The sequence below is a fragment of the Bos javanicus genome, chromosome X (assembly GCF_032452875.1).
Source record: "Bos javanicus breed banteng chromosome X, ARS-OSU_banteng_1.0, whole genome shotgun sequence".
Taxonomy (NCBI): Eukaryota; Metazoa; Chordata; class Mammalia; order Artiodactyla; family Bovidae; genus Bos; species Bos javanicus.
In genome coordinates this window covers 116167808-116311986 of record NC_083897.1, presented here as the reverse complement: position 1 = coordinate 116311986, position 144179 = coordinate 116167808, and the positions used below count along the sequence as shown (strand labels likewise).

Sequence of the window (144179 nt, the reverse complement as noted above, 5' to 3'; positions counted from 1 at the left end):
CATAGCAGGGAGCAAATGGATACCAGAACTGTAGAAATCATGGAAGCAAGAGACCACAGTGATTTTAGAGTAGCGAACCGAGTGCTGCCATTAGTGTTCATGTCTGGATGATAAATTCTGTTGCAAATGCACCCTTAGGTAGTGTGAACGGGTAGTCTTTAGGGAAATGAATTGGCACAGAGAATACACTGCCTCAGTACGGGCTGCCGTTCTTTTTCATAATTGTGGTTTCCCAGTGAAATGTATCATCCCCAACTGGACCTGTAGAATACTGTGCTGGAGGGTCCCTGGCCACCTCACTAAGTTCCTTATTAATCCATTTCAGCGCCACAGTCTGTGCTTTTTGTCTGACTCCTCACTATCAGTGTGTGAAGGTCCGGCCAAAACTCCTGACTATCTGGTGGCTGGGAAGGATTACCTCTTCATCTCACACTGGCTCTGCCAGACACAGGTGCCTTCTTAATAAACAGGGAGGTTGGACTGGGGTGGGGTCACTGGCAGAGAGTAGATGAGGCTGGAGGGGAAGGGGAGATGAGCAGTGGAAACCCTTAGACTCAGACAAGCATCGAGTACCTGACGGAGACCATCCAAATTAGGGGGTTCTTTTTTTTTTCAGATACACACCTGGGAGTGGGTTTTCTGGGTCATTTGGTAGTTCTCTTTTTAGATTTTGAGGACCCTCCTTACTGTTATCCATGGTGGCTGTACCAATTGACATCCCCACCAACAGTGTACAGATCTTGTGCACATGCTCGCCAACATTTGTTACTTCTGTTCCTTTTGGATGATAGCCCTTCTGATAGGCATAAGATAATACCTCATTGTGGTTTAAATTTGCATTCATATGATGATTAACGATGTTGAACATCTTTTCACGTGCCTCTCGGCCATTTGTATGTCTTCTTTGGAAAAATGTGTATTTAAGTCTTCTGCCCATTTTTTTAATTCTTTTTTTAAACTGTTGAGTTATGTAAGCTGTTCATATATTTTGGATATTAACCCCTTATTGGTTATATCATTGGCAAATATTTTTTCCCATATAGTAGGTTGTCTTTTCATTTTGCTGATGGTTTCCTTTGCTGTGCAAAAGTTTTTACCTTTACATACATCTCATTTATTTATTTTTGCTTTTATTTTCCTAGCATTAGGAGACAGATCCAAAAAAATATTATTATCAATTATATCAAAGAATGGCCCACTCATAGTGCCTTCTAAGAGTTTTATAGTTTCCACTCATATTAGGTCTCTAATCCATTTTCAGTTTATTTTTGTATATAGTGTTAGATAATGTACTAATCTCATTCTTTGACAGCAACATGTCAAAGAATAAGATTAGACCCTAAACACAACTTGGTATTATCAGAAAACTAAATATGCTTTTACATTTGAGCCAGTAATTAGAGTTTTCAGAAAGTAACCCTGAAGAGACATCCACAACCATATGAAAATGTTTACATATCCATGAACATGTTAACTGAAGGAACATGATATATATCCACAGAGTGGAGTACTATACAGCTATAAAAAATAATGAGCATGATCTTTGTAAACTAATATGGAGTGCTTCCATGATAGATATAGATATATAAAAGAATGTGGGAGTTTGGGGCTAATGTCAATGATACCAAGTGCAGTGCCTTCGCATCCTGGTATGAAGAAGCTTTGAGAGCTGAAGAAGAGCGAGCCAGAGCCAGAGCTGCAGCCAGGGCTCCTACAGTGCCAGGGCCAGTGCAATTTTCAGAGCATGTCCAAAGCTCCTCCCACCCCTAGTGAAGTCTGAGCAGATATTTCACATTGCATTTCAAGACAGCAAGCAATCTTCCAACTAGCAGAGGGCCAAGGTATTTCTCATGGAAACACAGTATATAAAGTATTTGTGATCCTATACAATATGCAAAAATTAGAGGTTTTTCTTTTTTCTGTTTTTAAATGTTGTTCCTTTTAATAAAATATGTGTTTAGCTTCAGAGTCTAAGTATACTAATGGCACAGCTCTCCCTTGTACTGCAGATTATCAAGTTGAAAAATAAGAATTTTCATATTACATAGCACAGACTGAAATCCTTGAATCATTTCTTGTCATTTAGAATAAGAAAACATGATATTGAAATATGGTTTTTTTGCAAGAATGGAAATTATTCCACAGTGAAGTCTGTGTGATTACCAGATACAGAAAAAAAAAAGTCTTGAGAGGTATTCACTTCTTGGTTTGTTTTATTCCTTATAGTCTTTCTTTGTAAAACTGAAGTGTATATACCTGGATTGGCTTAGCTTATTTAAGAATGTGGGAGAAGTGAAAACCCAGTAAACTTTACTTCTTGCACACTTTCACTGTAATTCTTCAAATATCAATTTAGCATCTGTTCTTTGGAGGCTTCTGAGTAGTATTGGGGATGCTAAGAAAAATAAACCGAACCATTTCCTATAGAAGTCTAGAGTCTAAGAGAACAATTCATATAAAGTAGCTCGTGAACAAAGATCTAGGGGCCCAATAAAAATGAGGTGTAAGGAGGTGAGGGGATTGAGGGCTTCCTCATGAGGAGTCTAGTGTAAATACACTGAGGCAAGGCACTTGGAGACTAGGACAATAAATGTCCCTGGGAGGTAATTTTAAGTTAGGCTACATGTTGAGCCCACCGGGGAGGCTGTGGAAACACTAAATAGAGGCCAGACCCTCAGATGGTGGGTCTCAAAGTTGAGAGACTTAAGACTGGAATGGAACAATTCCTGAACAATTACTTTTCAATTATCAGGCTTCCCAGGACACTCAGTGGTCAAGAATCCACCTGCCAATGCAGGACATGTGGGTTCATTCCCTGGATCAGGAAGATCCCCTGGAGGAGGAAATGGCTACCCCATCCAGTATTCTTGCCTGGAGAATCCCATGGACAGAGCAATCTGTTCAGTCCATGGGATAGAAAAGGGTCACACACGACCGAGTGACTAAACAGCAACATGAGTAGACCAGAGAGAAATACCCCCTGGGGAGGGGATGGAATGTGCCCTGTGCTCCTGTCCCAGTGCCCGTGAACACAGTGCACAACCTAGATGTTTCATGCACATCATCTCCAAGGAGATTCTGTGCAATAAATGTAATAGTGGAATGAAACTGGAAACTCAGAAGCCAGTGGGCTGACACTGTGCTGTGACTCATGGAAACAGAGCTCATTTTATTGAAAGGGCATTCCATTCAGCATTTTTGGCTACGTTGATAATTCCACCAAAGTCTGTGAGGTGAGTCTATTTTAGGTGATGATGAAATTGATGAAGATAAGGGCTTATTTTAGTTACTTATTTATTTGGCTATGCTTGGTCTTACCTTTGGCACACAGGATCCTTGATCTTCCTTGCAGCCTGCGAGTTCTTTAGTTGCAGCATGAGGAATGTTTCAGTTGTGGCATATAGGATCTTTAGTTGTGGCTTGTGAACTGTTAGTTGCGGCGAAGCTGTGGCATGTGGGACCTAGTTCCCTGATCAGCAGTGGAACCCAGGCCTCCTGCATTGGGAGTGCAGAGTCTTAACCCCTGGACCACTAAGGAAGTCTCTAGGAGTTGTTCAGATGAAAGAGCAGCCGGGAAGGAAGACAGAATTAGTCTCAGAATCAAATTTAGATTCTTTGAATTTCTTTCAGTTAAAAAAGTACCCCCACACTCAAAATACGATCTAGTAATGGAAAGGAAAGATTCTTTCTAAACAGCATTTTGGACTGATTTGGTGTTTCATGTCCGAGAATGACACAGATTCTCTGACATCTCCTGGATTTAAAAGATTCCTCAGGGTCGGTGGTATCCTCCAGGATGAAACTAATCATACTCATAGTAAAAACAGATATTGTGTAAAGTCTCAGTGTGGTCCAGGCTGTGTGCCAGGTGCTTTAGCTACATGCCACTAGCCCTACAAAAACCACTTCACCTGAGGCTCCCCAAGTTTGGGGAAGGACCCAAGTCCTCACAACTGATAAGAGACAGAGCTGGGACTAGAGTGCTGGTCTGAATTTGTCCACAGCATGTACCCTTTCATTGTCCCGGCCTGAGGTGCTCATGAGTCAGTAAATTCACTGTCTTCTAGCACTCCAACATGTATCTTGAGTGACAGAAAGGACTCTGTGACGAAAACACTGGGATGGAATACATAGCCAAGGCAATACAAACACCAAAAAAATTAAGAGGTGTGAATAAAGGAGAGAAGGAGATAATGCTCAGTTAGCAAATGATCACCTGCATGTGGAAATTCAGACACCCTCAAGTAATCGAGGGCTTACAAGATTATTTGGCACTATCCTTCTATGTAGAAAGTAAACATTTTATTTGTTTTAATTAAAAGTAGTTATTTCTATTTATTTTTTGACTGCTCTGGGTCTTAGTTGTGACACTTGGAATCTTTGTTGCCACATGCAGGCTCTTTAGTTGTGGAATGTGAGATTTATAGTTGTGGCATGTGGGATGAAGTTACCTGACGAGGGATCAAACCGAGGACCCCTGCATTGGGAGCGCATAACCACTGGACCAACAGGGAGGTGCCGAGAGTAAATATTTTAGAACTACCCTAAATCTGGTGACTCAGATGGTACAGAATGTGCCTGCAATGCGGGAGACCTGGGTTCGATCTCTGGGTTGGGCACAATCCCTGGTGGAGGGCATGTAACACACTTCAGTATTCTTGCCTGGAGAATCTGCATGGACAGAGGAGCCTGCCGGGCTACAGTACATGGCATCACAAAGAGTGGGACATGACTGAGCGATTAAGCACACACCCTAAATCTGGCTGAAGAGCAGGAACATATCACCTCTATCTCTTTGACATCATAACATCTGTCCTGAGTTCCTTAATTTCTGCTGCATTTTTCTAATCTTACATCACTTTTGGGACTGAGACCCATTTTCTCCAAGATTTGCTAGAAGGTAACTGCTCACTGTTTGTCGGAATATGCAATCCCCAGGAAGACTTTAATCGAGAAGCTGATATGGGAACCTCCATGAAGCAGGACTAACGAGACAATCACCCCTTGATATACTGGTCACCCAAAGACTAAGAAGAGGAATCTTAGCTCAGTAGAAGGAGCAGTCCCAGGCTGTGGTAGATGTAGTGAGGATGCTAAGCAAGAGGAATCAGAAGGACTCAAGTTGCATCCCCATTGTCTATTCTCAGAGGCCCTGATGGACTAGGATCACATGAAGATCATCCTGACTTCCAACTTGGAATTCTCAGGAGACTAGGACCTTGATGTAAGACAAGAAGCTTCATAAAACAGAGTGGAGTTACAGGATTCGTCATATGTCAATGTGAAGACCTGAAAGTGTACTCACAGTAGCACACCCTATAAAAGGAGGCCCTGGAAAATCACTGATGCTGTCGTCCCCAGGAAGCTCTGGGCGCAGATGTCTGGTTGATTTCAGTCTAGAAAGTTTTAGCGAGGTGAGACCTCTGTCTAATACAATCAGCTGCAGTTTCGCAGAGCGAGGGACTTGAATCCAAGGAGCACCTCACATGCAATGCTGAGTGTTAGCGGGGACCCCTGCAGAGGGAACCAAACAGAATTCTGTAAATTCTTAGCCCTGTGAAGCCCACAGGAGCTACATCTGAGTGGTCCGCTCATTCAACCTGTGTGATCTTAGGGAGGGCTGAGTCTCCTCTAGCCAGATCAGAACCCAGATCTGCAGATGGGGGTGTCTTGAACATAACTGGACATAAGGTGAAGACCATCAGTGCTAGTGAGAGGATCTCTCCCCCAACGAAGGAGGCTCACAGAGTGGCAACCCACCTGACAAGCAGAGATGCTCAGGGCAGAGCTGGCCTCACACCACTAGGCACTTGGGAAGGCAAGGGCTTTGTTTGGGAGCTGGAAGACTCGGGTTCATAGGAAGGGGCATCCTGGGCTTTGATACACTGCACAAGGAGGACCAAGGACGAATGAATACTGAGCTACTGGGGTTCCCGTAGCACACTGTCCCTGCCGTTATCCCTGGAGACCCCACGTAGGACCTTACGCAGCACCCCTCCACTCCCGCTTTGAAAGCCAGCGGATTGACCGGTAGCCGCGGGGACTGTTTGGCGGAGACTTAGTGTGCAGGACTCGTCCAGAACCAAGGTGAGGACCTGAATGGAGCTAAAGGGACTTTCCCAACCCTCCCAGTAATAAAAGTGACCCATCCACATCCCACCCCTGTGATATGGCTCTTAAGAGTCCCTCGGAGCTGTTGGCTGAATGTGGTCTAGAGTGTCTCAGGCTAAGGCGTTGGTCTGTGGGAGTAGGCCCGGATTCTATCCCCGGAGGAGCTCAAGGACCTAGATGAGGGCCCTGAGGGCTGATGAGCAGACTTCGACACCGTGAAGGGGGCCACACTGAGCGGCCCCCCTATACTGGGCTCTAGGATGCCCCGGGTAGAGCTGGCCAACTGTGGTGCCCCCTGGTGTCCACTGGAGGTGGTTTTGGGGAAGTGAGAGCCTTGCTGTAATGGAATAAACCGAGTTCAACAAAGGGACCTAGTCACCAACAATATTAATGGCTGTGACACTGCGTCAGGATGGGGGCTCCTCCCATAAGAAATGGAGTCACAGAAAGCGCCAGTCCTATTTTGAGGACTGGGAGAATCGGGCGTTTTGACATGACATTTCCCAGATTATCTCAGGGAAGTGAGAGACCAGGTCAAAGTGGGGAGCGTCAGGTTGGGAAGGTAGAGTTTCAGGTTCCCTTGTGGGATGGTGAGAACCTCTGGGGCTGTGGGGATGTTCCACACCACATCATTCAGACCACATCCTCCCTGTCATCATCCCCTTGAGACCTCAAGAATACATGGCAGTTCCCACTGCGGGCTAAAGGGGAAAAGCAACACCCCTCAGACCACTCCGCCCTGGTCCGAGGGGTGTGGTCAGCAGATTGAGAAATTTTAGACCCTGTCATAAGTCAAATGTAGACCTTGGTTGCTTCTGTGTACTGGCTATTGTAAAGAGTGCTGCAGCGAACATTGGAGTACAAGTGTTTTTTAAGTTACTGTTTCCTCAGGGAATATGCCCAGTAATGGGATTGTTGGTTGATGTGGTAATTTTAGTCCTAATTTTTTATGCAGAGTGAATTAAGTCAGAAAGAGGAAAGCCAGTATTGTATATTAACACATATACATGGATTTCAGAAAGATGGTACTGATGAACCTATTTGCAGGGCAGCAGTGGAGATGCAGACATAGAGAACACACTCGTGGACACAGTGGGGGAAAGAGAGGGAGGGACAGACTGAGAGAGTAACATTGAAAACATACACATTACCATATGTGAAATAGATAACCGGTGGGAATTAGTCGTATGACACAGAGAGCTCAAACCCAGTGCTCTGTAATAGCTTAGAGGAGTGGGATGGGGTGGGAGGTGCGAGGGAGTTTCAAGAGGGAGGGGACATAAGCTATACCTATGGTTCATTCTTATTGATGTGCGGCTGAAACAAACACAATACTGTAAAGTGATCATCCTCTAATCAATAGTAAATACATTTAATTTTAAAAAGACATAGAGAAGAAAAGAGAAGCAAAAAAATACTATAGGCCTTGAATTGGGATCTGTGTGGGACCACAGGGACATCAACCTGCCTGTAACAGCACCTGTTCTTAGAAGACTGTGTTTGGTAAGATAAGGTCATCTTAACTTCCTCCTGTTGGGACACAGAGTGATTGGCTTTTACTATCACCCAGGCATCAATTCAGGAGAAAGTGGAGCTTCTCTGCCAGGAGCCCAGTTGAGGAACCTGAGTGAGTACTCAATGCATTTATCCCAACCCTTGGATTTCAGCCCAGGAAATCTCAGGGAAGGACTGTCAGGTTGAGCATCTACTTCACTGCTTTATAGCAAGTGTAGGGGAGGGGAAATGTCTAGTCTGAAGGTGCAGCCACCAGTCAGCAAATGGAGAATGGTGCCCAGTGTTTTAAGGAGCCAAGGTAAGGACCTTGAATGATGATCCCAGTGAACTCGGGATGGAAAAAACCCTACTGAGCTCTCAGCACTGGGTATCCCCTTAGAGAGAGGTGGACTGAGGCATCCTTTCACTTGCTTCTGGATCATGTGGAGGTCTAAAGTGTCTGTATCAGAGTATCAGAGAGAAGGGTGCACAGGGTCTGCCAGGACTTGACATGGTAATACTAAAGATGAGCTGAGAGGACCCCACTGCTGGGACCTGCTGTCACCTCAGTAAATCCAAAGCAGGGCTGAGAGGATGCAGAGGAAATGTCTAAGGCCTCTGTTCTTCCTCTGTGGGATTATGTGGGGACAGGCTGAGCAGGAAAACAGGAGGCTTGTGGGTTCCTAGGGCAGTGTCCTCAAGGACACCTGCAGAGGTGGCCTTTGACTAGGCCAAGGTAGAATCTCCCTGTTTTAAGGTGCTCATGTCACCTCATTCTCCATCCTCCAGGTGCCCCAGTCTCCTGTCTACTGGCCCAGAATCCTGCCTGTAGTCCCTGACCACAGCCATCATGCCCCGTGGGCAGAAGAGTAAGGTCCGTGCTCGTGAGAAATATCACCAGGCCCGGTCTGACATCCAGGTTCTTCATGATCAGGCCACCACATCTCGGGGAGAAGAGACCACCTCCTCCTCCCTTCCTGACTCGGAGAGTGCTCCCTCAAGCTTGTCTGCTGCTGGCACCCCCAAGGGGCCTCCGGGAGCCCAAGGCACCACCAGTGCTGCTGCAGATGCTATACCCAAAAGATCTGGTGGTGGTGGCACAGCACGCTCGAGATCTGGTGTAGGTGCCAGGGGCCAAGTTCAGGAAGGTGAAAATTCCTCCCAGGCCTCTGCTGCTGCTGCGAGCTCTCACAGAGATCTTCTGACCAAGAAGGCACAGATGTTGGTGCAGCACATGCTGTATAAGTATAAGATGAGGGAGCTCATTAAGAGGTCTGAAATGCTGAAGGCAATCGGTAGAAGGTACATGAAGCAATTCCCAGAGATCCTCAGCAGGGCCTCTGAGCACATGGAGATTGTGTTTGGCCTGGTGCTGAAGGAAGTCAGACCCAACAGTCACTGCTATACCCTGGTGAGCAACCTAGATTTCAGCGACAGTGAGTCTATGAGAGGTGACTTGGGGCTGCCTAAGAATGGTCTTCTAATGCCTCTGCTGAGTTTCATCTACCTGAATGGCCCCCGTATCTCTGAGGAGCACATCTGGAAGTTCCTGAATATTCTGGGCATCTATGATGGAAGAAGGCACTTCATCTTTGGAGACACCAGGAAGCTCATCACAGAAGATCTGGTGCAGGAAGAGTACCTGGAGTACCGCCAGGTGCCTGGCAGCAATCCCCCTCGCTATGAGTTCCTCTGGGGTCCTAAAGCGCTTACAGAAACCAACAAGAATAAAGTCATGGAGTTTTTGGCCAAGGTCAATGATACAGTCCCTGATGCCTGCCTGGCGCAGTATGAGGAGTCTTTCAGACAGGAAGTAGAGAGCACCGGGGCCAGAGCTGCAGCCAGGGTTGGCACTTCTGCCTCGGGCATGGCTGGCACTTCTGCCTCAGGCATGGCTGGCACTTCTGCCTCGGGCATGGCTGCCACTTCTGCCTCGGGCATGGCTGGCACTTCTGCCTCGGGCATGGCTGGCACTTCTGCCTCGGGCATGGCTGGCACTTCTGCCTCGGGCATGGCTGGCATGTCTGCCTGGGTTACTGCAGGCATGTCTGCCTCGGTCTGGGATGGCCCTTCTGCTGCAGCCCAGGCTGAGTATCTTGCCTCAGCCAGGCCTGGCATTTCTGCTGCAGCCAGTGCTGGCCCTTCTGCCTCGGCCAGTGCCCACGCTAGGGCCGTATCCAGCCACTCATTTCGCCCCTAGTGTCGTCTGAAGGCCGTTCTTCACTTTGTGGTCAGAAAAGCCTGTCAACCTGTGTTCCTGTTGATTCCCCCCTCCTAGTTTTCAGTTCTTTGTTTTTTCAACAGAAAGTTTATTTAGGTTCATGATACAAGTATTTGAGTAAAATGGGTCCCACACACCTTGCTGTTTGTGAAATTTATGAGTAACAATTTTGTTTTTTGAAATGCATATTGGAAATCCTCATATCACTTTTGTGATCCCGGATGAGAATAACATCACTTTAGGATAAGAATATCCTTAGAAATGTGAAAGACACCACACTAATAGAAGCTCAGAACATAGATACATAGAGAGATAGCCAAAAGTTCTTCAATTTTTGGTTTGCTTTACTCTCTTTTTAGTCTCCCTTTTTGTAAATATAAAAGATATATGCTTGGATCTGCTTATGGTTTTCAAGATTGTTTGAAAATATAAATTAAAGCAAATGATTTATTTGTGGCTCTTGTTTTACACAAACATTAATTGAGCATCTGCTTTTAAGAAGTCTTTCATGCCTGTACTGGCGATGTTTAGTCAAAGAAACTCCCAGTTTCTGCCCATTCAATTATAGTTTCCAGGGAAGCTGTCATTCTATGGAAGAGGCTGAGAGACTCTCTACTTCAAGAAGAACAAAAAAGAAGCAGGGTAAAGAGTGGGTGGAGAGAATGTATTAATTTGGTTTCATTGCTAAGCAGAATTTTGGCTGATTGGGGAGGTTGGGTCATTTTTTTTTTTTTCTTTTGGTTAGAACGCTGCATAGTTTCTGACATCTGATAGGTGCAAAAAAAGAAAAGAAACCCAGCTGATGTAACATCTGAGGTCAAGATCATCGTAATAACTGCAATTGCCCCTAATTTCTCAATAGAGACAGGTGCTGTGACAGATGCTTTCCATAAATACCTGACAAGGCAGGGTTTATCAAACTCACTTCACAGTGGAGAGCCCAAGGCTCATAGAGTTAGAGTTTGGTTTTGTGCCAAAATACTTAAGGCTGGTAAATGACAGAGCTAGGACTAGACTGCTCTAAACTACTGTAGCGTACATACTGTTCTTCTCCCCCCACTCTGAGACATACCCTTGTCTTGTCTTTTAAACAAGTACTTTTAACATTTGATATTTCATTTCCCTTGTGGCTCAGCTGGTAAAGAATCCTCCTGCAATGTGGGAGACCTGGGTTTGATCCCTGGGTTGGGAAGATCCCCTGGAGAAGGGAAAAGCTACCCACTCCAGTATTCTGGCCTGGAGAATTCCATGGAATCCATGGACTGTACAGTCCATGGGGTCACAGAGTCAGATGTGACTTCACTTTCACATGGTAATTCTCTCTTTTGGACTTCCCTGATGGCCCAGGGAAGTCCAGATGGTAAAAGCCTCTGCCAGCAATGCAGGAGACCCTATTTAGATCCCTGGATTGGGAAGATCCCCTGGAGAAGGAAATGGCAACCCACTCCAGTACTCTTGCCTGGAAAATCTCATGGACAGAGGAGCCTGATAGGCTATAGCCCATGGGGTCACAAAGAGTCGGACACGACTGAGCAACTTCACTTTCACTTCTCACTTGTCCTTTTTCTTATTTATTTATTTGGCTGTGCTAGATCTTAGTTGCAGCACATGGGGTCTACTTCCCTGACCAGGGATCGAACCTGGGCCCCCTGCATTGGGAGCCTGAGGTATTAGCCACTGGACCACCAGGAAAGTCCCCACCCTGTAACTTTTATTTCAGTGTTTTTCTCAGTACTTCGAAATTTGTCCTAGGTGATAAAAAAGAATGTCCTTGTGCTCAAGCTACTGCATCAGAATGTGTAGCCAGAGCAGTAAGAATACCAAATATATTTAACCAGAAATGCATATCCCTTATTCAGTACTCATAGATAAATGAAAGAGACGATATTCAGTGACAGTATTAGCATGTGCATTGGCCATGTTAGATAAGCTCTGAAGACCAAGGGCTCTCCATATCATGCTTACAGTCTCTTGTCTGTAGAAAGTAAATCTACCAGAACAGAAATGACATGAGAATCTTCCCCTGGCTGATGAGATAGATTTATGTACTTTTTTCCTCTGATGGATGACCACCTATCCTGGAACTCCTGCCTTGGGCTGTAGCTTCTCCATCTCCTATCACTCCTGGGACAGGGACCCATTCATTCTCCATAGCATTGCAGAGCAAACACAGTTCAAGGGTTTGCAGAGATGTGGAATTTCCCCAGAAGCCTTTAATCCAAGACACAGAAAGCAACATGAGGGCCCCATGTAGGAGGACTGAAGAGAGCAACACCCCAGAATATGGAGGTTGGTCACTGGAACAGCACTCCCAACTGCTCTCAGTCACAGGGGATCTCAGAACTGTTGGGCTAAGCATGGCCTCGCTTATTCTTCAGGCTTCTCAGAGACCTAAGAAACTTGGTCTTGGTGCAGAGTTCTGAGGTTGGTAGAGGAGAGAGGATCAGTCTCTCAGAAATGATAGTGATTAGCCTGAATGAGGGTGATGGAAAGATGCAGCCCCATAGTAGGAACCTGTAAAGATATACTTGTCCTTATTGGCAAGTATATGAAGTCCAGAACAATCCGGGCTGCTGCAGTTAACACTTTCAACTCAGGTCCCTGGAAGGTAGGGATTTTGGGAATCAGCAGAGCCCTCAGCCTCAGATCAGCAGAGAATAGAGCCCCAGGAAGGGTGCAGAGTCAAAGTGAAGACCCAGGGTGTGGATATGGAAGCCCCTCGACTCACAGCCGACAAGACTACACTTAGCTCATCTTCTCCAGTTAGCCCTGGGAGGCATAGGTAAGTGCTGGCCAGCTCAAGGGCCCCGTGACTTCTGCCTGGTTGGTGTCAAGGAGATGAGGACCTTGGTTTATAGGCGGGCTGTTCATCAGAGAGTGGAAATCCCAGGTATGACAGTGGCACACTCTTGTCTGAGGAGTGTGGCAGGCAACTACCCCATTACAATAAATTCTTGGAAAGCCCTGCAAATGTAATGGGCCCTGGGAGGGAACAGGAAGGGCTTTCAGACTAAGTTTATCCCTTATTTTCTGAAGGTGAATGGCTTCAGGGCCTTAAAGTCCTTGGGCTAATGGGGAAGCCTCATTTAGCTGATGTAGGGTACCCAGTTCCTAATAGTGTTCAATTGATGGCACTGACTGACAATGAAGGATCCCTCTCAGAAAGAAGGGGGCCACTGAGGGCACTGTCCCTGTTAGGTCTTAGACTGTGCCACTTAGGCCTGGTGACATGGTGAGTCCTACTCACTTCCTCCCAGAGGATCACATGGAGGTAAGGAATCTCATCCTGATCAAACAGAGCGACCACAGGTCAGCAGATGGATGATTTCCAGTTTGTACCAGAGGGTAAGGACCCTGATGACTGAAAAGACCATCCATCTCAAAACAATGGGGGCAGAACACATTGCTTCCACTACTGTTAGCCTCGGAAGACCACAGCCTGTTGTGGCCCGATGAGGCAAACTCCACTTCTTCCTTGGGGGTCTCGGAATTGGGGGCCTGATGGGAAAAGCTTTAAGGCAAGTCAGGGAATATTTCCAGTTTGTGAATATTTCCAGGTTATTTCCAAGTCAGGGTGAGGATGGTAAAACTGTTTAAACATACATACCAGGATGGCCACAGAGAATCTTCCCTACTGTCAGGCTAGAAGGCCACAGGTAGAGTTGTCATGCAAAGGGGCCCTTTAGCTCTGACCGAAGAGTAGCAGGAAAGTTAGGATTTTGGTCTGATGGTGGTGGTCCCATGTCAACAGAGGGGGAGTCTTGGGCTTGGCTGAGAGTCAAATTTGGGACCCTGACTTGGGACCCTGAGAGGAACCACCTGTCATCCTCAAGGAGCTTGCCACAGCTTTCATTCTTGTGAGACTATGGGGAGGGGTGGCTAGATAAGGCCACTCTGATTTCCTCCTCCAGGCTCACAGGGAGGTATTGGTCTTACTATGAGGAGATAGGCCTCAGGTCAAGAAGGAGGGGATTCCCCAGGCCCCACCAGAAGTCAAATTGTGAAGCTCGAGTGGAGACTGAGGGGTCTTCTCATCCCTGAATAGAGGGTACAAAGGAGAGTCCTGCCCTCCCCTTTGATGTCAGTTCTAGAAAGCTCAGGGGAAGACTGTCAGGCAAGGCTCTCCCTCACTTCTTTATACCAGGCCTTCTTCTTCTTCTTGTTGAATTGCTAAGTCATGTCTCACTCTCTTGTGACTCCATGGACTGTACCCTGCCAGGCTCCTTTGTCTATGGGATATTCCAAGGAAGAATTCTAGGCTGGGTTGCCATTTCCTCCTCCAGGGGATCTTTCTGACCCAGAGACTGAGTCTGTGTCTCCTGCAGCTCCTGTATCTCAGGCGGATCCTTTACTGCTGAGCCACCAGGGAAGCTCGATATCAGCCCTAACGGAGGTCAGATCTTTGTTGGAAAGTGCAGGCACCAGTCATGAGAAGGGAGGGATATGGTGCCTGCCAGGCCCTGTGGCAGATGCTTTACAGTTACCACCACATGCCACCAGTCTTTCCAGACAGGGCTTGTCAAACTCCCTTCACAGTTAAAGAGCCCGAGGCTCTCTCAGTTTAATAATGTGACAAACTTTTCCATGGCTGGTAAGTGACATAGGCCCTTGATCTGAGTTAGTCTAAAGCTCACCCTCTCACTCCTGCAAGCCTGAGCTGACCTTGTACCCTTAATTCCCTTCTTATTCTCATTACTGTGAAATGTATTGGAAGCAATAAGAAGAAAGACTCTGAGGTCAAACTATTACATTGTAATAAGTAGCCAGAGCAATAATAATAATAATGCCAAAACAAATGTGACATATGAAGAGAGGAAAAAAGAGATAATATTTGCTGGCAATAAGATCATCTATGCATACATATGAGGTTTCAAATAAGTTTAAAGATCAAGGACTCACAAAACAATCATCACATAAGCATTTTTTTTGTATAGAAAATATCTATTAGATCTAAAATATAAAATTTATTTATTAGAACAGAGGTTGCCTGAGAAGTCTGGCTGAAGGACAGATGGCCAGGTTACCACATTTTGTTTCTCTCACAGGTCTCTACCTGGGCCCCCTTATTTATGTCATGGATTTCCCATCTCTTATCACTTCTAGGACAGGGACTCCTTCTCTGCAAGGTTTGGAGTAGGGAAACTGATCAGGGCTTTTCAGGGATGTGGCATTTCCTAAGAAGCCTTTAATCAAAGGGCCAAGGGCTTATAGGGGGACACCCATACATCTGGACTGAGGAAAGCACACCCAGGAATATTAGGTATAAGAAGGATCCAGGGAGAGACCTCAAGTTGAACATCTCTTTTGTCTGTTGTCACAGTATAGTTGTCAGGGACTTGAAACCTTTTGTCTAAGGAGGGCAATCTCAGGTCAGAGTAGGAATTGTCAAATATATATGTGAAGCCCCTTAATAAAAAGTGAAAGAAATAGCCACCCAGAACCGCTGGGGTTCTGTAGTGTCCACTTGCTGCTGTCAGCCCTCGGAGGTCCTGAATTCCATCATAGGATGAGGTAGAGAGAGGCCTTGAGAGCTGAGAGAGAGTGCTACTGCCATGGGCAGGGCACGTTCCAGATCTAAGTCCTCCAGCTCCTCCCACATAGTGACATCCAGGGCAGATCCTTCATCTTGAGGTTGAAAAGAGAAGTAGGTATTCCAAGTAATTGAGTGCCAAGATGGAGCTTAAGGGAATACATTTTATGTCTTTTTTTGTTCTTGCTTGACCTCAGTAACTGGGATATGTATCTTTTTCTGCTTAGGGCTTTCTTTTTCATAGTATTGAAATATTCTTCCTTGTAATTGAAGGTTTCTTTGACTCCTGTATCTGTGTTTATGAACAAAGTATATCCCATTTATTACTGTTTTTCAGTATAAGTATAAAGCTTTTGGTATTTTCTATAATGAATCAGATAATGAATCAGAAATCCTTGAATCTCTGTGATTCAGAGAAAGATAACATGTCAAAAGTATTGGGAGTTTCTTGCCAATGTGAATGAAGACTAAGTGAAATTGTTGTTATCAGGAAATAAAGAAAAGGGTCTTGACTGTGTGGCATCTGCAATACAGTGGAACAGGAATTCCCAGCCCCTGTTTCCCCTCAGCAGCCCAGATTTTAAAATTGTATAAGTAACAAAATACCTTTATAAAAGGTCTAGAACCCAATTAAGAAATTGCAGTACCACAGGTAAGCATAAAACTTAGATCAGCTGCACTTGCAATGCATAAGCCCAGTGATTTGACTCTATTGGCATCACCCCCTGTCTCGGGCTGGTACAGCTTGGTACCAAAAGAGATTGCGACCTTTCCTGGTAGGGCAAAGTGACAGTGGGGTGAATGTTTTGAGTGTCCAGGAAACTGTTAGTACTAAGAAAGGTATTCAAGAAAGGTGCAGGACACAAAATATCACAGAAAAGTGAGTTGTGCTTCTAAATACTGACAACAACCTATCTGAAAAAGAAGTTAAGAAAACAGTTCTATTTCAAATATGTCAAAAAGAATAAAGTACTTAGAAATAAATTTAATCAAGGAAGTGAAATGTCTATACACTGAAGGCAACAAGACACTGATGGAACAAATTGGAAAAGACACAAATAAAAAGATGTCCCAAGTATATGGATTGGAAGAAGTCATACTGTTCAAATATCCATACTGCCCAAAGTGATCTACAGACTTAATGTACTGTGTGTCATAATTCCACTGGAATTTTCCAGAGAAATAGAAATGCTAAAATTCTTATGAAACCACAAAAGACCTTGGATAGACAAAATAACGTTGAGAAAGACAAGCAAAGGTGGAAGCCTGGCTCTTCTTGCCTTTGTTCAAGACAATATGATACCAGCATATACATAGATACACAGACCAATGGAACAGAATAGAGCCTAGAAATACAACCATGCACATATAGTCAAGTAATCTTTGACAAAGGCACAAAGAATACACAGTGAAAAAGATAGTATCCTCAGTCAACAAATAGTGTTGAGAAAACTGAATATTTGCATGAAAAGTATCAAACTGGAGTCGTATCTTACATCATACTCAAAAAATGCAAAATGGATTTAAGACTTAAAAATGAGATCAGAAACCTTAAAACAGTTAGAAGAACACATAGGGGAGAACTCTTTGTCGTTTGTCTTGGCAATGTTCTGGGGATTTTAGTTTTTTTTTTTTGTTGTTGTTGTTCTTTGTAATTTGACAACAGAAACACAGGCAAGAAAAACAAAAATAAATGGCACTACATCAAATTAAAAAGATTCTGTATAGCAATGGAAACAATCAACTAAATGAAAAGGTGGAATAGGAGAAAAAGTTTGCAAGCCATATGTCTGATAACTTAATATAAAAGGAACTCAGACAACTCAGTAACAGACTAATTAATTGAAAATAACTAAAAAAGGAGCAAAGAACCTAAATATTTTCCAAAGAAGACATACAAATGCCCAACAGCTATATGAAAAGGAGCTCAGCATCACTAACCACCAGAGAGATGATAATCCACACCACAGTAAGAGATCACCTCATACCTGTTGGGAGAGCTATTATCAAAAACCAAGTGATAACACGTTTTGGCAAGGGTGTTGAGAAAAGGGAACCTTTGCACACAGTTGCTGGGAATATAAATTGTCACAGCCACTATGGAAAAGAAGTGTGGAGGTTCCTCAGAAAATCACAACTGTAACTATCCTACGACTCAGCATTGCCAATTCCTTGTATGTAGTCGACCCTTGAACAACACAAATTTCAACTGTGCAGGTCCACATATAGATGAATTTTTTTCAATAAATACATTGGAAAACTATTCAGAGATTTGAGATGACTTGAAAAAACAGGTGACTCACATATCCTAGGAATATAAAAAGATTAAGAAAAAGCTGTCATGAATGCATAAAATTTATGTAGATACTAGTCTATTTTATCACTTCATGGGAAATAGATGGGGAAACAGTGTCAGACTTTATTTTTTGGGGCTCCAAAATCACTGCAGATGGTGACTGCAGCCATGAAATTAAAAGACGCTTACTCCTTGGAAGGAAAGTTATGACCAACCTAGATAGCATATTCAAAAGCAGAGACATTACTTTGTCAACAAAGGTCCATCTAGTCAAGGCTATAGTTTTTCCTGTGGTCATGTATGGATGTGAGAGTTGGACTGTGAAGAAGGCTGAGCGCCGAAGAGTTGATGCTTTTGAACTGTGGTGTTGGAGAAGACTCTTGAGAGTCCCTTGGACTGCAAGGAGATCCAACCAGTCCATTCTGAAGGAGATCAGCCCTGGGATTTCTTTGGAAGGAATGATGCTAAAGCTGAAACTCCAAGTACTTTAGCCACCTCATGTGAAGAGTTGACTCACTGGAAAAGACTCTGATGCTGGGAGGGATTGGGGGCAGGACGAGAAGGGGTCGACAGAAGATGAGATGGCTGGATGGCATCACCGACTCAATGGACGTGAGTCTGAGTGAACTCTGAGAGTTTGTGATGGACAGGGAGGCCTGGTGTGCTGTGATTCATGGGGTAGCAAAAAGTAAGACATGACTGAGTGACTGAACTGAACTGAACCATAAAATATACACAAATATGAAAATATTAAATTTATCAAAAGTTATGCGTGCATGCACACACACACACACACACACACACACACACACACACACACTTATGGACCATGAATAGCACTATTCGTCCCTGATGAGCAGTTTCAGTAGTAAATTGTGATCTCAAAAAACTGACCACCAATGGTTTTCAGGTAGTTCTCATTGTGTTTACTATGATATATTGTAAACCTTGAATAACATGATAGGACTCATATGAAGTGCCCCTAGTGGTGCTGGAAGTGCTCTCAAGAAGCAGAGAGAAGTCACGACATTATGCAAAAAAGTTGAATTGCTTGTTGTGTACCACAGTGTGGGTCTGCAATCGTGGTTGCCACCACTTCAAGATGAATGAATCCAGCATAAGGACCACTGTAAGAAAAAGAACAGGAAATTTAAGTGCAGCTACACCAGCAGGTGTGAAAACCTTGTGCTCTTTTGAACTACATTTTTATCTTGTGTTTAAAATATAGCTTGTATGTGGGTGCAGGATTGCTATAAGCAAGGCATACCTATAGACTCTAATATGATTGAAGAAAAATAAAAGTCATTATGACAACCTAAACAAAAGGCGGGTGTGAAGGATCTAAAGCTGGAGAATTTAATGGCAGCAAAGGATGGCCTGACAAATTTAGAAAGAGGTTTGACTTAAAATATCAAAATAATAGGAGAAGCAGCTTTTGCGAAATCAACAGGCAACAGATGCGTTCCCAGATGCCATTAAGAAAATCACTGGGTATTAGCTCTTCACGGGATAGCTATCCCAGAGTCTGGGTTGCTATCTCAATTTAGTTCCCTCAGATTGCCCTCGGGGCATTCAGACACGGGGTCCTTACCCTAAGCAATGCAGCCTGTGCCTCCGTGTCAAGCCCCCCCCCCCCCGCCGCCCCCCTACCTTGCTAGTGGCAGACGTGAGTGTCTAGGCTGCTGTTCCACTGGGAGTTGCCATTAGGCATTTAATCTGTGGGTTTTAATTATTTATGTATGTATTTTTTTTTCCTCCCGATTATATTTCCCTCTAAGATTCCTAGGCTCACCACAGACCCGCCAGTGAGAGTGTTTCATGGTGTTCGGAAACTACTCTCTTTAATACTCCCTTCCCGGGATGGATTTCCATCTCTACCTCTTTTATCTCTATGTTTATCTTTTATATGTTGTCCTACCTCCTTTTGAAGACAATAAACTGCCTTTGTAGGTTCCTGATGTCCTCTGCCCGCGTTCAGAAGTTGTTTTGTGGAATTTTCTCAGCATTCAAATGTTCTTTCAATGAATTTGTGGGGGAGAAAGTGGTCTCCCCATCCTATTCCTCTGCCATCTTAGGACTACCCCTTGAAACATGGGATCCTAATTCCACAACCAGGGTTTGAACTCATACCCCTTACACTGGAAGCACAGTTTTGTTTTCTGTAATTTGAACGTTTATTTTTTGCTTGGGGATAACCGATTAAGAACATTGTGACAGTTTCAGATGAACAGTGCAGGGACTCACCCATACATAGATATGTATCCACTCTCCCCCAAACTCTCCTACCATCAATATTGCCACATAGCACATAACCAAAAGAATTAAGAGAGATAAAGGAGAGAAAGAGATAATGCTCAGTAACCATATGATTATCTGCATGTGCAAATTCAGACACCCTCAAGTTATCAAGGGCTTACAAGATTATCAGGTGCTATGCTTCTATGTAGAAAGTAAATACTTAATTTTTTTAATTAAAAATATTTATTTTTGGCTGCTCTGAGTCTTAGCTGTGACACTCGGGATCTTTGTTGCCACATGCAGGCTCTTTAGTTGTGGCATATCAAAGTTTTAGTTGTGGCACATGAACTCTTAGTTCTGGTATGTGGGATCCAATTACCTGACCAGGGATCGAACCTGGGGCCCCTTCACTGGGAGTACAGAGTCATAACCACTGGACCAACAGGAGAGTCCTGAAAGCAAACATTTTAGAACCACCCTAAATCTGGTGGCTCAGAAAGTAAAGAATCCACCTGCAATGTGGGAGTCCTGGGTTTGATTCCTGGGTTTGGTACATCCGCTGGAGGAGAGCAACTCACTCCAGGATTCTTGCCTGGAGAATCCCCATGGACAGAGGAGCCTGGCAGGCTACAGTCCATGGGGTTGCAAAGAGTAGGACATGACTGAGCAACTAAGCACACACCCAAAATCTGGCTGAGGAGAAGAAATATATCAGCTCTTTTTCTCTGACAGCATAACATCTGTCCTGAGTTCCTTGATTTCTGCTGCATTTTCCTAATCTTACATCACTTTGGGGACTGAGACCCATTTTCTCCAAGATTTGCTAGAGGGTAACTGCTCAAGTGTTTGTAGGAATATGCATTTCCCAGGAAGCCTTTAATCAAGCAACAGAAACTCATATCAGAACTCCATAAAAGAGGACTGTGGAGACAGTGACTCCTGATTATAGTGGTCACCCAAACAGCTATCTTAGATCAGTAGAAGGAGCAGTCTCAGGCTGTGGTAGATGTAGTAAGGATGCTGAGCAAGAGGAATCCAGAAGGACTCGAGTTGCATCCCTGCTGCCTGTTTTCGGAGGCCCTTCTGGACTACGATCACATGAAGGTCACCCTGACTTCCAACTTGGAATTCTCAAGGAGACTAGGACCTTGATGTAAGACAAGTAGCTTCACAAAGCAGAGAGTGGAGTTACAGGGTTCGTCCCGTGTCAATGTGAGGACGTGAAAGTGCACTCACAGTAGCACACACTGCATCGAAGGAGGCCCTGGAAAATCTCTATCGCTGTGCTGCCCAGGAATCTCAGGGCACAGATGTCAGGTTGATTTCAGTCTGGAAATTCTCAGTGAGGTGTGGCCTCTGTCTAATAGGATCAGCCTATTAGATGGGTGGAGGAACCTGAGCCTAAGCAGGACCTCAGATGACAATGCTGTGTTAGTGGGGACCGCTGGAGAGGGAGCCAAACAGCATTCTGTAAATTCTTAGCTCTGAGAGACCCAGAACAGCTACTTCTAAGTGGTCCCCACATTCCACCTGTGTGAACTCAGGGAGGACAAGGCCTTCTCTAGCAGGATAGGGCCTCAGATCTGCAGAGGGGTGTCATCTTGACCATAACCGGACTTAAGGTGAGGACGATCAGTGCTAATGAGAGGATCTCCCCAGAGCAGTGCTCTGATTCCTTCCACTAGGGACTTGGGTTGGAGAAGGAAATGGCAACCCACTCCAGTGTTCTTGCCTGGAGAATCCCAGGGAGGGGGAGCCTGGAGGGCTGCCATCTATGGGGTCGCACAGAGTCGGACATGACGGAAGTGACTTAGCAGCAGCAGTAGCAGGGACTTCGGAAGGCAAGGGCTTTGTTTGGGGGCTGTAGGACTTGGGTTTATAGATGGAGGCGTTCGGGGCTCTGATAAACTGCACACGTAGGACCCTGAGAGCGAATCCAGGGACAGATGAATATTGAGCTACCGGGCTTCCCGTAGCATGCTGCCCTTGCCGTCGACCCCAGACGACCTCACGTAGGACCCTACGCAGCTCCCCTCCACTTCCGCTTCGAAGGCGAGGAGCTCGACCAGTAGCCGCAGTAACCGTTTGGCGGAGACTTAGTGTCCAGGACTCGTCTGGAACCAAGGTGAGGACTTGAATGTAGCTGAAGGGACTTTCCCAACCCTCCCAGTAATAAAAGTGACCCATCCACATCCCACCCCTGTGATATGGCTCTTGTGGGCCCCTCAGAGCTATCGGCTGAATGTGGTCTAGAGTTTCTCAGGCTAAGGCGTTGGTCTCTGGGGGTAGGCCCAGATTCTACCCCGGAGGAGGTCTAGGACCTAGATTATGGCCCTGAGGGCTGAGGAGCAGAGTTCGACACTGCAAGAGGGCCACACTGAGCGACTCCCCTATACTGGGCTCTAGGAGGCCTCGGTTAAGCTGGCCAACTGTGGTGCCCCCTGGTGTCCACTGGAGGTGGTTTTGGTGAAGTGAGAACCTTGCTCTAACCGAATAAACCCAGTTCAACAAAGGGAGCTAGTCTGCAACATGATTCATGGTTGTGACGCTGAGTAAGGATGGCGGCCACTTCCTTAAGAAACGGGGCCACATAAAGCGCCAGCCCTGTTTTAAAGCCTGGGAGAATTGGGCGTTTTGACATGACACTTGCCGGGACATCTCAGGGAAATAAGCAACCAGGTCAAAGTGGTAGCCTTAGGTTATTAAGGGAGGGTTTCAGATTTGCCAGGGGTCATGGTGAGAACCTCGGGGGCTATGGATATGTTCGACACCACATCATTCGGACCAAATCCTCCCTGACGTCATCCCTGGCAGACCTCAAGAATACATGTCAGTCCCCACTGTGGGCTAAGGAGTGGTCAGCTAAGGCAGTGGTGAACAGAGGGAGAGCTCTTAGACCCTGTCATGTGTCAACTGTAGACCTTGGATACTTCTATGTCCTGGCTATTGTAAATAGTGCTGCAGTGAACATTTGAGTACAAGTGTCTTTTTCAGTTAGTTTCCTCATGATATATCCTCTGTAGTGGTACTGTTGGCTCATGTGGTAGTTTTATTTCTAGTTTTTTATGCAGAGTGAATTAAGTCAGAAAGAGGAAAGCTCATATCATATATTAATGCATATATATGGAATCCAGAAAGATGGTACTGATGAACCTCTTTGCAGGACAGCCTGGCTCTGCAGACATAGAGAACACACTGGTGTAAACAGTTGGGGAAGGAGAGGGAGGGACAGATTGAGAGAGTTACATTGAAAACGTTCACATTACCATATGTAAAATAAATAACCACTGGGAATTAGTTTTATGACTCAGGGAGCTCAAAGCCAGTGCTCTAACAGCTTAAGAGGGGTGGGATGGGGTGGAGGGGGAGAGAGTTTGGAGAGGGAGGGGACATACAGTATACCTATGGCTGATTCATATTGATGTGGGGCAGAAAATAACACAATATTGTAAAGATATTATCCTTCCATTAAAAATAAATAAATTTGTTTTAAAAAAGACATATAGAAGAAAAGAGAAGCAAAAAAAAAAATTTAACTTTGAATTGGGATCTTTAATGGGACCACAGGGACATCAACCTGCCTGCAACAGCTTCCATTCTTAGGAGACCGTGTTTGGGAAGATGAGGTCATCTTCACTTCCTCCTGTGGGGACACAGGGTGATTGGCTTTTACTATCAGACAGGTATCAGTTCAGGAGAAAGGGGAGGTTCTCTGCCAGGCGCCCAGTTAAGGAACCTGAGTGAGGACTCAGAGCATGCATCCCAACCCTTGGATTTCAGCCCAGGAAATCTCAGGGATGGGCTGTGAGGTTGAACATCTGCTTTACTGTTTTATACCAAGTCTAGGGGAGGGGAAATGTCTTGTCTGAAGGTGCAGCCACCAGTTAGCAAATGGAGAATAGTGCCCAGCATTTTAAGGAGCCAAGGTAAGGACCATGAATGATGATCCCAGTGAAGTCAGGGTTGAAAAGACCCTACTGAGCTCTCAGCACTGGGTATCCCCTGGGAGGGAGGTGGACTGAGGCATCCCTTCACTTGCTTCTGGATCATGTGGAGGTCTGAAGTGTCTGCATCAGAGCCAGGACTTGATGTGATAATACTGAAGATGAGCAGAGAGGACCCCACTGTCAGCACCTGGTGTCACCTCAGTAAATGCAAAGCAGGGCTGAGAGGATGCAGAGGAATAGTAAGGCCTCTGTTCTTCCTCTGGGATTCTCAGGGGACAGGCTGAGCAGGAGGCTTATGGGTTCCTAGGGCAGTGTCCTCAAGGACACCTGCAGAGGCGGCCTTTGATTAAGCCAAGGTAGAATCTCCCTGTTCTAACGTGCTCATGTCACCTCATTCTCCATCCTCCAGGTGCCCCAATCTCCTGTCTATTGGCCCAGACCCCTGCCTGCGGTCCCTGACCACAGCTGTCATGCCTCGTGGGCAGAAGAGTAAGCACCGTGCTCGTGAGAAACGTCGCCAGGCCCGGGCTGAGATCCAGGGTCTTCATGATCAGGCTACCACATCTAGGGGAGAAGAGACCACCTCCTCCTCCCCTCCTGATTCAGAGAGTGCTCCCTCAAGCTTGTCTGCTGCTGGCACCCCCAAGGGGCCTCCGGGAGCCCAAGGCACCACCAGTGCTGCTGCAGGTGCTATACGCAAAAGATCTGGTGGTGGTGGCACAGCACGCTCGAGATCTGGAGTAGGTGGCACAGCACGCTCGAGATCTGGTGTAGGTGCCGAGGGCCAAGTTCAGGGAGGTGAAAATTCCTCCCAGGCCTCAGCTGCTGCTGAGAGCTCTCATACAGATCTTCTGACCATGGAGTCAGAGAATTTGGTGAAGTACATGCTGTTAAAATATAAGATGAGGGAGCTAATTAAGAGGTCAGAAATGGTGAAGGTTATCCACAGAAGGTACAAGGCACAATTCTCTGAGATCCTCAGCAGGGCCTCTGAGCACATGGAGATGGTGTTTGGCCTGGTGCTCAAGGAAGTCAGGCCCAACAGTCACTGCTATACCCTGGTGAGCAACCTAGATCTCAGCGACAGTGAGTCTATGAGAGGTAACTGGGGGCTGCCGAAGAATGGTCTTCTGATGCCTCTGCTGGGTGTCATCTACCTGAATGGCCATCGTGCCTCTGAGGAGGAGGTCTGGAAGTTCCTGAATATTCTGGGCATCTATGATGGAAGAATGCACTTCATCTTTGGAGACACCAGGAAGCTCATCACAGAAGATCTGGTGCAGGAAGAGTACCTGGAATACAACCAGGTGCCTGGCAGTGATCCCCCTCGCTATGAGTTCCTGTGGGGTCCTAAAGCGCTCACAGAAAACAGCAAGACGAAAGTCCTGCAATTTTTGACCAAGGTCAACGATTTGGTCCCTGACGCCTTACTGCCACATTATGAGGAGGCTTTGAGAGAGGAGGCAGAGAGAACCGGAGCCAGAGCTGCAACCGGGACCGGCCCTTCTGCCTCAGCCAGCGCTGACCCATCTGCCTCGGCCAGACCTGGCACTTCTGCTGCAGCCAGGGCTGGCACTTCAGCCTCAGCCATGGCTGACATGTCTGCCTTAGCCGGTGCTGGCCCTTCGGCCTCGGCCAGGGATGGCACTTCTGCTGCAGCCAGGGATGGCACTTCTGCCTCAACCAGTGCCCACTCCAGGGCCACATCCAGCCGCTCATCTGGCCCCTAGTGTGGTGTGAAGCCCATTCTTCACTTTGTGGTTGGAAAAGCCTGTCAACCTGTGTTCCGAATATGCATCAATAACTTGTTGACTTTTTATTCCTCAATTTTCAATTGTTACTTTTTACAACAAAGTTTATTTTAGGTTCATGATAGTATTTGAATTACATGGGTCTCATGCTGTTTGCTGTTTGTCAGATTTAGGATTAAGAGTTTTGTTCTTTGAAATAACATACTGGAAATCCTCAAATCACTTTTGTGATCCAAGATGAGAATAACTACACTTTAGGATAAGAATACCCATAGAAATATGCAAGACACCACACTAAGGCTCAGAACATAGATGCACAGACAAATAGCTGAAAGTTTGTCAATTTTGGGTGTGCTTTACTTACTCTCTGTTTAGTTTCCCTTTATATAAATGTAAAAGATATATACTTTGATTGGATTATATTTTTCAAGAATGTTTGAGAATATAAATTACAGCAAATGATTTATACGTGGTTCTTCTTTTACACAAACATTAATTGAGCATGTGCTCTTAAGAAAACTTCATGCTTGTACTGGCAATATTTAGTCAAAAAAAAAAAAAGCAGTGCATGCCTCTGCCCATGCAGATACAGTTTCTCAGAGAAGCTGTCATTATTTGGAAGAGGCTGAGTTACTCTCTAAATCAGAAAGAACAACAAAGAAGCAAGGTAAAGAGGGGGTGGCGAGAACATATTACTTTGGTTTCATTGCTAAGCAGAAGTTTGGCTGATTGGGGAGGTTGGATCTTTTTTTATTTTTTATCAGTTAGAACACTGCATAGTCCCTGACATCTCTTAGATGCCAAAAAACAAAAAAAACAACAACCCAGCTGATGTAACATCTGAGGTCAAGATAATCGTAGTGATAACTGCCATTGCCCCTAATGTCTCAATAGATACAGGCGCCGTGCCCAATGCTTTCCATAAATACATATATTCCACCAATCCTACCAGACAGAGCTTATCAAACTCACTTCACAGTGGAGAGCCTGAGGCTTATAGAGTTAGAGTTTGGTTTTGTGCCAAAATACTTAAGGCTGGTAATTGACAGAGCTGGGACTAGACTCCTGCCCTAAACTAACATGAGCACTCATACTATTCTCTCCCCACCCTGAGACACACCCTCGTCTTTTTTTTAAACAAGTACTTTTGACATTTCATTTCCTTTTCCTTATTTATTTACTTTTTATTTATTTATTTATTTGGCTGTGCTGAATCTTATTTGTGGCACATGGGATTTACTTCCCTGACAAGGGATCGAACCTGGGCCCCCTGCATCGGGAGCCTGGGGTGCTAGCCACTGGACCACCAGGAAAGTCCCCACCCTGTATCTTTTATTTCAGTGTTTTTCTCAGCACTTCAAAATTTGTCCTAGGTGATAAAAAAGAATGCCCTTGTGCTCAAGCTACTGGATTGGAATGTGTAGCCAGAGCAGTAAGAATACCAGATATATTTAACAAAAAATACGTATACCTTATTCATTACTCACAGATGAATGAAAGAGACAATATTCTGTGCCAGTATAAGCATGTACGTTGGCCATGTTAGATAACCTCTGAAGACCAAGGGCTCTCCATATCTTGCTTACAGTCTCTTGCCTATAGAAAGTAAATCTATCAGAACAGAAATGCCATGAGAACCTTCACCTGGCTGATGAGGAGATAGATTGATGTACTTTTTTTTTTTTTCCCTGATGGGCTACCACCTCTCCTTGGACTCCTTGGGCTATAGCTTGTCCATCTCCCATCACTCCTGGGACAGGGACCCATTCATTCTCTGTAGCACTGCAGAGCAAACACAGCTCAAGAGTTTGCAGAGATGTGGAATTTCCCCAGAAGCCTTTAATCCAAGACACAGCAAGATGAGGACCCCATGGAGGAGGATTGAGGAGAGCAACACCCCAGAATATGGGGTGGGGGGTCACTGGGAGAGCACTCCCGTCTGCTCTCAGACACAGGATCTCAAAACTGTTAGGCTAAGCATGCCTCGCTTATTTTTCAGGCTTCTCAGAAACTTGGTCTTGGGACCGAGTTCTGAGGTTAGATAGGAGAGAGGGTCAGTCTCTCAGAAATGATGGTGATAAACCTGAATGAGGGTGAGAGCAAGACCCAGCCACAACAGTAGCAACTGGTAAAGACCCGTCCTCAATGGCAATCCCATGAAGTCCAGAACAATCCAGGCTGCTGTGGTTAACTCAGGTCCCAGGAAGGTGGGGACATTGGGAATCATCAGAGTCCTCAGCCTCAGATCAGCAGAGAATAGAGCCCCAGGAAGGGTGCAGAGTCAAATTGAAGACCCAGGGTGTGGATATGGAAGCCCCTCAACCCCAGCCGACAGGGCTACACTAAGTCCCTCCTCTCCAGTTAGCCCTGGGAAGCATAGGTAAGTGCTAGCCAGCTCAAGGCCCCCTGACTTCTGCCTGGAGGGTGTCAAGGAGATGTGGACCTTGGTTTATAGGCTGGCTCTTCATCAGAGAATGGAAATCCCAGGCATGACATTTGCACAGTCCTCTATGAGGAGTGTGTCAGCCAACTACCCCATTACAGATAAATTCTTAGAAAGTCCTGCAAATGTAATGGGCCCTGGGAGGGAAGAGGCAGGGCTTTCAGAGTAAGTGTATCCCTTATTTCCTGAAGGAGAACGGCTTCAGGGAATTAAAGTCCTTGGACTAATGGAGGAAGCCTCTATCAGCTGAGGAAGGGTACCCAGTTCCTAACAGGAATCAACAGATGGCACTGACTGACAGCGAAGGATCCCTCCCAGAAAGAAGGGGGCTACAGAGGGCACTGTTCCTGTTAGGCCTTAGACTGTGCCACTTAGGCCTGGTGACATGGTGAGTCCTACTCACTTCCTTCCAGAACATCTCATGGAGGTAAAGAACCTTATCCTGATCAAAGGGAGCAGCCACAGCTCATAGAAGTATGATTTCCAGATTGTGCCAGAAGGTAAGGTAAGGACCCTGATGACTGAAAAGACCACCCACCTCAAAACAATGGGGCAGAACTTATTCCTTCCACTACTGTTAGCCTCGGAAGACCACAGGCTGTGGTGGCCCAATGAGGCAAATTCCACCTCTTCCTCGCGGGTCTCAGGGAATTGGGGGCTTGAGGGGAGAAGCTTTAAGGTAAGTCAGTGAATATTTCCAGGTTGTAAATATTTCAAGGTTATTTCTAAGTCAGGGTGAGGATGGTAAAGAATGTGGGAACCCACATACCAGGATGACCACGTAGAATCCTCCCTAGTATCAGGCTAGAAGGCCCCAGGCAGAGTTGTCAGCCCAAGGGACCCTTCAGTTCTGACCGAGGAGTAGCAGGAAAGTTAGGGTTTTGGTCTGATGGTGGTAGTCCCATGTCAACAGAGGGGGGATCTTGGGCTTGGCTGAGAGTCAAATTTGGGACCCTGATTAGGAACCCTGATTTGGGACCCTGAGAGGAACTGTCTTTTATCCTCAACCAGCTTCTAGAGCTTTCATCCTTGTGAGACTATGGGCAGGGGTAGCTAGATAAGGCCGCCCTCATTTCCTCCTCCAGGCTCCCAGGGAGGTATGGGTCTTACTATGAGGAGATAAGCCTCAGGTCCAGAAGGAGGGGATTCCCCAGGCCCCACCAGAAGTCAAATTTTGGAGCCTGAGTACAGACTGAGGGGTGGACCCATCCTTGAATAGAGACAAAGAGTGTCATGCCATACCCTTTGATATCAGTTCTAGAAAGCTCCGGGGAGGGCTGTCAGGCAAGGCTTTCCCTTACTTCTTTATATCAGGCCTTCTTTTTGTCATTGTTGAATCACTAAGTCGTGCCTGACTCTTTTGATTCATGGACTGTAGCTCCCCAGGCTCCTCTGTCCATGGGATTCTTCAGGGAAAAACTGGAGTGGGTTGCCATTTCCTCCTCCAAGGAATCTTCCCAACCCAGGGACTGATTTAGGTCTCCTGCAGCTCCTGTATGTACCACAGGCAGATACTTTACTGCTGAGCCACTAGAGTGGCCCTATTTCAGGCCTAAGGGAGGTCAGATCTTTGATGGAAAGTGCAGCCACCAGTCATGAGAAAGGAGGCATATGGTGCCTTCCAGGCACTGTGGTAGATGCTTTACAATTACCACCACATGCCACCAGTCCTTCCAGACAGGGCTTCTCAAACTCACTTCACAGATAAAGAGCCTGAGGCGCTCTCAGAGAGTTTAATGACCTGACAAACTTCCCATGGCTGGTAAGTGGCAAGGATGGTCGTAGGCCCTTGAGGTGAGTTAGTCTAAAGCTCACCCTCTCACTCCTGCAAGCCTGAGCTGACCTTGTGCCCTTAATTCCCCTTTTATTTTCATTACTTTGAAATGTATCAGAAGCAATAAGAAGACGGACTCTCAGGTCAAACTATTATATTGTAATACATAGCTAGAGCAATAATAATAATAAAACTAAAATAAATGTGACATGTGAAGAGAAGAAACAAAGCAATGATGTTTGCTGACAATAGGATCATCTGTCCATATATATGAAGTCTCGGATAAGCTAAAAAGATCTGAAAGCTTTACGGTTACACATAAGCTCCAAAGATCAGGATTCAAAAACAAGTCATCTCAGAGCCATTTATTTGTATAAAGAAATATCTATTAGACATAAAATATAAAGTTTATGTATTCGAACATAAGTTCCCTGTGAAGTCTGGCTGAAGGAGAGAAGGGACAGGTTTGCCGGAGTCCAGCTCCAGCAGCCAGGGAATCAGCCTGAAGGGATGAGCGGTGCCGGCCAAGAATGATGTAGCCTCTGACTCGAGGTACGGGACTACATGTTTATTTCAAGCATCAGGTCTTCTTTTATACTTTGACAAAAGCATTAGGTCAGAGGTTTGACATTTTTCAGTTCCCCCTCACCCAGATTTATTGTCTCATTGTTGCCCTTTAAACAGAGTTCCTGTTTCAGCCATTCTCTCAGAATGGTGTTTACTTGTGATTACATTGTAACTCATGCTTATGTCTGGGCTGCATACCACATCCCTCAGTTTATTTCTTACCTTTCTAAATTCTGCTTGCCCCTAGGATCCTAAGCTCACTCTCTCCTAAAAAGGCTTCTCGCTATTCTTAATTATTCCTAAACCCTAAACTCAGCAAACTTCCTTTGCCATCAACATTTCCCTCACAAACAGGTCTCAGATAACAATCCTTCCCATGGCCTCAAGCTGCGGCCTACATGCTCACCCTGGGACATTCTTTGTAAAAATCCTTGAACAAATGCCAATGGTTACTTTATAGATTATTTTATGGGCACAACTGCAGAAGGCTTTGTGCTTTCTCATAGTTCTCTGAAGAACAATAAGCACCTTAACGTTCTTTCCAGCCAACTCAACCGAAGAAAGAACAAGTCAGAATCACAAAACCTAACTCTTTCATCCCGGGACTGTGCCTGCGGGATGAGGAGAGGGGTTGGGGCCATGCCTCCATTTTGTCAGTAATGCCTAACACGGCTCCCGACACAGGTTACCATGTTTGTTTCTCTCACGGGTCTCTACCTGGGCCCCCTTACCTATGCCATGGATTTCCGATCTCTCCTCAATCCTAGGACAGGGACTTCTTCTCTGCAACACTTGCAGTAGAGAAACTGCTTGGGGCTTTTCAGGGATGTGACATTTCCCAAGAAGCCATTTATCAAAGGAGCAAGTGCCTATAGGAAGATAGCCATGCATCTGGACTGAGGAAAGCAACACCCCCAGAATATTAGGTATAAGAAGGCTCCAGGCAGAGCTCTCAAGCTGAACATCTCGCTCACAGTACAGTTGTCAGGGGCTTGAGACCTTTGGTCTAAGGAAGGCAATCTCAGGTCAGAGAAGGAATTGTCAGATATATATGTAAAGCCCCTTCAAAAGAAGTGAAAGAAATAGCCACCCAGGACCACTGGGGTTCTGTAGCGTCCATTTACTGATATCAGCCCTGGGAGGTCCTGAATTCCATCATAGGATGAGGAAGATAGAGGCCTTGAGAGCTGAGAAAGACAGAGCACTACTGCCATGGGCAGGGCACGTTGCAGAACCAAGTCTTCCAGCTCCTCCCACATAGTGACATCCAGGGCAGATGCTTCATCTTGTGATTGAAAACAGGAGTAAGTATTCCAAGTAACTGAGTGCCAAGATGGAGCTGAAAGGAACGTATTTCATGTCTTCTTTTGTTCTTGCTTGACCTCAGTAACTGGGAGATGTATCTTTTTCTGTTTAGGGCTTTCTTTTTCTTTTTTGGTACTCTTAAAATACTTTTCCTTGTAATTGAAAGTTTATTTGACTTCCATATCTGTGTTTATGAACAAAGTATATCCCACTTATTGCTGTATTTCAGTGTAAGTATAAAGGTTTTGGTATTTTGTATAATGAATCAAGTCCTTGAATCTCCCTTTGTGGTTCAGAACAAGATAACATGTCAAGAGAACTGGCATTTGCTTGCCAATGTGAATGAACACAGAAAAATTGTTGGTATCGGGAAATAAAGAAAACGGTCCTGACTGAGTGGCATCTGTAATACAGTGGAATGGGACCCAGCCCCTGTATCCCCTCAGCAGCCCGGATTTTAACATTGTATAAGTAACAAAATACCTTTATAGAAGGTCCAGAATGCAATTAAGAAATTGCATTACCACAGGTAAGCATATAGCTTAGATCAGCTGTACTCGAATTTGACTTTATTGGCATTAGCCCTTGTCTCAGGCTGGCACAGTTCAGTACCAAGAGAGATTGTGACCTTTCTTGGTGGGGGAAAGTGAGAGTAGGGTGAATGTTCCGAGTGTCCAGGAAAATGTTAGAACTAAGAAATGAATTCAACAAAGCTGCAGGACACAAAATAACACACAACAATCAGTTGTGTTTGTAAACATTAACAACAAACTATCTGAAAAAAATTAAGAAAACAGTTCTATTTCAAAATCGTCAAAAAGAATAAAATACTTAGAAATAAATTTAACCAAGGAAGTAAAAGATCTATACACTGAAAACAAGGAGACATTGATTGAAGAAAGTGGAAAAGACACAAATAAAATGATGTCCCAAGTATACGGATTGGAAGAATTCACATTGTTAAAATATTCATACTACCCAAAGTGATTTACAGATTTAATGTAATGTGTGTCATAATTCCAGTGGAATTTTCCAGAGTAATAGGCTAAAATTCATATGACACCTCAAAAAGCCTTGAATAGATAAAGTAATCTTGACAAAGAGGAGCAAAGGTGTAAGTATGGTGCTTCTTGATTTTGAACTATAGTTCAAGACATTGTGATACCAGGATAAACATAGACACACAGATCAACGGAACAGAATACAGCCATGTATAAACCCACACGTATATAGGCAAGTAATCCTTAACAACGGCACTAAGAATACAAAAGGAAAAAAAAATGTATCCTCAATCAACAAATAGTGTTGAAAAAACGGAAAATCTGCCTGCAAAGAGTAAAACTAGAGTCTTATCTTGCATAATACTCCAAAAATGGATTCAAGACCTTAAAATGAGGCCAGAAATGATAAAATTCTTAGAAGAAAACATAGGGGAAAGCTCCTCGTCAGTGGTCATGGCAATGTTTTGTGTTTTTTTGTTTTTAATTTGACAACAGAAACACAGACAAGAAAAAGAAAAATCAGTGGGGCTACATCAAGTTAAAAAGATTCTGTAGAGCAATGGAAACAATCAACAAAATGAAAAGGTGAAATAGAAAAACTTTGCAAGCCATATATCTGATAAGTTAATATCTAAATTATAAAAGGAACTCATACAACTCAATTACAGACTAATTAGTTAAAAATAACTAAAAAACGAGCAAAAAACCTAAATATTTTCTAAGGAAGACATAGAAATGGCCAACAGCTATGTGAACAGGGGCTCAGCATCACTAATCATCAGTGAGATGGTAATCCAGACCACAATAACAGATCACCACATACCTGTTGGGAGAGCTATTATCAAAAAGCCAAGTGATAAGAAGTGTTGGCAAGGGTGTTGAGAAAAGGGAACCTTTGCACACAGTTGCTGGGAATATAAATTGGTACAGCCACTATGGAAAACAGTGTGGAGGTTCCTCAGAAAATCACAACTGTAACTATCCTACGACTCAGCATTTCTACTTCTGAGTATGCAGTTGACCCTTGCACAACACAAGATTGAACTGTGCAGGTCCACTTATAGATGAATTTTTTTTCAATAAATACATTGGAAAACTATTCCGAGACTTGAGATAACCTGAAAAAACTCACAGGTGACACGCATAGCCTAGAAATATAAAAAATTAAGGGAAAGGTGTCATGAATGCATAAAATTTATATAGATACTAGTCTATTTTATCACTTACTGCCATAAAATATGCACAAATATGAAAAGGTTAAATTTATCAAAAGTTGTGCACACACAGACACACACACACACACTTATGGACCATGAATAGCACTATTCATCTCTGATGAGCAGTTTCTGTAGTAAACTGTGATCGCAAAAAAAGTGATCACCAGTGGTTCTCAGGTATTTCTCATTGTGTTTAGTATGAGACCGTAAACCTTGAATAACACCGTTGAACTCATATGAAGTGCTGCTAGTGGTGCTGGAAGTGCTCTCAAGAAACAGAAGTCATGACATTATATGAAAAAGTTGAATTACTTGTTGTGTACCACACTTTGGGTCTGCAGTCATGGTTGCCACCATTCCAAGATGACATACTCCTTTCCCTATTTGGAACCAGTCTGTTGTTCCATGTCCAGTTCTAACTGTTGCTTCCTGACCTGCATATAGGTTTCTCAAGAGGCAGGTCAGGTGGTCTGGTATTCTCATCTCTTTAAGTATTTTCCACAGTTTGTGGTGATTCACACAGTCAAAGGCTTTGGCATAGTCAATAAAGCAGAAATAGATGTTTTCCTGGAACTCTCTTGCTTTTTTGATAATCCAATGGATGTTGGCAATTTGATCTCTGGTTCCTCTGCCTTTTCTAAAACCAGCTTGAACATCTGGAAGTTCATTGTTCCCGTATTGTTGAAGCCTGGCTTGAAGAATTTTGAACATTACTTTACTAGCGTGTGAGATGAGTGCAATTGTGCAGTCGTTTGAGCATTCCTTGGCATTGCCTTTCTTTGGGATTTGGAATGAAAACTGACCTTTTCAGTCCTGTGGCTATCTAGGTTGATCAAAGCTTTTCTTCCAAGGAGCAAGCATCTTTTAATTTCATGGCTGCAGTCACCATCTGCAGTGATTTTGGAGGCCAAAAAAATAAAAAATAAAGTCTCTCACTGTTTCCATCGCTTCCCCATTAATTTGTCATGATGTGATAGTATCATGTCATCTGGAAACAGTGCGTTTTACTTCTTTTTCAACTTGGATTCCTTTTATATCTTCTCTACTCTGATTGCCACAGATAGGGCTTCTAAAATTATGTTGAGTAAACGTGGAGACAATGCACATCCTTGAGATTTTCATATTAAGTGAAGTCAGACAAAGACAAATATCACTCATATGTGGAATATAATTTTTAAAAATGATACAAAGGAACTTATTTAAAAAGTAGAAACAGACTGAACAGGTATACAAAATGAAATTATGGTTACCAAAGAGCAAATGGGGCAGGGAGCAATAAATCAGAAGCTTGAGATGAACATCTATGTGTATATACACATACTGTATATAAGGTGGATGGCCAACAAGTATCTACTCTATAGAGCAAGAAACTCAATATTCTGTGATAACTTATATGACAAAATATTCTTTAAAAGAATGGCTATATGTATAGGTATAACTGAATCACTTTGTAGTACACCTGAGACTTATACAACATTGTAAATGAACTGTACTCCAAGAAATTTTTTAAAAAATCACTGAGGAGAAAACAGATCTGTCCGGAAAGGTTTTAATGCAGATGAAAGTGCCCTATTCTGGGGGATTTGCCACAAAGTACACACATTGGTAAAGAAGGGAAGTGAACTCCAGGATTTGTGACAGAAAGAGGCTACTTCTATGATTTTGTGCAAATGCTGTCAGGTTTTTGTGCAAATGATCATGACTCCCCTAACTTCTAGGGCTGCTAACCCTGAGCCTTCAAGGGAAATGATAAACACCATCTGTCAGTCTTTTGGTTGTACAACGAGAAGGCCGGACAACAGGAACCTTTGTTGGGTTGGTGTCATCAGTGCTTCATCCCTGAATTCAGGAAGTACCTTGGGGGTTATTGACTGCCTTTTAAAATTCTTTTGATATTGGACAATGCCCCTGGCCACCCAGAACCCCATGAGTTCAACACTGAAGGCGTCAAAGTGTCTCCTTTCCCCTAAACACAACATCTCTAAGTCAGCCTATAGATCAGAGGGTCAAAGGGACCTTTAAGGGTCATTACACCCGGTACTCTATGAAAATAATTGTCAATACTATGGAAGAGAACCCTGATAGAATATCATGAAGTCTGGAAGGATTACACAACTGAAGATGCAATTGTTGTCACACACACACACACACACACACACACACAAAGACCATGAAAGCCCAAACAATAAATTCCTGCTAAAGAAAACTGTCCAGATGTTTTACATGCCTTCATAGGATTTGTGACAGAGTCAGTCAAGGAAATCAAGAAAGAGACTGTGCATAAGACTTGAAAGGGTGGGAAGGGGTGCAGAATCCCAAAATACAGATCTTGGAAAAACCCAAGAGCTAACAGACCCTACAGCAGAGGAATTAACAAAATACCACTTGATGGAGATGAATGGTTCCCAACCAGAGCTGGATGATGAGGAACAAGATGTAGAAGAAGCAGTGCCAGAAAACAAATTGACATTAGACAATCTGGCAGAAGCGTTCTGAGGACTCAAGACTGCTTTTGACTCTTGTATGGCATGGACCCTTCTATGATAAAGGCACTGAAAAGAAAGCAAATGGTGGAAGGAGGACTGATAACACACAGAAACGTTTTTAGAGAAATGAAAAAGCAAAATCTTCAGACAGAAATTACAATGTATTTCCATAAAGATACACTGAGTGTGCCTACTTCCCCTGCCTCCCCTTCCACCTCCTCCACTCTTCCATCTCTGCCACTCATCAAGGTCAACCCCTCCTCTTCCTCCTCCTCTTCAGCCTACTCAGCAAGGAGGTGTCAGGAATGAAGACCTTCATGATGATCCACTTCCAGTCAATGAGTAGTAAATAATTATTGTGCCATATGGGTAATCAACTTATCTGTTGAGTATGTGTGTGAGTGTCTTTGTTCTAAGAGCTAATAACTGTAGGCAAGGAGTGTATGAGATGTTTCTGTGTCATCATCTTCATCATCACCACCAGCTAAGTATTCATCATGAAGAATTTGCGTGCAAGACTTGTATTGAAATGGATAGCCTACCATTGCATAGGCAGAAGGTGAGTGATATTTAATATAAAATTAATAATGTTTCATTTTATTATTGTTTTATAACTTTAGTTTCAAAGATTTGTATTATTGCACACTGTCCCATCTCTCTCTTGTCAATGGATAAACTGCCTATCAGCCTGTCATCACAGGTAAGTGTTTTCTCTTAAAGTAACAATGTTTTCAGTACTGTATTTTAAGTATTACCAAAATAGTGTATGCTATAAAAATTTTTACTTATTCATTCATTATTGTATATGCTCCACTACCATGAAGCAATCCTATCGAATACACTAGGCTACTATAAAGCAGTCATATTGCTGCTTCATTATCAAAGCTTGAGTCATTATACCTGTAAATAAATATGAATTTCTATTCATATTATTTTTTCATGTTTGATATTTAATGTCTCATGTGTATAGTCTTTTGTGTCATATAAGACAATATAGATGACTTGGAGCCAATTTTTCTTATAAATGGATGCTGTAAACTTACAATGTTGATAAATACAGTCCTGTGAATATATTTTCTCTTATAATTTACTTACTAACATTTTTTCTCTAGCTTACTTTATCATAAGAATACAGTAGAAAATACTTATAGCATACAAAATATGCCTTGACTGCTTATCAGTAAGGCTTCCAGTCAACAGTAGGTTATTATTAGTTACGTTTGGGCAGAGTCAAAATTATACAGGGATTGTGACTGTACTTCTAAACTCCACATGGTTCAAGAGTCAATTGTACATCCAAAGGAAGTGAAGTCAGTATCTCAAAGAGACATCTTAACTCCTGTGTTCATTGCACCATTATTTACAATAGCAAAGATTTGATAACAACCCAAAATCTACCAACAGATAAATGGATAAAGAACATGTGGTAGATGCAGATGATGGGATATAATTTCACCTTAAAAAGTAAAGAAATGTTGTTATATGGGACAACATGGAGAAACCACAGGGACATCATTCTAAATGAAATAAACCAGTCTCAGAAGGACAAATGCTGCATGGTTTCACTTATATGAGTTATCTAAAGTTTTTAAACACATTGAAACACAGAGGGGCCATGGGAGGGAGAAATGGGCAGTTGCTTTTCACTTGATATAATGTTTCAGTTATTCATTGAATAAATTCCAGAAATCTGCTGTGCACCATTGTGCCTGTATTTAACAATACTGTATTGTGTGCCTAAAATTTTGAGAGTAGATTTGATGTTAAATGTTTTTGCCACAACAATAATTTGACAAGTTGATTGTTTTGCTCTCTCTCCAGTAGAGAGTAAGCTGAGTAAGTGCAAGCATTTAGAAAACAGAACTCTTTTATGCTGTTAATGAGAATGTAATGGGTGAAACCACTGTGGAAAACAGTATTGAGGTTTCTCAAAAAATTAAAAATCGAATTATGATATGATTCAGCAAATCCACTTCTGAGTATCTATCCAAAGGAGTTAAAATTAGACTCTCCAAGAGATATCAGCATTCCCATATTTGTTGCAACATTATTCACAATAATCAATACAGGGAAACAGCCTAAATGTCCTTTGATGAATGAATGGATAAATATATACATATTTAAAATGCAGTGCTGTGTGTGTGTCCTCAGTCACTCAGTTGTGTCTGACTCTTTTTTGACCCCATGGAAAGTAGCCTGCCAAGCTCCTCTGACCATGGGATTTTCCAGGCAAGAATACTAGAGCGGGTTGCTATTTCCTCCTCCAGGGGATCTTCCCAATCCAGGGATCGATTGAGTCTCCTGTGTGTCCTGCATTGGCAGGTGGATTATTTACCACTGAGCTAACTGGGAAGCCCATAATGGAGTATTGTTCAACCTTAAAAAGAAGGAAACTTTTTCATTTGCAATAACAGAGATGACCTAGAAGACATTGTGCTAAGTGAAATAAGCCAGACACAGAATAACAAATACATGATACCACTTAAATGAGGAATCTAAAACAGGCAAACTGATAGAAGCAGGGTAGGATGGTGATTGCCAGGGCCTGGGAGGAGGCGTAATGTGGAAGTGATTGTCAAAGGACACAGATTTTCAGTTATACAAGATGAATAATTTCTAGAAATGTAATGTGGAGCATAGAGCCTATACTTAACAATTCCATATTGGATACTTAAAGTTTTGCTAAAAGGATTGTTAATTGTCCTTGCTCCTCCTCACCTCCACAAAAATAAATGAGTAAATCAATAAAGAGTATAAGAGGAAACTTTTGGAGGTAATGGACATGTTTATGGCATAGATTGTAGCGGTGGTTCAGAAATTTATCAGATCAGATCAGATCAGTCGCTCAGTCGTGTCCGATTCTGCAACCCCATGAATTGCAGCACACCAGGCCTCCCTGTCCATCACCAACTCCCGGAGTTCACTGAGACTGACGTCCATCGAGTCAGTGATGCCATCCAGCCATTTCATCCTCAGAAGTGTATATTTATTTCCAAACATCGAGTTGTATACATTAAATGAGTACACTTTTTTTATATGATAATCATATCTCAATAAAGTGTTTTTTTAAAAAAAGAGCAGATATTTGGTCTTATTTGGGGTTGTAGTCTGAGCATAATGCAAAGTGTGCTGCTGCTGCTGCACAGTCGCTTCAGTCGTGTCTGACTCTGTGCGACCCCATAGACGGCAGCCCACCAGGCTCCCCGTCCCTGGGATTCTCCAGGCAAGAACACTGGAGTGGGTTGTCATTTCCTTCTCCAGTGCATGAAGGTGAAAAGTGAAAGTTAATTCGCTCAGTCCTGTCTGACTCTGTGCAACCCCATGGACTGTAGCCCACCAGGCTCCTCCATCCATGGGATTTTTCAGGCAAGAGTACTGGAGTGGGGTGCCATCTGCAAAGTGTACAGTAGGCACTTTATATTTAATCAATAAAAGCAGAAAGAAAGAGTATAAATGAGGAAAAGACTGTTAATTTTTGGTTTACCTAACTCCTTCTTGTGCTTTTTCTTCTAAAAATTAAAGTTATATGCTTGTATTTGCTTATATTATTTAGGAATGTAAGATAAATTCTAATGGATTAGGCCGCATGCTTATTCTCTTGTTTATTTCCCAATTATTATTTGAGAAGGAGCTCTTTATTTTTTCTGTTGGCTGTGAAGCATGCTGGACCATCCCCAACCAGGGATCAAACCCACCCATGCCCCCTGCATTGGGAGCAGGGAGTCGTAAACAGTGGACCAAGAGAGAAGTTCTGAGAATGACCTTTTTGGTAGGCTTACTAGTACTGTGGATGCTTTTTAAAAAACTGGAACAACAGCAACCTCCAAAACAAGATCCTGTCCATTGAATTTTAGAGTCTAGGAGGTACTATTATATGAAAAGATGGTGAGATACTCTCTATGACCAAAAGCAGGGTTCTCCAAACTTCAGGCCTCCAACCAGCACCTCCTGTGAGATCAGCACAGCATTTAGATTAGAAATAAAATTCACAATAAATGTAATGTGCTTGAATTATCCCCAAACCATCCCCCATTTCCAGTCTGTGGAAAAATTGTCTTCTACAAAACCAGTCCCTGGTGCCAAAAAGGTTGGGGACTGCTGAAAGAACAAGTCAAAAGCAGGGGTAAGGAGGGCAGGCAGTTGGAGTTGAAAGCAAGTGTAAATGGCCTGCGGTGAGGCAGTTTGGAGCCTTGTTGTTGTTCAGTCATTAAGTCATGTCCCACTCTTTGTGACCCCATGGACTGCAGCTCACCAGGCCTCCCTGCCCTTCACTATCTCCCGGAGTTTTCTGAAACTCAAGTGCATCGTCAGTGATGCCATTGAACCATCTTGTCCTCCACTGCCCCCTTCTCCTCCTACCCCAAATCTTTCTTTCCTAGCATCAGGGTTTTTTCCAATGAGTTGGCTCTTTGCATCAGGTGGCCAAAGTATTGGAGCTTCGACTTCAGCATCAGTCCTTCCAATGAATATTCAGGGTTGATTCCTTGAAGATGGACTGGCTTGATCTCCTTGCTGTCCAAGGGACTCTCAAGAGTCTTCTCTAAGACCACAGTCAGAAAGCATCAATTCTTCGATGCAGCTTTCTTTATAGGCCAACTCTCACATTTGTACATGACTACTGGAAAATCCATAGATATAGGTACCTTTGTCGGCAAAATGATGTCTCTGTTTTTTAATACAATGTCTAGGTTTGGAGCCTTAGGAAAATGCAGAGCCTTCAGTGAGAAGTCATTTTAAGTGAAGTTGTCTCGTGGGCTAGAGAGACAGTGGGAGTGTTGGGCATGGCCAGATTCTCAGATGGAGGACCTCAGAGAGTCCAGAGACTCCTGCACTGGTGACATTTACCCTGGGTTGAGGGAGCCAGAGACCTTTCCATTAAGAAGGTACTTGATTGTTTTTATCTTGTGTGTAATTGGGCAAATTCTAGGCAAGTTCTAGATTTTCTGTTGGTACTTAAATACGTGGAAATATTGGTAATTTAGATGAAAGGGTAGCTAGGAGGGAAGATACTGGTCAATGACAAAAATTCTAAGAACTTTGAGTTGTTTGCAACTGGGAAAGATTCTACCTCAAGCACATTCTATGTTACATCCTCTGGTGTGACTATTACATGATTGTCCTTGCTAGGCAACATTTGAATTCACTGTGATTTTCTTTGTCTTGGAGTTTGGTTAATGTGCTGGAGTTCAGAAGGCTAGTGAAACAGTATGTGAAACAATTGACCAGCTTAAATTGCTTTTGCCTCCTCAAAGAGATTGTTGATTAATCACACTTTGAGTCATTTTACAAAGAAAGAACTGCATGTGTCCAAGAAGGAACCCATGACCTCAGGATGACCCTGGAGCCAAGATCCTCAATTTAAGGGAAGTCAGAGAATACAAATGTTGCCCCAAGGGCCATTGCAAAATGAGAAGTCCTTCAATAAGGAAAGCCTGGCTTCCTGTAACCTGAGTAGCTGATGGACTAATTTAAAACTAGCCAATTAGCTTCCAAGTTAGAAATTCCCGTGACCCCTTACATTTCTCCCAGGCTGCTGGATTGAAGAGAGATTTGATACCTTGCCTCCTGCTTTGGTCGGCCTTGCAGTAAAGCTCTTTTCTCAAAAGCTCTTGCCATAAATATTGGCTTCTGTGCACATCTGTCAGTGAGCCCATGTTCAGTGAGTTTGGGCAGCCTAGTTGAAATTTAGGACTTGTGACCATCTGCTTGATGCACTTAGCCCCTGGTGGTTCTCAGCACCCACCCTGAGTGGCCACCTCGACTGAGTTTGTCTAGAAAGTCGGCTCTCAGGTTCCTGTTTCCTAGCCATGGCACTCTGGGCTCCTTGGGCTTCTTTGGCTCCTTTCCTTTTAAGAAAAGGAATAGCTCCTGGATCATATATCTTTGGGGTGAGTAACCTCATTATAATGTTCCTATAGCTAAATGTGCTATGTGTAGTTAGAATGTGCCTGTAGTCTAATAACAGAGAAGGCAATGGCACCCCACTCCAGTACTCTTGCCTGGAAAACCCCATGGATGGAGGAGCCTGGTGGGCTACAGTCCATGGGGTCACTAAGAGTCAGACACGACTGAGCGACTTCACTTTCACTTTTCACTTTCATGCATTGGAGAAGGAAATGGCAACCCACTCCAGTGTTCTTGCCTGGAGAATCTCAGGGACGGCAGAGCCTGGTGGGCTGCCGTCTTTGGGGTCGCACAGAGTTGGACACGACTGAAGCGACTTAGCAGCAGCAGCAGTAGTCTAATAATCTCATCAGGGAAGTGGGTTAGAGAGGACTGGACTGCTGGATGGCATCACCAACTCAATGGAAACGAGTTTGAGCAAACCCCAGGAGATAGTGAAGGACAGGGAAGCCTGGCATGTCATAGTCCATGGGGTGGCAAAGAGTCAGACACACCTGAGCAACTGAACAATGACAACAACCCTGTGGGTTAGGGTCCCGCCTAGTGGAGTTTCTTGCATCTGGATAAAATCCAGAGGCTAGGATGAGGGGTTGGTTAGGGACCCTCCTGAGGGGACAGTGCAAGAAGTTAGAGCTGCTGAGGTATTCAACAATTGGGTTAGAGCCCCAAACACTACTTTAAGGTCCCAGGTCTTTGGATTTATTTGCCTGTGTTTAACTATGTCTGACTGTTACATGTGTTGGGATTGGCTAATAGGAAGTTGGCTATTGGATGACTGTGACAAAATTTTATTAAACCTGTTATTAATGAGGGTCCTCTGAATCGGGAGATAAACGCCTTGCTCCTGGACTGGAAACCTTGCTTTATGGAGGTCATGGAGCTTTTTACTCATGCTTTTGGCCACCTGATGCGAAGAGCTGACTCATTTGAAAAGACACTGATGCTGGGAAAGATTGAGGTCAGGAGGAGAGAGGATGACAGGGGATGAGATGGTTGGATGGCATCACTGACTCAACAGACATGGGTTTGGGTGGACTCTGCCAGTTGGTGATGGACAGGGAGGCCTGGCGTGCTGCGGTTGATGGGGTCGCAAAGAGTCGGACACGACTGGACAGGGAGGCCTGGCGTGCTGCGGTTGATGGGGTCGCAAAGAGTCGGACACGACTGAGTGACTGAACTGAACTGAAGGTGATTGCCTGTAGATATTGTTACAGATGGATATCCTTTTTTAAAAAAATACTTTTACTGGAGAATTATTGACTTACAATCTTGTGTTTAAAGTGCACAAGAAAGTGATTCAGTTACATATATATTCAATCTTTTCCAGATTCTTGCCCATATAGGTTATTACAGAATATTGAGTAGAGTTGCCTATGCTATATAGGAGGTCCTTTTCGGCTATCTATTTTATATATTGCTGGTTTGTGTATGTTCATCCCAATTTCTAATGTATCCATCCCCCCGCCATGTTTCCCCTTTAGTCATCATAAGTCTGTTTTCAGAATGTGAGAGTCTGTTTCTGTATTTTAAATAAGTACATTTGTGTCATATTTTAAAATTAGATAGTACCTTTGAGTGATATAATATGGTATTTGTCTTTGTCTGACTTACTTCATTCATTATGAAAATCTCTTAAGCCCATCCGGTGCTGCAAATGACATTCTTTCATTCTTTTTTATGGCTGAGTATGATTCCATTGTATTTATGTATCACATTTTTATTCATGGACCTGTAGGTAGTTTCCATGTCTTGGCTATTGTAAACAGTGCTGCAGTGACCATGGGTGTGCTTGTACCTACTCGAATTATGGTTTTCTTCAGATATATGCCCAGGTAGTCTATTTTTTAAATGTTATTGGAGTACAGTTGATTTACAATATTGTGTTAATTTCAGGTATATGGCAAAGTGATTCAGTTATACATTTATGTACATTCATTATTTTTCAGTTTCTTTTTTCATATAGGTTATCACAGAATATTGATTAGAGTTTCCTGTGCTATGTAGGAGGTCCTTGTTGGTTATCTATTTCATATATAATGGTGTGTGTATGTTTATCTCAAGCTGCTGATTTCTCCCTCCCTCACTACGTTTCCCCTTTAGTAACCATAAGTTTGTTTTCATCATCTTTCTGTTTTGTAAATAAGTTCGTTTTATCACTTTTTAAAATTAGATTGCACATATGAGGGATATACTTGTCTTTGTCTGACTTAATTCGCTTAGCGTTACAATCCCTGGGTACACCCATGTTGCTGCAGATGGCATTCTTTCATTCTTTGTTATGGCTGAGTAATACTCCTTTGTATTTACAGACCACGTCTTTATCTACTCCTCTGTTGATGGACATTTAGGTTGCTTCCATGTCACAGGTATTGTAAATAATGCTGCAATGAACATTGGGTGCTGTACCTTTTTCGAATTATGATTTTCTCTGGATATTTTCCCAGGAGTGGGATTGCTGAATATTATGGTGGTATTATTTTTTTGTCTTATTTTCCTGGAGTATAAGTGATTTACAGTGTTGTGTTAGTTTCAGGTGTATAACAAAGTGACTCAGTTATACATACACGTGTATTCCTTCATTTTCAGATTCTTTTCTCATACAGTTTATTACAGAATATTGAGTAGAGTTCTCTCTGCTATACAGTAGGTCCTTTTTGGTTATCTCTAGTATATACAGTTGTGTATGTGGACTTCCCGGGTGGTGCAATGGTAAAGAATCCACCTGCCAATGGAGGAGACACAAGAGAAGCACGTTCGGTCCCCTGATCGGGAAGATCCCCTAGAGTAGGAAATGGAAAGTCACTCCAGTATTCTGGCCTGGAAATTCCATGGACAGAGGAGCCTGTTGGACTACAGTCCATGGAGTCACAAAGAGTCCAACACGACAGTTGTATATGTTTATCCCAAGCTCCTAATGTATCCCTCCCTCAACATTTCTCCAATGGTAACCATAAGCTTGTTTTAGGTATCCCAAAGTCTCTTTCTATGTTGTAAATAAGTTCATTTGTGTCATTTTTAAAAATTGGATTCTACATATGAGTGTTGTCATATGATGTTTGTGTTTCTGTGTCTTACTTAGTATGACATTCCCTAGGTCCATCCATGTTGCTGCACATGGCATTATCTCTTTTTTATGGCTGAGTAATATTCCATTGTACCACATCTGCATTATTCATTTCTCTGTAGATGGACATTTAAGTTACTTCCATGTCTTGGCTAATGTAAATAGTGTTATAATGAAGATTGGGTGCATGTGTATTTATGAATCATAGGTTTCTCTGGATATGTGCCAGGAGTGGGATTGCTGGATCATATGGTAACTCTATTTTTAGTTTTTCATGGAGCTTCCATAATGTTCTCCATAGTGACTGTTCTCTACACTCCATCATTTATTGTTTGCAGATTTGGGGATGATGACCATCCTGGCTGGTGTACTTATCATTTGCATTTCTCTGATAATTAGTGATGTTGAGCATCTTTTCATATGCATTTTGGTCATCTGTATGTCTTCTTTGAAGGAATGTTTGTTTATACACTCTGCCTACTTTTCTATGGGATTGTTTATTTGACACAGAGGTGCCTGAGCTATTTATATATTTTGGAGATTATTCTGCTGTTGTTTGCTTTGTTTGCAAATATTTCCTCTCATTCTGTGAGTTGTCTTTTTGTTTATGGTTTCTTTTGCTCTATGGAAGCTTTTAACTTCAATTAAGGGTCACCTGTTTGTTTTTGTTTTTATTTTCATTACTCCAGGAGATGGATCAAAAACCATTTTACTAAAAGAAAAAAATACTGCTGCAACTTATGTCAAACAGTGCTCTGCTTAGGTTTTCCTCTGAGAGTTTTATAGTGTCTAGCTTTACATTTCAGGCTTTGATCCATTTTGAGTTTATTTTTATGTATGGTGTTAGAGCATATTCTAAATTAATTATTTTACATGTAACTGTCTAGTTTTCAAGGCACCATTTATTGAAGAGACTGTCTTTTTTGGTTCACTAGTATTTTGTTCAGGATTTTTGCATCTGTGGTCTTTAGTGATATTGGCCTGTCTTTTTCTTTTCTTTTCTTCTTTTTTTTTTGTGTGTGCTTATCTATCTCGTTTTGCTCTCAGTGTGATGGTGGCCTCATAGAATGAGCTTGGGAGTGTTCCTTCCTCTGTAATTTTTGAGCACTACAGTGGAAAAAATTGGTCAGTCAACTGCAGAGCTCAGTTTGCGCTGATGAGTGGCCAGGAAGAGCCAAGACAGATGACCAATAGTAATAAATTCCATCCAGGCACCAAAACGCCAAACTTCAAGCAATAGCCTGAAAAGAGACATGTGAAGGAAACAAAGCCTCTGATAATCACCTTTCTTAAATACCAATTAATCCAACCTTGTCAATCCTTATATAACACTCCAGTCCTGTTGGTACAAAAATTTGGGACCTGGGATTATCATTTTCTACAGAATTTGAGACTCGTTAACCAAATTGAGGATGATTTCCTACAAGCTTGAAGAATGTACAAAGAGAAATGGGGGGATTGAAGCATAAAGCATTGACCAGTTTAAAGTGGTTTTGCCTCCTTAAAACAGGTTGTTGATTAATCAAACCTTGAGTTATTTATAGAGGCAGCACTATGCATGTGCCAAAAAGGAGCCTATGTTTCCAGGATGACTGCAGAACCAAGAGGGTTCAGTCTGGGGAACTCTCAGAGTAGCAATGTTGCCAGGGGAGAACTGTATGAAGTCCTTCAATATGGAAAATCTGGCTTCTAGCAGCGTGAATAACGTACATGAACTAATTCAAGACTAGCCAATTAGCTTCCAAGTTTGCAGTTCCCCTAAACCCTTTCATTTTACGTCAAACTCTGGATTGAGGAGACAGATTTGAGAGCCCTACTTCTTGTCTTCTTGCTAATCCACCTTGGATTAAAGTTTTTCTCTCAAAAGCCTGTTCCATAGTATTGGCGTCTATGTGCATCAGGCAGTGAGCCCTTGCTGGGGAACACTAGTGACTGATAGGCCTGGAATTAGATTCCTCTCTGAATTCCTCTAGATCCGATGCTGTTATATTCCTCTTGCCCTAAAGCAGAGCTTGTGTTCCTTAACACTCAAATGTATCCTGGGATAAAAGTAAGGACTCTGGATATATTCCAATACACTTCTTCAGGCACAAAGCCTTGAAGGCTACATCAATAAATGACAGGAATAAAGAAGAGAAAGAGATGATAGGGACAGGAAGATCGTCTCTCTGTGCAGTGTCCGATAACCTCAATCAGAATAGCACAAAACCATCTTGGATGGCTTTTTTCCTTTAGAATTGTACTCATATCTCAGATATGGTGACTTGGGTTCTAGATCACTGCCATAAAGTGAAAATGGCCATAGAGTAAATCATTAGGAATTTGGGGGATTCCCGGTGCTTATAAAAGTTGTTAATCCTATTGTGCACTTACTAGAAGATGTCTAAAAAATGCACATAGCTTAATTTACAAATGTGTTATAATAGTAACAAAGAAAACTAATCAGAGCACCATAAGAAATAAAATAAGGAAAGAGTTTAAAATATTTAAAGAATTAACAATATGTGGAACAGGGACCCCAAGTGAATACATGATGTTGGGAAAATGATGCCATAGACAGGTTCAAAGCATGGTTACCATAAACTTTCAGGTTGTAACGAAACACAGTATTTGTGACGCATGATTACATGCAGTACAATGTTTGAAAAGTATGCCTGTCAATCAATTAAAACAAGTCATGAGTAGAGACTGACTCTGGCTTTTGAAAAGAATGGAGCAGCATTTTTCTCTGGGAGCACACCCCATTCTGCCCCCTGCCTTCTGTGTTATTTTTCCCATCTCAGGTCAAGTCTGGGACATGAAAATGTAAGGTTTGCATTAGGGACACTTGCTGGCATGTGGTGTTCCCCAGGAATCTTTTAATCCAAGAGCTAGACAAAATTTGGGCCCCCATAAGTGGGGCAATCCCAAAGAAAGGCAAATGCCAAAGAATGCTCAAACTACCACACAATTGCACTCATCTCACACGCTAGTAAAGTAGTGCTCAAAAATCTCAAAGCCAGGCTTCAGCAATATGTGAACCATGAACTTCCTGATGTTCAAGCTGGTTTTAGAAAAGGCAGAGGAACCAGAGATCAAATTGCCAACATCCGCTGGATCATGGAAAAAGCAAGAGAGTTCCAGAAAAACATCTATTTCTGCTTTATTGACTATGCCAAAGCCTTTGACTGTGTGGATCACAATAAACTGTGGAAAAGTCTGAAAGAGATGGGAATACCAGACTACCTGATCTGCCTCTTGAGAAATTTGTATGCAGGTCAGGAAGCAACAGTTAGAACTGGACATGGAACAATAGACTGGTTCCAAATAGGAAAAGGAATTCGGCAAGGCTGTATATTGTCACCCTGTTTGTTTAACTTATATGCAGAGTACATCATGAGAAACGCTGGACTGGAAGAAGCACAAGCTGGAATCAAGATTGCTGGGAGAAATATCACCAACCTCAGATATGCAGATGACACCACCCTTATGGCAGAAAGTGAAGAGGAACTAAAAAGCCTCTTGATGAAAGAGAAAGTAGAGAGTGAAAAAGTTGGCTTAAAGCTCAACATTCAGAAAACGAAGATCATGGCCTCTGGTCCCATCACTTCATGGGAAATAGATGGGGAAACAGCGGAAACAGTGTCAGACTTTATTTTTCTGGGCTTCAAAATCACTACAGATGGTGACTGCAGCCATGAAATTAAAAGACGCTTACTCCTTGGAAGGAAAGTTATGACCAACCTAGATAGCACATTCAACAGCAGAAACATTAGTTTGCCAACAAAGGTCAGTCTAGTCAAGGCTATGGTTTTTCCTGTGGTCATGTATGGATGTGAGAGTTGGACTGCTTAGAAGGCTGAGTGCGGAAGAATTGATGCTTTTGAACTGTGGTGTTGGAGGAGACTCTTGAGAGTCCCTTGGACTGCAAGGAGATCCAACCACTGCATTCTGAAGGAGATCAGCCCTGGGATTTCTTTGGAAGGAATGATGCTGAAGCTGAAACTCCAGTACTTTGGCCACCTCATGCGAAGAGTTGACTCATTGGAAAAGACTGATGCTGGGAGGGATTGGGGTCAAGAGGAGAAGGGGACGACAGAGGATGAGATGGCTAGATGACATCACTGACTCGATGGACGTGAGTCTCAGTGAACTCTGGGAGTTGGAGATGGACAGGGAGGCCTGGCGTGCTGCGATTCATGGGGTCACAAAAGTCGGACCCGACTGAGCGATCGATCTGATGTGAAGTGGGGACTGGAGAGACAACCATCGTTAAATACAGGTCACTGAGAGACCTGCCCAAACTTGCTCTCAGGCCTAGAATGCCTAGACAGGACATTCTCTCTTATAAGCCTTGTAGTTCTCTGTGAGGTCAAAGTCTCAGTCTAAGAAAAATGGCCTCAGTTCAGTAGAGGGAGAATCTCAGGTTGGAGGGTCAGGTCCCAGGACTGACCAGGACCATGGTGAGGTCCCTGATTGAAGAAGTATCACTAGACCCACAGATGAGGAGGCTTTACAGACCCCTGCCCCTATTCCTAACCCCAGAGGCTCCAGGCACAGTTATAGGGATGAGAAGCCTCTTCATTTCTGTCTGGTCTCAGCGAGGGAATGGATGGAACCCCAAGTTTTTAGGAGGGTGGCATCTTGGCCATCACCACTGGGGAGATGAGGACCATCAGTGCTAATGAGAGGGTCTCTCCCATCAAGGAGGAATGCTCACAGGGTGGTGCTCCCCTGTCGAGGAGAGATGCTCAGAGAAGCGCCCTGACTCCCCACTAGGGACTTGGAGAGGTGAGGGCTTGGTTTGGGCCAGGAAGCCTCCAGTCCGTAGTGAGAAAGGTCCTGGGCTCTGACAGACTGCATGGTGAGGACCCTAAGGGATGACCCAGGGACTGCTGAACACTGAATGACGGGGTCCCCACAGAGCCCCGCCCCTTCCATCATCCTTCAGAGATCGTGCACAGGGCAGCCATAGCCGGAAGGGTCTCTGCAAAACTTCCGTGCTGGTGGCGAAGAGCTCGGACTGATGTTCAGCGTGTTCGTGTGGCTAAGAGTGGATTCCCAGGACTGATCTGTAGGCAAGGTGAGGACCTGAATGTGGACTCAAGGGACCATTCCCCCATCCTGTAACAAAGATAACTCCCAAAGTCTCATCTCTGTGATCGGCAGGGGATGGTTCTACAACTCTCTTAGGCCCATTTCTTCGGTATATCTTGATCTAAGACATTTTGTAAGGTAAGCGATTATTTGATTCTGTAAATGAAGGAAACCTAGGCCCTAACTACAGTCACCGGGAGAGCGCCGAGTGCCAACGAGGCATGGGGCAGTAAAGATGGCGACACTAAGCGACACGCATGCACTCAATTCCCGGACTTCTCCCCTGCCGAACTCTAAGAGGTGAAACTTTGTTTGGAGGCTTGTGGACACAGTTCGGGAAAGGGAGGAGTGCCAGACTCTGAGAGATATGAAGATGGGGACTCTGAATGAGGACTGTAGAACACCCCGCCAGGCTTCTTCCCCTCGCCAACCCCACGCCTTCTGTCAGCTATCAGAGACCTTGGGTATCACAGCTTTGAGAGGTGAGGAAGAGAGGGCCCAAGCCAGCGGATGTCCCAGTGTTCCTCCAGCAATTCTTCCCACACCTAATGAAACTGAGCCAAATTCTGTACTTTGTGGCTGAAGATAGCATTCAGTGTTCTGTAAGTAGTATAGAACGGGGCATCCCAGAGGGTGCACAGTGTATAATTCCTTGGGGTTTGTGTTCTGTATGAGGAACTTAGAGATAAATCTGTGTTTTTATGTTCTTGCTACTTTTCAAAGGTTGCTCCTTAATGAATGCTTATAATCTAAGTGTACGAATGACATCAGTCACACTTACTGTTGTTTATCGGTCTTAAGGATAAGAGTTTTTCTGTTGTGTAAAAGAAGTGGGAAAGCTTCCATGTTATTTAGTAAGCTGGTGCAAGATAACCTGGCATTACAATATGTTATTTCCTTGACAGTATGAAAAAATTAAGCAGTGCAATATGTGGGATCAAGAAACAGAGGGAAAATAAGATGGATGGTATTTTGTTTCCTCATCTTTCGTAGTCTGTGTTTTACAAAATTATAAATGACAGTGTATGCTTCGTTAATTCAAAAATATAAAATTAAATTCTAAGAAATTAATCCTCATGCTCACAGGCTCACTTATTCTCTAAACAGTAATTGAGCCTCTGCTCATAGAAGACTCCATGCTAGTACTTGGAGAGCTGAGACAAAGATCTAGCCACTGACCATAAAATTATAGTCGAGAAGCAGCTGTCATGTAAAGGAAATGGTGACATGATAGCAGTCAAATGTGAATTCCCTGATGCAGGGGAGTGGTGGGCCTTGGGAAAGTATAAGTCTTCTGGTGGGAAATAATCATAAGTTGAGTGCATGGCGGGCTGGACGAGGCTGTCCTAATCATGACCAGGGACCAGGTTCTCACATGGTGGGCTGCATAGTTTAAAGACAAAGCCTGGGATGGGAAACTGCCCTTAACAGTTACAGGCACACTTCACTCTGTTGCACGTTGTGTTATTGTATTTCACAGGTACTGCTTTTCTTTTCTTTGTTCTTTTTCTTTACCAAATTAAAAGTTGGTGTTAGTCAACCTTGCTTCCAGCAAGTCTTTCGGCTCCATGTTGCCAACACCATTTGCTCACTTCATGTCTGTGTGTCACGTTTTGATACCTCTTGCAATGTTCACACCCTCAGCAGCAAAAATGATGGACTCAGTGAAGGCTCAGATAATGGTTAGCATCTTTTTTCTTTTAGCAAAGAGGTGTTTTTATTTAAGATACCTATATTGTCCTTAGGCATAATGCTATTGCCCACTTAATAGCCTATAGTATAGTGTAAACATAAATTTTATGAAAGCACTGGGAAACCAAAAAATTCGTATGAGTCAATTGTGATGTGGACTTTCCTTTCGAGGTTGAGACCCAAACCTGCAGTATTTTCTGAGTCTGCCTGTGCTTTGGGATTGTGAGTAAATCAGAGAGCAATCATGTGAAGCTGCCATGGAATGTGTCCTGTGCTCTTATTCCAGTACAGGGAAACCCTGTGGAGATTAGATGGTTTATTCATGTTGTCTTTTGTCTATGGAGTTTCCCAGAAATCAGGGTGGCACTCCCCTGAGGTAGGATGATGCCTTGAAGCCGCTGGACTGGCACACTCTGCCTTCGGGGTAAGGGAGCCAGAGCCCATGCCACTAAAAAATTAATAATAATTGAAATCAAGTTATCTTGACTGTAATGTGGCAAACAATAGGGAAGGAATAGACATTTGTGGGTGCTTAAATGAATGAAAGTGGGAGTGGTTTATGAAAAAGGGCAAGTGAGAGATAGGTAAGTTTGGGGCCCTTGAAATATTTGGGAGCTTTGTGTTACATCCCCTGAGGATATCTACCTCATGGTGACCTTCAGTGGCATACACTTAACTGGGATATGCTAGTTTTCCTTGCTAACCAGGATTTTTCTGATAGAGGGTTCTCTGGCCTACTGCTGCTGCTGTCGCTTCAGTCGTGTCGGACTCTGTGCCACCCCATAGATGGCAACCCACCAGGCTCCGCCATCCCTGGGATTCTCCAGCCAAGAACACTGGAGTGGGTTGCCATTTCTTTCTCCAATGCATGAAAATGAAAAGTGAAAGTGAAGTCGCTCAGTCGTGTCCGACTCTTAGCGACCCCATGGACTTCAGCCCACCAGGCTTCTCCATCCATGGGATTTTCCAGACCCCTGCTTATTCTTTGACATCTCCTGGGTTGAAAATTGAATCACAGTGTAGTGGGTTGAATCTCCAGGGACAATTGATCACAGTAAGGACTGGCATCCTTGACAGTCTCAGGACAGGCCAGGCAATGGGCCATGCATTTTACAGGCATTATTCTCAGTCCCCAAGACAGACCTTCTGAAACCCATTTCACAGATGAAGAAATTGAGGCTCGCAGAGTTTGGTAAGGTATTCAGTTTCTCACAGTGCTTAAATGACGGTTGGAAGTAGACTCCTGGCCTAAATAAGTCTGATGCCCACACTTTGCCATTCCTCCTCGCCTGAGGCCAACTTTGTGTTCCTTCATTTGCCTTCCTTCTGATCGACTGGTCCAGCATGTATGTCAGGTGATAAAAAGGAGAACTCTGTGCTCAAAACACTGCATGGAAATATGTAACCACAGCAATAAGCATATCAAAATAATTGAGAAGTCTGAATAAAGCAGAGAAAGGTAATATTTAATGACAATATCAGATCAGATCAGATCAGTCGCTCAGTCGTGTCTGACTCTTTGCAACATTGTGAATCGCAGCAGTCCAGGCCTCCCTGTCCATCACCAACTCCCGGAGTTCACTGAGACTCACGTCCATGGAGTCAGTGATGCCATCCAGCCATCTCATCCTCTGTTGTCCCCTTCTCCTCTTGCCCCAAATCCCTCCCAGCATCAGAGTCTTTTCCATGAGTCAACTCTTCACATGAGGTGGCCAAAGTACTGGAGTTTCAGCTTCAGCATCATTCCTTCCAAAGAAATCCCAGGGCTGATCTTCAGAATGGACTGGTTGGATCTCGTTGCAGTCCAAGGGACTCTCAAGAGTCTTCTCCAGCACTACAGTTCAAAAGCATCAATTTTTCGGCACTCAGCCTCCTTCTCAGACCAACTCTCACATCCATACATGACCACAGGAAAAACCATAGCCTTGACTAGACAGACCTTTGTTGGCAAAGTAATGTCTCTGCTTTTGAATATGCTATCTAGGTTGGTCATAACTTTCCTTCCAAGGAGTAAGCGTCTTTTAATTTCATGGCTGCAGTCACCATCTGTAGTGATTTTGAAGCCCAGAAAAATAAAGTCTGACACTGTTTCCGCTGTTTCCCCATCTATTTCCCATGAAGTGATGGGACCAGATGCCATGATCTTAGTTTTCTGAATTTTGAGCTTTAAGCCAACTTTTTCACTCTCTACTTTCACTTTCATCAAGAGGCTTTTTAGTTCCTCTTCACTTTCTGCCATAAGGGTGGTGTCATCTTCATATCTGAGTTTAGTGATATTTCTCCCAGCAATCTTGATTCCAGCTTGTGTTTCTTCCAGTCCAGCGTTTCTCATGATGTACTCTGCATATAAGTTAAATAAACAGGGTGACAATATACAGCCTTGCCGAATTCCTTTTCCTATTTGGAACCAGTCTATTGTTCCATGTCCAGTTCTAACTGTTGCTTCCTGACCTGCATACAAATTTCTCAAGAGGCAGATCAGGTAGTCTGGTATTCCCATCTCTTTCAGAATTTTCCACAGTTTATTGTGATCCACACAGTCAAAGGCTTTGGCATAGTCAATAAAGCAGAAATAGATGTTTTTCTGGAACTCTCTTGCTTTTTCCATGATCCAGCAGATGTTGGCAATTTGATCTCTGGTTCCTCTGCCTTTTCTAAAACCTGCCTGAACATCAGGAAGTTCACGGTTCACATATTGCTGAAGCCTGGCTTGGAGAATTTTAAGCATTACTTTACTAGCATGCGAAGAAGGCAATGGCACCCCACTCCAGTACTCTTGCCTAGAAAGTCCCATGGACGGAGGAGCCTGGTAGGCTACAGTCCATGGGATGGCTAAGAGTTGGACACGACTGAGCGACTTCACTTTCAGTTTTCACTTTCATGCATTGGAGAAGGAAATGGCAACCCACTCCAGTGTTCTTGCCTGGAGAATCCCAGGGACGGGGGAGCCTAGTAGGCTACCGTCTATGGGGTCACACAGAGTCAGACATCACTGAAGTGACTTAGCATAGCATTACTAGCATGTGCGATGAGTGCAGTTGTGTGGTAGTTTAAGCATTCTTTGGCATTGCCTTTCTTTGGGATTGGAATGAAAACTGACCTTTTCCAGTCCTGTGGCCACTGCTGAGTTTTCCAAATTTGCTGGCATATTGAGTGCAGCACTTTCACAGCATCATCTTTCAGGATTTGGAATAGCTCAACTGGAATTCTATCACCTCCACTATCTTTGTTCATAGAGATGCTTTCTAAGGCCCACTTGACTTCACATTCCAGGATGTCTGGCTCTAGGCCAATCATCTATGTATCCAACGTCAGAGAACCCAAATTATCAGGGGCCCAGAAAATCATGCTGGACAGCCCCTTGCATTTGGAAGTTAAAACTGTTCAAAGAGAATTTACACAAAAGGTGAAGTGTGGCTAGTAAAGAGAAGGGGTAGATGAAAGTGTTTTATCCTTTGTCAACACATCCATCCTGCCTTGACATACAACTTCCCTATTTCACATCACTCCAGGGATGGGAACGCAGTCTCTGAAGGCTTTTCAATAGGGAAATGGGTCGAGGTTGCCAGGATGTGGACTTGCCCAGGAAGACTTTTAATGTGTGGCAGAACCAATACAATATTGTACAGTAATTAGCCTCCAATTAAAAGAATAAATTTAAATTAGAAAAAATAGAAACAGGAGCCAGAAGGAAAAGGCCCTTAGGTGGGCTGGGGAGGGTAACATGCCCCAGGCAAAGTTCTCAGCCTGAGCAATTGCTCACTTAAGGTTGAGGGTTCTCAGGGACTTGTGATTGCTGCCTAGGAGGGTTCCCAGGTCAGCACAGGTTGGCCAGGTCAGGTCAGTAGAGAGAAATATTTCTAAGGTGTGCCAGGAGGAAGGAGAGCAGCCCTGCCAAGCCCATATCAGCAGAGACCTCATGGATTCCTCTCTGTTGCCATGGCTGCTGTTGCTACTGCTGCTAAGTCACTTCAGTCGTGTCCAACTCTGTGGGACCCCATAGATGGCAGCCCACCAGGCTCCCCCGTCCCTGGGATTCTCCAGGCAAGAACACTGAAGTGGGTTGCCATTTCCTTCTCCAATGCATGAAAGTGAAAAGTGAAAGTGTAGTTGCTCAGTCGTGTCCGACTCTAGTGACCCGATGGACTGCAGCCCACCAGGCTCCTCCATCCATGGGATTTTCCAGGCAAAAGTACTGGAGTGGGGTGCCATTTCCTTCTGTGGTTGCCATGGCAGATCCTTGTAAATGTCAGAAAGAGATGTCCTCATATCCTTCTCAGGGGTAACAGAAAAGTGATGAGCTTGATTTGAGATGGAGGTCTCAGGTCAGCAGAGGGGGAACTCTTAGGCCTTCACCTGAGTCACATTTAGGGTATGGAGTCAGCACCCTCAGTGGGATCACCATCATATATGTTCTCAACTTGCCTGATGCAGTTGTCACTCATGGCATGACAGGTGTGGTCAAGCGATGCCACCCTCACATCCTTTTGGATCTCAGGAAGTGAGAGCCATTCTCTGCAGAAATGTTCTCAGATCCACAAAGAGGGGAGCCTTGGGTCCTGCCTGCATCCAAATCAAGCTAACTGAGGATTGAGGGGCCCACCCACTTTTGGATAGAGGGGTAAGAGGGCCTGGCCCTGCACTCAAGACAGATCCTGAGAGAAGGGTGTGGGACTGAGCCACCACCCCAGGCCCCAAAGATTTTTTTAAGTTTCCTTTTTTAAAGCAGTTTTAGATTGACAGCAAAATGGAGCAGAAAGTACAGAGAGTTCCCATATGTGTTCTTCCTGGACACGTGTACAGCCTCCCCCACTGTCAGTGTCCCCCAGTAGAGTGGGCTGTTTGCTACAATCTAGGAAGCTACTTTAGCAAACAGTCCTGACCTAGCACACTTACTTGCTTACTTGCATTACCTTCATTCTTGGTATTGTACCCACTGTGAATATAGACAAATGGATGATGACTTGTATCCAGCCTTATGGGTTTCCCTGGTGAGTCAGCGGTAAAGAATCCACCTGCCCATGCAGGAGACACGGGTTCAATCCCTGGATGGGAAGATCCCCTGGAGAAGGAAGAGGCAACTCACCCCAGTGTTCTTGCCTGAGAAATCCCATAAACAGAGGAGCCTGGCAGGCTACAATCTGTGAGGTCACAAAGAATCGCACATGACTGAGTGACTAAACAACAGCATCCACCCCTATAGGGTCATACAAAGCAGTTTCACAACAGTAAAACCTCTCTGTGCTCTGTTCATCCCTCCCTCTGCCCATCCGCACCCAGTCCCAGGCAACCATTGGTCTTTTTACTGTTTCTATAGTTCTGCTTTTTCCAGGAGTCATGTAGTTGGAATCATGCAGTGTGTAGCCTTTTCACATTAGTTTCTTTCACTTAGTAATACACATCTAAGGTTCCTCCACGTCTCTTCAGGGTTTGGAAACTTATTCATTTTTTGCACTGAACAGTATTCCATAACTTATCCTGTTACCTGCTAAAGGACACCATTGTTGCTTTTTTTAAGTTTTGGAAAATATGAGTTAAGCTGCTATAAAGAACTGCATGCAGGTTTTGTGTGGATGTAAGTTTCCAGCTCGTCTGGCTAAACACCAAGGAGCATGACCACTAGATCGTAGGGTAAGAGTATGTTTGTTGTTTAGTCGCTCAGTCATGTCTGACTCTTTGCCACCTCATGGACTATAGCCCACCAGGCTCCTCTATCCATGGGATTTCCCAGGCACGAATACTGGAGTGGGTTACCATTTCCTTTTCCAGGGAATCTTCCCAACTCAGGGATCGAACCCATGTCTCCTGCAATGCAGATGGATTCTTTACCATTGAGCCACCTTGGAAGCCTAAGAATATGTTTAGTTTGTTAAAAAAAAAAAGCAATTTATTAAGGTATGATTGACATATACATATTTAATGTATACAAATTGATGAGTTTGGAGTTAAGTCTACTCTGAAACTACCACCACAGTTTATGCCATAAACATATCCATTACCTCCAAAATTTCCCACTCACTCTTTTTAAAGTTTATTTTTATTTTTATTTTTTTTATTTTTTTCCATTTTTATTTATTTATTTATTAATTTTATTTGACAAGATATATTTAATATTCTTACTTGCAATACTGCTGCTCTCAATTGTATTTCTTTCTTTTTTTTTTTCAATTTTAATTTTAAAAAAATTATACATGTGTTCCCCATTCTGAACCCTCCTCCCTCCTCCCTCCCCATATCATCCCTCTGGGTCGTCCCAGTGCACCAGCCCCAAGCATCCAGCATCGTGCATTGAACCTGGACTGGCATCTCGTTTCATACATGACTTCACATGTTTCAATGCCATTCTCCCAAATCTTCCCACCCTCTCCCTCTCCCACAGAGTCCATAAGCCTATTCTATACATCAGTGTCTCTTTTGCTGTCTCGAATACCACCACAGTTTATGCCATAAACATATCCATTACCTCCAAAATTTCCCACTCACTCTTTTTAAAGTTTATTTTTAATTGGAGTATAGTTGCTTTACGGTATTGTGTTGGTTTCTGCCATACATCAACATGAATCAACAATAGGTATACATATTTCCCCTTCCACTTGAACCTCTCTCCCACCTCCCACTCCTTCCCACCCCTCTTGGTTATCACAGAGCAGTGGTTTGAGCTCTACATCTGCGTCTCCATTCCTGACCTGCAAATACCTTCAAGAGTACTATCTCTCAAGATTCCACATGTATGCGTCAGTATACGATATTTATATTTCTCCTTCTGACTTACTTCACTCTATATAATTGGCTCTAGGTTCATCCAGCACATTAGAACTGACTCAAATGTGTTCCTTTTTATTGCTTAGTAGTTTTCTGTTGTGTATATATATATATACCACAGCTTCTTTATCTATTCATCTATCAATGGACATCTAAGTGGCTTCCATGTCCTATATATATATATATATACCACAGCTTCTTTATCTATTCATCTATCAATGGATATCTAAGTGGCTTCCATGTCCTAGCTATTGTAAATAGTGCTGCAATTAACATTGGAGTACATGTGTCTTATTCAGTTATGACTTCTTAAGGGTATATGCCCAATCGTGGGATTGTTAGATCATGTGGTAGTTTTATTCCTAATTTTTAAGGAATTTCTATACTGTTCTCCATAGTGGCTGTATCAATTTACATTCCCACCAACAATGCAAGAATGTTCCCTTTTCTGTACACCCTCTCCAGCATTTATTGTTTGTAGCTTTTTTGATCATGGCCATTCTAAGAGCTGCCTTCTCACCCTTTATGTTTTCTGTGTGTGATAAGAACACTTATCATAGTATTTGCCCTCTTAGAGAGTGTACAATATAGTATTCTTAACTATAAGCTCTATATTATATAGTAGTTTCCTAGAACTTATTCATTTTGTATAACTTTTGATTAATACTGAGAATTGGAATACTGCCTGCCATATCAGTGAAAGAACATTGTCAGTTATCAACAGTTGCAGCCCCCATAGATGGTGAGCCTTGAGGGAACACAAGATGTAAAACTATGGGATACAGATAGGTGAGGTTCATATCAAAGGAATGATTTCAGTGAGCCCAGATTCTTGCATCTTCCCATACAAGGAAAAGCGCTAAATTCCTTAACTTGGGTTATCTGGTTTTCCTTCACTTATGATAATCTTTTGATATTCAGACTACCCGCCCTTTGTTGCAAAACTTCTATATGACTTGGCTCCTCCCTCCCTCCCTTGCCCGGAGCAGTTCGAACCCTCAGGGTTACTCGAGATGCTGCCTCCAGGGTAGAAGTCCTAAAGGTTTCTACCAAACAGAACATAACTGTCAACTTTTAGGCTGTGAATGTTTTTTAAGTCTACAGTTCCTTCCCATCCACTCTCCCATAGCCTCCGGCAACCACCACTCTATTCTCTGCTTCTTTCACTTTGACCATTTTGGATTGCTCATATAAATGTCGTGTAGTATTTGTCCTTCTGTGTCTGGCTTATTTCACTATAACATAGTGTCCTCTAGTTATATCCATGCTGTCATAACTGGAGAGGTTAGCTTCTTTTTAAGGCTGAATGATATTCCATTGTATATATATTTTACATCTTCTTTATCCATTCATCTGTCCCTGGACACTTAGGCTACTTCCCTCTCTTGGCTATTGTGAGTAGCCCTGCAATGAATGTGGGAGTGCAGAGTTCTCTTCAAGGTCCTGATTTCAATTCCTTTGGATAGTAGTGGAATTGCAGAGAATATTATGTGTTATTTTTGATTTTTTGAGGAACCTCAATACTGTTTTCCATAGTGGGTGTACCAATTTACATTCCTACCAGCATTGTTGAATATGTATAGTTTACTAAGAAACTTGCAGACTGTCTTCCAAAGTGGTTCTACCATTTTGCATCACCACCACCAAGGAATGAGAATTCTTGTTGATTCACATCCATACCAGCATTTGGTGTTGTCAGTCCTTTGGATGCTGGCCATTCTAAAAGGCATGTTGTGATATCTGCTTTTTTTTTTTTTTAATTTTCAGTTCACTAATGGTATATGATGTGGATCATCTTTTCATATGCTTGTTTCCATCTGTGTATCTTCCTTGGGGAGGTCTCTATTCATATCTTTTGTCTATGTTTTATTAGATGTTAGTTTTCTTCTTATTAATTTTAAGAGTTCTTTGTATATTTTAGGTTAGAGTCTTCATCAGGTACGTCTTTTGCTAATATTTTCTCCCAGACTATGGCTCATCTTCTTGTTCTCTTGATGGTATATTTTTACCGAGCAGACATTTAATGGGAATGAAATCTACCTCATCAATTATTTCTTTCATGGATCCCCATCACTTTTTCCTATGATGGTATTTTGTTGATTGACTGATTGCTATGTGAAACATCTTTTTTTAATATAAATTTATTTATTTTAATTGGAGACTAATTACTTTACAATATTGTAGTGGTTTTGCCATACATTGACATGAATAAGCCATGGGTGTACATGTGTTCCGCATCCTGAACCCTCCTTCCACCTCCCTCCCCATCCCATCCCTCTGGGTCATCCCAGCGCACCACTCCTGAGGACCCTGTCCCATGCATCGAACCTGGACTGACGATCTGTTTCACATATGATAATGTACATGTTTCAATGCCATTCTCCCAAATCATCCCACCCTTGCCCTCTCCCACAGAGTCCAAAAGACTGTTCTGTACATCTGTGTCTCATTTGCTATCTCACATACAGGGTTATCATTAACATCTTTCTAAATTCCATATATATGCATTAGTATACTGTATTGGTGAAGGCAATGGCAACCCACTCCAGTACTCTTGCCTGGAAAATCCCATGGATGGAGGAGCCTGGTAAGCTGCAGTCCATGGGGTCGCTAAGAGTTGGACACGACTTCACTTTCACTTTCCCTTTTCACTTTCGTGCATTGGAGAAGGAAATGGCAACCCACTCCAGTGTTCTTGCCTGGAGAATCCCAGGACGGGGAAGCCTGCTGGGCTGCCATGGGGTCGCACAGATTCGGACATGACTGAAGCGACTTAGCAGCAGCATGCTGTATTGGTATATTTCTTTCTGGCTTACTTCACTCTGTATAACAGGCTCCAGTTTCATCCACCTCATTAGAACTGATTCAAATGTATTCTTTTTAATGGCTGAGTCACATTCCATTGTGTATATGTGCCACAGCTTTCTTATCCGTTCATCTGCTGATGGACATCAAGGTTGCTTCCATGTCCTGGCTATTGTAAACAGTGCTACAATGAACATTGCAGTATACATGTCTCTTTGAATTCTGGTTTCCTCGATGTGTATGCCAAGTAGTGGGATTGCTGGGTCATATGGCAGTTCTATTTCCAGTTTTTTAAGGAATCTCCACACTGTTCTCCATAGTGGCTGTACTAGTTTGCACTCCCACCAACAATGTAAGAGGGTTGCCTTTTCTCCACACCCTCTCCAGCATTTATTGCTTGTAGACTTTTGGATAGCAGCCATTCTGACTGGAGTGACATGGTACCTCATTGGGGTGTTGATTTGCATTTCTCTGATAATGAGTGATGTTGAGCATCTTTTCATGTGTTTGTTAGCCATCTGTATGTCTTCTGTGGAGAAATGTCTGTTTAGTTCTTTGGCCCATTTTTTGATTGGGTCGTTTATTTTTCTGGAATTGAGCTACTGCAGGAGTTGCTTGTATATTTTTGAGATTAATTCTTTGTCCGTTGCTTCATTTGCTATTATTTTCTCCCATTCTGAAGGCTGTCTTTTGACCTTGCTTAAAATTTCCTTTGTTGTGCAAAAGCTTTTAAGTTTTAATTAGGTCCCATTTGTTTATTTTTGCTTTTATTTCCAATACCCTGGGAGGTGGGTCATAGAGGATCCTGCTGTGATTTATGTCAGAGAGTGTTTTGCCTATGTTCTCCTCTAGGAGTTTTATAGTTTCTGGTCTTATGTTTAGACCTTTAATCCATTTTGAGTTTATTTTTGTGTATGGTGTTAGAAAGTGTGTTAGTTTCATTCTTTTACAAGTGGTTGAGCAGTTTTCCCAGCACCACTTGTTAAACAGATTGTCTTTTCTCCACTGTATGTTCTTGCCTCCTTTGTCAAAGATAAGGTGACCATAGGTGCGTGGATTTATCTCTGGGCTTCCTATTTTGTTCCATTGATCTATATTTCTGTCTTTGTGCCAGTACCATACTGTCTTGATGACTGTGGCTTTGTAGTAGAGCCTGAAATCAGGCAGGTTGATTCCTCCAGTTGCATTCTTCTTTCTCAAGATTGCTTTGGCTATTTGAGGTTTTTTGTATTTCCATACAAATTGTGAAATTCTTTGTTCTAGTTTTGGGAAAATACTGTTGGTAGCTTGATAGGGATTGCATTGAATCTATAGATTGTTTTGGGTAGTATAATCATTTTCACTATATTGATTCTTCCAATCCATGAACATGGTATATTTCTCCATCTGTGCGTGTCCTGTTTGATTTCTTTCACCAGTGTTTTATAGTGTTCCATCTATAGGTCTTTTGTTTCTTTGGGTAGATATATTCCTAAGTATTTTATTCTTTTGCAATGGTGAATGGAATTGTGCCCTTAATTTCTCTTTCTGTTTTCTCATTGTTAGTGTCTAGGAATGCAAGGGATTTCTATGTGTTAGTTCTATATCCTGCAACTTTACTATCTTCATTGATTAGCTCTAGTAATTTTCTGGTGGCATCTTTAGGGTTATCTATGGAGAGGATCATGTCATCTGCAGACAGTGAGAGTTTTACTTCTTCTTTTCCAACCTGGATTCTTTTATTTCTTTCTCTGCTCTGATTGCTGTGGCCAAAACTTCCAAAAATATGTTGAATAGTAGTGGTGAGAGTGGCCACCCTTGTCTTCTTCATGACTTTAGGGGAAATGCTTGCAATTTTTCACCATTGAGGATAATGTTTGCTGTAGGTTTGTCATATATAGCTTTTATTATGTTGAGGTATGTTCCTTCTAGTCCTGTTTTTTTTTTTTTTATCATAAATGGATATTGAATTTTGTCAAAGGCTTTCTCTGCATCTATTGAAATAATCATATGGTTTTTATCTTTCAATTTGTTAAAGTGGTATATTACGTTGATTGATTTGCCGATATTGAAGAATCCTTGCATCCCTGGGATAAAGCCCACTTGGTCATGATATATGATCTTTTTAATATGTTGTTGGATTCTGTTTGCTAGAATTTTGTTAAGGATTTTTGCATCTATGTTCATCAGTGATATTGGCCTGTAGTTTTCTTTTTTTGTGGCATCTTTGTCTGGTTTTGGTATTAGGGTGATGCTGGCCTCATAGAATGAGTTTGGAAGTTTACCTTCCTCTGCAATTTTCTGGAAGAGTTTGAGTAGGATAGGTGTTAGCTCTTCTCTAAATTTTTGGTAGAATTCAGCTGTGAAGCCATCTGGTCCTGGGCTTTTGTTTGCTGGAAGATTTCTGATTACAGTTTCAATTTCCATGCTTGTGATGGGTCTATTAAGATTTTCTATTTCTTCCTGGTTCAGTTTTGGAAAGTTGTACTTTCCTAAAAATGTGTCCATTTCTTCCAAGTTGTCCATTTTATTGGCATATAGTTGCTGATAGTAGTCTCTTATGATCCTTTGTATTTCTTTGTTGTCTGTTGTGATCTCTCCATTTTCATTTCTGGTTTTGTTGATTTGATTCTTCTCCCTTTGTTTGTTGATGAGTCTGGCTAATGGTTTGTCACTTTTATTTATCTTCTCAAAGAACCAGCTTTTGGCTATGTTGATTTTGGCTATGGTCTCTTTGTTTCTTTTGCATTTATTTCTGCCCTAATTTTTAAGATTTCTTCCCTTCTACTAACTCTGGGGTTCTTCATTTCTTCCTTTTCTAGTTGCTTGAGGTGTAGAGTTAGGTTATTTGTTTGACTTTTTTCTTGTTTCTTGAGGTAAGCCTGTATTGCTATGCACCTTCCCCTTAGCACTGCTTTTACAGTGTCCCATAGGTTTTGCATTGTTGTGTTTTCATTTTCATTCATTTCTATGCATATTTTGATTTCTTTTTTGATTTCTTCTGTGATTTTTTGGTTACTCAGCAGTGTGTTGTTCAGCCTCCATATGTTGGAAGTTTTAATAGTTTTTCTCCTGTAATTGACATCTAATCTTACTGCATTGTGGTCAGAAAAGATGCTTGGACTGATTTCAATTTTTTTTGAATTTACTAAGGCTAGATTTATGGCCCAGGATGTGATCTATCCTGGATAAGGTTCCATGTGCCCTTGAGGAAAAGGTGAAATTCATTGTTTTGGGGTGAAATGTCCTATAGATATCAATTAGGTCTAACTGGTCTATTGTATCATTTCAAGTTTGTGTTTCCTTGTTAATTTTCTGTTTAGTTGATATATCCATAGGTGTGAGTGAGGTATTGAAGTCTCCCACTATTATTGTGTTATTGTTAATTTCCCCTTTCATACTTGTTAGCATTTGTCTTACATATTGCAGTGCTCTTACGTTGGGTGCATATATACTTATAATTGTTATATCTTCTTCTTGGATTGATCCTTTGCTCATTATGTAGTGTCCTTCTTTGTCTCTCTTCACAGTCTTTATTTTAAAGTCTTTTTTACCTGATATGAGTATTGCTACTCCTGCTTTCTTTTGGTCTCTATTTGTGTGGAATATCTTTTTCCAGCCCTTCTCTTCCAGTCTGTATGTGTCCCTTGTTTCGAGGTGGGCCTCTTGTAGACAACATATATAGGGGTCTTGTTTTTGTATCCATTCAGCTAGTCTTTGTCTTTTGGTTGGGGCATTCAACCCATTTACATTTAAGGTAATTATTGATAAGTATGATCCTGTTGCCATTTACTTTGTTGTTTTGGGTTCGAGTTTATACACCTGTTCTGTGTTTCCTGTCTAGAGAATCTCCTTTAGCAGTTGTTGGAGAGCTGGTTTTGTGGTGCTGAATTTTCTCAGCTTTTGCTTGTCTGTAAAGCTTGTGATTTCTCCTTCATATTTGAATGAGATCCTTGCTGGGTACAGTAATCCAGGATGTAGGTTTTTCACTTTCATCACTTTAAGTATGTCCTGCCATTCCCTTCTGGCCTGAAGAGTTTCTACTGAAAGATCAGCTGTTATCCTTATGGGAATCCCCTTGTGTGTTATTTGTTGCTTTTCCCTTGCTGCTTTTATTATTTGTTTGAGCTTTGTTAATGTGATTAGTATGTCTTGGGGTGTTTTGCCTTGGGTTTATCCTGTTTGGGACTCTCTGGGTTTCTTGGACCTGGGTGACTATTTCCTTCCCTATTTTAGGGAAGTTTTCAGCTATTTTCTCCTCAAGTATTTTCTCATGGTCTTTCTTTTTGTCTTCTTCTTGTGGGATGCCTATGATTCGAATGTTGGGGTGTTTAACATTGTCTCAGAAGTCTCTGAGATTGTCTTCATTTCTTTTCATTCTTTTTTCTTTTTTCCTCTCTGTTTCATTTATTTCTACCATTCTATCCTCTACCTCACTTATCCTATCTTCTGTCTCTGTTATTCTACTGTTGGTTCCCTCCAGAGTGTTTTTTATCTCATTTATTGCATTATTCGTTATATATTGACTCTTTTTTATTTCTTCTATGTCCTTGTTAAACATTTCTTGCATCTTCTCAATCCTTGTCTCCCGGCTATTTATCTGTAACTCCATTTTGTTTTCAAGATTTTGGGTCATTTTCACTCTCATTATTCAGAATTCTTTATCAGGTAGATTCCCTATCTCTTCCTCTTTAGTTTGGTTTAGTAGGAATTCATCCTGTTCCTTAACCTGCTGAGTATTTCTCTGCCTTTTCATCTTGTTTATATTGCTGTGTTTGGGGTGGCCTTTCTGTATTCTGGCAGTTTGTGGTTTCTCTTTATTGTGGAGGTTCCTCTCTGCAGGTGGGGTTGGATGGGTGGCTTGTCAAGGTTTCCTGGTTGGGGAAGCTTGTGTTGGTGTTCTGGTGGGTGGAGCTGGATTTCTTCTCTCTGGAGTGCAATCAAGTGTCAAGTAGTGAGTTTTGAGATATCTATGGGTTTAGTGTGACTTTGGCCAGCCTGTATATTGAAACTCAGGGCTATGTTCCTGTGTTGCTGGAGAATTAGCGTGGTATGTCTTGCTCTGGAATTTGTTGGCCCTTGGGTGGTGCTTGGCTTCAGTGTAGGTATGGAGGCTTTTGATGAGTTCCTATCAATTAATGTTCCCTGGAGTCAGGAGTTCTCTGGTGTTCTCAGGTTTTGGATTTAAGCCTCCTGCCTCTGGTTTTCAGTCTTATTCTTACAGTAGCCTCAAGAGTTTTCCATCTATACAGCACTGATGATAAAACATCTAGGTTAATGATGAAAAGTTTCTCCACAGTGAGGGACACCCAGAGAGGTGCACAGAGTTACATGGAAAAGAGTAAAGGGAGGAGGGAGATAGGGGTGACCAGGAGGAGAAAAGGAGGAATCAAAAGCGGCAAGAGCAAGCTAGCCGGTAATTATTTTCCTATGTGCTCTCCACAGTCTGCAACACTCAGAGAGGTTCATGGAGAAGAGAAGAGAAGAGGGACGAAGGAGACAGAGGTGGCCAGGAGGATAAAAGGCAGAATCAAAAGGAGAGAGATCCAGCCAGTAATCAGTTCCCTAAGTGTTCTCCACAGCCCGGAACACACAAAGAGATTCACCTAGTTGGGTAGAAGAGAAAAGGGGGAGGGGGGAGATAGAGGTCACCTGGTGGAGAAAAAGGAGAGTCCTAAGAGGGAGAGAGCAGTCAAGCCAGTAATCTCGCTCCCAAGTAAAAATGGGTACTGAAGATTGGGTTCTTAAAGGTACAAAATTGATAACAAATACCAAAAAGCAAAGATTAAAAATCTAGAGTAGACGTTAGAGTCTCAAAAATACAATATTAAAAAAACAAAGTCACAAAAATTATAAAATATATATATATGAAGTTTGGTTTAAAAAGAGGGTCTTTTTTTTGGCAAGGTAATAGTAGGTTATAAAAATGAAAATTAAAGGAGTAATAGAGAACTTAAAAATTTTTTTTTAATTTTAATTAAAAAATTATAATAGTAAAAATACATCTAGGACTTTCTCTGGACCTTTTGTGGACAATGTTGTGTCAGTTCATTTTCAAATAGTTCCTTGATCCGGCTTATACTTCTCAAGATCTAAAGGCCCCTTCCTATGTAGTCATTGCTAACTACAGGGTTGTAATCTGTTGCACTTGTCACTTCCAAAGCAGTTCTCTCTGTTTATTTTAGCTTCTTCTGTTTGCTGGTCTCTTCAGTGTCTAATTTCCACCCTGACACAAGGGGGTGGTGGTGGTCAGGTTTTTAGGCTCCCTTGTTGAGTCGTGCTGCGGGGAGGGAGGAATACTGCAAGCAAATGTTTACGGGGAGTGCTCGTACCACACTGGGTTTGCCCACACTCACGGTGTATGTGCTTTCCCAGTCTACACTGCTCAGGCTCTAGGTTGCTCTGCCGGGAACTATGTGAGGCGGGGCTTGGGGTGCATGCACTTCCCCAGTCTAAGCCTCTCAGGTTCAGGTTCTCAGGTACTCGACAAAGGCCCAGACTTGGTTGGGCCAGCGTTTTGTGCCCGTCCCAGGTCCGAGCAGCTCAGGTGACCAGGTGCTTGGCGAGCACAGTTGCCCCCAGTTGGAGGCTGTGTCTTATCGCCTCCCCTGTCCCAGCTGCTCAGTTTTCTGGGTGTACAATGGACACGTCTTCTCAGGTGTGCCATGTGTCTCTTCTGGGGAGCTGATCTCTGGCTGCGATCCTCCTGGTTGACCCTCTGGTCGCGATCCTCCTGGTTGACCCTCTGGTCAACCATCCAGAATCCCAAGAAGTCTTGGTTAGCAATGAAGCCTGCTTGCAGTTTGGTAGAGGATTCCTCTCTGGAGCTGCAATTGCCCCCTTCTGGCTCTGGCTGCCCTCGCCTGCCTGTCTCCAGTGAGGGATGGGCCAGTCCACAGCTGGCTAGCTCTGCTCAGTCCTTTGCTCTGTGAGCAAGCCTGGCAGTGTCTTAGGTTAGGGCTTTTCGCGGGATAGCTATCCCACAGTCTGGGTTGCTGTCTCAATTTAGTTCCCTCAGATTGCCCTCGGGGCATTCAGGCCCGAGGTCTTTACCCTAAGCAATGCAGCCGGTGCCTCCCTGTCCAGCCCGCACTTGCTAGTGGCAGATGCAAGTGTCTGGGCTGCTGTTCCACTGGGAGTTGCCGTTAGGCACATAATCTGTGGGTTTTAATTATTTATGTATTTATTTATTTTTCCTCCCAGTTATGTTGCCCTCTGAGATTCCAAGGCTCGCCACAGACCTGCCAGTGAGAGTGTTTCCTTGTGTTTGGAATCTTCTCTCTTTTTTAAGACTCCCTTCCCGGGATGGATCTCCATCCCTACCTCTTTTGTTTCTCGTGTTCTCTTTTATATTTTGTCCTATCTCCTTTCGAAAACAATAGGCTGCCTTTCTAGGTGTCTGATGTCCTCTGCCATCATTCATAAGTTGTTTTGTGGAATTTGCTCAGCAGTCAAATTTTCTTTTGATGAATTTGTGGGGGAGAAAGTGGTCTCCCCATCCTATTCCTCTGCCATCTTAAGACCGCCCCTTGAAACATGGGATCCTAATTCCACAATCAGGGTTTGAACTCATACCCCTTGCACTGGAAGCACAGTTTTGTTTTCTGTAATTTGAACGTTTATTTTTTGTGTGGGGATAGCCAATTAACAATATTGTGACAGTTTCAGATGAACAGTGAAGGGACTCACCCATACATATACATGTATCCACTCTCCCCCAAACTCTCCTACCATCAATATTGCCACATAGCACATAACCAAAATAATTAAGAGAAATAAAGGAGAGAAAGAGATAATGCTCAGTAACCATATGATTATCTGCATGTGCAAATTCAGACACCCTCAAGTTATCAAGAGCTTACAAGATTATCAGGTGCTATGCTTCTATGTAGAAAGTAAATACTTAATTTTTTTAATTAAAAATATTTATTTTTGGCTGCTCTGAGTCTTAGCTGTGACACTCGGGATCTTTGTTGCCACATGCAGGCTCTTTAGTTGTGGCATATGAAAGTTTTAGTTGTGGCACATGAACTCTTAGTTCTGGTATGTAGGATCCAATTACCTGACCAGGGATCAAACCTGGGCCCCCTGCATTGGGAGTACAGAGTCATAACCACTGGACCAACAGGAGGGTCCTGAAAGTAAATCTTTTAGAACCACCCTAAATCTGGTGGCTCAGAAAGTAAAGAATCCACCTGCAATGTGGGAGTCCTGGGTTTGATTCCTGGGTTTGGTACATCCGCTGGAGGAGAGCAACTCACTCCAGGATTCTTGCCTGGAGAATCCCCATGGACAGAGGAGCCTGGCAGGCTACAGTCTATGGGGTTGCAAAGAGTAGGACATGACTGAGCAACTAAGCAGACACCCAAAATCTGGCTGAGGAGAAGAAATATATCAGCTCTTTTTCTCTGACAGCATACCATCTGTCCTGAGTTCCTTGATTTCTGCTGCATTTTCCTAATCTTACATCGCTTCGGGGACTGAGACCCGTTTTCTCCAAGATTTGCTAGAGGGTAACTGCACAAGTGTTCATAGGAATATGCATTTCCCAGGAAGCCTTTAATCAAGTGACAGAAGCTGATATTGGAACTCCATGAAAGAGGACTGTGGAGACAGTGACTCCTGATTATAGTGGTCACCCAAAGAGGTATCTTACATCAGTATAAGGAGCAGTCCCAGGCTGTGGTAGATGTAGTGAGGATGCTGAGCAAGAGGAATCAGAAGGACTCAAGTTGCATCCCCGCTGCCTATTTTCGGAGGCCCTTATGGACTACGATCACATGAGGGTCACCCTGATGCCCAACTTGGAATTCTCAGAGACTAGGATCTTGATGTAAGACAAGCAACTTCATAGAGCAGAGACTGGAGTTACATGGTTCGTCACATATCAATGTGAGGACGTGAAAGTGCACTCACAGTAGCACACACTGCATCAAAGGAGGCCCTGGAAAATCTCTGTCACTGTGCTCCCCAGGAAGCTCAGGGCCCAGATGTCAGGTTGATTTCAGTCTGGAAATTCTCAGTGAGGTGAGGCCTCTGTCTAATAGGATCAGCCTAGTTTCGTGGGTGGATGAACCTGAGCCCAAGCAGGACCTCAGATGACAATGATGAGTGTTAGCGGGGACCGCTGGAGAGGGAGCCAAACAGCATTCTGTAAATTCTTAGCTCTGAGAGACCCAGAAGAGCTACTTCTGAGTGGTCCCCTCATACCACCTGTGTGAACTCAGGGAGGGCAAAGCCTTCTCTAGCAGGATAGGGCCCCAGGTCTGCAGAGGGGTGTCATCTTGACCATAACTGGACTTAAGATGAGGACGATGAGAGATAATGAGAGGATCCCTCCCCCCAAAGAGGGAGGCTTACAGAGTGGTGCCCCTCCTGACAAGCAGAGATTCTCAGAGCAGTGCCCTGATACCTTCCACTAGGGACTTGGGTTGGAGAAGGAAATGGCAACCCACTCCAGTGTTCTGGCCTGGAGAATCCCAGGGATTGGGGAGCCTGGTGGGCTGCCATCTCTGGGGTCGCACAGAGTCGGACATGAAGGAAGCGACATAGCAGCAGCAGTAGCAGAGACTTGGGAAGGCAAGGGCTTTGTTTGGGGGCTGTAGGACTTGTGTTGATAGATGGAGGCGTTTGGGGCTCTGATAAACTGCACACGGAGGACCCTGAGAGAGAATCCAGGGACGGATGAATATTGAGCTACCGGGGTTCCCATAGCACGCCGCCCTTGCCGTCGACTCCGGGCGACGTAACGTAGGACCGTACGCAGCTCCCCTCCACTTCTGCTTCGAAGGAGAGACGCTCAAGCGGTAGCTGCAGCGACCGTTTGGCAAGACTTAGGGTCCAGGACTCATCCGGAACCAAGGTGAGGACCTGAATGTAGCTGAAGGGACTTTCCCAACCCTCCCAGTAATAAAAGTGACCCATCCACATCCCACCCCTGTGATATGGCTCTTGTGGGCCCCTCAGAGCTATCGGCTGAATGTGGTCTAGAGTGTCTCAGGCTAAGGCGTTGGTCTGTGGGGGTAGGCCCGGATTCTACCCCCGGAGGTGGTCTAGGACCTAGATAACGGCCCTGAGGGCTGAGGAGCAGAGTGCGACACTGCAAGGGGGCCCTACTGAGTGACTCCCCTATACTGGGCTCTAGGAGGCCTCGGGTAAGTTGGCCAACTGTGGTGCCCCCTGGTGTCCACTGGAGGTGGTTTTGGTGAAGTGACAGCCTTGCTCTAACAAAATAAAACCAGTTCAACAAAGGGAGCTAGTCTGCAACATGATTCATGGTTGTGACGCTGAGTAAGGATGGTGGCCACTTCCTTAAGAAACAGGGCCACATAAAGCGCCAGCCCTGTTTTCAGGCCTGGGAGAATCGGGCGTTTTGACATGACACTTCCCGGGACATCTCAGGGAACTGAGCAACCAGGTCAAAGGGGGCAGCCTCAGGTTGGCAAGGGAGGCGTTCAGATTTGGAGGGGTCATGGTGAGAACCTCGGGGGCTGTGGGGATGTTCCACACCACATCATTCGGACCAAATCCTCCCTGTCGTCATCCCTGGCAGACCTCAAGAATACATGTCGGTCCCCACTTTGGGCTAGGGAGTAGTCAGCAGAGGGAGAACTCTTAGACCCTGTCATGAGTCAAATGTAGACCTTGGTTACTTCTATGTCCTGGCTATTGTAAATAGTGCAGCAGTGAACATTTGAGTACAAGTGTCTTCTTCCATTACTGTTTCCTTGGGGTATATGCCCAGTAGTGGGATTGTTGGCTCATGTGGTAGTTTCATTCCTAGTTTTTTATGCAAAGTGAATTAGGTCAGAAAGAGGAAAGGCAATATCATATATGAATGCATTTATATGAAATCCAGAAAGATGGTACTGATGAACCTCTTTGCAGGACAGCCTGGAGATGCAAAGATAGAGAACACACTGATGGACACAGTGGGGGAAGGAGAGGGAGGGACAGATTGAGAGAGTAACATTGAAAATGTACACATTAACATATGTAAAATAAATAACCAGTGGGAATTAGTTTTATGACTCAGGGAGCTCAAAGCCAGTGCTCTGACAGCTTAAGAAGGGTGGGATGGGGTGGGAGGTGGGAGAGACTTTCAAGAGGGATGGGATATACAGTATACCTATGGCTGATTCATATTGATGTGGGGCAGAAGATAACACAATATTGTAAAGATATTATCTTTCCATTAAAAATAAATAAATTTGTTTTAAAAAAGACATATAGAAGAAAAGAGGAGCAAAAAAAAAAAAAATTTAACTTTGAATTGGGATCTTGGATGGGACCACAGGGACGTCAACCTGCCTGCAACAGCTTCCATTCTTAGGAGACCGTGTTTGAGAAGATGAGGTCATCTTCACTTCCTCCTGTGGGGACACAGGGTGATTGGCTTTTACTATCAGACAGGTATCAGTTCAGGAGAAAGAGGAGGTTCTCTGCCAGGAGCTCAGTTGAGGAATCTGAGTGAAGACTCAGAGCATGCATCCCAACCCTTGGATTTCAGCCCAGGAAATCTCAGGGATGGGCTGTGAGGTTGAACATCTGCTTTACTGTTTTATACCAAGTCTAGGGGAGGGGAAATGTCTAGTCTGAAGGTGCAACCAGAAATCAGCAAGTGGAGAATAGTGCCCAGTTTTTTAAGGAGCCAAGGTAAGGACCATGAATGATGATGCCAGTGAACTCAGGATAGAAAAGACCCTACTGAGCTCTCAGCACTGGGTATCCCCTGGGAGGGAGGTGGACTGAGGCATCCCTTCACTTGCTTCTGGATCATGTGGAGGTCTGAAGTGTCTGCATCAGAGTAGCAGAGAGAAGGGTGCCCAGGCTCCACTAGGACTTGATGTGATAATACTGAAGATGAGCTGAGAGGACCCCACTGCCAGCCCCTGCTGTCACCTCAGTAAGTCCAAAGCAGGGCTGAGAGGACACAGAGGAAAAGTAAGCCTCTGTTATTCCTTTGGGATTCTCAGGGGACAGGCTAACAAGGAAAACAGGAGCCTTGTGGGTTCCTAGAGCAGTGTCCTCAAGGAAACCTGCAGAGGCGGCCTTTGATGAAGCCAAGGTAGAATCTCCCTGTTTTAAGGTGCTCATGTCACCTCATTCTCCATCCTCCAGGTGCCCCAGTCTCCTGTCTATTGGCCAAGACCCCTGCCTGCAGTCCCTGACCACAGCCGTCATGCCTCGTGGGCAGAAGAGTAAGCACTGTGCTCATGAGAAACGTCAACAAGACCGGGCTGAGACCCAGGGTCTTCATGATCATGCTACCACATTTGGGGAAGAAGAAACCACCTCCTTTTCCCCTCCTGATTCAGAGAGCACTCCCTCAAGCTCCTCTGCTGCTGGCACCCTGAAGGGTCGTCAGGGAGCCCAAGGCACCACCAGTGCTGCTGTAGGTGCTATACGCGAAAGATCTGGTGTCGGTGGCACAGCAGACTCGAGATCTGGTGTAGGTGCCAAGGGCCAAGTTCAGGAAGGTGAAAATTCCTCCCAGGCCTCAGCTGCTGCTGAGAGCTGTCACACAGATCTGACCAGGGATTCAGAGAGTTTGCTGTGGTACATGCTGTTTAAGTATATGATGAGGGAGCTCATTAAGAGGTCAGAAATGCTGAAGGTTATCCACAGAAGTTACAGGGAAGAATTCCCTGAGATCTTCAGAAGGGACTCTGAGTGCATGGAGCTGGAGTTTGGCCTAGTGCTGAAGGAAGTCAGGCCCAACAGTCACTGCTATACCCTGGTGAGCAACCTAGATCTCAGCGACAGTGAGTCTATGAGAGGTAACTGGGGGCTGCCGAAGAATGGTCTTCTGATGCCTCTGCTGGGTGTCACCTACCTGAATGGTCACCGCGCCTCTGAGGAGGACATCTGGAAGTTCCTGAATATGTTGAACATCTATGATGGAAGAAGGCACTTCATCTTTGGAGACACCGAGAAGCTCATCACACAAGATCTGGTGCAGGAAGTGTACCTGGAGTACCGCCAGGTGCCCAGCAGCGATCCCCCTCGCTATGAGTTCCTGTGGGGTCCTAAAGCGCTCACACAAAACAGCAAGACAAAAGTCCTGCAGATTTTGACCAGGGTCAATGATTCAGCCCCCGACACCTTACAGCCACGTTATGAGGACTCTTGGAGAGAGGAGGTAGAGAGCTCCGGAGCCAGAGCTGCAGCCGGGACCGGCCCGTCTGCCTCAGCCAGCACTGGCCCTTCTGCTCTGCCAGTGCTGGCCTTTCTGCCTCAGCCAGACCTGGCACTTTTGCTGCAGCTAGGGCTAACATGTCTGCCACGGCCCGGCCCGGCCCTCCTGCCTCGGACAGTACTGGCAATCCTTCCTCGGCCAGATATGGCACATTGGCCTCGGCCAGACATGGAACATCGGCCTAAGCCAGGGCTGACATATCTGCCAGGGCCAGTTCTGGCCCTTCTGCTCAGCCAGTGCTGGCCCTTCTGCCTTGGCCAGTGCTGGCCCTTATGCCTCAGCCAGTGCTGGCCCTTATGCCTCAGCCAGTGCTGGCCCTTATGCCTCAGCCAGTGCTGGCCCTTCTGCCTTGGCCAGACCTGGCATTTCTGGTGCAGCCAGGGCTGGCACTTTGGCCTCATCCAGTGCTGGCCCTTCTGCCTTGGCCAGACCTGGCATTTCTGGTGCAGCCAGGGCTGGCACTTTGGCCTCATCCAGTGCTGGCCCTTCTGCCTTGGCCAGTCTTGGAACTTTTGCTGCAACCAAGGCTGGCACCTTGGCCTTGGCCAGTGCTGACATGTCTGCCAGGACCAGGCCTGGCCCTTCTGCCTCAGCCAGTGCTGGCCCTTCGGCCTTGGCCAGTCCTGGCACTTCTGTTCCACCCAGGGCTGGTACTTCGGCCTCGGCCAGGGCTGACATGTCTGCCAGGGCCAGTGATGGCACTTCTGCCTTGGCCAGATCTGGCACTTCTGCTTCAGCTAGGGCTGACATGTCTGCCAGGGCCAGGCCTGGCCCTTCTGCCTCAGCCAGTGCTGGCCCTTCGGCCTTGGCCAGTCCTGGCACTTCTGCTGCAGCCAGGGCTGGCACTTTGGCCTTGTCCAGTGCTGACATGTCTGCCAGGGCCAGGCCTGGCCCTTCTGCCTCAGCCAGTGCTGGCCCTTCAGCCTTGGCCAGTCCTGGCACTTCTCATGCAGCCAGGGCTGACATGTCTGCCTGGGCCAGTGCTGACCCTTCTGCCTTGGCCAGAACTGGCACTTCTGCTCCGACGAGCGCTGACATGTCTGCCAGGGCCAGGCCTGGCCCTTCTGCCTGGGCCAGTGCTGGCCCTTCTGCCTTGGCCAGACCTGGCACTTCTGTTGCAGCCAGGGTTGGCACTTCGGCCTCGGCCAGTACTGGCCCCTCTGCCTTGGCCAGACCTGGCACTTCTGCTGCAGCCAGGGCTTGCACTTTGGCCTCAGCCAGTGCTGACATGTCTGACAGGGCCAGGCCTGGCCCTACTGCCTTGGCCAGTGCTGGCCCTTCTGCTTTGGCCAGACCTGGCACTTCTGTTCCACCCAGGGCTGGTACTTCGGGCTCGGCCAGGGCTGACATGTCTGCCAGGGCCAGTGATGGCCCTTCTGTCTTGGCCAGTGCTGACCCTTCTGCCTTGGCCAGACCTGGCACTTCTGCTGCAGCCAGGGCTGGCACTTTGGCCTTGTCCAGTACTGACATGTCTGCCAGGGCCCGGCCTGGCCCTTCTGCCTTGGCTAGTGCTGGCCCTTCTGCCTTGGCCACTCCTGGCTCTTCTGCTGCATCCAGGGCTGGCACTTTGGCCTTGGCCAGTACTGACATGTCTGCCAGGGCCAGGCCTGGCCCTTCTGCCTCAGCCAGTGCTGGCCGTTCGGCCTTGGCCAGTCCTGGCACTTCTGCTGCAGCCAGGGCTGGCACTTTGGCCTTGTCCAGTACTGACATGTCTGCCAGGGCCCGGCCTGGCCCTTCTGCCTGGGCCAGTGCTGACCCTTCTGCCTCTGCCAGTGCTGACCCTTCTGCCTTGGCCAGACCTGGCACTTCTGTTCCGACGAGCGCTGACATGTCTGCCAGGGCCAGGCCTGGCCCTTCTGCCTGGGCCAGTGCTGGCCCTTCTGCCTTGGCCAGACCTGGCACTTCTGTTGCAGCCAGGGTTGGCACTTCGGCCTCGGCCAGTGCTGGCCCCTCTGCCTTGGCCAGACCTGACACTTCTGCTGCAGCCAGGGCTTGCACTTTGGCCTCAGCCAGTGCTGACATGTCTGACAGGGCCAGGCCTGGCCCTACTGCCTCGGCCAGTGCTGGCCCTTCTGCCTTGGCCAGACCTGGCACTTCTGCTTCAGCTAGGGCTGACATGTCTGCCAGGGCCAGGCCTGGCCCTTCTGCCTCAGCCAGTGCTGGACCTTCGGCCTTGGCCAGTCCTGGCACTTCTGCTGCAGCCAGGGCTGGCACTTTGGCCTTGTCCAGTGCTGACATGTCTGCCAGGGCCAGGCCTGGCCCTTCTGCCTGGGCCAGTGCTGGCCCTTCTGCCTTGGCCAGACCTGGCACTTCTGTTGCAGCCAGGGTTGGCACTTCGGCCTCGGCCAGTGCTGGCCCCTCTGCCTTGGCCAGACCTGGCACTTCTGATGCAGCCAGGGCTTGCGCTTTGGCCTCAGCCAGTGCTGACATGTCTGACAGGGCCAGGCCTGGCCCTACTGCCTTGGCCAGTGCTGGCCCTTCTGCTTTGGCCAGATCTGGCACTTCTGTTCCACCCAGGGCTGGTACTTCGGCCTTGGCCAGGGCTGACATGTCTGCCAGGGCCAGTGATGGCCCTTCTGTCTTGGCCAGTGCTGACCCTTCTGCCTTGGCCAGACCTGGCACTTCTGCTTCAGCTAGGGCTGACATGTCTGCCAGGGCCAGGCCTGGCCCTTCTGCCTTGGCTAGTGCTGGCCCTTCTGCCTTGGCCACTCCTGGCTCTTCTGCTGCAGCCAGGGCTGGCACTTTGGCCTTGGCCAGTACTGACATGTCTGCCAGGGCCAGGCGTGGCCCTTCTGCCTCAGCCAGTGCTGGCCCTTCAGCTTTGGCCAGTCTTGGCACTTCTCGTGCAGCCAGGGCTGACATGTCTGCCAGGCCAGGCCTGGCCCTTCTGCCTGGGCCAGTGCTGGCCCTTCTGCCTTGGCCAGAACTGGCACTTCTGCTCCGACGCGTGCTGACATGTCTGCCTGGGCCAGTGCTGGCCCTTCTGCCTTGGCTAGACCTGGCACTTGTGTTGCAGCCAGGGTTGGCACTTCGGCCTCGGCCAGTGCTGGCCCTTCTGCCTTGGCCAGACCTGGCACTTGTGTTGCAGCCAGGGTTGGCACTTCGGCCTCGGCCAGTGCTGGCCCTTCTGCCTTGGCCAGACCTGGCACTTCTGTTGCAGCCAGGGTTGGCACTTGGGCCTCGGCCAGTGCTGACCCTTCTGCCTTGGCCAGACCTGGCACTTCTGCTTCAGCCAGGGCTGACATGTCTGCCAGGGCCAGGCCTGGCCCTTCTGCCTCAGGCAGTGCTGGCCCCTCTATCTTGGCCAGACCTGGCAATTCTGCACCAGCCAGGCCTAGCCCTTGTGCCTCTGCCAGGGCTGACCCTTCTGCCTTGGCCAGACCTGGCACTTCTGCTCCAGCCAAGGCTAACATGTCTGCCAGGGCCAGGCCTGGCCCTTCTGCCTCAGCCAGTACTGGCACTTCTGCAGCCAGGGCTGGCACTTCGGCCTTGCCCACGACTGACATGTCTACCAGGGCCAGGCCTGGCCCTTCTGCCTCAGCCAGTGTTGGCCCTTCTGCCTTGGCCAGACCTGGCACTTGTGCTGCAGCCAGGGCTGACCCTTCTGTCTCAGCCAGTGCTGGCCCTTCTGCCTCAGCCAGTGCTGGCCCTTCTGCCTCAGCCAGTGCTGACCCTTCTGCTTTGGCCAGTGCTGACCCTTCTGCCTTGGCCAGAACTGGCACTTCTGGTGCCGCCAGGGCTGACCCTTCTGCCTTGGCCAGTCCTCGCACTTCTGCTGCAGCCAGGGCTGGCACTTTGGCCTTGGCCAGTGCTGACATATCTGCCTCAGCCAGTGCTGACCCTCCTGCCTTGGCCAGTGCTGACCCTTCTGCCTTGGCCAGAACTGGCACTTCTGCTCCGACGAGCGCTGACATGTCTGCCAGGGCCAGGCCTGACCCTTCTGCCTGGGCCAGTCCTGGCCCTTCTGCCTTGGCCAGACCTGGCACTTGTGTTGCAGCCAGGGTTGGCACTTTGGCCTCGGCCAGTGCTGGCCCCTCTGCCTTGGCCAGACCTGGCACTTCTGCTGCAGACAGGGCTGACCCTTCTGTCTCAGCCAGTGCCAGCCCTTCTGCCTCGACCAGTGCTGGCCCTTCTGCTTTGGCCAGACCTGGCACTTCTGCTCTAGCCAGGGTTGACATGTCTGCCAGTGCCAGGCCTGGCCCTTCTGCCTCAGGCAGTGCTGGCCCCTCTACCTTGGCCAGACCTGGCACTTCTGTTCCAGCCAGGGCTGGCCCTTCCGCCTCAGCCAGGGCTGACCCTTCTGCCTTGGCCAGTGCTGACCCTTTTGCCTTGGCCAGACCTGGCACTTCTGCTCCAGTCACAGCTGACATGTCTGACAGGGCCAGGCCTGGCCCTTCTGCCTTGGCCAGTGCTGACCCTTCTGCCTTGGCCAGTCCTGGCACTTCTGTTGCTGCCAGGGCTTGCACTTTGGCCTCAGCCAGTGCTGACATGTCTGACAGGGCCAGGCCTGGCCCTCCTGCCTTGGCCAGACCTGGCCCTTCTGCCTTGGCCAGACCTGGCACTTCTGTTGCAGTCAGGGATGGCCCTTCTGCCTGGGCCAGTGCTGGCCCTTCTCCCTTGGCCAGACCTGGCACTTCTGCTGCAGCCAGGGTTGGCACTTTGGCCTCGGCCAGTGCTGGCCCTTCTTCCTTGGCCAGACCTGGCACTTCTGCTGCAGCCAGGGCTTGCACTCTGGCCTCAGCCAGTGCTGACATGTCTGACAGGGCCAGGCCTGGCCCTACTGCCTTGGCCAGTGCTGGCCCTTCTGCCTTGGCCAGACCTGGCACTTCTGCTCCAGCCAGGGCTTGCACTCTGGCCTCAGCCAGTGCTGACATGTCTGACAGGGCCAGGCCTGGCCCTCCTGCCTTGGCCAGACCTGGCCCTTCTGCCTTAGCCAGACCTGGCACTTCTGTTGCAGTCAGGGATGGCCCTTCTGCCTGGGCCAGTGCTGGCCCTTCTCCCTTGGCCAGACCTGGCACTTCTGCTGCAGCCAGGGTTGGCACTTTGGCCTCGGCCAGTGCTGGCCCTTCTTCCTTGGCCAGACCTGGCACTTCTGCTGCAGCCAGGGCTTGCACTCTGGCCTCAGCCAGTGCTGACATGTCTGACAGGGCCAGGCCTGGCCCTACTGCCTTGGCCAGTGCTGGCCCTTCTGCCTTGGCCAGACCTGGCACTTCTGCTCCAGCCAGGGCTGACATGTGTGCCAGGGCCAGGCCTGGCTGTTCTGCCTTGGCCAGACCTGGCACTTCTGCTGCAGCCAGGGATGGCCCTTCTGCTTCGGCCAGAGCTGGCCCCTCTGCCTTGGCCAGACTTGGCACTTCTGCTGCTGCCAGGCCTGGCAGTTTGTCGTTAGCCAGGGCTGACATGTCTACCATGGCCAGGTGTGGCATTTCTGCCTCGGCCTAGCCTGGTCCTACTGCCTCGGCCAGTGCTAGCGCTTCTGCCTCGGCCAGTGCCCACTCCAGGGCCACATCCAGCCGCTCTTCTCGCCCCTGGTGTTGTCTGAAGCCCGTTCTTCCCTTCGTGGTTGGAAAAGCCTTTCAACCTGTGTTCCTAATATGCATCTATAACATGTTGACTTCCCCCCCAAATTTTCAGTATTACTTTTCTCAACAGAAACTTTATTTAGTTTAATGATAGAAGTATATTATTTACATGGGTACACATTGTTTGCTGTTTGTTCGATTTAGGGGTAAGAGTTTTGTTTTTTGAAATACATATTGGAAATCCTTAAATCACCTGTGATCCAGGATGAGAATAACATCACTTTAGGATAAGAATATGCTTAGAAATGTGAAAGACACCACACTAAAGAGGCTCAGAACATTGATACATAAATAGAGATATAGCTGAAAGCTAGTCAGTTTTTGGTTTACTTTCCTCTCTGTTTAGTTTCCCCTTTTGTAAAGGTAAAAGTTATATATCTGAATCTGCTTATGTTTTTCAAGAATGTTTGAGAATATAAATTATCACAAATGATTGATTCATGGTTCTTCTTTTACACAAACATTAATTGAGCATCTGCTCTTAAGAAGTCTTCATGCTTATACTGGTGATATTTAGTCAGAAATGTCCCAGCCTCTTCCCATTCAATTATAGTCTCTCAGAGAAGCTGTCATCCTATGGAAGAGGCTGAGATGCTCTCTACCTCAAGAAGAAAAAGAAAAAAGGGTAAAGTGGGGTTGGAAACAGCATATTACTTTGTTTTCATTGCTAGGCAGAATTTTTGCTAGATTCAGGAGGTTGGGTATTTTTTTTCCCCTTCAGTTAGAATGCTGCATAGTACCTGATATCTCTTAGATGCAATAAAAAAACAAAAACAAAAAACCAGCTGATGTAATCCCATCTGATTATCTGAGGTCAAGATAATCATAGTAATAACCGCCATTGCCCCTAATGTCTCAGTAGAGTCAAGCACCATGACAGATGCTTTCTGTAAATACATGTATTCCACCAGTCCAATAGGACAGGGCCTATCAAACACAGTTCAAGATGGAGAGCCCGAGGCGCATAGAGACAGTGTTTGATTTTTGCTGAAATACTTCTGGGTGGTAAATGACAGAGCTGGGGCTAGACTCCTGCTCTATAAACTACTGTAGCACTCATACTATTTTCACCCCCACCCCAAGACATACCCTTGTCTTTTTAAAAAAATACTTTTAATATTTGATATTTCATTTCCTTTTTCTTATTGATTTGGCTGTACTGGCTCTTAGTTGTGGCACGGCACGTGGGGTCCACTTCCCTGACCAGGGATCGAACCTGGGCCCCCTGCATTGGGAGCTTGGAGTCCTAGCCCCTGGACCACCAGGAAAGTCCCCACCCTGTATCTTTTATTTCAGGGTTTTTCTCAGCACTTCAAAATGTGTTCTAGGTGATAAAAAGGAATGCCCTTGTGCTCAAGCTACTGGATCAGAATGTGTAGCCAGAGCAGTAAGAATACCAAATACATTTAACAAAAAATACATACCCCTTATTCATTATTCACAGATTAATGACACAGTATTTGGTGCCAGCATAAGCATGTATGTTGGCCATGTTAGATAACCTCTGAAGACCAAGGGCTCTCCATATCATGCTTACAGTCTCTTGCCTGTAGAAAGTATACTGCTGTTATTGCTAAGTCACTTCAGTCGTGTCCGACTCTTTGTGACCCCATAGACGGCAGCCCACCAGGCTACAGCATCCCTGGGATTCTCCAGGCAAGAACACTGGAGTGGGTTGCCATTTCCCTCTCCAATGCATGAAAGTGAAAAGTGAAAGTGAAGTCGCTCAGTCGTGTCTGACCCTCAGCGACCCCATGGACTGCAGCCCACCAGGCTCCTCCATCTATGGGATTTTCCAGGCAGGAGTACTGGAGTGGGGTGCCATTGCCTTCTCCAGGTAGAAAGTATATCTATCAGAAATAACATGAGAATCTTCACCTGTCTGATGAGGAGATAGGTTAATGTACTTTTTCCCTGATGGGTGACCACCTGTCCTGGGACTCCTGCCTTGGGCTATAGCTTCTCCATCTCCCATCACTCCTAGGACAGGGACCCATTCTCTGTAGCACTGCAGAGCAAACATGGCTCAAGAGTTTGCAGAGATGTATAATTTCCCCAGAAGCCTTTAATCCAAGACACAGCAAGCAAGATGGGGAGGACCCCATGTAGGAGGATTAAGGAGAGCAGCACCCCAGAAAAGGAGGGAGTGGTCACTGGAACAGCATTCCCGACTGCTCTCAGACACAGAAGATCTCAGAACTGTTAGGCAAAGCATAGCCTCGCTTATTCTTCAGGGTTCTCATAGACCTAAGAAACTTGGAGTTGGGGCTGAGTTCTGAGGTTGGATGGGAGTGAGGATCAGTCTCAGAATTGATGGTGATTAACGTGAATGGGGGTGATAGAAAGACCCAGCCACAATGGTAGCAGCCTGTAAAGACCTGTCCTCATTGGCAAGCCCAGAAAAAATCCAGAAAAATCCAGGCTGCTGTGGTTAATGGCTTCAGTGCAGGTCCCGGGAAGGTGGGGACATTGGGAATCAGCAGAGTCCTCAGCCTCAGTTCAGCAGACAATAGAACCCCACTGCTGCTGCTAAGTCACTTCAGTCGTGTCCAACTCTGTGCGACCCCATAGATGGCAGCCCACCAGGCCCGGCCGTCCCTGGGATTCTCCAGGCAAAAACACTGGAGTGGGTTGCCATTTCCTCCTGCAATGCATGAAAGTGAAAAGTGAAAGTGAAGTCGCTCAGTCGTGTCCAACTCTTAGCAACCCCATGGACTGCAGCCTACCAGGCTCCTCCGTCCATGGGATTTTCCAGGCAAGAGTACTTGAGTGGGATGCCACAGAACCCCAGGAAGGATGCAAATTGAAGACCCAGGGTGTGGATATGGAAGCCCCTCAGCCCCAGCCGACAGGGCTACACTTAGTCCCTCCTGTCCAGTTAGCCCTGGGAGGCATAAGTGCTGGCCAGCTCAAGGGGCCCCTGACTTCTGCCTGGAGGGTGTCAAGGAGATGTGGACGTTGATTTATAGGCTGGCTCTTCATCAGAGAGTGGAAATCCCAGGCATGACATTTGCACAGTCCTGTATGAGGAGTGTGTCAGCCAACTACACCATTACAGATAAATTCTTAGAAAGTCCTACAAATGTAATGGGCCCTGGGAGGGAAGAGGCAGGGCTTTCAGAGTAAGTGTATCCCTTATTTCCTGAAGGAGAACGGCTTCAGGGAATTAAAGTCCTTGGACTAATGGAGGAAGCCTCTATCAGCTGAGGAAGGGTACCCAGTTCCTAACAGGAATCAGCTGATGGCACTGACTGACAGCGAAGGATCCCTCCCAGAAAGAAGGGGGCTACAGAGGGCACTGTTCCTGTTAGGCCTTAGACTGTGCCACTTAGGCCTGGTGACATGGTGAGTCCTACTCACTTCCTTCCAGAACATCTCATGGAGGTAAAGAACCTCATCCTGATCAAAGGGAGCAGCCACAGCTCATAGAAGTATGATTTCCAGATTGTGCCAGAAGGTAAGATAAGGACCCTGATGACTGAAAAGACCACCCACCTCAAAACAATGGGGCAGAACTTATTCCTTCCACTACTGTTAGCCTCGGAAGACCACAGGCTGTGGTGGCCCAATGAGGCAAATTCCACCTCTTCCTTGCGGGTCTCAGGGAATTGGGGGCTTGAGGGGAGAAGCCTTAAGGTAAGTCAGTGAATATTTCCAGGTTGTAAATATTTCAAGGTTATTTCTAAGTCAGGGTGAGGATGGTAAAGAATGTGGGAACCCACATACCAGGATGACCACATAGAATCCTCCCTAGTATCAGGCTAGAAGGCCCCAGGCAGAGTTGTCAGCCCAAGGGACCCTTCAGTTCTGACCGAGGAGTAGCAGGAAAGTTAGGGTTTTGGTCTGATGGTGGTGGTCCCATGTCAACAGAGGGGGGGATCTTGGGCTTGGCTGAGAGTCAAATTTGGGACCCTGATTTGGAACCCTGATTTGGGACCCCGAGAGGAACTGTCTTTTATCCTCAACCAGCTTCTAGAGCTTTCATCCTTGTGAGACTATGGGCAGGGGTAGCTAGATAAGGCCGCCCTCATTTCCTCCTCCAGGCTCCCAGGGAGGTATGGGTCTTACTATGAGGAGATAAGCCTCAGGTCCAGAAGGAGGGGATTCCCCAGGCCCCACCAGAAGTCAAATTTTGGAGCCTGAGTACAGACTGAGGGGTGGACCCATCCTTGAATAGAGACAAAGAGTGTCATGCCATACCCTTTGATATCAGTTCTAGAAAGCTCCGGGGAGGGCTGTCAGGCAAGGCTTTCCCTTACTTCTTTATATCAGGCCTTCTTTTTGTCATTGTTGAATCACTAAGTCGTGCCTGACTCTTTTGATTCATGGACTGTAGCTCCCCAGGCTCCTCTGTCCATGGGATTCTTCAGGGAAAAACTGGAGTGGGTTGCCATTTCCTCCTCCAAGGAATCTTCCCAACCCAGGGACTGATTTAGGTCTCCTGCAGCTCCTGTATGTACCACAGGCAGATACTTTACTGCTGAGCCACTAGAGTGGCCCTATTTCAGGCCTAAGGGAGGTCAGATCTTTGATGGAAAGTGCAGCCACCAGTCATGAGAAAGGAGGCATATGGTGCCTTCCAGGCACTGTGGTAGATGCTTTACAATTACCACCACATGCCACCAGTCCTTCCAGACAGGGCTTCTCAAACTCACTTCACAGATAAAGAGCCTGAGGCGCTCTCAGAGAGTTTGATGACCTGACAAACTTCCCATGGCTGGTAAGTGGCAAGGATGGTCGTAGGCCCTTGAGGTGAGTTAGTCTAAAGCTCACCCTCTCACTCCTGCAAGCCTGAGCTGACCTTGTGCCCTTAATTCCCCTTTTATTTTCATTACTGTGAAATGTATCAGAAGCAATAAGAAGAAGGACTCTCAGGTCAAACTATTATATTGTAATACATAGCTAGAGCAATAATAATAATAAAACTAAAATAAATGTGACATGTGAAGAGAAGAAACAAAGCAATGATGTTTGCTGACAATAGGATCATCTGTCCATATATATGAAGTCTCGGATAAGCTAAAAAGATCTGAAAGCTTTACGGTTACACATAAGCTCCAAAGATCAGGATTCAAAAACAAGTCATCTCAGAGCCATTTCTTTGTATAAAGAAATATCTATTAGACATAAAATATAAAGTTTATGTATTCGAACATAAGTTCCCTGTGAAGTCTGGCTGAAGGAGAGAAGGGACAGGTTTGCCGGAGTCCAGCTCCAGCAGCCAGGGAATCAGCCTGAAGGGATGAGCGGTGCCGGCCAAGAATGATGTAGCCTCTGACTCGAGGTACGGGACTACATGTTTATTTCAAGCATCAGGTCTTCTTTTATACTTTGACAAAAGCATTAGGTCAGAGGTTTGACATTTTTCAGTTCCCCCTCACCCAGATTTATTGTCTCATTGTTGCCCTTTAAACAGAGTTCCTGTTTCAGCCATTCTCTCAGAATGGTGTTTACTTGTGATTACATTGTAACTCATGCTTATGTCTGGGCTGCATACCACATCCCTCAGTTTATTTCTTACCTTTCTAAATTCTGCTTGCCCCTAGTATCCTAAGCTCACTCTCTCCTAAAAAGGCTTCTCGCTATTCTTAATTATTCCTAAACCCTAAACTCAGCAAACTTCCTTTGCCATCAACATTTCCCTCACAAACAGGTCTCAGATAACAATCCTTCCCATGGCCTCAAGCTGCGGCCTACATGCTCACCCTGGGACATTCTTTGTAAAAATCCTTGAACAAATGCCAATGGTTACTTTATAGATTATTTTATGGGCACAACTGCAGAAGGCTTTGTGCTTTCTCATAGTTCTCTGAAGAACAATAAGCACCTTAACGTTCTTTCCAGCCAACTCAACCGAAGAAAGAACAAGTCAGAATCACAAAACCTAACTCTTTCATCCCGGGACTGTGCCTGCGGGATGAGGAGAGGGGGTTGGGGCCATGCCTCCATTTTGTCAGTAATGCCTAACACGGCTCCCGACACAGGTTACCATGTTTGTTTCTCTCACGGGTCTCTACCTGGGCCCCCTTACTTATGCCATGGATTTCCGATCTCTCCTCAATCCTAGGACAGGGACTTCTTCTCTGCAACACTTGCAGTAGAGAAACTGCTTGGGGCTTTTCAGGGATGTGACATTTCCCAAGAAGCCATTTATCAAAGGAGCAAGTGCCTATAGGAAGATAGCCATGCATCTGGACTGAGGAAAGCAACACCCCCAGAATATTAGGTATAAGAAGGCTCCAGGCAGAGCTCTCAAGCTGAACGTCTCGCTCACAGTACAGTTGTCAGGGGCTTGAGACCTTTGGTCTAAGGAAGGCAATCTCAGGTCAGAGAAGGAATTGTCAGATATATATGTAAAGCCCCTTCAAAAGAAGTGAAAGAAATAGCCACCCAGAACCACTGGGGTTCTGTAGCGTCCATTTACTGATATCAGCCCTGGGAGGTCCTGAATTCCATCATAGGATGAGGAAAAGAGAGGCCTTGAGAGCTGAGAAAGACAGAGCACTACTGCCATGGGCAGGGCACGTTCCAGAACCAAGTCTTCCAGCTCCTCCCACATAGTGACATCCAGGGCAGATCCTTCATCTTGTGATTGAAAACAGGAGTAAGTATTCCAAGTAACTGAGTGCCAAGATGGAGCTGAAAGGAACGTATTTCATGTCTTCTTTTGTTCTTGCTTGACCTCAGTAACTGGGAGATGTATCTTTTTCTGTTTACAGCTTTCATTTTCTTTTTTGGTACTCTTAAAATACTTTTCCTTGTAATTGAAAGTTTATTTGACTTCCATATCTGTGTTTATGAACAAAGTATATCCCACTTATTGCTGTATTTCAGTGTAAGTATAAAGGTTTTGGTATTTTGTATAATGAATCAAGTCCTTGAATCTCCCTTTGTGGTTCAGAACAAGATAACATGTCAAGAGAACTGGCATTTGCTTGCCAATGTGAATGAACACAGAAAAATTGTTGGTATCGGGAAATAAAGAAAACGGTCCTGACTGAGTGGCATCTGTAATACAGTGGAATGGGAATTCCCAGCCCCTGCATCCCCTCAGCAGCCCAGATTTTAACATTGTATAAGTAACAAAATACCTTTATAGAAGGTCCAGAATGCAATTAAGAAATTGCATTACCACAGGTAAGCATATAGCTTAGATCAGCTGTACTCGAATTTGACTTTATTGGCATTAGCCCTTGTCTCAGGCTGGCACAGTTCAGTACCAAGAGAGATTGTGACCTTTCTTGGTGGGGGAAAGTGAGAGTGGGGTGAATGTTCCGAGTGTCCAGGAAAATGTTAGAACTAAGAAATGAATTCAACAAAGCTGCAGGACACAAAATAACACACAACAATCAGTTGTGTTTGTAAACATTAACAACAAACTATCTGAAAAAAATTAAGAAAACAGTTCTATTTCAAAATCGTCAAAAAGAATGCAATACTTAGAAATAAATTTAACCAAGGAAGTAAAAGATCTATACACTGAAAACAAGGAGACATTGATTGAAGAAAGTGGAAAAGACACAAATAAAATGATGTCCCAAGTATACGGATTGGAAGAATTCACATTGTTAAAATATTCATACTACCCAAAGTGATTTACAGATTTAATGTAATGTGTGTCATAATTCCAGTGGAATTTTCCAGAGTAATAGGCTAAAATTCATATGACACCTCAAAAGGCCTTGAATAGATAAAGTAATCTTGACAAAGAGGAGCAAAGATGTAAGTACGGTGCTTCTTGATTTTGAACTATAGTTCAAGACAGTGTGATACCAGGATAAACATAGACACACAGATCAACGGAACAGAATACAGCCATGTATAAACCCACACGTATATAGGCAAGTAATCCTTAACAACGGCACTAAGAATACAAAAGGAAAAAAAAATGTATCCTCAATCAACAAATAGTGTTGAAAAAACGGAAAATCTGCCTGCAAAGAGTAAAACTAGAGTCTTATCTTGCATAATACTCCAAAAAATGGATTCAAGACCTTAAAATGAGGCCAGAAATGATAAAATTCTTAGAAGAAAACATAGGGGAAAGCTCCTCGTCAGTGGTCATGGCAATGTTTTGTGTTTTTTTGTTTTTAATTTGACAACAGAAACACAGACAAGAAAAAGAAAAATCAGTGGGGCTACATCAAGTTAAAAAGATTCTGTAGAGCAATGGAAACAATCAACAAAATGAAAAGGTGAAATAGAAAAACTTTGCAAGCCATATATCTGATAAGTTAATATCTAAATTATAAAAGGAACTCATACAACTCAATTACAGACTAATTAGTTAAAAATAACTAAAAAACGAGCAAAAAACCTAAATATTTTCTAAGGAAGACATAGAAATGGCCAACAGCTATGTGAACAGGGGCTCAGCATCACTAATCATCAGTGAGATGGTAATCCAGACCACAATAACAGATCACCACATACCTGTTGGGAGAGCTATTATCAAAAAGCCAAGTGATAAGAAGTGTTGGCAAGGGTGTTGAGAAAAGGGAACCTTTGCACACAGTTGCTGGGAATATAAATTGGTACAGCCACTATGGAAAACAGTGTGGAGGTTCCTCAGAAAATCACAACTGTAACTATCCTACGACTCAGCATTTCTACTTCTGAGTATGCAGTTGACCCTTGCACAACACAAGATTGAACTGTGCAGGTCCACTTATAGATGAATTTTTTTTCAATAAATACATTGGAAAACTATTCCGAGATTTGAGATAACCTGAAAAAACTCACAGGTGACACGCATAGCCTAGAAATATAAAAAATTAAGGGAAAGGTGTCATGAATGCATAAAATTTATATAGATACTAGTCTATTTTATCACTTACTGCCATAAAATATGCACAAATATGAAAAGGTTAAATTTATCAAAAGTTGTGCACACACAGACACACACACACACACTTATGGACCATGAATAGCACTATTCATCTCTGATGAGCAGTTTCTGTAGTAAACTGTGATCGCAAAAAAAGTGATCACCAGTGGTTCTCAGGTATTTCTCATTGTGTTTAGTATGAGACCGTAAACCTTGAATAACACCGTTGAACTCATATGAAGTGCTGCTAGTGGTGCTGGAAGTGCTCTCAAGAAACAGAAGTCATGACATTATATGAAAAAGTTGAATTACTTGTTGTGTACCACACTTTGGGTCTGCAGTCATGGTTGCCACCATTCCAAGATGACATACTCCTTTCCCTATTTGGAACCAGTCTGTTGTTCCATGTCCAGTTCTAACTGTTGCTTCCTGACCTGCATATAGGTTTCTCAAGAGGCAGGTCAGGTGGTCTGGTATTCTCATCTCTTTAAGTATTTTCCACAGTTTGTGGTGATTCACACAGTCAAAGGCTTTGGCATAGTCAATAAAGCAGAAATAGATGTTTTCCTGGAACTCTCTTGCTTTTTTGATAATCCAATGGATGTTGGCAATTTGATCTCTGGTTCCTCTGCCTTTTCTAAAACCAGCTTGAACATCTGGAAGTTCATTGTTCCCGTATTGTTGAAGCCTGGCTTGAAGAATTTTGAACATTACTTTACTAGCGTGTGAGATGAGTGCAATTGTGCAGTCATTTGAGCATTCCTTGGCATTGCCTTTCTTTGGGATTTGGAATGAAAACTGACCTTTTCAGTCCTGTGGCTATCTAGGTTGATCAAAGCTTTTCTTCCAAGGAGCAAGCATCTTTTAATTTCATGGCTGCAGTCACCATCTGCAGTGATTTTGGAGGCCAAAAAAAATAAAAAATAAAGTCTCTCACTGTTTCCATCGCTTCCCCATTAATTTGTCATGATGTGATAGTATCATGTCATCTGGAAACAGTGCGTTTTACTTCTTTTTCAACTTGGATTCCTTTTATATCTTCTCTACTCTGATTGCCACAGATAGGGCTTCTAAAATTATGTTGAGTAAACGTGGAGACAATGCACATCCTTGAGATTTTCATATTAAGTGAAGTCAGACAAAGACAAATATCACTCATATGTGGAATATAATTTTTAAAAATGATACAAAGGAACTTATTTAAAAAGTAGAAACAGACTGAACAGGTATACAAAATGAAATTATGGTTACCAAAGAGCAAATGGGGCAGGGAGCAATAAATCAGAAGCTTGAGATGAACATCTATGTGTATATACACATACTGTATATAAGGTAGATGGCCAACAAGTATCTACTCTATAGAGCAAGAAACTCAATATTCTGTGATAACTTATATGACAAAATATTCTTTAAAAGAATGGCTATATGTATAGGTATAACTGAATCACTTTGTAGTACACCTGAGACTTATACAACATTGTAAATGAACTGTACTCCAAGAAATTTTTTAAAAAATCACTGAGGAGAAAACAGATCTGTCCGGAAAGGTTTTAATGCAGATGAAAGTGCCCTATTCTGGGGGATTTGCCACAAAGTACACACATTGGTAAAGAAGGGAAGTGAACTCCAGGATTTGTGACAGAAAGAGGCTACTTCTATGATTTTGTGCAAATGCTGTCAGGTTTTTGTGCAAATGATCATGACTCCCCTAACTTCTAGGGCTGCTAACCCTGAGCCTTCAAGGGAAATGATAAACACCATCTGTCAGTCTTTTGGTTGTACAACGAGAAGGCCGGACAACAGGAACCTTTGTTGGGTTGGTGTCATCAGTGCTTCATCCCTGAATTCAGGAAGTACCTTGGGGGTTATTGACTGCCTTTTAAAATTCTTTTGATATTGGACAATGCCCCTGGCCACCCAGAACCCCATGAGTTCAACACTGAAGGCGTCAAAGTGTCTCCTTTCCCCTAAACACAACATCTCTAAGTCAGCCTATAGATCAGAGGGTCAAAGGGACCTTTAAGGGTCATTACACCCGGTACTCTATGAAAATAATTGTCAATACTATGGAAGAGAACCCTGATAGAATATCATGAAGTCTGGAAGGATTACACAACTGAAGATGCAATTGTTGTCAGACACACACACACACACACACACACACACACACACACACACACAAAGACCATGAAAGCCCAAACAATAAATTCCTGCTAAAGAAAACTGTCCAGATGTTTTACATGCCTTCATAGGATTTGTGACAGAGTCAGTCAAGGAAATCAAGAAAGAGACTGTGCATAAGACATGAAAGGGTGGGAAGGGGTGCAGAATCCCAAAATACAGATCTTGGAAAAACCCAAGAGCTAACAGACCCTACAGCAGAGGAATTAACAAAATACCACTTGATGGAGATGAATGGTTCCCAACCAGAGCTGGATGATGAGGAACAAGATGTAGAAGAAGCAGTGCCAGAAAACAAATTGACATTAGACAATCTGGCAGAAGCGTTCTGAGGACTCAAGACTGCTTTTGACTCTTGTATGGCATGGACCCTTCTATGATAAAGGCACTGAAAAGAAAGCAAATGGTGGAAGGAGGACTGATAACACACAGAAACGTTTTTAGAGAAATGAAAAAGCAAAATCTTCAGACAGAAATTACAATGTATTTCCATAAAGATACACTGAGTGTGCCTACTTCCCCTGCCTCCCCTTCCACCTCCTCCACTCTTCCATCTCTGCCACTCATCAAGGTCAACCCCTCCTCTTCCTCCTCCTCTTCAGCCTACTCAGCAAGAAGGTGTGAGGAATGAAGACCTTCATGATGATCCACTTCCAGTCAATGAGTAGTAAATAATTATTGTGCCATATGGGTAATCAACTTATCTGTTGAGTATGTGTGTGAGTGTCTTTGTTCTAAGAGCTAATAACTGTAGGCAAGGAGTGTATGAGATGTTTCTGTGTCATCATCTTCATCATCACCACCAGCTAAGTATTCATCATGAAGAATTTGCGTGCAAGACTTGTATTGAAATGGATAGCCTACCATTGCATAGGCAGAAGGTGAGTGATATTTAATATAAAATTAATAATGTTTCATTTTATTATTGTTTTATAACTTTAGTTTCAAAGATTTGTATTATTGCACACTGTCCCATCTCTCTCTTGTCAATGGATAAACTGCCTATCAGCCTGTCATCACAGGTAAGTGTTTTCTCTTAAAGTAACAATGTTTTCAGTACTGTATTTTAAGTATTACCAAAATAGTGTATGCTATAAAAATTTTTACTTATTCATTCATTATTGTATATGCTCCACTACCATGAAGCAATCCTATCGATTACACTAGGCTACTATAAAGCAGTCATATTGCTGCTTCATTATCAAAGCTTGAGTCATTATACCTGTAAATAAATATGAATTTCTATTCATATTATTTTTTCATGTTTGATATTTAATGTCTCATGTGTATAGTCTTTTGTGTCATATAAGACAATATAGATGACTTGGAGCCAATTTTTCTTATAAATGGATGCTGTAAACTTACAATGTTGATAAATACAGTCCTGTGAATATATTTTCTCTTATAATTTACTTACTAACATTTTTTCTCTAGCTTACTTTATCGTAAGAATACAGTAGAAAATACTTATAGCATACAAAATATGCCTTGACTGCTTATCAGTAAGGCTTCCAGTCAACAGTAGGTTATTATTAGTTACGTTTGGGCAGAGTCAAAATTATACAGGGATTGTGACTGTACTTCTAAACTCCACATGGTTCAAGAGTCAATTGTACATCCAAAGGAAGTGAAGTCAGTATCTCAAAGAGACATCTTAACTCCTGTGTTCATTGCACCATTATTTACAATAGCAAAGATTTGATAACAACCCAAAATCTACCAACAGATAAATGGATAAAGAACATGTGGTAGATGCAGACGATGGGATATAATTTCACCTTAAAAAGTAAAGAAATGTTGTTATATGGGACAACATGGAGAAACCACAGGGACATCATTCTAAATGAAATAAACCAGTCTCAGAAGGACAAATGCTGCATGGTTTCACTTATATGAGTTATCTAAAGTTTTTAAACACATTGAAACACAGAGGGGCCATGGGAGGGAGAAATGGGCAGTTGCTTTTCACTTGATATAATGTTTCAGTTATTCATTGAATAAATTCCAGAAATCTGCTGTGCACCATTGTGCCTGTATTTAACAGTACTGTATTGTGTGCCTAAAATTTTGAGAGTAGATTTGATGTTAAATGTTTTTGCCACAACAATAATTTGACAAGTTGATTGTTTTGCTCTCTCTCCAGTAGAGAGTAAGCTGAGTAAGTGCAAGCATTTAGAAAACAGAACTCTTTTATGCTGTTAATGAGAATGTAATGGGTGAAACCACTGTGGAAAATAGTATTGAGGTTTCTCAAAAAATTAAAAATCGAATTATGATATGATTCAGCAAATCCACTTCTAAGTATCTATCCAAAGGAGTTAAAATTAGACTCTCCAAGAGATATCAGCATTCCCATATTTGTTGCAACATTATTCACAATAATCAATACAGGGAAACAGCCTAAATGTCCTTTGATGAATGAATGGATAAATATATACTATATACTATACATATATATATATATATATATATATATACATATTTAAAATGCAGTGCTGTGTGTGTGTGTACTCAGTCACTCAGTTGTGTCTGACTCTTTTTTGACCCCATGGAAGGTAGCCTGCCAAGCTCCTCTGACCATGGGATTTTCCAGGCAAGAATACTAGAGCGGGTTGCTATTTCCTCCTCCAGGGGATCTTCCCAATCCAGGGATCGATTGAGTCTCCTGTGTGTCCTGCATTGGCAGGTGGATTATTTACCACTGAGCTAACTGGGAAGCCCATAATGGAGTACTATTCAACCTTAAAAAGAAGGAAACTTTTTCATTTGCAATAACAGAGATGACCTAGAAGACATTGTGCTAAGTGAAATAAGCCAGACACAGAATAACAAATACATGATACCACTTAAATGAGGAATCTAAAACAGGCAAACTGATAGAAGCAGGGTAGGATGGTGATTGCCAGGGCCTGGGAGGAGGCGTAATGTGGAAGTGATTGTCAAAGGACACAGATTTTCAGTTATACAAGATGAATAATTTCTAGAAATGTAATGTGGAGCATAGAGCCTATACTTAACAATTCCATATTGGATACTTAAACTTTTGCTAAAAGGATTGTTAATTGTCCTTGCTCCTCCTCACCTCCACAAAAATAAATGAGTAAATCAATAAAGAGTATAGGAGGAAACTTTTGGAGGTAATGGACATGTTTATGGCATAGATTGTAGCGGTGGTTCAGAAATTTATCAGATCAGATCAGATCAGTCGCTCAGTCGTGTCCGATTCTGCAACCCCATGAATTGCAGCACACCAGGCCTCCCTGTCCATCACCAACTCCCAGAGTTCACTGAGACTCACGTCCATCGAGTCAGTGATGCCATCCAGCCATTTCATCCTCAGAAGTGTATATTTATTTCCAAACATCGAGTTGTATACATTAAATGAGTACACTTTTTTTATATGATAATCATATCTCAATAAAGTGTTTTTTTAAAAAAAGAGCAGATATTTGGTCTTATTTGGGGTTGTAGTCTGAGCATAATGCAAAGTGTGCTGCTGCTGCTGCGCAGTCGCTTCAGTCGTGTCTGACTCTGTGCGACCCCATAGACGGCAGCCCACCAGGCTCCCCCGTCCCTGGGATTCTCCAGGCAAGAACACTGGAGTGGGTTGTCATTTCCTTCTCCAGTGCATGAAGGTGAAAAGTGAAAGTTAATTCGCTCAGTCCTGTCTGACTCTGTGCAACCCCATGGACTGTAGCCCACCAGGCTCCTCCATCCATGGGATTTTCCAGGCAAGAGTACTGGAGTGGGGTGCCATCTGCAAAGTGTACAGTAGGCACTTTATATTTAATCAATAAAAGCAGAAAGAAAAAGTATAAATAAGGAAAAGACTGTTAATTTTTGGTTTACCTAACTCCTTCTTGTGCTTTTTCTTCTAAAAATTAAAGTTATATGCTTGTATTTGCTTATATTATTTAGGAATGTAAGATAAATTCTAATGGATTAGGCCGCATGCTTATTCTCTTGTTTATTTCCCAATTATTATTTGAGAAGGAGCTCTTTATTTTTTCTGTTGGCTGTGAAGCATGCTGGACCATCCCCAACCAGGGATCAAACCCACCCATGCCCCCTGCATTGGGAGCAGGGAGTCGTAAACGGTGGACCAACAGAGAAGTTCTGAGAATGACCTTTTTGGTAGGCTTACTAGTACTGTGGATGCTCTTTAAAAAACTGGAACAACAGCAACCTCCAAAACAAGATCCTGTCCATTGAATTTTAGAGTCTAGGAGGTACTATTATATGAAAAGATGGTGAGATACTCTCTATGACCAAAAGCAGGGTTCTGCAAACTTCAGGCCTCCAACCAGCACCTCCTGTGAGATCAGCAGCAGCATTTAGATTAGAAATAAAATTCACAATAAATGTAATGTGCTTGAATTATCCCCAAACCATCCCCCATTTCCAGTCTGTGGAAAAATTGTCTTCTACAAAACCAGTCCCTGGTGCCAAAAAGGTTGGGGACTGCTGAAAGAACAAGTCAAAAGCAGGGGTAAGGAGGGCAGGCAGTTGGAGTTGAAAGCAAGTGTAAATGGCCTGCGGTGAGGCAGTTTGGAGCCTTGTTGTTGTTCAGTCATTAAGTCATTTCCCACTCTTTGTGACCCCATGGACTGCAGCTCAACAGGCCTCCCTGCCCTTCACTATCTCCCGGAGTTTTCTGAAACTCAAGTGCATCGTCAGTGATGCCATTGAACCATCTTGTCCTCCGCTGCCCCCTTCTCCTCCTACCCCAAATCTTTCTTTCCTAGCATCAGGGTCTTTTCCAATGAGTTGGCTCTTTGCATCAGGTGGCCAAAGTATTGGAGCTTCGACTTCAGCATCAGTGCTTCCAATGAATATTCAGGGTTCATTCCTTGAAGATGGACTGGCTTGATCTCCTTGCAGTCCAAGGGACTGTCAAGAGTCTTCTCCAAGACCACAGTCAGAAAGCATCAATTCTTCGATGCAGCTTTCTTTATAGGCCAACTCTCACATTTGTACAGGACTACTGGAAAATCCATAGATATAGGTACCTTTGTCGGCAAAATGATGTCTCTGTTTTTTAATACAATGTCTAGGTTTGGAGCCTTAGGAAAATGCAGAGCCTTCAGTGAGAAGTCATTTTAAGTGAAGTTGTCTTGTGGGCTAGAGAGACAGTGGGAGTGGTGGGCATGGCCAGATTCTCAGATGGAGGACCTCAGAGAGTCCAGAGACTCCTGCACTGGTGACATTTACCCTGGGTTGAGGGAGCCAGAGACCTTTCCATTAAGAAGGTACTTGATTGTTTTTATCTTGTGTGTAATTGGGCAAATTCTAGGCAAGTTCTAGATTTTCTGTTGGTACTTAAATACGTGGAAATATTGGTAATTTAGATGAAAGGGTAGCTAGGAGGGAAGATACTGGTCAATGACAAAAATTCTAAGAACTTTGAGTTGTTTGCAACTGGGAAAGATTCTACCTCAAGCACATTCTATGTTACATCCTCTGGTGTGACTATTACATGATTGTCCTTGCTAGGCAACATTTGAATTCACTGTGATTTTCTTTGTCTTGGAGTTTGGTTAATGTGCTGGAGTTCAGAAGGCTAGTGAAACAGTATGTGAAACAATTGACCAGCTTAAATTGCTTTTGCCTCCTCAAAGAGATTGTTGATTAATCACACTTTGAGTCATTTTACAAAGAAAGAACTGCATGTGTCCAAGAAGGAACCCATGACCTCAGGATGACCCTGGAGCCAAGATCCTCAATTTAGGGGAACTCAGAGAATACAAATGTTGCCCCAAGGGCCATTGCAAAATGAGAAGTCCTTCAATAAGGAAAGCCTGGCTTCCTGTAACCTGAGTAGCTGATGGACTAATTTAAGACTAGCCAATTAGCTTCCAAGTTAGAAATTCCCGTGACCCCTTAGATTTCACCCAGGCTGCTGGATTGAAGAGAGATTTGATACCTTGCCTCCTGCTTTGGTCGGCCTTGCAGTAAAGCTCTTTTCTCAAAAGCTCTTGCCATAAATATTGGCTTCTGTGCACATCTGTCAGTGAGCCCATGTTCAGTGAGTTTGGGCAGCCTAGTTGAAATTTAGGACTTGTGACCATCTGCTTGATGCACTTAGCACCTGGTGGTTCTCAGCACCAACGCTGAGTGGCCACCTCGACTGAGTTTGTCTAGAAAGTCGGCTCTCAGGTTCCTGTTTCCTAGCCATGGCACTCTGGGCTCCTAGGGCTTCTTTGGCTCCTTTCCTTTTAAGAAAAGGAATAGCTCCTGGATCATATATCTTTGGGGTGAGTAACCTCATTATAATGTTCCTATAGCTAAATGTGCTATGTGTAGTTAGAATGTGCCTGTAGTCTAATAACAGAGAAGGCAATGGCACCCCACTCCAGTACTCTTGCCTGGAAAACCCCATGGATGGAGGAGCCTCGTGGGCTACAGTCCATGGGGTCACTAAGAGTCAGACACGACTGAGCGACTTCACTTTCACTTTTCACTTTCATGCATTGGAGAAGGAAATGGCAACCCACTCCAGTGTTCTTGCCTGGAGAATCTCAGGGACGGCAGAGCCTGGTGGGCTGCCGTCTTTGGGGTCGCACAGAGTCGGACACGACTGAAGCGACTTAGCAGCAGCAGCAGTAGTCTAATAATCTCATCAGGGAAGTGGGTTAGAGAGGACTGGACTGCTGAATGGCATCACCAACTCAATGGAAACGAGTTTGAGCAAACCCCAGGAGACAGTGAAGGACAGGGAAGCCTGGCATGTCATAGTCCATGGGGTGGCAAAGAGTCAGACACACCTGAGCAACTGAACAATGACAACAACCCTGTGGGTTAGGGTCCCGCCTAGTGGAGTTTCTTGCATCTGGATAAAATCCAGAGGCTAGGATGAGGGGTTGGTTAGGGACCCTCCTGAGGGGACAGTGCAAGAAGTTAGAGCTGCTGAGGTATTCAACGATTGGGTTAGAGCCCCAAACACTACTTTAAGGTCCCAGGTCTTTGGATTTATTTGCCTGTGTTTAACTATGTCTGACTGTTACATGTGTTGGGATTGGCTAATAGGAAGTTGGCTATTGGATGACTGTGACAAAATTTTATTAAACCTGTTATTAATGAGGGTCCTCTGAATCGGGAGATAAACGCCTTGCTCCTGGACTGGAAACCTTGCTTTATGGAGGTCATGGAGCTTTTTACTCATGCTTTTGGCCACCTGATGCGAAGAGCTGACTCATTTGAAAAGACACTGATGCTGGGAAAGATTGAGGTCAGGAGGAGAGAGGATGACAGAGGATGAGATGGTTGGATGGCATCACCGACTCAACAGACATGGGTTTGGGTGGACTCTGGCAGTTGGTGATGGACAGGGAGGCCTGGCGTGCTGCGGTTGATGGGGTCGCAAAGAGTCGGACACGACTGGACAGGGAGGCCTGGCGTGCTGCGGTTGATGGGGTCGCAAAGAGTCGGACACGACTTAGTGACTGAACTGAACTGAAGGTGATTGCCTGTAGATATTGTTAGAGATGGATATCCTTTTTTAAAAAAATACTTTACTGGAGAATTAGTGATTTACAATCTTGTGTTTCAGGTGCACAGCAAAGTGATTCAGTTACATATATATTCAATCTTTTCCAGATTCTTTCCCATATAGGTTATTACAGAATATTGAGTAGAGTTGCCTATGCTATATAGGAGGGCCTTGTAGGCTATCTATTTTATATATTGCTGATTTGTGTATGTTCATCCCAATTTCTAATGTATCCATCCCCCCATGTTTCCCCTTTAGTCATCATAAGTCTGTTTTCAGAATGTGAGAGTCTGTTTCTGTATTTTAAATAAGTACATTTGTGTCATTTTTTAAAATTAGATAGTACCTTTGAGTGATATAATATGGTATTTGTCTTTGTCTGACTTACTTCATTCATTATGAAAATCTCTTAAGCCCATCCGGTGCTGCAAATGACATTCTTTCATTCTTTTTTATGGCTGAGTATGATTCCATTGTATTTATGTATCACATTTTTATTCATGGACCTGTAGGTAGTTTCCATGTCTTGGCTATTGTAAACAGTGCTGCAGTGACCATGGGTGTGCTTGTACCTACTCGAATTATGGTTTTCTTCAGATATATGCCCAGGTAGTCTATTTTTTAAATGTTATTGGAGTACAGTTGATTTACAATATTGTGTTAATTTCAGGTATATGGCAAAGTGATTCAGTTATACATTTATGTACATTCATTATTTTTCAGTTTCTTTTTTCATATAGGTTATCACAGAATATTGATTAGAGTTTCCTGTGCTATGTAGGAGGTCCTTGTTGGTTATCTATTTCATATATAATGGTGTGTGTATGTTTATCTCAAGCTGCTGATTTCTCCCTCCCTCACTACGTTTCCCCTTTAGTAACCATAAGTTTGTTTTCATCATCTTTCTGTTTTGTAAATAAGTTCGTTTTATCACTTTTTAAAATTAGATTGCACATATGAGGGATATACTTGTCTTTGTCTGACTTAATTCGCTTAGCGTTACAATCCCTGGGTACACCCATGTTGCTGCAGATGGCATTCTTTCATTCTTTGTTATGGCTGAGTAATACTCCTTTGTATTTACAGACCACGTCTTTATCTACTCCTCTGTTGATGGACATTTAGGTTGCTTCCATGTCACAGGTATTGTAAATAATGCTGCAATGAACATTGGGTGCTGTACCTTTTTCGAATTATGATTTTCTCTGGATATTTTCCCAGGAGTGGGATTGCTGAATATTATGGTGGTATTATTTTTTTGTCTTATTTTCCTGGAGTATAAGTGATTTACAGTGTTGTGTTAGTTTCAGGTGTATAACAAAGTGACTCAGTTATACATACACGTGTATTCCTTCATTTTCAGATTCTTTTCTCATACAGTTTATTACAGAATATTGAGTAGAGTTCTCTCTGCTATACACTAGGTCCTTTTTGGTTATCTCTAGTATATACAGTTGTGTATGTGGACTTCCCGGGTGGTGCAATGGTAAAGAATCCACCTGCCAATGGAGGAGACACAAGAGAAGCACGTTCGGTCCCCTGATCGGGAAGATCCCCTAGAGTAGGAAATGGAAAGTCACTCCAGTATTCTGGCCTGGAAATTCCATGGACAGAGGAGCCTGTTGGACTACAGTCCATGGAGTCACAAAGAGTCCAACACGACAGTTGTATATGTTTATCCCAAGCTCCTAATATATCCCTCCCTCAACATTTCTCCAATGGTAACCATAAGCTTGTTTTAGGTATCCCAAAGTCTCTTTCTATGTTGTAAATAAGTTCATTTGTGTCATTTTTAAAAATTGGATTCTACATATGAGTGTTGTCATATGATGTTTGTGTTTCTGTGTCTTACTTAGTATGACATTCCCTAGGTCCATCCATGTTGCTGCACATGGCATTATCTCTTTTTTATGGCTGAGTAATATTCCATTGTACCACATCTGCATTATTCATTTCTCTGTAGATGGACATTTAAGTTACTTCCATGTCTTGGCTAATGTAAATAGTGTTATAATGAAGATTGGGTGCATGTGTATTTATGAATCATAGGTTTCTCTGGATATGTGCCAGGAGTGGGATTGCTGGATCATATGGTAACTCTATTTTTAGTTTTTCATGGAGCTTCCATAATGTTCTCCATAGTGACTGTTCTCTACACTCCATCATTTATTGTTTGCAGATTTGGGGATGATGACCATCCTGGCTGGTGTACTTATCATTTGCATTTCTCTGATAATTAGTGATGTTGAGCATCTTTTCATATGCATTTTGGTCATCTGTATGTCTTCTTTGAAGGAATGTTTGTTTATACACTCTGCCTACTTTTCTATGGGATTGTTTATTTGACACAGAGGTGCCTGAGCTATTTATATATTTTGGAGATTATTCTGCTGTTGTTTGCTTTGTTTGCAAATATTTCCTCTCATTCTGTGAGTTGTCTTTTTGTTTATGGTTTCTTTTGCTCTATGGAAGCTTTTAACTTCAATTAAGGGTCACCTGTTTGTTTTTGTTTTTATTTTCATTACTCCAGGAGATGGATCAAAAACCATTTTACTAAAAGAAAAAAATACTGCTGCAACTTATGTCAAACAGTGCTCTGCTTAGGTTTTCCTCTGAGAGTTTTATAGTGTCTAGCTTTACATTTCAGGCTTTGATCCATTTTGAGTTTATTTTTATGTATGGTGTTAGAGCATATTCTAAATTAATTATTTTACATGTAACTGTCTAGTTTTCAAGGCACCATTTATTGAAGAGACTGTCTTTTTTGGTTCACTAGTATTTTGTTCAGGATTTTTGCATCTGTGGTCTTTAGTGATATTGGCCTGTCTTTTTCTTTTCTTTTCTTCTTTTTTTTTTTTGTGTGTGCTTATCTATCTCGTTTTGCTCTCAGTGTGATGGTGGCCTCATAGAATGAGCTTGGGAGTGTTCCTTCCTCTGTAATTTTTGAGCACTACAGTGGAAAAAATTGGTCAGTCAACTGCAGAGCTCAGTTTGCGCTGATGAGTGGCCAGGAAGAGCCAAGACAGATGACCCAATAGTAATAAATTCCATCCAGGCACCAAAACGCCAAACTTCAAGCAATAGCCTGAAAAGAGACATGTGAAGGAAACAAAGCCTCTGATAATCACCTTTCTTAAATACCAATTAATCCAACCTTGTCAATCCTTATATAACACTCCAGTCCTGTTGGTACAAAAATTTGGGACCTGGGATTATCATTTTCTACAGAATTTGAGACTCGTTAACCAAATTGAGGATGATTTCCTACAAGCTTGAAGAATGTACAAAGAGAAATGGGGGGATTGAAGCATAAAGCATTGACCAGTTTAAAGTGGTTTTGCCTCCTTAAAACAGGTTGTTGATTAATCAAACCTTGAGTTATTTTTAGAGGCAGCACTATGCATGTGCCAAAAAGGAGCCTATGTTTCCAGGATGACTGCAGAACCAAGAGGGTTCAGTCTGGGGAACTCTCAGAGTAGCAATGTTGCCAGGGGAGAACTGTATGAAGTCCTTCAATATGGAAAATCTGGCTTCTAGCAGCGTGAATAACGTACATGAACTAATTCAAGACTAGCCAATTAGCTTCCAAGTTTGCAGTTCCCCTAAACCCTTTCATTTTACGTCAAACTCTGGATTGAGGAGACAGATTTGAGAGCCCTACTTCTTGTCTTCTTGCTAATCCACCTTGGATTAAAGTTTTTCTCTCAAAAGCCTGTTCCATAGTATTGGCTTCTATGTGCATCAGGCAGTGAGCCCTTGCTGGGGAACACTAGTGACTGATAGGCCTGGAATTAGATTCCTCTCTGAATTCCTCTAGATCCGATGCTGTTATATTCCTCTTGCCCTAAAACAGAGCTTGTGTTCCTTAACACTCAAATGTATCCTGGGATAAAAGTAAGGACTCTGGATATATTCCAATACACTTCTTTAGGCACAAAGCCTTGAAGGCTACATCAATAAATGACAGGAATAAAGAAGAGAAAGAGATGATAGGGACAGTAAGATCGTCTCTCTGTGCAGTGTCCGTTAACCTCAATCAGAATAGCACAAAACCATCTTGGATGGCTTTTTTCCTTTAGAATTGTACTCATATCTCAGATATGGTGACTTGGGTTCTAGATCACTGCCATAAAGTGAAAATGGCCATAGAGTAAATCATTAGGAATTTGGGGGATTCCCGGTGCTTATAAAAGTTGTTAATCCTATTGTGCACTTACTAGAAGATGTCTAAAAAATGCACATAGCTTAATTTACAAATGTGTTATAATAGTAACAAAGAAAACTAATCAGAGCACCATAAGAAATAAAATAAGGAAAGAGTTTAAAATATTTAAAGAATTAACAATATGTGGAACAGGGACCCCAAGTGAATACATGATGTTGGGAAAATGATGCCATAGACAGGTTCAAAGCATGGTTACCATAAACTTTCAGGTTGTAACGAAACACAGTATTTGTGACGCATGATTACATGCAGTACAATGTTTGAAAAGTATGCCTGTCAATCAATTAAAACAAGTCATGAGTAGAGACTGACTCTGGCTTTTGAAAAGAATGGAGCAGCATTTTTCTCTGGGAGCACACCCCATTCTGCCCCCTGCCTTCTGTGTTATTTTTCCCATCTCAGGTCAAGTCTGGGACATGAAAATGTAAGGTTTGCATTAGGGACACTGCTCAAGAGGTTGCTGGCATGTGGTGTTCCCCAGGAATCTTTTAATCCAAGAGCTAGACAAAATTTGGGCCCCCATAAGTGGGGCAATCCCAAAGAAAGGCAAATGCCAAAGAATGCTCAAACTACCACACAATTGCACTCATCTCACACGCTAGTAAAGTAGTGCTCAAAAATCTCAAAGCCAGGCTTCAGCAATATGTGAACCATGAACTTCCTGATGTTCAAGCTGGTTTTAGAAAAGGCAGAGGAACCAGAGATCAAATTGCCAACATCCGCTGGATCATGGAAAAAGCAAGAGAGTTCCAGAAAAACATCTATTTCTGCTTTATTGACTATGCCAAAGCCTTTGACTGTGTGGATCACAATAAACTGTGGAAAAGTCTGAAAGAGATGGGAATACCAGACTACCTGATCTGCCTCTTGAGAAATTTGTATGCAGGTCAGGAAGCAACAGTTAGAACTGGACATGGAACAATAGACTGGTTCCAAATAGGAAAAGGAATTCGGCAAGGCTGTATATTGTCACCCTGTTTATTTAACTTATATGCAGAGTACATCATGAGAAACGCTGGACTGGAAGAAGCACAAGCTGGAATCAAGATTGCTGGGAGAAATATCACCAACCTCAGATATGCAGATGACACCACCCTTATGGCAGAAAGTGAAGAGGAACTAAAAAGCCTCTTGATGAAAGTGAAAGTAGAGAGTGAAAAAGTTGGCTTAAAGCTCAACATTCAGAAAACGAAGATCATGGCCTCTGGTCCCATCACTTCATGGGAAATAGATGGGGAAACAGCGGAAACAGTGTCAGACTTTATTTTTCTGGGCTTCAAAATCACTACAGATGGTGACTGCAGCCATGAAATTAAAAGACGCTTACTCCTTGGAAGGAAAGTTATGACCAACCTAGATAGCACATTCAACAGCAGAAACATTAGTTTGCCAACAAAGGTCAGTCTAGTCAAGGCTATGGTTTTTCCTGTGGTCATGTATGGATGTGAGAGTTGGACTGCTTAGAAGGCTGAGTGCGGAAGAATTGATGCTTTTGAACTGTGGTGTTGGAGGAGACTCTTGAGAGTCCCTTGGACTGCAAGGAGATCCAACCACTGCATTCTGAAGGAGATCAGCCCTGGGATTTCTTTGGAAGGAATGATGCTGAAGCTGAAACTCCAGTACTTTGGCCACCTCATGCGAAGAGTTGACTCATTGGAAAAGACTGATGCTGGGAGGGATTGGGGTCAAGAGGAGAAGGGGACGACAGAGGATGAGATGGCTAGATGACATCACTGACTCGATTGACGTGAGTCTCAGTGAACTCTGGGAGTTGGAGATGGACAGGGAGGCCTGGCGTGCTGCGATTCATGGGGTCACAAAAGTCGGACCCGACTGAGCGATCGATCTGATGTGAAGTGGGGACTGGAGAGACAACCATCGTTAAATACAGGTCACTGAGAGACCTGCCCAAACTTGCTCTCAGGCCTAGAATGCCTAGACAGGACATTCTCTCTTATAAGCCTTGTAGTTCTCTGTGAGGTCAAAGTCTCAGTCTAAGAAAAATGGCCTCAGTTCAGTAGAGGGAGAATCTCAGGTTGGAGGGTCAGGTCCCAGGACTGACCAGGACCATGGTGAGGTCCCTGATTGAAGAAGTATCACTAGACCCACAGATGAGGAGGCTTTACAGACCCCTGCCCCTATTCCTAACCCCAGAGGCTCCAGGCACAGTTATAGGGATGAGAAGCCTCTTCATTTCTGTCTGGTCTCAGCGAGGGAATGGATGGAACCCCAAGTTTTTAGGAGGGTGGCATCTTGGCCATCACCACTGGGGAGATGAGGACCATCAGTGCTAATGAGAGGGTCTCTCCCATCAAGGAGGAATGCTCACAGGGTGGTGCTCCCCCTGTCGAGGAGAGATGCTCAGAGAAGCGCCCTGACTCCCCACTAGGGACTTGGAGAGGTGAGGGCTTGGTTTGGGCCAGGAAGCCTCCAGTCCGTAGTGAGAAAGGTCCTGGGCTCTGACAGACTGCATGGTGAGGACCCTAAGGGATGACCCAGGGACTGCTGAACACTGAATGATGGGGTCCCCACAGAGCCCCGCCCCTTCCATCATCCTTCAGAGATCGTGCACAGGGCAGCCATAGCCGGAAGGGTCTCTGCAAAACTTCCGTGCTGGTGGCGAAGAGCTCGGACTGATGTTCAGCGTGTTCGTGTGGCTAAGAGTGGATTCCCAGGACTGATCTGTAGGCAAGGTGAGGACCTGAATGTGGACTCAAGGGACCATTCCCCCATCCTGTAACAAAGATAACTCCCAAAGTCTCATCTCTGTGATCGGCAGGGGATGGTTCTACAACTCTCTTAGGCCCATTTCTTCGGTATATCTTGATCTAAGACATTTTGTAAGGTAAGCGATTATTTGATTCTGTAAATGAAGGAAACCTAGGCCCTAACTACAGTCACCGGGAGAGCGCCGAGTGCCAACGAGGCATGGGGCAGTAAAGATGGCGACACTAAGCGACACGCATGCACTCAATTCCCGGACTTCTCCCCTGCCGAACTCTAAGAGGTGAAACTTTGTTTGGAGGCTTGTGGACACAGTTCGGGAAAGGGAGGAGTGCCAGACTCTGAGAGATATGAAGATGGGGACTCTGAATGAGGACTGTAGAACACCCCGCCAGGCTTCTTCCCCTCGCCAACCCCACGCCTTCTGTCAGCTATCAGAGACCTTGGGTATCACAGCTTTGAGAGGTGAGGAAGAGAGGGCCCAAGCCAGCGGATGTCCCAGTGTTCCTCCAGCAATTCTTCCCACACCTAATGAAACTGAGCCAAATTCTGTACTTTGTGGCTGAAGATAGCATTCAGTGTTCTATAAGTAGTATAGAACGGGGCATCCCAGAGGGTGCACAGTGTATAATTCCTTGGGGTTTGTGTTCTGTATGAGGAACTTAGAGATAAATCTGTGTTTTTATGTTCTTGCTACTTTTCAAAGGTTGCTCCTTAATGAAAGCTTATAATCTAAGTGTACGAATGACATCAGTCACACTTACTGTTGTTTATCGGTCTTAAGGATAAGAGTTTTTCTGTTGTGTAAAAGAAGTGGGAAAGCTTCCATGTTATTTAGTAAGCTGGTGCAAGATAACCTGGCATTACAATATGTTATTTCCTTGACAGTATGAAAAAATTAAGCAGTGCAATATGTGGGATCAAGAAACAGAGGGAAAATAAGATGGATGGTATTTTGTTTCCTCATCTTTCGTAGTCTGTGTTTTACAAAATTATAAATGACAGTGTATGCTTCGTTAATTCAAAAATATAAAATTAAATTCTAAGAAATTAATCCTCATGCTCACAGGCTCACTTATTCCCTAAACAGTAATTGAGCCTCTGCTCATAGAAGACTCCATGCTAGTACTTGGAGAGCTGAGACAAAGATCTAGCCACTGACCATAAAATTATAGTCGAGAAGCAGCTGTCATGTAAAGGAAATGGTGACATGATAGCAGTCAAATGTGAATTCCCTGATGCAGGGGAGTGGTGGGCCTTGGGAAAGTATAAGTCTTCTGGTGGGAAATAATCATAAGTTGAGTGCATGGTGGGCTGGACGAGGCTGTCCTAATCATGACCAGGGACCAGGTTCTCACATGGTGGGCTGCATAGTTTAAAGACAAAGCCTGGGATGGGAAACTGCCCTTAACAGTTACAGACACACTTCACTCTGTTACACCTTGCTTTATTGTATTTCACAGGTACTGCTTTTCTTTTCTTTGTTCTTTTTCTTTACCAAATTAAAAGTTGGTGTTAGTCAACCTTGCTTCCAGCAAGTCTTTCGGCTCCATGTTGCCAACACCATTTGCTCACTTCATGTCTGTGTGTCACGTTTTGATAACTCTTGCAATGTTCACACCCTCAGCAGCAAAAATGATGGACTCAGTGAAGGCTCAGATAATGGTTAGCATCTTTTTTCTTTTAGCAAAGAGGTGTTTTTATTTAAGATACCTATATTGTCCTTAGGCATAATGCTATTGCCCACTTAATAGCCTATAGTATAGCGTAAACATAAATTTTATGAAAGCACTGGGAAACCAAAAAATTCGTATGAGTCAATTGTGATGTGGACTTTCCTTTCGAGGTTGAGACCCAAACCTGCAGTATTTTCTGAGTCTGCCTGTGCTTTGGGATTGTGAGTAAATCAGAGAGCAATCATGTGAAGCTGCCATGGAATGTGTCCTGTGCTCTTATTCCAGTACAGGGAAACCCTGTGGAGATTAGATGGTTTATTCATGTTGTCTTTTGTCTATGGAGTTTCCCAGAAATCAGGGTGGCACTCCCCTGAGGTAGGATGATGCCTTGAAGCCGCTGGACTGGCACACTCTGCCTTCGGGGTGAGGGAGCCAGAGCCCATGCCACTAAAAAATTAATAATAATTGAAATCAAGTTATCTTGACTGTAATGTGGCAAACAATAGGGAAGGAATAGACATTTGTGGGTGCTTAAATGAATGAAAGTGGGAGTGGTTTATGAAAAAGGGCAAGTGAGAGATAGGTAAGTTTGGGGCCCTTGAAATATTTGGGAGCTTTGTGTTACATCCCCTGAGGATATCTACCTCATGGTGACCTTCAGTGGCATACACTTAACTGGGATATGCTAGTTTTCCTTGCTAACCAGGGTTTTTCTGATAGAGGGTTCTCTGGCCTGCTGCTGCTGCTGTCGCTTCAGTCGTGTCGGACTCTGTGCCACCCCATAGATGGCAACCCACCAGGCTCCGCCATCCCTGGGATTCTCCAGCCAAGAACACTGGAGTGGGTTGCCATTTCTTTCTCCAATGCATGAAAATGAAAAGTGAAAGTGAAGTCGCTCAGTCGTGTCCGACTCTTAGCGACCCCATGGACGTCAGCCCACCAGGCTTCTCCATCCATGGGATTTTCCAGACCCCTGCTTATTCTTTGACATCTCCTGGGTTGAAAATTGAATCACAGTGTAGTGGGTTGAATCTCCAGGGACAATTGATCACAGTAAGGACTGGCATCCTTGACAGTCTCAGGACAGGCCAGGCAATGGGCCATGCATTTTACAGGCATTATTCTCAGTCCCCAAGACAGACCTTCTGAAACCCATTTCACAGATGAAGAAATTGAGGCTCGCAGAGTTTGGTAAGGTATTCAGTTTCTCACAGTGCTTAAATGACGGTTGGAAGTAGACTCCTGGCCTAAATAAGTCTGATGCCCACACTTTGCCATTCCTCCTCACCTGAGGCCAACTTTGTGTTCCTTCATTTGCCTTCCTTCTGATCGACTGGTCCAGCATGTATGTCAGGTGATAAAAAGGAGAACTCTGTGCTCAAAACACTGCATGGAAATATGTAACCACAGCAATAAGCATATCAAAATAATTGAGAAGTCTGAATAAAGCAGAGAAAGGTAATATTTAATGACAATATCAGATCAGATCAGATCAGTCGCTCAGTCGTGTCTGACTCTGCAACATTGTGAATCGCAGCAGTCCAGGCCTCCCTGTCCATCACCAACTCCCGGAGTTCACTGAGACTCACGTCCATGGAGTCAGTGATGTCATCCAGCCATCTCATCCTCTGTTGTCCCCTTCTCCTCTTGCCCCAAATCCCTCCCAGCATCAGAGTCTTTTCCATGAGTCAACTCTTCACATGAGGTGGCCAAAGTACTGGAGTTTCAGCTTCAGCATCATTCCTTCCAAAGAAATCCCAGGGCTGATCTTCAGAATGGACTGGTTGGATCTCGTTGCAGTCCAAGGGACTCTCAAGAGTCTTCTCCAGCACTACAGTTCAAAAGCATCAATTTTTCGGCACTCAGCCTCCTTCTCAGACCAACTCTCACATCCATACATGACCACAGGAAAAACCATAGCCTTGACTAGACAGACCTTTGTTGGCAAAGTAATGTCTCTGCTTTTGAATATGCTATCTAGGTTGGTCATAACTTTCCTTCCAAGGAGTAAGCGTCTTTTAATTTCATGGCTGCAGTCACCATCTGTAGTGATTTTGAAGCCCAGAAAAATAAAGTCTGACACTGTTTCCGCTGTTTCCCCATCTATTTCCCATGAAGTGATGGGACCAGATGCCATGATCTTAGTTTTCTGAATTTTGAGCTTTAAGCCAACTTTTTCACTCTCTACTTTCACTTTCTTCAAGAGGCTTTTTAGTTCCTCTTCACTTTCTGCCATAAGGGTGGTGTCATCTTCATATCTGAGTTTAGTAATATTTCTCCCAGCAATCTTGATTCCAGCTTGTGTTTCTTCCAGTCCAGCGTTTCTCATGATGTACTCTGCATATAAGTTAAATAAACAGGGTGACAATATACAGCCTTGCCGAATTCCTTTTCCTATTTGGAACCAGTCTATTGTTCCATGTCCAGTTCTAACTGTTGCTTCCTGACCTGCATACAAATTTCTCAAGAGGCAGATCAGGTAGTCTGGTATTCCCATCTCTTTCAGAATTTTCCACAGTTTATTGTGATCCACACAGTCAAAGGCTTTGGCATAGTCAATAAAGCAGAAATAGATGTTTTTCTGGAACTCTCTTGCTTTTTCCATGATCCAGCGGATGTTGGCAATTTGATCTCTGGTTCCTCTGCCTTTTCTAAAACCAGCTTGAACATCAGGAAGTTCACGGTTCACATATTGCTGAAGCCTGGCTTGGAGAATTTTAAGCATTACTTTACTAGCATGCGAAGAAGGCAATAGCACCCCACTCCAGTACTCTTGCCTAGAAAGTCCCATGGACGGAGGAGCCTGGTAGGCTACAGTCCATGGGATGGCTAAGAGTTGGACACGACTGAGCGACTTCACTTTCAGTTTTCACTTTCATGCATTGGAGAAGGAAATGGCAACCCACTCCAGTGTTCTTGCCTGGAGAATCCCAGGGACGGGGAGCCTGGTAGGCTACCGTCTATGGGGTCACACAGAGTCAGACATCACTGAAGTGACTTAGCATAGCATTACTAGCATGTGCGATGAGTGCAGTTGTGTGGTAGTTTAAGCATTCTTTGGCATTGCCTTTCTTTGGGATTGGAATGAAAACTGACCTTTTCCAGTCCTGTGGCCACTGCTGAGTTTTCCAAATTTGCTGGCATATTGAGTGCAGCACTTTCACAGCATCATCTTTCAGGATTTGGAATAGCTCAACTGGAATTCTATCACCTCCACTATCTTTGTTCATAGAGATGCTTTCTAAGGCCCACTTGACTTCACATTCCAGGATGTCTGGCTCTAGGCCAATCATCTACGTATCCAACGTCAGAGAACCCAAATTATCAGGGGCCCAGAAAATCATGCTGGACAGCCCCTTGCATTTGGAAGTTAAAACTGTTCAAAGAGAATTTACACAAAAGGTGAAGTGTGGCTAGTAAAGAGAAGGGGTAGATGAAAGTGTTTTATCCTTTGTCAACACATCCATCCTGCCTTGACATACAACTTCCCTATTTCACATCACTCCAGGGATGGGAACGCAGTCTCTGAAGGCTTTTCAATAGGGAAATGGGTCGAGGTTGCCAGGATGTGGACTTGCCCAGGAAGACTTTTAATGTGTGGCAGAACCAATACAATATTGTACAGTAATTAGCCTCCAATTAAAAGAATAAATTTAAATTAGAAAAAATAGAAACAGGAGCCAGAAGGAAAAGGCCCTTAGGTGGGCTGGGGAGGGTAACATGCCCCAGGCAAAGTTCTCAGCCTGAGCAATTGCTCACTTAAGGTTGAGGGTTCTCAGGGACTTGTGATTGCTGCCTAGGAGGGTTCCCAGGTCAGCACAGGTTGGCCAGGTCAGGTCAGTAGAGAGAAATATTTCTAAGGTGTGCCAGGAGGAAGGAGAGCAGCCCTGCCAAGCCCATATCAGCAGAGACCTCATGGATTCCTTTCTGTTGCCATGGCTGCTGTTGCTACTGCTGCTAAGTCACTTCAGTCGTGTCCAACTCTGTGGGACCCCATAGATGGCAGCCCACCAGGCTCCCCCGTCCCTGGGATTCTCCAGGCAAGAACACTGAAGTGGGTTGCCATTTCCTTCTCCAATGCATGAAAGTGAAAAGTGAAAGTGTAGTTGCTCAGTCATGTCCGACTCTAGTGACCCGATGGACTGCAGCCCACCAGGCTCCTCCATCCATGGGATTTTCCAGGCAAAAGTACTGGAGTGGGGTGCCATTTCCTTCTGTGGTTGCCATGGCAGATCCTTGTAAATGTCAGAAAGAGATGTCCTCATATCCTTCTCAGGGGTAACAGAAAAGTGATGAGCTTGATTTGAGATGGAGGTCTCAGGTCAGCAGAGGGGGAACTCTTAGGCCTTCACCTGAGTCACATTTAGGGTATGGAGTCAGCACCCTCAGTGGGATCACCATCATATATGTTCTCAACTTGCCTGATGCAGTTGTCACTCATGGCATGACAGGTGTGGTCAAGCGATGCCACCCTCACATCCTTTTGGATCTCAGGAAGTGAGAGCCATTCTCTGCAGAAATGTTCTCAGATCCACAAAGAGGGGAGCCTTGGGTCCTGCCTGCATCCAAATCAAGCTAACTGAGGATTGAGGGGCCCACCCACTTTTGGATAGAGGGGTAAGAGGGCCTGGCCCTGCACTCAAGACAGATCCTGAGAGAAGGGTGTGGGACTGAGCCACCACCCCAGGCCCCAAAGATTTTTTTAAGTTTCCTTTTTTAAAGCAGTTTTAGATTGACAGCAAAATGGAGCAGAAAGTACAGAGAGTTCCCATATGTGTTCTTCCTGGACACGTGTACAGCCTCCCCCACTGTCAGTGTCCCCCAGTAGAGTGGGCTGTTTGCTACAATCTAGGAAGCTACTTTAGCAAACAGTCCTGACCTAGCACACTTACTTGCTTACTTGCATTACCTTCATTCTTGGTATTGTACCCACTGTGAATATAGACAAATGGATGATGACTTGTATCCAGCCTTATGGGTTTCCCTGGCGAGTCAGCGGTAAAGAATCCACCTGCCCATGCAGGAGACACGGGTTCAATCCCTGGATGGGAAGATCCCCTGGAGAAGGAAGAGGCAACTCACCCCAGTGTTCTTGCCTGAGAAATCCCATAAACAGAGGAGCCTGGCAGGCTACAATCTGTGAGGTCACAAAGAATCGCACATGACTGAGTGACTAAACAACAGCATCCACCCCTATAGGGTCATACAAAGCAGTTTCACAACAGTAAAACCTCTCTGTGCTCTGTTCATCCCTCCCTCTGCCCATCCGCACCCAGTCCCAGGCAACCATTGGTCTTTTTACTGTTTCTATAGTTCTGCTTTTTCCAGGAGTCATGTAGTTGGAATCATGCAGTGTGTAGCCTTTTCACATTAGTTTCTTTCACTTAGTAATACACATCTAAGGTTCCTCCACGTCTCTTCAGGGTTTGGAAACTTATTCATTTTTTGCACTGAACAGTATTCCATAACTTATCCTGTTACCTGCTAAAGGACACCATTGTTGCTTTTTTTAAGTTTTGGAAAATATGAGTTAAGCTGCTATAAAGAACTGCATGCAGGTTTTGTGTGGATGTAAGTTTCCAGCTCGTCTGGCTAAACACCAAGGAGCATGACCACTAGATCGTAGGGTAAGAGTATGTTTGTTGTTTAGTCGCTCAGTCATGTCTGACTCTTTGCCACCTCATGGACTATAGCCCACCAGGCTCCTCTATCCATGGGATTTCCCAGGCACGAATACTGGAGTGGGTTACCATTTCCTTTTCCAGGGAATCTTCCCAACTCAGGGATCGAACCCATGTCTCCTGCAATGCAGATGGATTCTTTACCATTGAGCCACCTTGGAAGCCTAAGAATATGTTTAGTTTGTTAAAAAAAAAAAGCAATTTATTAAGGTATGATTGACATATACATATTTAATGTATACAAATTGATGAGTTTGGAGTTAAGTCTACTCTGAAACTACCACCACAGTTTATGCCATAAACATATCCATTACCTCCAAAATTTCCCACTCACTCTTTTTAAAGTTTATTTTTATTTTTATTTTTTTCCATTTTTATTTATTTATTTATTTATTTTATTTGACAAGATATATTTAATATTCTTACTTGCAATACTGCTGCTCTCAATTGTATTTCTTTCTTTTTTTTTTCAATTTTAATTTTAAAAAAATTATACATGTGTTCCCCATTCTGAACCCTCCTCCCTCCTCCCTCCCCATATCATCCCTCTGGGTCGTCCCAGTGCACCAGCCCCAAGCATCCAGCATCGTGCATTGAACCTGGACTGGCATCTCGTTTCATACATGACTTCACATGTTTCAATGCCATTCTCCCAAATCTTCCCACCCTCTCCCTCTCCCACAGAGTCCATAAGCCTATTCTATACATCAGTGTCTCTTTTGCTGTCTCGAATACCACCACAGTTTATGCCATAAACATATCCATTACCTCCAAAATTTCCCACTCACTCTTTTTAAAGTTTATTTTTAATTGGAGTATAGTTGCTTTACGGTATTGTGTTGGTTTCTGCCATACATCAACATGAATCAACAATAGGTATACATATTTCCCCTTCCACTTGAACCTCTCTCCCACCTCCCACTCCTTCCCACCCCTCTTGGTTATCACAGAGCAGTGGTTTGAGCTCTACATCTGCGTCTCCATTCCTGACCTGCAAATACCTTCAAGAGTACTATCTCTCAAGATTCCACATGTATGCGTCAGTATACGATATTTATATTTCTCCTTCTGACTTACTTCACTCTATATAATTGGCTCTAGGTTCATCCAGCACATTAGAACTGACTCAAATGTGTTCCTTTTTATTGCTTAGTAGTTTTCTGTTGTGTGTATATATATATATATATATATATATATATATATATATATATATACCACAGCTTCTTTATCTATTCATCTATCAATGGACATCTAAGTGGCTTCCATGTCCTATATATATATATATATATATATACCACAGCTTCTTTATCTATTCATCTATCAATGGATATCTAAGTGGCTTCCATGTCCTAGCTATTGTAAATAGTGCTGCAATTAACATTGGAGTACATGTGTCTTATTCAGTTATGACTTCTTAAGGGTATATGCCCAATCGTGGGATTGTTAGATCATGTGGTAGTTTTATTCCTAATTTTTAAGGAATTTCTATACTGTTCTCCATAGTGGCTGTATCAATTTACATTCCCACCAACAATGCAAGAATGTTCCCTTTTCTGTACACCCTCTCCAGCATTTATTGTTTGTAGCTTTTTTGATCATGGCTATTCTAAGAGTTGCCTTCTCACCCTTTATGTTTTCTGTGTGTGATAAGAACACTTATCATAGTATTTGCCCTCTTAGAGAGTGTACAATATAGTATTCTTAACTATAAGCTCTATATTATATAGTAGTTTCCTAGAACTTATTCATTTTGTATAACTTTTGATTAATACTGAGAATTGGAATACTGCCTGCCATATCAGTGAAAGAACATTGTCAGTTATCAACAGTTGCAGCCCCCATAGATGGTGAGCCTTGAGGGAACACAAGATGTAAAACTATGGGATACAGATAGGTGAGGTTCATATCAAAGGAATGATTTCAGTGAGCCCAGATTCTTGCATCTTCCCATACAAGGAAAAGCGCTAAATTCCTTAACTTGGGTTATCTGGTTTTCCTTCACTTATGATAATCTTTTGATATTCAGACTACCCGCCCTTTGTTGCAAAACTTCTATATGACTTGGCTCCTCCCCTCCCTCCCTTGCCCGGAGCAGTTCGAACCCTCAGGGTTACTCGAGATGCTGCCTCCAGGGTAGAAGTCCTAAAGGTTTCTACCAAACAGAACATAACTGTCAACTTTTAGGCTGTGAATGTTTTTTAAGTCTACAGTTCCTTCCCATCCACTCTCCCATAGCCTCCGGCAACCACCACTCTATTCTCTGCTTCTTTCACTTTGACCATTTTGGATTGCTCATATAAATGTCGTGTAGTATTTGTCCTTCTGTGTCTGGCTTATTTCACTATAACATAGTGTCCTCTAGTTATATCCATGCTGTCATAACTGGAGAGGTTAGCTTCTTTTTAAGGCTGAATGATATTCCATTGTATATATATTTTACATCTTCTTTATCCATTCATCTGTCCCTGGACACTTAGGCTACTTCCCTCTCTTGGCTATTGTGAGTAGCCCTGCAATGAATGTGGGAGTGCAGAGTTCTCTTCAAGGTCCTGATTTCAATTCCTTTGGATAGTAGTGGAATTGCAGAGAATATTATGTGTTATTTTTGATTTTTTGAGGAACCTCAATACTGTTTTCCATAGTGGGTGTACCAATTTACATTCCTACCAGCATTGTTGAATATGTATAGTTTACTAAGAAACTTGCAGACTGTCTTCCAAAGTGGTTCTACCATTTTGCATCACCACCACCAAGGAATGAGAATTCTTGTTGATTCACATCCATACCAGCATTTGGTGTTGTCAGTCCTTTGGATGCTGGCCATTCTAAAAGGCATGTTGTGATATCTGCTTTTTTTTTTTTTTTAATTTTCAGTTCACTAATGGTATATGATGTGGATCATCTTTTCATATGCTTGTTTCCATCTGTGTATCTTCCTTGGGGAGGTCTCTATTCATATCTTTTGTCTATGTTTTATTAGATGTTAGTTTTCTTCTTATTAATTTTAAGAGTTCTTTGTATATTTTAGGTTAGAGTCTTCATCAGGTACGTCTTTTGCTAATATTTTCTCCCAGACTATGGCTCATCTTCTTGTTCTCTTGATGGTATATTTTTACCGAGCAGACATTTAATGGGAATGAAATCTACCTCATCAATTATTTCTTTCATGGATCCCCATCACTTTTTCCTATGATGGTATTTTGTTGATTGACTGATTGCTATGTGAAACATCTTTTTTTAATATAAATTTATTTATTTTAATTGGAGACTAATTACTTTACAATATTGTAGTGGTTTTGCCATACATTGACATGAATAAGCCATGGGTGTACATGTGTTCCGCATCCTGAACCCTCCTTCCACCTCCCTCCCCATCCCATCCCTCTGGGTCATCCCAGCGCACCACTCCTGAGGACCCTGTCCCATGCATCAAACCTGGACTGACGATCTGTTTCACATATGATAATATACATGTTTCAATGCCATTCTCCCAAATCATCCCACCCTTGCCCTCTCCCACAGAGTCCAAAAGACTGTTCTGTACATCTGTGTCTCATTTGCTATCTCACATACAGGGTTATCATTAACATCTTTCTAAATTCCATATATATGCATTAGTATACTGTATTGGTGAAGGCAATGGCAACCCACTCCAGTACTCTTGCCTGGAAAATCCCATGGATGGAGGAGCCTGGTAAGCTGCAGTCCATGGGGTCGCTAAGAGTTGGACACGACTTCACTTTCACTTTCCCTTTTCACTTTCATGCATTGGAGAAGGAAATGGCAACCCACTCCAGTGTTCTTGCCTGGAGAATCCCAGGACGGGGAAGCCTGCTGGGCTGCCATGGGGTCGCACAGATTCGGACATGACTGAAGCGACTTAGCAGCAGCATGCTGTATTGGTATATTTCTTTCTGGCTTACTTCACTCTGTATAACAGGTTCCAGTTTCATCCACCTCATTAGAACTGATTCAAATGTATTCTTTTTAATGGCTGAGTCACATTCCATTGTGTATATGTGCCACAGCTTTCTTATCCGTTCATCTGCTGATGGACATCAAGGTTGCTTCCATGTCCTGGCTATTGTAAACAGTGCTACAATGAACATTGCAGTATACATGTCTCTTTGAATTCTGGTTTCCTCGATGTGTATGCCAAGTAGTGGGATTGCTGGGTCATATGGCAGTTCTATTTCCAGTTTTTTAAGGAATCTCCACACTGTTCTCCATAGTGGCTGTACTAGTTTGCATTCCCACCAACAATGTAAGAGGGTTGCCTTTTCTCCACACCCTCTCCAGCATTTATTGCTTGTAGACTTTTGGATAGCAGCCATTCTGACTGGAGTGACATGGTACCTCATTGGGGTGTTGATTTGCATTTCTCTGATAATGAGTGATGTTGAGCATCTTTTCATGTGTTTGTTAGCCATCTGTATGTCTTCTGTGGAGAAATGTCTGTTTAGTTCTTTGGCCCATTTTTTGATTGGGTCGTTTATTTTTCTGGAATTGAGCTACTGCAGGATTTGCTTGTATATTTTTGAGATTAATTCTTTGTCCGTTGCTTCATTTGCTATTATTTTCTCCCATTCTGAAGGCTGTCTTTTGACCTTGCTTAAAATTTCCTTTGTTGTGCAAAAGCTTTTAAGTTTTAATTAGGTCCCATTTGTTTATTTTTGCTTTTATTTCCAATACCCTGGGAGGTGGGTCATAGAGGATCCTGCTGTGATTTATGTCAGAGAGTGTTTTGCCTATGTTCTCCTCTAGGAGTTTTATAGTTTCTGGTCTTATGTTTAGACCTTTAATCCATTTTGAGTTTATTTTTGTGTATGGTGTTAGAAAGTGTGTTAGTTTCATTCTTTTACAAGTGGTTGAGCAGTTTTCCCAGCACCACTTGTTAAACAGATTGTCTTTTCTCCACTGTATGTTCTTGCCTCCTTTGTCAAAGATAAGGTGACCATAGGTGCGTGGATTTATCTCTGGGCTTCCTATTTTGTTCCATTGATCTATATTTCTGTCTTTGTGCCAGTACCATACTGTCTTGATGACTGTGGCTTTGTAGTAGAGCCTGAAATCAGGCAGGTTGATTCCTCCAGTTGCATTCTTCTTTCTCAAGATTGCTTTGGCTATTTGAGGTTTTTTGTATTTCCATACAAATTGTGAAATTCTTTGTTCTAGTTTTGGGAAAATACTGTTGGTAGCTTGATAGGGATTGCATTGAATCTATAGATTGTTTTGGGTAGTATAATCATTTTCACTATATTGATTCTTCCAATCCATGAACATGGTATATTTCTCCATCTGTGCGTGTCCTGTTTGATTTCTTTCACCAGTGTTTTATAGTGTTCCATCTATAGGTCTTTTGTTTCTTTGGGTAGATATATTCCTAAGTATTTTATTCTTTTTGCAATGGTGAATGGAATTGTGCCCTTAATTTCTCTTTCTGTTTTCTCATTGTTAGTGTCTAGGAATGCAAGGGATTTCTATGTGTTAGTTCTATATCCTGCAACTTTACTATCTTCATTGATTAGCTCTAGTAATTTTCTGGTGGCATCTTTAGGGTTATCTATGGAGAGGATCATGTCATCTGCAGACAGTGAGAGTTTTACTTCTTCTTTTCCAACCTGGATTCTTTTATTTCTTTCTCTGCTCTGATTGCTGTGGCCAAAACTTCCAAAAATATGTTGAATAGTAGTGGTGAGAGTGGCCACCCTTGTCTTCTTCATGACTTTAGGGGAAATGCTTGCAATTTTTCACCATTGAGGATAATGTTTGCTGTAGGTTTGTCATATATAGCTTTTATTATGTTGAGGTATGTTCCTTCTAGTCCTGTTTTTTTTTTTTTATCATAAATGGATATTGAATTTTGTCAAAGGCTTTCTCTGCATCTATTGAAATAATCATATGGTTTTTATCTTTCAATTTGTTAAAGTGGTATATTACGTTGATTGATTTGCCGATATTGAAGAATCCTTGCATCCCTGGGATAAAGCCCACTTGGTCATGATATATGATCTTTTTAATATGTTGTTGGATTCTGTTTGCTAGAATTTTGTTAAGGATTTTTGCATCTATGTTCATCAGTGATATTGGCCTGTAGTTTTCTTTTTTTGTGGCATCTTTGTCTGGTTTTGGTATTAGGGTGATGCTGGCCTCATAGAATGAGTTTGGAAGTTTACCTTCCTCTGCAATTTTCTGGAAGAGTTTGAGTAGGATAGGTGTTAGCTCTTCTCTAAATTTTTGGTAGAATTCAGCTGTGAAGCCATCTGGTCCTGGGCTTTTGTTTGCTGGAAGATTTCTGATTACAGTTTCAATTTCCATGCTTGTGATGGGTCTATTAAGATTTTCTATTTCTTCCTGGTTCAGTTTTGGAAAGTTGTACTTTCCTAAAAATGTGTCCATTTCTTCCAAGTTGTCCATTTTATTGGCATATAGTTGCTGATAGTAGTCTCTTATGATCCTTTGTATTTCTTTGTTGTCTGTTGTGATCTCTCCATTTTCATTTCTGGTTTTGTTGATTTGATTCTTCTCCCTTTGTTTGTTGATGAGTCTGGCTAATGGTTTGTCACTTTTATTTATCTTCTCAAAGAACCAGCTTTTGGCTATGTTGATTTTGGCTATGGTCTCTTTGTTTCTTTTGCATTTATTTCTGCCCTAATTTTTAAGATTTCTTCCCTTCTACTAACTCTGGGGTTCTTCATTTCTTCCTTTTCTAGTTGCTTGAGGTGTAGAGTTAGGTTATTTGTTTGACTTTTTTCTTGTTTCTTGAGGTAAGCCTGTATTGCTATGCACCTTCCCCTTAGCACTGCTTTTACAGTGTCCCATAGGTTTTGCATTGTTGTGTTTTCATTTTCATTCATTTCTATGCATATTTTGATTTCTTTTTTGATTTCTTCTGTGATTTTTTGGTTACTCAGCAGTGTGTTGTTCAGCCTCCATATGTTGGAAGTTTTAATAGTTTTTCTCCTGTAATTGACATCTAATCTTACTGCATTGTGGTCAGAAAAGATGCTTGGACTGATTTCAATTTTTTTTGAATTTACTAAGGCTAGATTTATGGCCCAGGATGTGATCTATCCTGGAGAAGGTTCCATGTGCCCTTGAGGAAAAGGTGAAATTCATTGTTTTGGGGTGAAATGTCCTATAGATATCAATTAGGTCTAACTGGTCTATTGTATCATTTCAAGTTTGTGTTTCCTTGTTAATTTTCTGTTTAGTTGATATATCCATAGGTGTGAGTGAGGTATTGAAGTCTCCCACTATTATTGTGTTATTGTTAATTTCCCCTTTCATACTTGTTAGCATTTGTCTTACATATTGCAGTGCTCTTACGTTGGGTGCATATATACTTATAATTGTTATATCTTCTTCTTGGATTGATCCTTTGCTCATTATGTAGTGTCCTTCTTTGTCTCTCTTCACAGTCTTTATTTTAAAGTCTTTTTTACCTGATATGAGTATTGCTACTCCTGCTTTCTTTTGGTCTCTATTTGTGTGGAATATCTTTTTCCAGCCCTTCTCTTCCAGTCTGTATGTGTCCCTTGTTTCGAGGTGGGCCTCTTGTAGACAACATATATAGGGGTCTTGTTTTTGTATCCATTCAGCTAGTCTTTGTCTTTTGGTTGGGGCATTCAACCCATTTACATTTAAGGTAATTATTGATAAGTATGATCCTGTTGCCATTTACTTTGTTGTTTTGGGTTCGAGTTTATACACCTGTTCTGTGTTTCCTGTCTAGAGAATCTCCTTTAGCAGTTGTTGGAGAGCTGGTTTTGTGGTGCTGAATTTTCTCAGCTTTTGCTTGTCTGTAAAGCTTGTGATTTCTCCTTCATATTTGAATGAGATCCTTGCTGGGTACAGTAATCCAGGATGTAGGTTTTTCACTTTCATCACTTTAAGTATGTCCTGCCATTCCCTTCTGGCCTGAAGAGTTTCTACTGAAAGATCAGCTGTTATCCTTATGGGAATCCCCTTGTGTGTTATTTGTTGCTTTTCCCTTGCTGCTTTTATTATTTGTTTGAGCTTTGTTAATGTGATTAGTATGTCTTGGGGTGTTTTGCCTTGGGTTTATCCTGTTTGGGACTCTCTGGGTTTCTTGGACCTGGGTGACTATTTCCTTCCCTATTTTAGGGAAGTTTTCAGCTATTTTCTCCTCAAGTATTTTCTCATGGTCTTTCTTTTTGTCTTCTTCTTGTGGGATGCCTATGATTCGAATGTTGGGGTGTTTAACATTGTCTCAGAAGTCTCTGAGATTGTCTTCATTTCTTTTCATTCTTTTTTCTTTTTTCCTCTCTGTTTCATTTATTTCTACCATTCTATCCTCTACCTCACTTATCCTATCTTCTGTCTCTGTTATTCTACTGTTGGTTCCCTCCAGAGTGTTTTTTATCTCATTTATTGCATTATTCGTTATATATTGACTCTTTTTTATTTCTTCTATGTCCTTGTTAAACATTTCTTGCATCTTCTCAATCCTTGTCTCCCGGCTATTTATCTGTAACTCCATTTTGTTTTCAAGATTTTGGGTCATTTTCACTCTCATTATTCAGAATTCTTTATCAGGTAGATTCCCTATCTCTTCCTCTTTAGTTTGGTTTAGTAGGAATTCATCCTGTTCCTTAACCTGCTGAGTATTTCTCTGCCTTTTCATCTTGTTTATATTGCTGTGTTTGGGGTGGCCTTTCTGTATTCTGGCAGTTTGTGGTTTCTCTTTATTGTGGAGGTTCCTCTCTGCAGGTGGGGTTGGATGGGTGGCTTGTCAAGGTTTCCTGGTTGGGGAAGCTTGTGTTGGTGTTCTGGTGGGTGGAGCTGGATTTCTTCTCTCTGGAGTGCAATCAAGTGTCAAGTAGTGAGTTTTGAGATATCTATGGGTTTAGTGTGACTTTGGCCAGCCTGTATATTGAAACTCAGGGCTATGTTCCTGTGTTGCTGGAGAATTAGCGTGGTATGTCTTGCTCTGGAATTTGTTGGCCCTTGGGTGGTGCTTGGCTTCAGTGTAGGTATGGAGGCTTTTGATGAGTTCCTATCAATTAATGTTCCCTGGAGTCAGGAGTTCTCTGGTGTTCTCAGGTTTTGGATTTAAGCCTCCTGCCTCTGGTTTTCAGTCTTATTCTTACAGTAGCCTCAAGAGTTTTCCATCTATACAGCACTGATGATAAAACATCTAGGTTAATGATGAAAAGTTTCTCCACAGTGAGGGACACCCAGAGAGGTGCACAGAGTTACATGGAAAAGAGTAAAGGGAGGAGGGAGATAGGGGTGACCAGGAGGAGAAAAGGAGGAATCAAAAGCGGCAAGAGCAAGCTAGCCGGTAATTATTTTCCTATGTGCTCTCCACAGTCTGCAACACTCAGAGAGGTTCATGGAGAAGAGAAGAGAAGAGGGACGAAGGAGACAGAGGTGGCCAGGAGGATAAAAGGCAGAATCAAAAGGAGAGAGATCCAGCCAGTAATCAGTTCCCTAAGTGTTCTCCACAGCCCGGAACACACAAAGAGATTCACCTAGTTGGGTAGAAGAGAAAAGGGGGAGGGGGAGATAGAGGTCACCTGGTGGAGAAAAAGGAGAGTCCTAAGAGGGAGAGAGCAGTCAAGCCAGTAATCTCGCTCCCAAGTAAAAATGGGTACTGAAGATTGGGTTCTTAAAGGTACAAAATTGATAACAAATACCAAAAAGCAAAGATTAAAAATCTAGAGTAGACGTTAGAGTCTCAAAAATACAATATTAAAAAAACAAAGTCACAAAAATTATAAAATATATATATATGAAGTTTGGTTTAAAAAGAGGGTCTTTTTTTTGGCAAGGTAATAGTAGGTTATAAAAATGAAAATTAAAGGAGTAATAGAGAACTTAAAAATTTTTTTTTAATTTTAATTAAAAAATTATAATAGTAAAAATACATCTAGGACTTTCTCTGGACCTTTTGTGGACAATGTTGTGTCAGTTCATTTTCAAATAGTTCCTTGATCCGGCTTATACTTCTCAAGATCTAAAGGCCCCTTCCTATGTAGTCATTGCTAACTACAGGGTTGTAATCTGTTGCACTTGTCACTTCCAAAGCAGTTCTCTCTGTTTATTTTAGCTTCTTCTGTTTGCTGGTCTCTTCAGTGTCTAATTTCCACCCTGACACAAGGGGGTGGTGGTGGTCAGGTTTTTTAGGCTCCCTTGTTGAGTCGTGCTGCGGGGAGGGAGGAATACTGCAAGCAAATGTTTACGGGGAGTGCTCGTACCACACTGGGTTTGCCCACACTCACGGTGTATGTGCTTTCCCAGTCTACACTGCTCAGGCTCTAGGTTGCTCTGCCGGGAACTATGTGAGGCGGGGCTTGGGGTGCATGCACTTCCCCAGTCTAAGCCTCTCAGGTTCAGGTTCTCAGGTACTCGACAAAGGCCCAGACTTGGTTGGGCCAGCGTTTTGTGCCCGTCCCAGGTCCGAGCAGCTCAGGTGACCAGGTGCTTGGCGAGCACAGTTGCCCCCAGTTGGAGGCTGTGTCTTATCGCCTCCCCTGTCCCAGCTGCTCAGTTTTCTGGGTGTACAATGGACACGTCTTCTCAGGTGTGCCATGTGTCTCTTCTGGGGAGCTGATCTCTGGCTGCGATCCTCCTGGTTGACCCTCTGGTCGCGATCCTCCTGGTTGACCCTGTGGTCAACCATCCAGAATCCCAAGAAGTCTTGGTTAGCAATGAAGCCTGCTTGCAGTTTGGTAGAGGATTCCTCTCTGGAGCTGCAATTGCCCCCTTCTGGCTCTGGCTGCCCTCGCCTGCCTGTCTCCAGTGAGGGATGGGCCAGTCCACAGCTGGCTAGCTCTGCTCAGTCCTTTGCTCTGTGAGCAAGCCTGGCAGTGTCTTAGGTTAGGGCTTTTCGCGGGATAGCTATCCCACAGTCTGGGTTGCTGTCTCAATTTAGTTCCCTCAGATTGCCCTCGGGGCATTCAGGCCCGAGGTCTTTACCCTAAGCAATGCAGCCGGTGCCTCCCTGTCCAGCCCGCACTTGCTAGTGGCAGATGCAAGTGTCTGGGCTGCTGTTCCACTGGGAGTTGCCGTTAGGCACATAATCTGTGGGTTTTAATTATTTATGTATTTATTTATTTTTCCTCCCAGTTATGTTGCCCTCTGAGATTCCAAGGCTCGCCACAGACCTGCCAGTGAGAGTGTTTCCTTGTGTTTGGAATCTTCTCTCTTTTTTAAGACTCCCTTCCCGGGATGGATCTCCATCCCTACCTCTTTTGTTTCTCGTGTTCTCTTTTATATTTTGTCCTATCTCCTTTCGAAAACAATAGGCTGCCTTTCTAGGTGTCTGATGTCCTCTGCCATCATTCATAAGTTGTTTTGTGGAATTTGCTCAGCAGTCAAATTTTCTTTTGATGAATTTGTGGGGGAGAAAGTGGTCTCCCCATCCTATTCCTCTGCCATCTTAAGACCGCCCCTTGAAACATGGGATCCTAATTCCACAATCAGGGTTTGAACTCATACCCCTTGCACTGGAAGCACAGTTTTGTTTTCTGTAATTTGAACGTTTATTTTTTGTGTGGGGATAGCCAATTAACAATATTGTGACAGTTTCAGATGAACAGTGAAGGGACTCACCCATACATATACATGTATCCACTCTCCCCCAAACTCTCCTACCATCAATATTGCCACATAGCACATAACCAAAATAATTAAGAGAAATAAAGGAGAGAAAGAGATAATGCTCAGTAACCATATGATTATCTGCATGTGCAAATTCAGACACCCTCAAGTTATCAAGAGCTTACAAGATTATCAGGTGCTATGCTTCTATGTAGAAAGTAAATACTTAATTTTTTTAATTAAAAATATTTATTTTTGGCTGCTCTGAGTCTTAGCTGTGACACTCGGGATCTTTGTTGCCACATGCAGGCTCTTTAGTTGTGGCATATGAAAGTTTTAGTTGTGGCACATGAACTCTTAGTTCTGGTATGTAGGATCCAATTACCTGACCAGGGATCAAACCTGGGCCCCCTGCATTGGGAGTACAGAGTCATAACCACTGGACCAACAGGAGGGTCCTGAAAGTAAATCTTTTAGAACCACCCTAAATCTGGTGGCTCAGAAAGTAAAGAATCCACCTGCAATGTGGGAGTCCTGGGTTTGATTCCTGGGTTTGGTACATCCGCTGGAGGAGAGCAACTCACTCCAGGATTCTTGCCTGGAGAATCCCCATGGACAGAGGAGCCTGGCAGGCTACAGTCTATGGGGTTGCAAAGAGTAGGACATGACTGAGCAACTAAGCAGACACCCAAAATCTGGCTGAGGAGAAGAAATATATCAGCTCTTTTTCTCTGACAGCATACCATCTGTCCTGAGTTCCTTGATTTCTGCTGCATTTTCCTAATCTTACATCGCTTCGGGGACTGAGACCCGTTTTCTCCAAGATTTGCTAGAGGGTAACTGCACAAGTGTTCATAGGAATATGCATTTCCCAGGAAGCCTTTAATCAAGTGACAGAAGCTGATATTGGAACTCCATGAAAGAGGACTGTGGAGACAGTGACTCCTGATTATAGTGGTCACCCAAAGAGGTATCTTACATCAGTATAAGGAGCAGTCCCAGGCTGTGGTAGATGTAGTGAGGATGCTGAGCAAGAGGAATCAGAAGGACTCAAGTTGCATCCCCGCTGCCTATTTTCGGAGGCCCTTATGGACTACGATCACATGAGGGTCACCCTGATGCCCAACTTGGAATTCTCAGAGACTAGGATCTTGATGTAAGACAAGCAACTTCATAGAGCAGAGACTGGAGTTACATGGTTCGTCACATATCAATGTGAGGACGTGAAAGTGCACTCACAGTAGCACACACTGCATCAAAGGAGGCCCTGGAAAATCTCTGTCACTGTGCTCCCCAGGAAGCTCAGGGCCCAGATGTCAGGTTGATTTCAGTCTGGAAATTCTCAGTGAGGTGAGGCCTCTGTCTAATAGGATCAGCCTAGTTTCGTGGGTGGATGAACCTGAGCCCAAGCAGGACCTCAGATGACAATGATGAGTGTTAGCGGGGACCGCTGGAGAGGGAGCCAAACAGCATTCTGTAAATTCTTAGCTCTGAGAGACCCAGAAGAGCTACTTCTGAGTGGTCCCCTCATACCACCTGTGTGAACTCAGGGAGGGCAAAGCCTTCTCTAGCAGGATAGGGCCCCAGGTCTGCAGAGGGGTGTCATCTTGACCATAACTGGACTTAAGATGAGGACGATGAGAGATAATGAGAGGATCCCTCCCCCAAAGAGGGAGGCTTACAGAGTGGTGCCCCTCCTGACAAGCAGAGATTCTCAGAGCAGTGCCCTGATACCTTCCACTAGGGACTTGGGTTGGAGAAGGAAATGGCAACCCACTCCAGTGTTCTGGCCTGGAGAATCCCAGGGATTGGGGAGCCTGGTGGGCTGCCATCTCTGGGGTCGCACAGAGTCGGACATGAAGGAAGCGACATAGCAGCAGCAGTAGCAGAGACTTGGGAAGGCAAGGGCTTTGTTTGGGGGCTGTAGGACTTGTGTTGATAGATGGAGGCGTTTGGGGCTCTGATAAACTGCACACGGAGGACCCTGAGAGAGAATCCAGGGACGGATGAATATTGAGCTACCGGGGTTCCCATAGCACGCCGCCCTTGCCGTCGACTCCGGGCGACGTAACGTAGGACCGTACGCAGCTCCCCTCCACTTCTGCTTCGAAGGAGAGACGCTCAAGCGGTAGCTGCAGCGACCGTTTGGCAAGACTTAGGGTCCAGGACTCATCCGGAACCAAGGTGAGGACCTGAATGTAGCTGAAGGGACTTTCCCAACCCTCCCAGTAATAAAAGTGACCCATCCACATCCCACCCCTGTGATATGGCTCTTGTGGGCCCCTCAGAGCTATCGGCTGAATGTGGTCTAGAGTGTCTCAGGCTAAGGCGTTGGTCTGTGGGGGTAGGCCCGGATTCTACCCCCGGAGGTGGTCTAGGACCTAGATAACGGCCCTGAGGGCTGAGGAGCAGAGTGCGACACTGCAAGGGGGCCCTACTGAGTGACTCCCCTATACTGGGCTCTAGGAGGCCTCGGGTAAGTTGGCCAACTGTGGTGCCCCCTGGTGTCCACTGGAGGTGGTTTTGGTGAAGTGACAGCCTTGCTCTAACAAAATAAAACCAGTTCAACAAAGGGAGCTAGTCTGCAACATGATTCATGGTTGTGACGCTGAGTAAGGATGGTGGCCACTTCCTTAAGAAACAGGGCCACATAAAGCGCCAGCCCTGTTTTCAGGCCTGGGAGAATCGGGCGTTTTGACATGACACTTCCCGGGACATCTCAGGGAACTGAGCAACCAGGTCAAAGGGGGCAGCCTCAGGTTGGCAAGGGAGGCGTTCAGATTTGGAGGGGTCATGGTGAGAACCTCGGGGGCTGTGGGGATGTTCCACACCACATCATTCGGACCAAATCCTCCCTGTCGTCATCCCTGGCAGACCTCAAGAATACATGTCGGTCCCCACTTTGGGCTAGGGAGTAGTCAGCAGAGGGAGAACTCTTAGACCCTGTCATGAGTCAAATGTAGACCTTGGTTACTTCTATGTCCTGGCTATTGTAAATAGTGCAGCAGTGAACATTTGAGTACAAGTGTCTTCTTCCATTACTGTTTCCTTGGGGTATATGCCCAGTAGTGGGATTGTTGGCTCATGTGGTAGTTTCATTCCTAGTTTTTTATGCAAAGTGAATTAGGTCAGAAAGAGGAAAGGCAATATCATATATGAATGCATTTATATGAAATCCAGAAAGATGGTACTGATGAACCTCTTTGCAGGACAGCCTGGAGATGCAAAGATAGAGAACACACTGATGGACACAGTGGGGGAAGGAGAGGGAGGGACAGATTGAGAGAGTAACATTGAAAATGTACACATTAACATATGTAAAATAAATAACCAGTGGGAATTAGTTTTATGACTCAGGGAGCTCAAAGCCAGTGCTCTGACAGCTTAAGAAGGGTGGGATGGGGTGGGAGGTGGGAGAGACTTTCAAGAGGGATGGGATATACAGTATACCTATGGCTGATTCATATTGATGTGGGGCAGAAGATAACACAATATTGTAAAGATATTATCTTTCCATTAAAAATAAATAAATTTGTTTTAAAAAAGACATATAGAAGAAAAGAGGAGCAAAAAAAAAAAAATTTAACTTTGAATTGGGATCTTGGATGGGACCACAGGGACGTCAACCTGCCTGCAACAGCTTCCATTCTTAGGAGACCGTGTTTGAGAAGATGAGGTCATCTTCACTTCCTCCTGTGGGGACACAGGGTGATTGGCTTTTACTATCAGACAGGTATCAGTTCAGGAGAAAGAGGAGGTTCTCTGCCAGGAGCTCAGTTGAGGAATCTGAGTGAAGACTCAGAGCATGCATCCCAACCCTTGGATTTCAGCCCAGGAAATCTCAGGGATGGGCTGTGAGGTTGAACATCTGCTTTACTGTTTTATACCAAGTCTAGGGGAGGGGAAATGTCTAGTCTGAAGGTGCAACCAGAAATCAGCAAGTGGAGAATAGTGCCCAGTTTTTTAAGGAGCCAAGGTAAGGACCATGAATGATGATGCCAGTGAACTCAGGATAGAAAAGACCCTACTGAGCTCTCAGCACTGGGTATCCCCTGGGAGGGAGGTGGACTGAGGCATCCCTTCACTTGCTTCTGGATCATGTGGAGGTCTGAAGTGTCTGCATCAGAGTAGCAGAGAGAAGGGTGCCCAGGCTCCACTAGGACTTGATGTGATAATACTGAAGATGAGCTGAGAGGACCCCACTGCCAGCCCCTGCTGTCACCTCAGTAAGTCCAAAGCAGGGCTGAGAGGACACAGAGGAAAAGTAAGCCTCTGTTATTCCTTTGGGATTCTCAGGGGACAGGCTAACAAGGAAAACAGGAGCCTTGTGGGTTCCTAGAGCAGTGTCCTCAAGGAAACCTGCAGAGGCGGCCTTTGATGAAGCCAAGGTAGAATCTCCCTGTTTTAAGGTGCTCATGTCACCTCATTCTCCATCCTCCAGGTGCCCCAGTCTCCTGTCTATTGGCCAAGACCCCTGCCTGCAGTCCCTGACCACAGCCGTCATGCCTCGTGGGCAGAAGAGTAAGCACTGTGCTCATGAGAAACGTCAACAAGACCGGGCTGAGACCCAGGGTCTTCATGATCATGCTACCACATTTGGGGAAGAAGAAACCACCTCCTTTTCCCCTCCTGATTCAGAGAGCACTCCCTCAAGCTCCTCTGCTGCTGGCACCCTGAAGGGTCGTCAGGGAGCCCAAGGCACCACCAGTGCTGCTGTAGGTGCTATACGCGAAAGATCTGGTGTCGGTGGCACAGCAGACTCGAGATCTGGTGTAGGTGCCAAGGGCCAAGTTCAGGAAGGTGAAAATTCCTCCCAGGCCTCAGCTGCTGCTGAGAGCTGTCACACAGATCTGACCAGGGATTCAGAGAGTTTGCTGTGGTACATGCTGTTTAAGTATATGATGAGGGAGCTCATTAAGAGGTCAGAAATGCTGAAGGTTATCCACAGAAGTTACAGGGAAGAATTCCCTGAGATCTTCAGAAGGGACTCTGAGTGCATGGAGCTGGAGTTTGGCCTAGTGCTGAAGGAAGTCAGGCCCAACAGTCACTGCTATACCCTGGTGAGCAACCTAGATCTCAGCGACAGTGAGTCTATGAGAGGTAACTGGGGGCTGCCGAAGAATGGTCTTCTGATGCCTCTGCTGGGTGTCACCTACCTGAATGGTCACCGCGCCTCTGAGGAGGACATCTGGAAGTTCCTGAATATGTTGAACATCTATGATGGAAGAAGGCACTTCATCTTTGGAGACACCGAGAAGCTCATCACACAAGATCTGGTGCAGGAAGTGTACCTGGAGTACCGCCAGGTGCCCAGCAGCGATCCCCCTCGCTATGAGTTCCTGTGGGGTCCTAAAGCGCTCACACAAAACAGCAAGACAAAAGTCCTGCAGATTTTGACCAGGGTCAATGATTCAGCCCCCGACACCTTACAGCCACGTTATGAGGACTCTTGGAGAGAGGAGGTAGAGAGCTCCGGAGCCAGAGCTGCAGCCGGGACCGGCCCGTCTGCCTCAGCCAGCACTGGCCCTTCTGCTCTGCCAGTGCTGGCCTTTCTGCCTCAGCCAGACCTGGCACTTTTGCTGCAGCTAGGGCTAACATGTCTGCCACGGCCCGGCCCGGCCCTCCTGCCTCGGACAGTACTGGCAATCCTTCCTCGGCCAGATATGGCACATTGGCCTCGGCCAGACATGGAACATCGGCCTAAGCCAGGGCTGACATATCTGCCAGGGCCAGTTCTGGCCCTTCTGCTCAGCCAGTGCTGGCCCTTCTGCCTTGGCCAGTGCTGGCCCTTATGCCTCAGCCAGTGCTGGCCCTTATGCCTCAGCCAGTGCTGGCCCTTATGCCTCAGCCAGTGCTGGCCCTTCTGCCTTGGCCAGACCTGGCATTTCTGGTGCAGCCAGGGCTGGCACTTTGGCCTCATCCAGTGCTGGCCCTTCTGCCTTGGCCAGACCTGGCATTTCTGGTGCAGCCAGGGCTGGCACTTTGGCCTCATCCAGTGCTGGCCCTTCTGCCTTGGCCAGTCTTGGAACTTTTGCTGCAACCAAGGCTGGCACCTTGGCCTTGGCCAGTGCTGACATGTCTGCCAGGACCAGGCCTGGCCCTTCTGCCTCAGCCAGTGCTGGCCCTTCGGCCTTGGCCAGTCCTGGCACTTCTGTTCCACCCAGGGCTGGTACTTCGGCCTCGGCCAGGGCTGACATGTCTGCCAGGGCCAGTGATGGCACTTCTGCCTTGGCCAGATCTGGCACTTCTGCTTCAGCTAGGGCTGACATGTCTGCCAGGGCCAGGCCTGGCCCTTCTGCCTCAGCCAGTGCTGGCCCTTCGGCCTTGGCCAGTCCTGGCACTTCTGCTGCAGCCAGGGCTGGCACTTTGGCCTTGTCCAGTGCTGACATGTCTGCCAGGGCCAGGCCTGGCCCTTCTGCCTCAGCCAGTGCTGGCCCTTCAGCCTTGGCCAGTCCTGGCACTTCTCATGCAGCCAGGGCTGACATGTCTGCCTGGGCCAGTGCTGACCCTTCTGCCTTGGCCAGAACTGGCACTTCTGCTCCGACGAGCGCTGACATGTCTGCCAGGGCCAGGCCTGGCCCTTCTGCCTGGGCCAGTGCTGGCCCTTCTGCCTTGGCCAGACCTGGCACTTCTGTTGCAGCCAGGGTTGGCACTTCGGCCTCGGCCAGTACTGGCCCCTCTGCCTTGGCCAGACCTGGCACTTCTGCTGCAGCCAGGGCTTGCACTTTGGCCTCAGCCAGTGCTGACATGTCTGACAGGGCCAGGCCTGGCCCTACTGCCTTGGCCAGTGCTGGCCCTTCTGCTTTGGCCAGACCTGGCACTTCTGTTCCACCCAGGGCTGGTACTTCGGGCTCGGCCAGGGCTGACATGTCTGCCAGGGCCAGTGATGGCCCTTCTGTCTTGGCCAGTGCTGACCCTTCTGCCTTGGCCAGACCTGGCACTTCTGCTGCAGCCAGGGCTGGCACTTTGGCCTTGTCCAGTACTGACATGTCTGCCAGGGCCCGGCCTGGCCCTTCTGCCTTGGCTAGTGCTGGCCCTTCTGCCTTGGCCACTCCTGGCTCTTCTGCTGCATCCAGGGCTGGCACTTTGGCCTTGGCCAGTACTGACATGTCTGCCAGGGCCAGGCCTGGCCCTTCTGCCTCAGCCAGTGCTGGCCGTTCGGCCTTGGCCAGTCCTGGCACTTCTGCTGCAGCCAGGGCTGGCACTTTGGCCTTGTCCAGTACTGACATGTCTGCCAGGGCCCGGCCTGGCCCTTCTGCCTGGGCCAGTGCTGACCCTTCTGCCTCTGCCAGTGCTGACCCTTCTGCCTTGGCCAGACCTGGCACTTCTGTTCCGACGAGCGCTGACATGTCTGCCAGGGCCAGGCCTGGCCCTTCTGCCTGGGCCAGTGCTGGCCCTTCTGCCTTGGCCAGACCTGGCACTTCTGTTGCAGCCAGGGTTGGCACTTCGGCCTCGGCCAGTGCTGGCCCCTCTGCCTTGGCCAGACCTGACACTTCTGCTGCAGCCAGGGCTTGCACTTTGGCCTCAGCCAGTGCTGACATGTCTGACAGGGCCAGGCCTGGCCCTACTGCCTCGGCCAGTGCTGGCCCTTCTGCCTTGGCCAGACCTGGCACTTCTGCTTCAGCTAGGGCTGACATGTCTGCCAGGGCCAGGCCTGGCCCTTCTGCCTCAGCCAGTGCTGGACCTTCGGCCTTGGCCAGTCCTGGCACTTCTGCTGCAGCCAGGGCTGGCACTTTGGCCTTGTCCAGTGCTGACATGTCTGCCAGGGCCAGGCCTGGCCCTTCTGCCTGGGCCAGTGCTGGCCCTTCTGCCTTGGCCAGACCTGGCACTTCTGTTGCAGCCAGGGTTGGCACTTCGGCCTCGGCCAGTGCTGGCCCCTCTGCCTTGGCCAGACCTGGCACTTCTGATGCAGCCAGGGCTTGCGCTTTGGCCTCAGCCAGTGCTGACATGTCTGACAGGGCCAGGCCTGGCCCTACTGCCTTGGCCAGTGCTGGCCCTTCTGCTTTGGCCAGATCTGGCACTTCTGTTCCACCCAGGGCTGGTACTTCGGCCTTGGCCAGGGCTGACATGTCTGCCAGGGCCAGTGATGGCCCTTCTGTCTTGGCCAGTGCTGACCCTTCTGCCTTGGCCAGACCTGGCACTTCTGCTTCAGCTAGGGCTGACATGTCTGCCAGGGCCAGGCCTGGCCCTTCTGCCTTGGCTAGTGCTGGCCCTTCTGCCTTGGCCACTCCTGGCTCTTCTGCTGCAGCCAGGGCTGGCACTTTGGCCTTGGCCAGTACTGACATGTCTGCCAGGGCCAGGCGTGGCCCTTCTGCCTCAGCCAGTGCTGGCCCTTCAGCTTTGGCCAGTCTTGGCACTTCTCGTGCAGCCAGGGCTGACATGTCTGCCAGGCCAGGCCTGGCCCTTCTGCCTGGGCCAGTGCTGGCCCTTCTGCCTTGGCCAGAACTGGCACTTCTGCTCCGACGCGTGCTGACATGTCTGCCTGGGCCAGTGCTGGCCCTTCTGCCTTGGCTAGACCTGGCACTTGTGTTGCAGCCAGGGTTGGCACTTCGGCCTCGGCCAGTGCTGGCCCTTCTGCCTTGGCCAGACCTGGCACTTGTGTTGCAGCCAGGGTTGGCACTTCGGCCTCGGCCAGTGCTGGCCCTTCTGCCTTGGCCAGACCTGGCACTTCTGTTGCAGCCAGGGTTGGCACTTGGGCCTCGGCCAGTGCTGACCCTTCTGCCTTGGCCAGACCTGGCACTTCTGCTTCAGCCAGGGCTGACATGTCTGCCAGGGCCAGGCCTGGCCCTTCTGCCTCAGGCAGTGCTGGCCCCTCTATCTTGGCCAGACCTGGCAATTCTGCACCAGCCAGGCCTAGCCCTTGTGCCTCTGCCAGGGCTGACCCTTCTGCCTTGGCCAGACCTGGCACTTCTGCTCCAGCCAAGGCTAACATGTCTGCCAGGGCCAGGCCTGGCCCTTCTGCCTCAGCCAGTACTGGCACTTCTGCAGCCAGGGCTGGCACTTCGGCCTTGCCCACGACTGACATGTCTACCAGGGCCAGGCCTGGCCCTTCTGCCTCAGCCAGTGTTGGCCCTTCTGCCTTGGCCAGACCTGGCACTTGTGCTGCAGCCAGGGCTGACCCTTCTGTCTCAGCCAGTGCTGGCCCTTCTGCCTCAGCCAGTGCTGGCCCTTCTGCCTCAGCCAGTGCTGACCCTTCTGCTTTGGCCAGTGCTGACCCTTCTGCCTTGGCCAGAACTGGCACTTCTGGTGCCGCCAGGGCTGACCCTTCTGCCTTGGCCAGTCCTCGCACTTCTGCTGCAGCCAGGGCTGGCACTTTGGCCTTGGCCAGTGCTGACATATCTGCCTCAGCCAGTGCTGACCCTCCTGCCTTGGCCAGTGCTGACCCTTCTGCCTTGGCCAGAACTGGCACTTCTGCTCCGACGAGCGCTGACATGTCTGCCAGGGCCAGGCCTGACCCTTCTGCCTGGGCCAGTCCTGGCCCTTCTGCCTTGGCCAGACCTGGCACTTGTGTTGCAGCCAGGGTTGGCACTTTGGCCTCGGCCAGTGCTGGCCCCTCTGCCTTGGCCAGACCTGGCACTTCTGCTGCAGACAGGGCTGACCCTTCTGTCTCAGCCAGTGCCAGCCCTTCTGCCTCGACCAGTGCTGGCCCTTCTGCTTTGGCCAGACCTGGCACTTCTGCTCTAGCCAGGGTTGACATGTCTGCCAGTGCCAGGCCTGGCCCTTCTGCCTCAGGCAGTGCTGGCCCCTCTACCTTGGCCAGACCTGGCACTTCTGTTCCAGCCAGGGCTGGCCCTTCCGCCTCAGCCAGGGCTGACCCTTCTGCCTTGGCCAGTGCTGACCCTTTTGCCTTGGCCAGACCTGGCACTTCTGCTCCAGTCACAGCTGACATGTCTGACAGGGCCAGGCCTGGCCCTTCTGCCTTGGCCAGTGCTGACCCTTCTGCCTTGGCCAGTCCTGGCACTTCTGTTGCTGCCAGGGCTTGCACTTTGGCCTCAGCCAGTGCTGACATGTCTGACAGGGCCAGGCCTGGCCCTCCTGCCTTGGCCAGACCTGGCCCTTCTGCCTTGGCCAGACCTGGCACTTCTGTTGCAGTCAGGGATGGCCCTTCTGCCTGGGCCAGTGCTGGCCCTTCTCCCTTGGCCAGACCTGGCACTTCTGCTGCAGCCAGGGTTGGCACTTTGGCCTCGGCCAGTGCTGGCCCTTCTTCCTTGGCCAGACCTGGCACTTCTGCTGCAGCCAGGGCTTGCACTCTGGCCTCAGCCAGTGCTGACATGTCTGACAGGGCCAGGCCTGGCCCTACTGCCTTGGCCAGTGCTGGCCCTTCTGCCTTGGCCAGACCTGGCACTTCTGCTCCAGCCAGGGCTTGCACTCTGGCCTCAGCCAGTGCTGACATGTCTGACAGGGCCAGGCCTGGCCCTCCTGCCTTGGCCAGACCTGGCCCTTCTGCCTTAGCCAGACCTGGCACTTCTGTTGCAGTCAGGGATGGCCCTTCTGCCTGGGCCAGTGCTGGCCCTTCTCCCTTGGCCAGACCTGGCACTTCTGCTGCAGCCAGGGTTGGCACTTTGGCCTCGGCCAGTGCTGGCCCTTCTTCCTTGGCCAGACCTGGCACTTCTGCTGCAGCCAGGGCTTGCACTCTGGCCTCAGCCAGTGCTGACATGTCTGACAGGGCCAGGCCTGGCCCTACTGCCTTGGCCAGTGCTGGCCCTTCTGCCTTGGCCAGACCTGGCACTTCTGCTCCAGCCAGGGCTGACATGTGTGCCAGGGCCAGGCCTGGCTGTTCTGCCTTGGCCAGACCTGGCACTTCTGCTGCAGCCAGGGATGGCCCTTCTGCTTCGGCCAGAGCTGGCCCCTCTGCCTTGGCCAGACTTGGCACTTCTGCTGCTGCCAGGCCTGGCAGTTTGTCGTTAGCCAGGGCTGACATGTCTACCATGGCCAGGTGTGGCATTTCTGCCTCGGCCTAGCCTGGTCCTACTGCCTCGGCCAGTGCTAGCGCTTCTGCCTCGGCCAGTGCCCACTCCAGGGCCACATCCAGCCGCTCTTCTCGCCCCTGGTGTTGTCTGAAGCCCGTTCTTCCCTTCGTGGTTGGAAAAGCCTTTCAACCTGTGTTCCTAATATGCATCTATAACATGTTGACTTCCCCCCAAATTTTCAGTATTACTTTTCTCAACAGAAACTTTATTTAGTTTAATGATAGAAGTATATTATTTACATGGGTACACATTGTTTGCTGTTTGTTCGATTTAGGGGTAAGAGTTTTGTTTTTTGAAATACATATTGGAAATCCTTAAATCACCTGTGATCCAGGATGAGAATAACATCACTTTAGGATAAGAATATGCTTAGAAATGTGAAAGACACCACACTAAAGAGGCTCAGAACATTGATACATAAATAGAGATATAGCTGAAAGCTAGTCAGTTTTTGGTTTACTTTCCTCTCTGTTTAGTTTCCCCTTTTGTAAAGGTAAAAGTTATATATCTGAATCTGCTTATGTTTTTCAAGAATGTTTGAGAATATAAATTATCACAAATGATTGATTCATGGTTCTTCTTTTACACAAACATTAATTGAGCATCTGCTCTTAAGAAGTCTTCATGCTTATACTGGTGATATTTAGTCAGAAATGTCCCAGCCTCTTCCCATTCAATTATAGTCTCTCAGAGAAGCTGTCATCCTATGGAAGAGGCTGAGATGCTCTCTACCTCAAGAAGAAAAAGAAAAAAGGGTAAAGTGGGGTTGGAAACAGCATATTACTTTGTTTTCATTGCTAGGCAGAATTTTTGCTAGATTCAGGAGGTTGGGTATTTTTTTTCCCCCTTCAGTTAGAATGCTGCATAGTACCTGATATCTCTTAGATGCAATAAAAAAACAAAAACAAAAAACCAGCTGATGTAATCCCATCTGATTATCTGAGGTCAAGATAATCATAGTAATAACCGCCATTGCCCCTAATGTCTCAGTAGAGTCAAGCACCATGACAGATGCTTTCTGTAAATACATGTATTCCACCAGTCCAATAGGACAGGGCCTATCAAACACAGTTCAAGATGGAGAGCCCGAGGCGCATAGAGACAGTGTTTGATTTTTGCTGAAATACTTCTGGGTGGTAAATGACAGAGCTGGGGCTAGACTCCTGCTCTATAAACTACTGTAGCACTCATACTATTTTCACCCCCACCCCAAGACATACCCTTGTCTTTTTAAAAAAAATACTTTTAATATTTGATATTTCATTTCCTTTTTCTTATTGATTTGGCTGTACTGGCTCTTAGTTGTGGCACGGCACGTGGGGTCCACTTCCCTGACCAGGGATCGAACCTGGGCCCCCTGCATTGGGAGCTTGGAGTCCTAGCCCCTGGACCACCAGGAAAGTCCCCACCCTGTATCTTTTATTTCAGGGTTTTTCTCAGCACTTCAAAATGTGTTCTAGGTGATAAAAAGGAATGCCCTTGTGCTCAAGCTACTGGATCAGAATGTGTAGCCAGAGCAGTAAGAATACCAAATACATTTAACAAAAAATACATACCCCTTATTCATTATTCACAGATTAATGACACAGTATTTGGTGCCAGCATAAGCATGTATGTTGGCCATGTTAGATAACCTCTGAAGACCAAGGGCTCTCCATATCATGCTTACAGTCTCTTGCCTGTAGAAAGTATACTGCTGTTATTGCTAAGTCACTTCAGTCGTGTCCGACTCTTTGTGACCCCATAGACGGCAGCCCACCAGGCTACAGCATCCCTGGGATTCTCCAGGCAAGAACACTGGAGTGGGTTGCCATTTCCCTCTCCAATGCATGAAAGTGAAAAGTGAAAGTGAAGTCGCTCAGTCGTGTCTGACCCTCAGCGACCCCATGGACTGCAGCCCACCAGGCTCCTCCATCTATGGGATTTTCCAGGCAGGAGTACTGGAGTGGGGTGCCATTGCCTTCTCCAGGTAGAAAGTATATCTATCAGAAATAACATGAGAATCTTCACCTGTCTGATGAGGAGATAGGTTAATGTACTTTTTTCCCTGATGGGTGACCACCTGTCCTGGGACTCCTGCCTTGGGCTATAGCTTCTCCATCTCCCATCACTCCTAGGACAGGGACCCATTCTCTGTAGCACTGCAGAGCAAACATGGCTCAAGAGTTTGCAGAGATGTATAATTTCCCCAGAAGCCTTTAATCCAAGACACAGCAAGCAAGATGGGGAGGACCCCATGTAGGAGGATTAAGGAGAGCAGCACCCCAGAAAAGGAGGGAGTGGTCACTGGAACAGCATTCCCGACTGCTCTCAGACACAGAAGATCTCAGAACTGTTAGGCAAAGCATAGCCTCGCTTATTCTTCAGGGTTCTCATAGACCTAAGAAACTTGGAGTTGGGGCTGAGTTCTGAGGTTGGATGGGAGTGAGGATCAGTCTCAGAATTGATGGTGATTAACGTGAATGGGGGTGATAGAAAGACCCAGCCACAATGGTAGCAGCCTGTAAAGACCTGTCCTCATTGGCAAGCCCAGAAAAAATCCAGAAAAATCCAGGCTGCTGTGGTTAATGGCTTCAGTGCAGGTCCCGGGAAGGTGGGGACATTGGGAATCAGCAGAGTCCTCAGCCTCAGTTCAGCAGACAATAGAACCCCACTGCTGCTGCTAAGTCACTTCAGTCGTGTCCAACTCTGTGCGACCCCATAGATGGCAGCCCACCAGGCCCGGCCGTCCCTGGGATTCTCCAGGCAAAAACACTGGAGTGGGTTGCCATTTCCTCCTGCAATGCATGAAAGTGAAAAGTGAAAGTGAAGTCGCTCAGTCGTGTCCAACTCTTAGCAACCCCATGGACTGCAGCCTACCAGGCTCCTCCGTCCATGGGATTTTCCAGGCAAGAGTACTTGAGTGGGATGCCACAGAACCCCAGGAAGGATGCAAATTGAAGACCCAGGGTGTGGATATGGAAGCCCCTCAGCCCCAGCCGACAGGGCTACACTTAGTCCCTCCTGTCCAGTTAGCCCTGGGAGGCATAAGTGCTGGCCAGCTCAAGGGGCCCCTGACTTCTGCCTGGAGGGTGTCAAGGAGATGTGGACGTTGATTTATAGGCTGGCTCTTCATCAGAGAGTGGAAATCCCAGGCATGACATTTGCACAGTCCTGTATGAGGAGTGTGTCAGCCAACTACACCATTACAGATAAATTCTTAGAAAGTCCTACAAATGTAATGGGCCCTGGGAGGGAACAGGCAGGGCTTTCAGACTAGGTTTATTCCTTATTTTCTGAAGGTGAATGGCTTCAGTGCCTTAAAGTCCTTGGGCTAATGGAGGGAGCCTCTATCAGCTGAGGAAGTGTACCCTGTTCCTAACAGGAGTCAACTGATGATACTGACTGACAGCGAAGGATCCCTCCCAGAAAGAAGGGGGCTACAGAGGGCACTGTCCCTGTTGTCAGGCCTGAGACTGTGCCACTTAGGCCTGGTGACATGGTGAGTCCTACTCACTTCCTCCCAGAGGATCACATGGAGGTAAGGAACCTCATCCTGATCAAAGGGAGCAGCCGAAGCTCAGCAGAAGGATGATTTCCAGGTTGTGCCAGAAGTCAAGGTAAGGACCCTGAAGACTGAAAAGACTACCTGCCTCAAAACAGTGGGGGCAGAACATATTCCTTCCACTCCTGTTAGCCTTGGAAGACCATGTGCTGAGTGGCCCATGAGGCAAATTGCACTTCTACCTTGAGAGTCTCAGGGAATTGTGGGCCTGATTGGAGAAGCATTAAGGCAATTCAGGGAATATTTCCAGGTTATTTCCAAGTCAAATTGAGGATGATAAAGAATGTGGGAACACACATACCAGGATGTCCACACACAATCCTCCCTACTGTCAGGCTACAAGGCCCCAGGCAGAGTTATCAGGCCAAGGGGCCCTTCAGTTCTGACCGAGGAGTAGCAGGAAAGTTAGGGTTTTGATCTGATGGTGGTGGTCCCATGTTAACAAGAGGGAATCTTGGGCTTGGCTGAGAGTCAAATTTGGGACCCTGAGGGGAACCATCTGTCATCCTCAAGCAGCTTCCAGAGCTTTCATCGTTGTGAGACTATTGGCAGGCATGGCTAGTTAAGGCCACCCTTATTTCTTTCAGGCTCTCAGGGACGTATAGGTCTTACTATGAGGAGTTCAAGAAGGAGGGGATTCCCCAGGCCCCACCAGAATTCAAATTGTGGAGCCCGAGTGGAGACTACCCATCCTTGAATAGAGGGGACAAAAGAGAGTCATGCCCTACCCTGTGAAGTCAGTTCTAGTAGATTAGGGCATGGCTGTCAGCACTCTCCCTAACTTCTTTATATCATGCCTTTTTGTTATTATTGAATTGCTAAGTCATGTCTGACACTTTTGTGACACCATGGACTGTAGCCCACGAGGCCCCTCTGTCCATGAGATTTTCCAGGGAAGAATTCTGAAGTGGGTTGCCATTTCCTCCCCCAGGGGACCTTCCCGACCCAGGAATCAAATCTATGTCTCCTGCAGTTCCTGTACCACAGGCAGATACTCTACCATTGAGCCACCAGGGCAGCCCTGTATCAGGCATAAGGAAGGTCAAATCTTTGTTGGAAAGTGCAGCCACCAGTCATGAAAAGGGAGGGATATGGTGCCTGCTAGGCACTGTGGCAGATACTTTATTTACAGTTAGCACCAAGGCCACCAGTCCTTCCAGACCGGGCTTAGCACACTCAATTCACAGTTAAAAAGCTGAGGCACTCTCAGTTTAATAACGTGACAAACTCCCCATGGCTGGTAAGTGACAGTGATGGTCATAGGCCCTTGATTTGAGTTAGTCTAAAGCTCACCCTCTCCCTCCTGCAAGCCTGAGCTGACCTTATGCTCCTAATTCCCTTTTTATTCGCATTACTTTGAAATGTATCTGAAGCAATAAGAAGAGGGACTGTCATGTCCAACTCTTATATTGTAATACATAGCCAGAGCAATAAAAAAGCAATATATACGTGACATATGAAGAGAGGAAAAAAAGAGATATTATTCGCTGATCATCTATCCATACATATTAGGTCTCAGATAAGCTTAAAAGATCTGAAAGCTTTAAAGATTCAGATAAGCTCACAAGATCAGGATTCAAAAAAAAATCATCTCACAGCCATTTCTTTGTATAAAGACATATCTATTAGATCTAAAATATAAAGTTTATTAGAATAGAGGTTCCCTGAGAAGTCTGACTGAAAGAGAGAAGGGACAGGTTACCACGTTTTGTTTCCCTCACAGGTGCCTATAGGAGGACACCGTGCACCTGGACCGAGGAATGCAACGCCCCAGAATATTAGGTGTAAGAGGCTTCAGGCAGAGCTCTCAAGCTGAACATCTCTTGCTCTGTTGTCACAGTATAGTTGTCAGGGTTTGAGACCTTAGGTCTAAGGAGGGCAATCTCAGGTCACAGAAGGAATTGTCAGATGTATATGTGAAGCCCCTTGAAAGGAAGTGAAAGAAATAGCCACCCAGAACCACTGGGGTTCTGTAGCATCCAGTTGCTGATATCAGCCCTTGGAGGTCCTGAATTCCATCATAGGATGAGGAAGATAGAGGCCTTGAGAGCTGAGAAAGACAGAGTGCTACTGCCATGGGTAGGACACATTCCAGAACCAAGTCCTCCAGCTCCTCCCACATAGTGACATCCAGGGCAGATCCTTCATTTTGTGATTGAAAAGAGAACTAAGTATTCCAAGTAGCTGAGTGCCAAGGTGGAGCTGAAGGGAACACATTCTATGTCTTTTTTTTTGTTCTTGCTTGACCTCAGTAACTGGGAGATGTATCTTTTTCTCTTTAGGGCTTTCTTTCTGATACTCTTAAAATACTATTCCTTATAATTGAAGGTTTATTTGACATCCATATCTGTGGTTATGAACAAAGTATATCCCATTTATTGCTGTATTTCAGTATAGGTATAAAAGTTTTGGTATTTTGTATAATGAATCCGAAATCCTTGGATCTCCTTTTGTGGTTAGAACAAGACATGTCAAGAGAGTTGGGATTTTCTTGCCAATGTGAAAGAACACTGAGTAAAATAGTTGGTATCAGAAAATAAAAGGATCTTGACTGAGTGGCATCTGCAATACAGTGGAACAGGAATTCCCAGCCCCTTTACCTACAGCAACCCAGATTTTAAAATTGTACAAGTAACCGTCCAGAATGCAATTAAGAAATTGCAGTACCACACATAAGCATATAACCTGGATCAGCTGCACTTGAAATGGGTAAGAACAGCAATTTGACTTTATTGGCATCAGGCCCTGTCTCAGGATGGCAGAGCTTAGTAACAAGAGAGATTGTGACCTTTCTTGGTGGGGGAAAGTGAGAGTGGGGTGAATGTTTTGAGTGTCCAGGAAAATGTTAGAACTAAGAAATGAATTCAAGAAAGCTGAAGGACACAAAATAACACACAAAAAGAGTTGTGTTTGTAAACACTAACAACAAACTATCTGAAAAAGAAATTAAGAAAACAGTTCTATTTAAAAAATGTCAAAAAGAGTAAAATACTTAGGAATAAACTTAACAAAGAAAGTGAAAGAGCTATACACTACAAGCAACAAGACATTGATGGAAGAAAGTGGAAAAGACACAAATAAAAAGATGTCCCAAGTATATGGACTAGAAGAATTCACACTGTTAAAGTATTCATACTACCCAAAGTGATCTGCAGATTTAATGTAATGTGTGTCATAATTCCAGTGGAATTTTCCAGAGAAATAAAAAAGCTAAAATTCATATGGAACCACAGAAGACCTTGAATAGACCAAGTAATCTTGACAAAGAGGAGCAAATGTGGAAGCATGGTACTTCTTGACTTGAACTATAGTACAAAACAGTGTGATACCAGCATAAACATAGACACACAGACCAACGGAACAGAAGAGAGCCTAGAAATAAACATATGCATATATAGGCATGTAAACCTTGACAAAGGCACTAAGAATACACAACGTTTGAAAAAACCTACATCCTCAACCAAGAGTGTGGAGAAATGTGGATATCTGCATGAAAAGAGTAAAACTGGAGTCTTATCTTACATCATATTTTATAAAAAATGCAAAATGGATTCAAGACTTAAAAATGAGACCAGAAACCATAAAATTCTTAGAAGAAAACATGGGGGAAAGCTCCTTGTCATTGGTCTTGGCAAAGTTCTGGGTGGTTTTTTGTTTTTTGTTGTTGTTCATTTGTTTTTAATTTGACAGCATAAACCCAAGGAAGAAAAACAAAAATAAGTTGGACTACATCAAATTAAAAGATTCTGTATAGCAATGGATATGATCAACAAAATGAAAAGGTGAAATAGGAGAAAATATTTTCAAGCCATATATCTGATAAATTAATATCTAAATCATAAAAGGAAGTCATACAACTCAATAACAGAATAATTAATTAAAAATAACTTAAAAAATGAGCAAAGAACCTAAATATTTTCCAAAAAAGACATACAAATGGCCAACAGCTATGTGAAAAAGGGCTCAGCAACACTATTCATCAGGGAGATGATAATCCAGACCACAATAACAGATCACCTCATACCTGTTGGGAGAGCTATTATCAAAAAGCCAAGTGATAAGAAGCATTGGCAAGGGTGTTGAGAAAAGGGAACCTTTGCACACAGTTGCTGGGAATATAAATTGGCACAGCCACTATGGAAAACAGTGTGGAGGTTCCTCAGAATATCACAACTGTAACTATCGTATGACTCAGCATTTCCACGTCTGAGTATGCAGTTGACCCTTGAACAACACAAGATTGAACTGTGCAGGTCCACTTATAGATGAATTTTTTTCAATAAATACATGGGAAAACTATTCCGAGATTCGAGATGACTTGAAGAAAACTCACAGGGGACTCGCATAGCCTAGAAATATAAAAAATTGAGAAAAAAGTGTCATGAATGCATAAAATTTATATAGATACTAGTCTATTTTATCACTTACTACCATAAAATATACACAAATATAAAAGGATTAAATTTATCAAAACTTATGCACACATACACTTATGGAACATGAATAACACTGTTCATCCCTGATGAGCAATTTCTATAGTAAACTGTGATCTCAAAGTGATCACTGATGGTCCATGGGTATTTCTCATTGTGTTTAGTACAATACCATAACCTTGAATAACACCATAGGACTCAAATGAAGTGCCCCTAGTGGTGCTGGAAGTGCTCACAAGAAACAGAGAGAAGTCATGACTTTATACAAAAAGTTGAATTGCTTGTTATGTACCACAGTTTGGGTCTGCAGTGGTGGTTGCCACCATTTCAAGATGAATGAATCCAGCATAAGGACCACTGTAAGAAAAAGAAAAGGAAATTTATGAAGCCATCACTGCAGCTACACCAGCAGGTGTGA

The 144179-nt window shown here is 44.8% G+C and overlaps 4 protein-coding genes across 4 annotated transcripts; all 4 read left to right on the top strand.

Moving 5' to 3' along the window:
- Positions 1-6961: 6961 nt before the first annotated feature.
- On the top strand, positions 6962-9874 carry LOC133243537 (melanoma-associated antigen B2-like). The gene is made up of 3 exons (XM_061410519.1): positions 6962-7738; positions 8395-9470; positions 9711-9874. Exons 2-3 carry the CDS (start codon positions 8456-8458, stop codon positions 9803-9805), a joined length of 1110 nt encoding a protein of 369 aa, XP_061266503.1. The 5' UTR covers positions 6962-7738; positions 8395-8455; the 3' UTR covers positions 9806-9874.
- Positions 9875-21736: 11862 nt separating this feature from the next.
- On the top strand, positions 21737-26050 carry LOC133243536 (melanoma-associated antigen B2-like). The gene is made up of 2 exons (XM_061410517.1): positions 21737-22015; positions 24247-26050. Exon 2 carries the CDS (start codon positions 24308-24310, stop codon positions 25565-25567), a length of 1260 nt encoding a protein of 419 aa, XP_061266501.1. The 5' UTR covers positions 21737-22015; positions 24247-24307; the 3' UTR covers positions 25568-26050.
- A 47727-nt stretch (positions 26051-73777) lies between these two features.
- LOC133242670 (melanoma-associated antigen B4-like) lies at positions 73778-126946 on the top strand. The gene is made up of 3 exons (XM_061408821.1): positions 73778-74860; positions 80303-80423; positions 126851-126946. The coding sequence occupies exons 1-3, from the start codon at positions 73845-73847 to the stop codon at positions 126944-126946; spliced, it is 1233 nt and encodes a 410-aa protein (XP_061264805.1). The 5' UTR covers positions 73778-73844.
- Positions 126947-129247: 2301 nt separating this feature from the next.
- On the top strand, positions 129248-137295 carry LOC133242669 (melanoma-associated antigen B4-like). The gene is made up of 3 exons (XM_061408820.1): positions 129248-130332; positions 135775-135916; positions 137245-137295. The coding sequence occupies exons 1-3, from the start codon at positions 129317-129319 to the stop codon at positions 137293-137295; spliced, it is 1209 nt and encodes a 402-aa protein (XP_061264804.1). The 5' UTR covers positions 129248-129316.
- Positions 137296-144179: the final 6884 nt, after the last annotated feature.

Coding starts and splice junctions, on each gene's coding strand:
- LOC133243537 (XM_061410519.1), top strand. CDS start 8,456: ATGCCCCGTGGGCAGAAGAGTAAGGTCCGTGCTCGTGAGAAATATCAC. Junction 9,471..9,710: donor GGTTGGCACTTCTGCCTCGG/GCATGGCTGGCA, acceptor ATCTTGCCTCAG/CCAGGCCTGGCATTTCTGCT.
- LOC133243536 (XM_061410517.1), top strand. CDS start 24,308: ATGCCTCGTGGGCAGAAGAGTAAGCACCGTGCTCGTGAGAAACGTCGC.
- LOC133242669 (XM_061408820.1), top strand. CDS start 129,317: ATGCCTCGTGGGCAGAAGAGTAAGCACTGTGCTCATGAGAAACGTCAA. Junction 130,333..135,774: donor GGCCCGTCTGCCTCAGCCAG/CACTGGCCCTTC, acceptor TGCCTCGGCCTA/GCCTGGTCCTACTGCCTCGG. Junction 135,917..137,244: donor TTGGAAAAGCCTTTCAACCT/GTGTTCCTAATA, acceptor AATGTGTTCTAG/GTGATAAAAAGGAATGCCCT.
- LOC133242670 (XM_061408821.1), top strand. CDS start 73,845: ATGCCTCGTGGGCAGAAGAGTAAGCACTGTGCTCATGAGAAACGTCAA. Junction 74,861..80,302: donor GGCCCGTCTGCCTCAGCCAG/CACTGGCCCTTC, acceptor TGCCTCGGCCTA/GCCTGGTCCTACTGCCTCGG. Junction 80,424..126,850: donor AGCCCGTTCTTCCCTTCGTG/GTTGGAAAAGCC, acceptor GGGTTCCCATAG/CACGCCGCCCTTGCCGTCGA.